Source organism: Dipodomys merriami, unplaced genomic scaffold (assembly GCF_024711535.1).
Source record: "Dipodomys merriami isolate MVZ:Mamm:240054 unplaced genomic scaffold, mDipMer1.0.p SCAF_20, whole genome shotgun sequence".
In the NCBI taxonomy this organism is placed as follows: domain Eukaryota; kingdom Metazoa; phylum Chordata; class Mammalia; order Rodentia; family Heteromyidae; genus Dipodomys; species Dipodomys merriami.
In genome coordinates this window covers 15199859-15344037 of record NW_027203382.1, presented here as the reverse complement: position 1 = coordinate 15344037, position 144179 = coordinate 15199859, and the positions used below count along the sequence as shown (strand labels likewise).

Genomic DNA, 144179 nt, shown 5'->3' with positions numbered 1-144179 from the left:
AAACAACTCAATTGGCCTAGAACTGGTGATTAAGGGAAGCTGTGGTACCCCCTGAGCAATGAAATACTACATAGCAATGAAAAGGAGCAAATTACTCATAGACCCAGTAACCCAAATATAAAGATCAAACATTATTTTATGTTAAGTGAAAGTAGCCAGAGGGCAAAAAAAACAATATAGTGTATGATTCCAATTATATGAAAATCTGTAAAGGAAAAGATGAGAAGCTAGAGAACAGGCCTGTAGCCTCCAGGATTTCTTCTTAGATATGTATTCTTAAATATGGGAAGGGGCTGAATAAAAGGGACAAAGGACTTCAGAGGAGAAAGGGAACTGTTTGCTCCTTGTGGTTGGTGGTCACATGGCTCTGTACTTTTAAGGTTCAAATAATTGTATACCCTTAAGAAAGCCAATTTTACTCTATATAAGTTTAAAAATCACATTTAAAGGTGTGAAAACTTAACATTTAGCTGTTTATATGTTTATTATTATACACTCAGGAAAATTCTTTTGAATATTTTTACTAGACTTCTGCTTAGTAGTTTCAAAACCTTAGACTTGGCTTCAGTGTCAGCTCTTCTACAATGCCTATCAAAGTTCTCTCTGTTCCCTGATCTTCCTAAAGTGTTATTTATAAAGCTAAACACCAGATTAAAAGATCCCTCTTTCCCAGGGGTAACCACCTTTCCTGCAGCTGTGATATACCTTTCTCAGGCATGTTTTTATACACAGCTATGTGATTTTTGAATTTTGATTCATTTAAAAATTATTGCATCAATACCACGTGTATTATTTTATAATTTGCTTTTTATCCAATATTGCTTTCAAGATGTTCTTTTTGTTCATTGGTTTTCATTACTGGGGATGGAATACTGGGTCTTTTGCATGGCAGGTAAGTGTTCTATCCTAAGTTATAACCCCATTCTTGACTTGTTGGAGTCAGGCCCAGCTATGTAGTCCAGGCTGACCTTGATCTCCTCCTGCTTCAGCCTTCCCACTTCTGGGATTAACTGACAGTGCCACCATGTCCAACTAGAGACATTCATTTTTTAATTACTGCAGAGAATTTCCCTGTAGGAGAGACCAACATTTTCGTGGCAGTTCTGACAGATATTTAAGATGTTTTCCTGCTCCTTGTTCCATGGTGTCACATTCATCCACCTCTCTTCCTTCTGCAGCTTGGACGAGAAACTCCAGGGCAGAAACCTTTTAGAATGTGTGCTTTCATTTCCACTATACCTGAGAATTACTGCGCACACAATGTGCTTTGCATACGATGCCGTGTGCCTGGCAGGTCATAAAAACGTGTCCAATGAATACGTGTTGAACAAGTAAGTATTACTTGAAGGCTTGAGTTCTCTGTTCACTTCTTTGCGGAGTAAGATCTGATGGGAAACTGCCTCAATTTTGACGAGAAAGTCCTACAAGATATCCAAGACGACAGCTAAGAAACAAGGTCGGTTCACAGAGCCTCCTGGGAGGATCTCAAAGCACCTTAGTGAACGGTGATTTTTCTCCAGTGACACATCATCCGTGCTTCAAGGTCAGCTCAGCACAGTTCCCGTAGGCTCGAATGACCTCGACTGGGGTGTGTGTAGGGGGAGAGAGAAAAAGGGAGAGAGAGAGAATGCCCACAGCCGGAACAATTTGTTTTTAGTCTCCAGGAACGGGCCCTGCTCTCCGCGGGTCCCCGTCCCTGCTGGGGACACTTGGCTGGCACCCTGGGCAGGTCTTGGCACCCCCCCCCCCTCCGGCTGCTGCTCTTTAGTGACTGTGTTAGCCTTGATGTCCAAGATGCACACGCTGCGCGGCTCTGGGCACTGACACCCACCGATCGTCACCCCGCCTCGACCTGACCCCGACACAGCGTGCGTGTCCGAGAAACGAATCTGGCGAGTAGGGGAGGGGAAGTCCTGACAGCGATCGGCCTGCTCTCCGAGCCTTCCCGCAGCCCCGGGTTTCCCGGCGCCTTTCTCCCCTGCTCAGCAAGCCTCCAACTTGACCTTCGAGAGGGTTTCAAGGGCAGAGGCTCCCTGACGGCGCTCTGCAGGCCTCCTGCTGACCGACCGCCGCCCGGGACCTCAACGTCGAGGCTCCGGGACGCGGCGGGCCACCTCGGGCGGGAGGGAGGCCGCGGGCTGGAGGGGGAGGGGAGAGGTGGAGGGAGCGGCGGGGGGCGGGGTGGAGGGTCCGTCTGCATATGCATGAGGCACCCAGCTCTGCCCTCTTCCCTGCAGCTGCTCGGGCGGCGCGCGGGCGGGGACCGAGCGGGAGGGGGAGGGGAGCAAATGAGGAGAGGGCGGGGCGGCTGGAACCACCGCTAAAGCGACGCCGCGTCTGGAGAACCGAAGAGGTGATTTGCATGGCGACCGGTGATTGGCTGGCGGCCGGGGGCTGGGTCTGAGAGGCGGCTCCTGAATGGTGAAACCCGAGGATATTATCGGATTTGTACGGTTTCAGAAATGCAGGACGCGCCTGGTCGGCGCAATTGTTCAGTCTGGCCGCAAAGGGGCGCAATGCCCCATCTTTGTTCCGAGGGTTGCTTTTCTCGGTACCCCCGTCCCCGCCCCCACCTCCCCCCCCCCCCCACACACACACAGAGACTCACGCGCAGAAAGTGCAGAGAAACCCTGTGATCCAGTCAACTGGCACTGCCCCGTCTATTAAGAAAGATGAACACTCCTTTCTCTTCTATCTCCTTCATGGGAGACCACTTTTTCATTTCAGATTATCACATCAATAAATATTCTTCCAGGAATAAAAAAAAGGGGGGCACTTTGCCAAAAGATAAGAGAATATATATGAAATGTGTGGGTTTCACAGAAAGACAATACATGGAGGTAGGAGAATAGGCACATATGTAAATACGGACATAATCGCACCCAGAACACAAACACAAGAGGGGCAGACAGACAGACAGACACCCGGAGAGAACACACATCACTCCCAAGGTCCTCAAAGAACGCAGAGAAGCTCTCCTACACACCGAGGTACACAGGCTTGACCAGCACACATTCGCCAACCACACACACACACACACACACACACACACACACACACACACACACGGATTTCAGGAAATGCATCCAAATATATTCATTGCAAAGATTCAAAACGCAGTGAAAACATTGCTGATAAAAATACTAGAGCAGAATTAACAGGGTTCATCCCTTCCCCCTCCAAAAAATGCTCAAGCGGAATGATTCTATTTGCATAATGGTAATAGACGCAGGACGCCAATAGGAGAAAAATGGCTCCATTTGATGCACACACCAGAGAAAGCATGTATACAACACACTCGCCCGCGCGCGCCTGTGGGCGGACACACCCACAGCCTGTGTCCTCCGCCCACGGGCACAGGCAGAGGACAAATGCCTTCAACTGCGCACAGAATAGTTGTCCAGAAAATAATACTGTGAAGAAAGAGACCCTATCCAGCTAAAAGCACATTTGAGAACTCAGGTTTTCACAGGCACACACACACACACACACACACACACACACACACACACACAGCCTTGTTAGACAAGAGAGTTGGGTTCAAAGACATAATAAATGCACGACAGAAAACAGTGCTACTCTATGCCACCACCTTAAACACTTCAACATTTACTTCAGCTACTAGAGCTTGGCCAGATCCTCCTAAGACATTTATACCACACACCACACACACACACACACACACACACACACACACACACACACACACACACACACACACACAAAGAAAATGTTTTCACTTATTTCGCTCTTCTCTTATTTTCTCTTCCCTTTCTTTGACTCCTTATTTTTAAAAATAGAAAAAGGGAAATTCCTCTTCCTCTAAAGGAAGATAGCTCTGTTTTTGTTTCCCAAATAAGCTTTCCAGTTGATTTCCCAAGGAGGAAGGTGCCAGAAAGGAGCGATGTTCACCACTGATCCTAGCCAGACAGCACCACAAAAGCCATTATTACACGTCCCAAATAACAAGGGCTGTCTATATATTTACGAATCTGTTCAAATATTTAACCTCTTAACTTACTAAATACCCCCTCTTTCCTCTTTCTCTCTTGCGCTCTCCCCTCTTTTCCCTTTTCTGCCCCCTCTCCATTCCTTTATCTCTCTCTTTCGAAACAGGGTAGCACCAGGGAAGTTCCTTTCCAAAATCCAAAATGTAGTCCAGGATCGTGGGCTTACTTAATTCTATTTGAAAGCCAATTTCGTTTTCAAATAATTGCTTTTTTTTTTTCCTAGCGAAAGGATGGAGTTCCAGTGACCAGAGTTACTTTTTGAGAGTAGAAGCTTTGATGTTTCCCTACAGTTTTCAGACTGTCTCAGAAAAGAATCTCCTGCCTAAATCTCAGGGATTTTTACTGTCCCTTTAAATTGTCAGCCCCCATTCACTTGTGTGACACCTTCCGACAACCCGTTCAACTTCGAAAAGTAGAGGAGGAGTTTGGGCAGCTGTTGTGACCCAGTCAAAGCCAGACGCCAGGCTTATGTGTGTCATAAGGACCAATTTGAAATGCCCTCCTTGAAAATTTAACTGGACAGATCCCACTTTATGGGGCAAATAAAGGCAAGTTGAGGGCCAGTGTAAATCAGGAAGGTATTCAGCAATGGGCCTTGGTTGCAGCACGTGAGTTAGATTTCTCAAAACTCCAGATGACTATTTCCCTGTGTAGAGGCAAAGAAAAGTGAGCTTAATGAAAGAAAGGTGGCCTTCTACCTTCAAGGGCATTCCTCACACCCCTTAGAAGCGCCCACAGCACCCTTACTTCAGGGTGTACGGCTTTGTCCCGACACCCCTAAGACCCAACTTAAATTGACTTGAAGGGATTTCCACTGATATTGGGGGTGGAGGGAGTCTTTCCTGAAGGAAAACAATTGCTCAAGAAAATCTGGTGCTTGAAAGTTGACCTGGGGAAGGAGATTTGCTCTGGTTTCATTGATTCTGGCCTAAATTAATAACTTGATCTATCGATTTGTTTGCTACCTTATGTATTCCAACTAATTTTTTAAAAAGTGGGACAACTGCAGTTGAGCAAGACAGGGAGTTACATCTCTCCACCTCCCATTTGTTCTCTCTTGCTCAGCCTTCACTTATTTCAAATGTTAGCCTTTAAGATACCTCATCCGGAGCGCAGAGAAAGCATTAAAAAAAAAAAAAAAAAAAAAAAAAAAAAGATGCTGCTGTCACTTCAGATGCTTGCCCTAAGCAAACTCGAGTTGGGGTTATATCCATCAGTGGTCCCAGAACTGTTCTATCCGGCAGAGGGGCGCGAGCGTCTGGCTCTTCCGAATTGCCGAAAGCCTCACGGTCTGCGTGGAAATGACCTCTGCTCGCGGCTGTAGGGGCTGGCACTCGGTGCCCGCAGGGCGCTCAGGGTGCTGTTGCAGCTTCAGGTAGGGGCAGGGTGTAAGGACAACACACACATTGTAAAGAGTCTGGTGGACACAAACTTTAAAATGTGAAGAGAAGGGCTAAAAGTGAGTTTCAAAACAAAAACAAGCAAAAAAAAAAAAAAAAAACAGTGTCTTTCCTTTCTGGGCCAAGCTAGATCAGGGAGAAAACTGTTAGCGCTGGGGGGTGTCATGGGAGTGCACTGGAGGAAAGAACGCAGTCGGGGTGCCTCGTGGTAGGAGTGTGCGGACATTGCATCCTATGGTACAATCCCCCCCACCCCCACCCCTTCAGCAAACTAGGGAGAGTCTATAAGTTTTCTCGGTTTTGCTCATTTGCAAAGATGCTCTCATCTGGAGATGTCTCCATCTGAGGAAGAATGAAGGCTGCTTGTCATGCGCCCTTCGTTTCCAGTAATGGGAGCCACCCAATTAGAAGCAATTTGGGCAATCAAGACCGTGTGAGAGCAAGGGGGTGTTAAAAATAGGTTTTTCCATAGCTTTAGAACTCTAATTCGGAAGAAAATCTAAAATTACACATGCATCTTTTATATAAAATAAATATACAATCTGAGCATCTCTCATTGCTATTCTCCTTCTCCCATTTCCCCCCCCCACCCCCACCCCCAGCGCCATGATTCCTCGCCTATTGCTTTTCTGGCTTTGAGGAAATCATTATTGAAGGGAAATGAACGGCTAAGATGAAGAAGCATTCGCTCTTTCAAAAGTGTTTCTGAGGCCAATGGAGAGGATTTGGGTGGGGCTGGGGCTAGCCTTCCCAGGTTTCTCTCGGTGGTCCCTGCCCATATAGTGGTCAGCCTGCCCAGCGTAGAGGAGTCTTCAGAGCAATGCCCAGAGATGGAGAGGCCTCCTATTTCTGGAACTGATTTCCTAAGAACTCGGGCCCCCAAGGGGTCAGCAGTGGCAGATTGAGGAGGTGGGCTGTAGCCATCGGAGGCAAGTCAGGAATCGCTACCGCCGGTTTGCGTTGGGGTTAGGCATGCAGAAAAAAAGAAGAAAATGGATTGGGCGATGAGGTAACTAAATCCAGGTGGATGTTCCCAAACAGAAAAGGGAAAATAAAAAATCTGAAAGTAAGGGGGGGGGGGACACGTATAAAACAACAAATAGACCCCAAGCCAATGTCCTCTGCCAGACAGGAGAATGGAACTGTCACTCATTTATAAAAATAACCCCGGGTGGGCGCGTGGAGCTGGGGGCTGGGGCTGGGCAGCCTCTTCTCCTTCGCACCACGCTCGTCTTTCTCAGCCCTGAGATTTTTGAGAGGCTATTTTTATCCTGCTGAGCTCTTGGGAGAGGTTGTAGGGGAAAGTGACTGGGGTAAAGTGGTCAGAACTTCTAGAAGCGCAGTTGCCAGAGCCTGGTACTGAGCCTTTTGTGTCCTTCATCATAGGAATCCGAACTTTGTTCAAAGTCAAACTCTCAGGACCTTACCCAGAAACCCCTGGTAAAGGAGGGGGGATGGAGAGTAGTCCTACACCCACCCAGCTGAGTGGCAGAGTTCGGGGCCCCAGAGTGACCGACACCAGGTAGCAGGAAGTCCCGCCTCTGCTCACTGAGTGACACCAGCTCTCTGGAAAGTGCTGACAACCTCCCAAGGAGAAGCATCACCCCTTGGAAGTTTACCTTTTCCAGAATGCAGTCTCTGGATGTAGTTCAAGATCAAACTACCACCCCTCAGCGTCTAAGGGTGGAGGAGTGCGGAAGGGGGATGGTCTTTGCCTAGGAGAAGCCATACTGTTTTCAAAACAGTGGAAGTTCTAGCAACGCCAGCTCTCCCCCAAGTTTCTGACATACAAAACACTAAAAACTGTAACAACACCTATCTTATTGCCTATTTGTCCTACTTACTTGTATCTGACTCAGATTATAAGAAACGATGGAACAGAACCTATAGTATTTACAAATAATCTTTCCCCAAAGTAATTTTGCAAATTCTTCCGGAGTTAAACTTTCACGACAACCAAATGGCTTACAAAAGATCTGAAAAAGTAAGTAGATCGCATTTTCACACAAGTGAGCTGTGAAAAAATTACATGGCAAGATATAGATATTAATAAAATGTATGGTAATAAATCTCTCTAATCTAATAGAGATGAACGATTCTGAATTCATCTTCAGAACATCTTAGTGTGTCAGATAAAAATCCAAATGGATATTATTGACAAACAATGCTCTCCTTTGAAAGTTAAACTGAACCTTTAAATCAGAATTTAGTGCGCAGGAGTTCCAAAATTTGGTGTGTGTGTGGGGGGGGGGGTATGTGTGTGTATCCTATTCTTTGCTATTAAATGGTCCATGGTATTTAAGTCTTTTATCTTTGATAGACGTCAGCTTTGTAAATTTCATAGCTTGAGTTCTATAGTTCAAAATTACAGATATTTGAAATATCTTAATGTATGTTATAATTACATGAGATGATAAAATATATATTTATATAATATAAAAGCTTTCATGAGATATTTGATATAATCAGCACCCATAATATTCTGTTTGCTTTGTGTGCAAAGAGTTCTTAACCAAATCAATTACCACTAACAGTCTATAAGGATTAAAAAGAATTATGTATCTTTGCATATATGTTCTTTTACATAAAAAAGACTATATAGTTACTGGATTTCCAATTCATTGTTCTATGCTTTAAGAACTCATAAATAAGAGCACTGTAAATAATCACAGCAATCATTTCATTTACATTTTTTTACAAAACTAATTATTTTTCTAGAAATCCTGGAGTGTACAATGTTAGAAAGTGAATTATTCTGACCTGATTCTTCCTCTAAATGTCTATGGATCTAAGAGAGACACCTTATTTTCCTGAGCCCATATTGTCCAAGAAGAGCTCTGTTGTGAGATGAGCTCATTGTCAGATGAGCTCTGGAAGTTCACCTACTCCTGAGAGTCAATGAAGCTTTCATGCTGTGAAGTCCACTAGTTCTCTGGTTATTTAGTGGTTTCAAAGCAAATATCATAGGTCATAATTTAGGCAAGGAATCTGAGTTGTGAGCTTTACCTCTTTGTGATCTTTTGTACCTTATGCCGCTTTTCCTTTGCATGGATGAAAAGATTGATTCTTAGAGTAAACTAAGGGCACCAAATGCTATGTGAACTTGTCCACTTGCTTCTATTGTAGGTAATGAAGTTCTTGGGAATAGTTTTATCTGTAAGAAGTTATGGTTCTAGAAAGAGCTTAAACTTTTCCTCCAGCTATTGAAGTTGGTAAATTAATACCTTTGAAAATATTATAACCTTTTCTGGAAGACCTCTGGTTCAACTCAGCAATTGTAAGAAACAAGGACTACATTGGACATATGCTCCTTGAGAGTGTCATTAAAGTTGTCTTTTTCTTTTGTAACAAAGCATCTTTCTCACTCTTTCACCTGCCAACCATCTCTGTTCCCATTACCCAGGCCCCATTCAGGCCCATGTTTTCAAACTGGAGCAACATTTTCAGGAATCAGCAGCAGCAGATTACAGTGAATATTCCCCCCCCCCATTCAGTCCCAAGTCAATGAAATTAATTTCCATTTTGATAATCATGAGACTTCCCTTGGAAATATCCATGATTGCACACACCGCAGACAGATCAAGTGTAGGTATTCCATCATCTGAATGGGGTGAGGTTATGGTTTCAGTTGGAACAAGGTATTAAGTGATTAAATTGTGCCAGCAGACATAGCATTTCCATCAAGCACTTTTCTATCCAAGCAGGCATAAAGAGAATCAATCCCTGGCCCTGAAATATCTCCAAGGAGCACTTGGAATGCTGAAGGAAATCATGTTTGCAATTAAAGAACTGGTATTTTTCTTCCCCTCACAGAATAAAAGCAGAATAACAGTTTTGAAACTTTATTTCCCCTCCCCCACCTCCAACCTTTACACCAGTAGGCTGATTAAGATACCTTGGCATTCATTGACAGGATTTTTGATCCATTCTGCTATCCTACCTCACAAACATTTACTTATTAAATGTTAACAGATTACAAGTGAATTCACAGCGGCACATACAAAATAATGAGACATATTATTATTATTTTAATTTTACCTTCACTAGCATTCAAAACAGAAGAACAAATACAAATTTGGGCACTATAGTATGCCTACATTTTTGAAGAACTAGTAGAACATTGATTTTTCATCTTCTTCCCCTATTGGCATACCTGACACAGGTCTAGGAAAATGAGAATTAACAAATGGAAAAATAAGTATGCAAATATGCATGCTGTCCAATATCTATTTGACTTTTTGAATCCAAGGGGGAGTTGGAAGCTTTTTAAGTGATTACTAGCATGTGTCCAATATTATAAGTGCCTCTTAAATAAAAAAAAATAAAAATTGAACACAATCAAATGTTAAATACACATCAGGTCAGAAATAAAATTGCTAAGCAGTCCATTATCATAAAATTATTTTATAAGTCTTCAAACTGAGGAAAATGGAGAAAGTGAAAATCTTATTCCATCCCTCAGGAAGACTCTCTGAGCCATGGAATAATGACCATTTTACAGGTGAAGATAGCAAATGCCCGGAGGCTAACTTCCTGGTCAGCATGTGATGGAGACAAGATTCAAAAGGAGGCAGCCTGGTTTCTGAGACAGAGCTCTTAGCTAGTAAGTAGTTTGTCACACAGAACAGTGTTAAATAGATGCTCATATAATTCATTGAAAATTTCAGAAAATTCACAAGTGCTTGTATTATTCCAAAGAATATATTTATATTGCTACTAGCTACAGAAAGAAAAAGAAAGAGAATGAGAGAGAGAAAGAAAGGAGAGAGGGAGGGCGAGAAGGGGGAGGGAGAGAGCAAGAAAGCAAGGAGGGAGGAAAGGAAGAAGGAGGGAGGGATGGAGAAAGGAAGGAAGGAAGGAAAGAAGGAAGGAGCTAGGAAGGAAGGAGCAAAGAAGGAAGGGGCAAGTAACATGGCATGGGCCATAAAGGCAGGTGAGCTGGCTTCACACTCTTAACACCCTCCCCCATTAGTTGACCATGAGGCCTCACACAAATTACCGCAACTGTTCAATTACGCATTCGTAGTAAAAATACTGCCAATATGTGATTAATGATATTTAAGTACATAATTAAACATATAATAATAATGATAATAATCTTACTCATTATTATACAGGATACAGGTTATATAATACTTAGTTGTGTCTTAAATGCTAACTGATGTAAATTTGACTTGATTTAGAAAATTGAAAGGTTAGTATTTAGACTAAGCTTCCTCTAGCTGCTTCTACAACATCCTTGCTTACACTTTTCCCATTGTTATTTTTAAGAGTTTTCAGTTACACTAAATATGATACCCAGTTATGATCTTTTGTGTTTCAGAAATAAGATTTCAAACAATCTTCCTTCCCCCAAAGAAAGTACTGTCTTTTTTTTTCAAATTTTTAATTTTAAATATACCTTAATATTATATTCGCTTAGTTCATACAATACCTGATTGGAATTTTTTACACAGAAAGTGAGGTTTAATGGCTAATGTCAGTCTTGCAATGTCCAATGTCTAGTAGAGACAGCCAGAGAGGTTATACCAAACAATTTATTCCCAATCTGAAAATCTTTCCCATCTATTTTATTATGCAATTTTTAACACATCCAGCTTTTAGGGTTGGTTGAACTTGAAAAGTAGTCCTTCATTTTAGCAAGAAAGGTTCTTTAGTATGTGATTTCTGGCACTAATTGAACAGAACTTTTGATGTCCTATTTGAGTACTCTTTTTAAAAAAAAATATTATCATTATACAAAGGAGTTGCCATTCAACAGTCCTAATTAATTAAGACAATGAATCTTAATCATTTTTTGGACTCAGCCATGAGTTTAATTTACAATACCATTGGAAAGAATAGACTTTCATTGTAAGAACAGACTTTATTTTATTGCCCTAACATAACTCTTATTGAAATTTATGTTTCATAATATGAAATAAATATCAAACATTTATTTCTAAGAGAGCCTATGTCTAGTATGAAAAACCTAGAAAAGGCAACTTTTCTCAATCAATGTCATCCCTTTCAATATTCTCACCCATCCTCTCAGACACAAAGTCTTATCTTTTACCTTTTACATCTACTTTTACCTTTTTACATCTACGGGACTTTGGGCATGCCTTTGTTTTACACCACTACAGTACCAAATTGATATAACTCTTACATTTTGGCCAATTCATAAACATGTGTCAAGGAGATGTTGAGTGAATACATGTCCAAACAAAGTTCTGAAACCTATCAGATTTGGGAAACCAGATTTATTTATGATATATTAGGGTCTTGCATCAATGACTTACACTTTGTCATCTTAAGCTACTTGGGAGGCTGAGATCTGAGGGCTGTGATTCAAATCTAGCCTGGGCAGAAAGATCTGCAAGACTATCTCCAATTAGCCAGCTAAAAGCTGAACTGGAGGCATAGCTCAAGTGGTAAAGTTATAGTTGTGAGTGAAAAACTAGAGTGGAGAGAGCATAAGGCCCTGAGTACTGGTGCGCGTGCACGCACACACACACACACACACACACACACACACACATACACAAAGAAGAGATAAAATGAAAATGAAATAAAATAAATGTATTAGCATTATGAGTCTGTAGCATGCAGCAAGTACCATATGGATTAACTATGCAAGTGCAATAATAGAAATGTAACGAAGGCTTGTTTCTTTATGTGCATCAGTTCACCCAAGGAGACAAAAACAATGAAGGTTGGCAAGAGATAGGGAGAGTAAATATGATCTTTAAATGACCTACAATCTTCCCTTCGTTGTCTTTGGACAGTATGGTGAACTAGTTGCTCTGCTTTTAACTCATGACTGTACAAGTCATGGGTCTCATGAGAAATCAGCTCCACCTCAATTAAAGGATAACTTAGCGACAAGACAGGCCTATACTGAGGTATGTACTGGAAAAGTTACCAAGACATTGAGATGAGGAGAGCTGCTTAGGACCTTTGAAGTTTGAGTGGTGGACCTACAAAGTAATTACATTAATAAATCTCAATTTAAATATTTGATTTCTAATACAGAAAAATAAGCATCCTGCTTTAAAGTTATTTATGTGCTATATCATAACATGTTAAGACCTCTTCTGCTTGGTGCCTTCTAACATTTAAAATGAGATGAATGATTAAAAGCACTGAGGTAGGTAGGTAAAACGGAGTTTTTAGCTGTCCTAGCCACTTGGTAAACCAGCCCATAGAAATGCTTCTGTCTAAAGACCACCGCAGAGCCCCTTGTAATTCCCTATCTCATGATCATCAAAAAGTATTGATAAATGTACTGTGGACCAGACAAGTTTTCTTCATCTCCTGGTAACAAGGATGCTTGTTCAGAAAAATAAAATTCCCATTAATAGTGCAATCACAAATCTGTACTTAACTTCCTTTATGGGAACTTTTGGGAGAAAACCCATAACTAATGTTTATGTGCTGTGTATCATTAATATCACAACAGAACACATTGTAGGAATGGACACCCATAGTTAGAAAAACTCTTATGAAACCACCACTTGTCACTCAAAGCTGTGTACCATGTAGGATCCCTCCTGTGGGACGGACCCTCCTATTGATCCCTCAACTCTAATCAACAAACCACAAATTGTCCCAAACACAATTCCTTAGATCCCTTGGGTTCAGGCCACTTCCACACTTTGAAACATCTCTCCACTTTCGTCTTAGTTTTCACTTTAAAATAAACCTGCGCACATTTTGCTCAATTCTCTTTTCAAGATATCAAGAACCTGGGAAGACACTGGATAGAGACCACTTCCTTGATAACGGCAAGATAATTAAAAGCACACTGGTGAGCATTGCCAATCTGAACTCTGAGTTCAGTTCAGCCAGGAGTCATTTGAGTGAGGTGACCTACAAATCTAGTTATAAAAAAATAAGATGGGTACAATTTACAATCCCATGCAGGCGCCATGGACCATTCAGGATAGGTTTCAGCTGTGCCAATAATTATTTAAAAAGCAAAATTATACATGCGTTCCAGCGGAAGCCCAGCCAGTGGCTGAAGTCTATAATTGTAGCTACTCAGGAGACAGATATGAGGATTGTGGTTCAAAGCCAGCATGGGCAGGAAAGTCTGTGAGACTCTTATCTCAAATTAACCACCAGAAAACCAGAAGTAGAGCTGTGGTTCAAGTGGTAGAGCGCTAGCCTTGAACTAGAGTGCACAATGACAGTGCCCAGGCCCAGAGTTCAAGCCCCACAATTGACAAAAACAAAAAGCAAACAAACAAAAAAACTGGAAACCCAAATTACAAGCTAACATCTAAAGCACCTGGTCTCTTTAAATTTAAAAGATCATGTCCTGTTTTTTCTATCTATAGAAGCAGATCCTATTATTGAGCTAAAACATGTAAATCAGAGATATTTTAGTTCTTTTTCTCATTTTGAGAGCTTGCATGACATAACTTCAAGGGATTGTTTATTTTATCTCCTGGTTTTAGAGGCTACAATTCATTATGCAGGGACAGAACAGAGCACAGCACTTCTCAACAGCCTGTGAGAAAAAGGGGAATACTCCACTGGATAAGGGCAAAGATATGTCCCCAAGTGACCTACTTCCTCCAAATGGATTCCACTTTGTCCCTTTTGCCACCTTCCAGTAATGCCATCACATTATGAATACATCAAGGAATTAATCCATACTCTAGGTCTGGAAATACCATGACAGACACACTCAGAAACATGATTTAATAATCATGTTTAGTAATCATGGGCTGGCTTCGTACAATCCTCAGATCTCAGTCTCCTGATTAGCTAGGATTACGGCCATTGGTGCTTAGTGTTTCTTAATCTGATCAAGTTGGCAATCAAACTTTACCATCACCAAGGGCCAGTAAAATAATACAAATGAATGGCAAAGCAGAAAAAAATCATTTTTTTAAAAACAAAGTTTGTCTCTCCCCAAAGCATCAACTTTTTTTTTAATTTTTTTTTTTTTTTAAATAAAGTTTGTCTCTCCCCAAAGCATCAACTTTTTTTTTTTTTCTTTTTTAGGTCAGCTTTGGGGCCTGAACTCTAGGCCTGCACACTGACCCTCAGCTCTTCAGCTTAAGGCTGACCTACTTGGGTCATAGCACCACTTCTGGCTTTTTCTGTTGATCTGGTGCTGAGGAATCAAACCCAGGGCCTCATGCATGCTAGGCAAGCATTCTTCCACTGAGCTGCCTTCCCAGCCCCCAAAGCATCAACTTGTAAAACAGTCTCTTGCACTTCTTAATGGGATTGAAAACCCTCCCGGCTCTTACCTCACCCAGTTCTACACTTCACGCGCCCAGGCTCATCCAGACACAAAATTGTGTGTCCAACAGCCCAACAGTGACTTCTTCTTTTTTGAGCAGTAATTTCATCTTCTGGCAAAGTCAAATAGCAATTGGAGGCTGCTTTGGGGTCCACAGCATTATGACAGTTATACCCAAATGTGAGTGCTGCTTTCGTGTATCTGGGCCTCCATAACAGAAGCTCTGCTGCCTTTAGGGATGGCGAGTCTCTGAGCAGGAGCACTCTGAGTCCCCACTGTAAAGCAGACACACCTGGGAAGATTATGAGGACATTTGCAGGCCGTGCATAGTACTAAAAGCTCTGACGAATCATTCCACTGCTGCTCTAGTCGGTAACAAATTGAAGCACTTTATAAAATTTGTAGCTCTTCAATAATTTTGAATCACTTTAAAGTGCTCATGCTCCAAACCATAAAGTCTTTCTTAACCACTGCAAACATATAAAAAGCACATCATCAAAATGACAGTAATCAACTCCTTCAATTTTAGGTATGAAATTGTTCTAGGTATTTTTTTCTCCTTATTTTTGTTGTTCAAGTTAAAAAAAATGGTCATAAGGACAGATGCACAAAATCTCCACTTTTTAACAGCTACAAGTAATCAAATTCTATAAAGTTTTTAGATGAAAAATATTTTCTTTTATGTATTCAAGGTAGATGTGGTGTGTGTATGTGTGTGTACGTGTGTGTGTGTTGTATTGTGTTGTGTATGCATTACAATCCATTGAGGATCCTAAGTGAACTTAAAGAAGAAGGCATTGAAGGGTGGAAAGGGGACTCTGGATGCAAATTTTTTAGGAATCTCCTTGAAATAATATGTACAACATTGTCAGGGGAAGCCTCAGATGGAATGGAGAAGGAGATGGATTATACAGCAAAAGATGTTCAAGGTTCTTTTTTAGTTGAAATAACTTTCCTATGGCTTATACTGCTAACCAAGAAGCACTGAGACATTGCTATATTTGCACATTTTCCCAGTTGTTTTTTTCTTTAACTGATTAAATGGATCTCATTCAGAATAAGTCTAAACATCAGTTTTTCAGTGAGAGTATCACACCAGACTAGTATAATAATCTCTTCCTTTTCCTGGAGCAACTGTAATAACCTTAATGGATTTGTTCTCTGACCAGTTTTAGTGTGACTTAAATTTACTTTACTTCAAAAGTATACATAAAAATGAACATATCTGGAAGTGGAGCTGTGATGCCAGATTTGAATTTAAAAAAGATAATGAACATATCCCCACAAATTTGAAACTGTGGTGACATACATAAATTCACATCCTAGTTCATACTAGTTGGCACAATCCATCACACAGCCCCTTTCTAACTGAGAGATAGCTGGGAAGTGTAGTCTTGGATATTGGGAAAGGGTAAATACTTCTGCTATAGATCTAGTTAAATCACAATTTGTACCACAATACTTTTTTTTTTTTTTAAAGAAAATCCTTCTATATATTAATACAGAACTTACTTTCAAATCTAAAGTGATTTTTTTTCATGATACAACATGGGTTCAGCGTGAATTCCTCTTTCTATATTTAGTTAGTAGAATAAGGAACAGATACCTTTTCTCCTCTAAATGAAAACCTGAAGCTATAAAACAAGGACAAAATGTGAACACATTTTCTTTTTCCTTTAAGTCTTAATGTGCTAGAAAGAGATTTGCAAGGTTATGGCTTCTTCATCCTGCCAGTAGACTGTCCTATCCGCATGGTGAAGACGAGAACAGAATTGCTGGTGTACCCTGTGAGTCAGAGAAGGAATTGCCCTTTCTCTTCCAGGTGGGAAGAAAGGCACTACCTTCAGCACATCAAGTACAATAGACTCAGAAGCTCAGGGTAGAACACACTGAGCATAGCCCCAAATCTTAACTACAGTTTAGTAGGTCTAAACAAAACAATCCAACCTTCCTTTGAAAACACACAGCTGAGAAGTTAAGGATTCATTACATCTCCTATTTGGCATTGGGACTTTGAGCATTTCTAATGAATTTGCTTCAGACAACTTTATAGTTAGGTTTAGATGTTTGAATTAATTCAGGGGATATTTCAGTAATAGAGGAAAATCCTTTACAAAGCAGCATTTGTTTGGAGGCCTCTGGATCCAAAACAAGGCCAGCATGGAACCCAGGGACATTTCCTAATCAAGAAAGAGAACACTGATTTTTGCAAGGTTAACACACTTGTTGAAGAGGAAAACAGTGGCAGTGAGCTGTACCTTATGAAGCTCCCTTTCAATTACTGTGCACTGAAGATGCTTTAGGAAATCACTACTATTCAAATCACAAAGAGCTCCAGGTGTTGGCTGCTAGATTGGGAATTGAAAACTTAGCCAGGAGCTAGCTTCTTTCCTAGGACATAGATGAAAATGTGGATAGGTGTGTTACTGCTATTTTTGTTTATTATTTTTGCCAGGATATATTTTTCTTAATCTTTGGAGGAGTACTTCATTGGCAATAGTGAGTGGATAATCAGGGCAATAAAATGCCTGGCAATATAGGGACAATCCTGCAATCAAGAATAACTTCCAAAAAAGGTGCTTCACCTGAGACATACTGAGCTAAAGACAACCAGCCAACAACAACAGAAGTCACATACAAACACAACTAAAACAGGAAAATGCTGATCGTTTTTAATATTCCTTTGATAAAGAACTCTCTTCATTCCCTGTCTGAGCAAAGTATTATTATTATTATTATTATTTAGAGGTTGGAGAACTTGATATTTGAACAGCAATCTTGATCCCTTTCCTTTTGCTGAACAATGTAGTCCTAAAGATATCAGATCGGTGCTATGGGGAAGAGCTCCTGCTATGGTTTGAAGGAATGTACCTCCCCACCAAATTAATGTTCTATAACCTAACCAATTTGATAATATGGGACCTTTAGAGGATGATACAGTCATGAGAAGTCCACTCTTAGAAATGTCATTAATACATTTATTAGAGGACTTGAAGAATCAAGGTAGGCTCTTTTGCCCCCTGCCCTTCCGTCAAGCAGGGATACAGCATCTGGTTCTGCAGAGGATGTAGGAACCAGGCATATACCTTTCAGGACACACTGTCTTCTGACACCAAAGCTTCAATCCTTTCATCTTGGATTTTCAGCCTCCAGAACTGTGATTAATAAATATAGATTCTTTTTTGATTTCCCAAGTCTATTAAAGTTTTGCATTATTGGTGTAAATGGATTAAGAAACCCCTGATAGTACATAGCAGGAGGATGGGTATGTCAAAGGTCACAAGACTCACTTGATGACAGTTCCCAGTATTAAATCTAGAACAACATGAACTTGAAAATAAGTAGTTTTACAAACAGATAATCACTCCAGGGACAGGTGTAATCCTAGCTACTTACGGTATAGAGATTTGGAAGATCTCTGTTTAAAGGCAGCCCTGGGCAAAAAGGTTAGTGGAACTGTCTCTTAACCAACAAGCCAGACATGGTGGTTATCCTACTAATTGTAGCTAAGCAGAAAGCTTAGATAGGAAGATTACAGTCCAAGATTATGGCAAGACAAACTGTAGGACTTTTATCTATAAAATTACCAAAGCATAAAGGGTTTGGGAGATATATCAAGTGGTGGAACATCTTCTCAGCAAGAACATGGCCCAGAATTTAAGCCATAGTATTACCAAATTAATAATTTAACAACAACAACAATAATAATAATAACAACAACCTATAGACTAAGCAGGAGTGGACACAATAGAAGAAAGAATGAAGGTGTTTTTTTATTGTTTAAATTTACACCTCCAGAGAATACCCATTAATTTCAAATGAATGAAACATATCTTTAAGAGTCAAATACTACTTTAATCAAGACATTTATACAGTTCAAATAATAGTATACTAGTTACTAGGATGCAGTAATATTAGCACAGTGTCAGTTGTACAGTAATCCTCCCAGGTAATTTAAATCTGCACATCAGAAAATAATCAAGTAAACCCACTCTGGGCACCATCCTAGAAAATCTGGGTTATAGTCTCAAAATGATTAAGTCTGTGAAAGACAAGAACAGATGAAGGAATTATTCCAGACAGAAGAGACTGACAGGAAAGCAGGGAGAGCATATACCCTGAAAGACCTGACTAACTATCCCAGCAAGGTCCTACCTCTTACCTTTTCCATATCCCCACCCCCATAGTGTCACCAGCTGGAGATAACGCCCCCAATACATGAGCCTTTGGAGGAGACATTTCCTTTCCAAACCATTCATTTTATTGATTGTAGTGTGATTTTAGAGGGAAAATTCCCTTGTTTGTCAAGAAAAAACACTAAAGTATGTGTATGAAAGTAAAGTGTGTGAAAGGGCAGCATGTGGATAATGTACTATCAGACGGTTCACCAAACCAAACCAAACCAAACATGTGCTTTGTACTGTGCTCGTAACTTTGCTGTAAGTTGGAGATAGTTTAAAAATAACTGATAGTAATCATCTTTTCCCTGCTATAAATCATACAGTTATGAAATCCCAGGGATAGAGTAATAGAAAAGAAAAAATCTGTGTTTCTCCAACCTGGTTCCAGTGTTATGCCAGAAAAACAAAAATTGAAGAAATAATTACATTTTTGAGAGCTAGTTAACTGCAGAGGTTGAAGGACAGCCTCTCTGAGAAAGTCATCTTTATTTTAACCATGCAAAGATGCTTTCAATTGAGTGGGGAAAAATAAATGTGTGTTTTGGGGGGGGGTTGGAGTGTGTAGATGGCAGGACAGGAAGAGATCACGGGTAATGGTGTAATGGTGTAAAAACCAGTGGAGGGACATACAAAGCAACAAAGAAATAATCTTATAATTGCGTTAGAAACAAATGCATGAAAGAAAAAAAAACATTTAAAATGAGTATCTTAGGGTTCATTTTCCTAACATCACCTTATCTGACCTTTTCTGCTTGACTCATACTAGATATTGCAAATAAGGGAAATCATGGGACCTATGTTTCTTTGGGCTTGGCTTACTTCATTTAATATAATTTTTTCCAAGTCTTTCCATTTCCTAACAAATGGGGCAATGCCATTCTTTCTGATGGAGGCATAGAATTCCATTGTGTATATATACCACATTTTCTTGATCCATTCATCTACTGAGGGGCATCTGGGTTGGGTCCAGATCTTAGCTATGGTAAATAATGCTGCAATAAACACAGTTGTGCTGGTAGCTTTAGTGTGATCTTGTTTGTAAACATTTGGGTAAATGCCCAAAAGTGGGACTGCTGGGTCATAGGGGAGCTCTATGTGGAGTCTTTTGAGGAACCTCCATACTACTTTCCAAAGTGGTTGAACAAGTTTACACTCCCACCAACAATGAAATAAGGTTCCCTTCTGTCCACATCCCCTCCAGCATCTGTTGTTTATTAGAGTTCTTGATTTTTGCCATTCTAACTGGGGTGAGGTGGGCTTTCACTGTATTTGATGTCGGTATAATTTGTGGAGGGGAAGGGGAAAAACAAATCGTTTAAATAAGGATACAGGTGGACCTGTTGCAACAATGAGAAGTACAAGTTGTCATGTCGAAAACGAACTTTACAACTTGTGTGGGGGGGGAATTCGGTAGGAGGGGAGGGAGGATGGGAAGGGATGGGAAGGGTAAACAAAGGAGGAGGCTACAATGCTTGATAAGAAATGTACTCACTATCTTGCCCATGTAATTGTAACCCCTCTGTACAGTATTTTCACAATAAAAAAAATTAAAATAAAAAAAAAAAACCAGTGGATAAGCAAAGAAACTAGGTTGCTCATGATGACCACCATCAATCCCAAAGAATGTTAAAGTGCAGATATCAATAGGAAGGGTAAGCTTCTCTGCCAATAACTGAAGTTTAGGCTTCTCAGAGTCACTAAAATGAATTTATTGATAAATCATCATTACTATTAAATACAGGAAAAGTAATTTAAACTCTGAAGGAAAAGTATGCTATAACTCCTTGACTTTAAGTAGCTCCTTCACTCAAAGGAATTCAACATCTTTTGATTTATGAGGCTACTTTTGAAATATAGTTAAGCAGTTCAAATTGAGGTTCAAGGCAGAACTCAGAGGTAGAACATTCACAGGGACCTGGGTTCTAGCACCAGCACGAGAGGGAAAATAGTAATGGCTCACCACTACTATCCTGTTATTTTACACCGGGGGAAAGTATGGCAATCAATGACTTACACCAATTTGCATAATTCTATGTGTGTGAAGTACAATCACTCACCTGTTTTACTCAGTACAAACGTAGTATTACTCCATTTGATTAACTTCAGCTTGTATTCCCTCACTGTAACTTCACTGTTTCTATTCTTTTCCAACCCTTTATTTTCTGATGACTATTATATTCCTAGAATTTTGCAGAGTTGTCCATTTATACTTCATTCCCAAACTTCTCACTTGAAGTCACACATCACTGTGGTATGATAAAAGGTATGAATCTTCTACTCAAAATTTTCACATACAAAAACATTAGCTTGAAATTCCCAGATGTTTGGTAAGCACTTTCCTTTCCCAAGGTACCCTAGATTATGATCCCTCATCTTCTATTGCCAGCCATGCAGAACTGAAATAATCCAGCAATGATCAACTTTCAATGATCAACTCTGAATCACACTGATTATTCCAATTTTACCTTCATAATGACATTGTATAAAACGTACCAATGTCCTTATTACATACCAGAAATATTAATGCCAAAACTCAAATCTCAGAATAAAAAATGATCCTTTAAAGTATATCAATTTAGCTTCATGAAAAACATATAAAAGTGTCCTTATATTTCTAAAGAAGAGCAAACAGTCTTATTACATTCAGAAATTTGACTATGAACTCTGTTCTTAAGAGTCTGCGTTCCTAGAGCCTAATATTTACATAAAATTTAAATAAACTTTAAAACAAACTTCATCTATATTTTAAAATAAATTGTTCAACAGTTTTAGATTTACAGAAGAAATTGTAAAAATAGTAGAAAATTCCATACACCTGAAACCCATTTTCCCTTACTATTAACATTTTATATCATTATGGTATATTTATCAGCTAATGAAACTGCACTGATACATTTTTATTACTTTAAGTTCCTACTTCCTTTTCGTTTTCCATTTGATCCATTATCCTCTGGTTCTACTCCAGGATGGCTACATTTAGTTTTCCTCTCTCCTTAGTCTCCTATTAACTCTACATGCTTGTGAATTTCCTGTTTTCAATTATCTTGAAGTTTTGGGAATAAACTGGTCAAGTGTTAACTAATATATCTCTCCATTGGGAATTTTCTTCTATTTTTCTCATGTTTGAACTGTGTCATAAGGTTTTAAGATGTGGATCACAGAGGAAAAGTTCAAGGATAAATATAAGAACAAATCGTCACTGATGTTGTCCCTGATAACTTGACTATAGGGATGTTTTCCAGGAACCTTCATTGTAAAATTGATTTTAGTTTTCTTCCTCTGTATATTGTACTTTATGTAAGGAAGTTACTATGCCTGTCCCAATTTTGCAGAATGAAGAGTTAAGCGCTCCTCCTTGAGGATGGAGTATCTATATAAACAATTTGAAACTTGCTATAACCTTGATCTTAATCATGCCCCAATGTGCATGTTTAACCATTCCGTCCCCAAGGTGGTATCACTAAGAGGCAGTAGAACTTGAAGAAGTCAAGTTTAATGGAAGGTCGTTAGGTCACTGGGGTTTGCCTTAGATGGGGATTCTGTGATCAGAATTTCTTCTATTCTGCTACATGGCTGTGAGTTTTGCTCTACCATGTGCTTCCTCATATGAGGAGTGGCTTTGCCACAGCTCAGAAACAGTGAGGCCAATCAATCACAGACTAAAGGCTTCAAAGTAGCGAGCAAAACTTGATATGAGATGAATAGATGAAGTTAAATAGATGAAGTAAGCATGAAGTATGTATAGATGAGTCTGAAGCAGAAGGCTGGGATGCATGGTGAGACCCTAGGAAATGTTCCGAAAAACCTAAAACTCATACCCAAGGGAATGTACTTCAAGCAAACAGCAGATGTTCCTATATGTTCATGTTTATTACGGCACAATTCACAAAAGCCGTATTATTGAACGAATGGATAAAAAAACGTGAGATCTTGTTCAGTGAGATAAGCCATGCTCAGACAAATACTACATGTTCCCTTTCATATGTGGAACCTAGATTCATGAATAAATACAAAGACTTGAGTCTTAACAGAGAACTATTTAAAAATATAATTTTATTGTTATTCTTAAGGTGTTGTACAGAGTTGTTACCATTTCATAAGTTAGATAATGAGTACATTTCTTTTTTGGACGTGTCACCCCTTCTTTGACTTTCTCTCAGTTTCCCCCTCCCAACCCTGACCACAAGTTACATAGGTCATTTTTTACATAGTGTCTACTGAATGGCATGATTGCACTTGTTCACCCAGAATGAATTATTTTGGTGATGGTGGAAGGGCTAAGGAAGATGGGAAAAAAACAAGAGATGAAAAGGATTAAAGTATATTGTGTACATGTGTGGAAATATCACAATGAACCATTATCTTGTACAATTAAAATATATAAGTACACTATAGATTTTATGTACAAATAGACGATTTAGAGTTATTACATATTATAAGGTAATGGTACATAGGCTGAGGCAATCACTCCATCCCACCTCCTGAGTCCTATGAGAAAATTTAAATCAGTTATATGATACAGAATATCAATTCTGTACTGTATAGATACAGATAAGAATTCTAAATTTGCCAAGAGCAATATAACTGCTCTGAATATTTAACATGTAAATACTATTTATATTCAGATATGTACATTTAAAACGATTAAAAGTCTGAACCAAAATTATATTACAAACAATATCAAATCTTGTAATTATATATTTGTGTAGATGATAGCATGGCTCCAATATATTTTGACCTATTCACCTACAATCATCCACCTTTGTCCTTCCACAACTTTCAATCATTCCACAAACATTCAAGTGTAGATTTGTGTCTGTGTTCACTTATTTCCTTATCAACCATATACGAGAGAGTACATGTGGTACATATCTTTCTGAGCACGGATTATCTCACCAAACATGATGATCTCTAATTCTGTTTTCCTGCAGGTGATATAATTTAACCTTATTTTTGTAGCTGAAAAATACCTCATTGTATATGTGTGTGTGCATGTATGTGTATTTGTATATGTGTGTGTGCATGTATGTGTATTTGTATATGTGTGTGTGCATGTATGTGTATAATTTTCCATTCAATCCATAATTTTGTTTTTGTGAATTATGTTGCAATAAACATAGGTGTGCAGGAACCTCTATTAATGTTGATTTACATTTTGTTTATATGTCCAGGGGTGGTACAGCAGAACTACAAGACAGTTCTAATTTTAGGTATTTGAGGAAAGTTAGTAATTTTTGTATTTCCTAGATTTATGCTATCAATCCAGGAATGAGTGTCATGCTTTGAAAGATTGTACGGTGATGCTTTAGGTTTCATGACACATAAAGAGCTAAGAATCTTAGAATAATGTAAGAACACCTCCCCTCCAACTAATTAATTAAAAATAATTGTTAACATTTGTTTTCATAGTTGCTCTATAATGTAGTGGAATCTCTTAAGACCAGACTTATTGATCATTAAATTTAAGAGCAAGCAGCATATCTCTTGAAGTTTAAACTGGTTGATTTATGCTGCTGAAAATTAAGAATTTTTTTTTCAAAAATTTTTATTGTGATTAAGTGGTTACATAAGTTCCCAAATTTCACAGCATTGTGGGATAGTGATGCTCAGTTAAAGTCACAAACACATTCTAACTTTCCTGGAGCAAATTGTCTATCACATTCTATAACATTTATGAGTTCTGTGAGCTTTGCGACACAGTTTTCTTCCACATTGGGTGGTATGTACATTTCTTTGGTTTTGCATAGCATCAGCTGTTTCCTCATAAAGAATTCTTAAAAGACGAATTAAAACATCATTTTGCATGTTAAGTCCACTCCACCAGTGTGTGTTTGATAGCCCCAATCAGAATGATTCAGATTTCAAATATAAAATCAAATTCACTTTGCTTTTTCTTTTAGGAATGGGTTATCAGAAAATTAAATGTTTAAAAACATTTGCAGTAAAACACTTTCATATACAGTTTCATTATGTTTATATGGGAAATAAAACTACTTTGTCATATACTTATTAATAGTAACAATTCTTATTCTCCACACATAATGGTTATATAGAAAATAGCACATGATATGATTCCATATCGCAAATGTTTACAAATAGAACATGAAATGTATGCATTATCCTGCCCATGTAATTGTAGCCCCTCTGTACAGTATGTTCTCAAATAAAATAAAATACAATTAAAAAAAGAAACAAATAGAACATGATTCTGCATGTTGCATGTAGGCAAAGATGCAGTAAAATCTCAAATCCTGAGAAGTTCTTTCACGCTACCTACAGCCACTACTACACCACTCAGATTCCCAACAGCATGCTTGCTTGGTCTGCTTCAGTATTTTGAATAAAAGTGTTTTGTACCATGTGTTTCTTAGTTTCAATGCTTGTGCGATTCATCTAGTTTGTTGCACATGATGGTAGACTATTTCTTCCCATTGTCATATAGTCCATATGTCAAACAATCTTCTGCTGTGACTCACTGTGGGAAGTGGTGCATTATTTTGTCTATCCCCGAGTTTCATTTCTTATTTATTTTCAACTTAGAATCTCTACAGGCCTGAGGGCGATTGGTTTTCAACATTCCTTTCTTCTAATATATTTATCAGGCAGTAGAATCAAGATTGTCCGGCCTTATGAAGAATAAGGAGAATCAGTTGGTTCTCTGGATGGCACCATGTGATGGGTATTATTATCTCTTCTGCTGCTAGGCAAAATTCACTGCTGAAGCTATCTGGGTCATATGTTTTCTTTCTGAAATAGTTTTCAAGTAATGGATATATTTTCTTTAACAGGTAGAAGACTACTAAGACCTTTTATTTACTCTTTTATTTTATGCTGCCTTTTTTCAACAAGTATGTTCTTTTAGTCTAAATCACCGAAGTTTATAAATAAAAATTTTAGTATGCACTATTATGTAAGTTTTTAAAGTTGACTGTATTATTTTAACGATTCACTCAGGTTTTGTATGATTCGGTAATTTGTATCTTTTGGATGAGTATTATTGTATCATATGTATCATGATATATATGACATGACATATTTTTCTATTACATATCATGTGATACATGATATATATGATAAACACATGAAATATATGATACATTATATGACACAATCCTAAGTGAATTATTAAAATAATATACTCATCTATACACACACACACACACACACATATCAGTGTGGTCGTAGATTTTATTGATGGATTTCCATTCTGAAGCTATTGTAAATACAAGTGCTATGAACATTCTTTGTCAACAATTGTAGGGTAGGTATATATTTAGTTCCAAAAAAGTGACTAGACCTTTTTGTAAAGTGGGTGAGTAATTTCCAAAGTAGCACTACTACAAACTACGAGAGTTCCAGTTGTTCCATACTATTGTATGTAACATTTGATATCACCCTTTCTACTTTTAATCAATTCAGGGGCTATATATAGGGGTATTCATTGTAGTTTTAATGAGCATTTCTCTAATGACTAATGATATTGAGTGGCATATCATTTTTTTTTTTTTTTTTTTTTGTGGTTGTGGGGCTTGAACTCTGGGCCTGGGTACTGTTCCTCAGCTTTTCAGCTCAAGGCTAGTGCTCTACCACCTGAGCCGCAGCACCACTTTCAGTTTTCTGGTGGTTCATTGGAGATAAGAGTCTCATGGACTTTCCTGCCCAGGCTGGCTTTGAACCTTGATCCTCAGATTTCCTGAGTAGCTAGGATTACAGGCGTGAGCCACCGGCACCTGGCTGAGTGGTATATCTTTTAAAATATGAAAATTAGAAGCCTATCTCTCAGTAGACTCTTAGAGAAAACAAAATTTTTCTAACCAGAATTTAAAATAAGCAGCTCACTTTAAATCAAAATAATTGGGGCAAGCACAATTTTCTGTTTTGTAAAAATAAAATCTGCAGAAAACGTCTGAAACAAAAGCTAACAGACATTAAGCAGGTAGCGTAAGACAGGAAAACAAATGAGGTGAAACCTTTGATTGTTCTATCTTCCTGTGCTATCCAAGTCAGGGAAGAACATAAACAGAGTCCCTTGGTCTCTCTGAGAAGCTGATGATGTAAAGGGAAGTAGATTTCAAGAATTAGACCAGACAGACAACAAAGCTGTGCAGCAAGAATTCTAGAGAGACAGTGTTCCCTCACATTCTTAGCTCAGTTCTGATCAATACATGCACTTGAGGAATTATCCTGGGATAATCATCAGAGAGGAACATGCAGAAAAATCCTTCAAACAGATGGAATAGTTGAGTTCGTGTTCCCATCAGAGTTAGAAAGCATGGTGTGTGTGCATGTGTGTGTGGGTATGCACGTGCGTGCATGTATGTGTATGCATGTGTGTGCACACGTGTGCACACCAGTCCTGGGGCTTGAACTCAGGGCCTGGGTACTGTTTCTGACCTATTGTGCTCAAGGCAAGTGCTCTATCCCTTGAGCCACAGTTCTACTTTGGCTCTTTTGGTAGTTAACTGGAGGTCAGAGTCTCATCGACTTTGCTGTCTGGACTGGCTTTGAACCTCAATCCTCAGATCTAAGTCTCCTGAATAGCTAAGATTACAGGTGTGATCCACTGGTGCCTCAAAAGCCTTTCAATACATGTAGTATTAGGTGGAGTACTCAGGTGCATTATCTCAGTAATGAGTAAACATTAACATCAAATTCTGGGTGGAATTTGAAACTATTTCCTAAATTTCATAGTAACTATGCTGTATCACTGTACAAACTCAAGAATATTTAAAGCAACAGAAAGAATCTAGGACTCAAGATGTTTCCCACTTATAGATTTAACAAATGCAAAAAAAGGAGGAAAATATGGCTTGATCAAGAGGAAAATCCATTAATATAAGTTCTAATATGACATAGAAGATAAAACCAGTAGACAAGGACAATGAATCTTCTATGATAAATATTCTCTAGTTCAAGAAGTACAAACACAAACATAATAAGGAGAGTAAGGGAAACAAAAAAATTCAAATTGAATTTGAACAGATTTTTTAAAAAGTTCAAGGTGAAAAATTCACTGGATGAATTAAGTGCCAATGAAAGAGAGAGAGAGACAGAGACAAAGACAGAGACAGACAGAGGTAGAGAGACAGAGACAGAGAAAATATGAAAGCAGTGATTAAAAAAACTGTCCAAACACCAAGCAGAAAAAAATAACAAAAAAATTTGCACAGAGCAAAAATGACTGGTGAGACAACAAAAAACCAAACCAAACAACCCCCCCCCCAGATTCTTTTATTTCCTTAGAAGCCAGCAACAAATATAACTAAATACTTATAAACATCATGTTTCTAATTCTCAAATGGAATGACAAGACCAGAGAAGTGCTGTTCCACTTAGTGACCTTGGTAAAACAAATTCACATCTGCTAAGAACTTACATTTTCTCAAGGAGACTGAATACTTAAAGAGGCAAATAAAACTATTACCAAGTTTACTCCATATGTGGGATCATGTAATTGAAAGCCTTTTATGTTGTATCTTAAGAGGTGCCTTTCTGAACATTAAAAAAAATCCTAGGCACTTACATGAATCTAACACCCTTTCATTTCAACATTCTTTTGCAAAAAGTTGCCAATAAGACTGTTGCAAAACCCAGTACATTGTAACCATATATCTATGTCTTTCCTTGGGAGAAAGAAATGAATTATTCTTTAACTTGGCCTGAGATAAAAAAGCCAATGTTACCAGATCTCCAGCAAGTCCAAACAAAACACTAGCAAGGACCATAATAAATAGCTAAAGGTTGAGCTTTCTTTCCCCCATTTTGTTCGTCAGCTGTAAGAAGCAAATCTGAATTTCTTGTCCATTCTTCATTTTTTGTACTCCCTGTATCCTAAATATAAGTCCCTATGTCTCAATTTTGCGAGTATTTTACATGAAGATGTTATGTACATTTTCTTAACAGACTTGTATTTTTTTGGGGGGGGGGTTGGTAAAACTCTAAGTTCCTATGAAAATTATCTTTAAATTTGTTTTTTTGTAGTTAATACTTTGTGTTCTTAGAAATCAATACCCATCATCAAAATTACTAAATTATTCTTATGCTCTCCTCGTAAAATGTTATGGTTTTTAGTCAGGTGCTGGAGGCTCATGCCTGTAATTCTAGCTATACAGGAGGCTGAGATCTGATGGTCATGGAGCTAGCCTAGGTAGAAAAATCTGTGAGATTCTTTTTTTTTTTTTTTTGTCGGTCGTGGGGCTTGAACTCTGGGCCTGGGCGTTGTCCCTCAGCTCTTCAGCTCAAGGTGAGCGCTCTACCACTTGAGCTACAGCGCCACTTCCGGTTTTCTAGTGGTTTATTGGAGATAGGAGTCTCACGGTCTTTCTTGCCCGGGCTGGCTTTGAACCGTGATCCTCAGATCTCAGCCTCCTGAGTAGCTAGGATTACAGGCGTGAGCCACCAGCGCCCGGCTGTGAGATTCTTTATCTGCAATAAACTACTCAGAAAGCTGGAAACTGAGCTGGTACTCAAGTGGTAGAACACTAGCTTTGAGCAAAACAAGCTCAGGGACAGTGCCCAGGCTCTAAGGTCAAGCCCTAGGTCCACCTCCAACCCTTGCCCCAAAGTTTTAGCTATTACACACTTAGCTATTGAATAAATTTTGTGTGTAGTATGAGGTAGAGATTGAGGTTAGCATCTTTTCCTTCTGTGTTCTTTTGACACCTTTTCAAATAGCAGATGGGGCATGTATGTTTTCTTTTTCCTTTTTGTGAAGGTAGTGGGGCTTGAACTCAGGACCTTGTGTGTTTATCTGGGTTTTTCTGCTCAAGAGTGGCACTCTATCACTTGACCCTCAGCTCTACTTCCTGGGCTTATTTATTCTCCTCCATTAATTCATCTATCATTTAGACCACATCTTCAAGTACTTTTTTACTTTTTCATTTTGAAAATACTTTGGGTACTCTTCATATTTTACATTTCCAAGTAAAATTAGATTATCTGACAGATAAAAATAAAAAATAAAATTTAAAATATTTGTATGCCAATTGACTCATTATGCTATTCTAGAGTTTTGCAAATTGAGCATTTGCAATCTAATCTTTACTGAAATAAAGTGTAAATAAAACCAAATTAAATTAAAAGCCTTTTAAAGAAATTATAAAAAGTGGCCTTAGGAGATTATATTTGTTATATGTATTAGCAAACACTGAATATTTGTTTCAATGACTATACTCCTTTCAGTACAATCCAAATGAACACAGGAATATATTACACTGCCCATTAAGTAAATTCCTTTAGGGCTGGGAATGTGGCTTAGTGGTAGAGTGCTTGCCTTGAGCAAAAGTTGCTCAGGGACAGTGCCCAGGCCCCGAGTTCAAGCTTCAGGACTGGCAAAAAGAAAAAGAAAAGAAAATTCCTTTAGTGATCTTACTGCTAGGGAGTCCCAGGAATCAAGTTTGTTGTTGTTTTCTACCAGTAAATTTTCTCTGGTAGCAAGTACCTGTAACCCTAGCATTTATCCCAGCATTTGGGAGGAAGAGGCAAGAGGATCATGTGTTCGTGGCCAGACCGGGTTTCAATAGTGAGATTACCTTAAAACAATACAAGCAACTCAAACCAAACCATTTAATAATTACTTTACACTACAGCAGAAGTTCAATAGTAACAGAAGACAAACATGAAAAAAGTTACACCTTGTTTTTCCTACTTTATTAGGAAAAAAATAGTGAAAATATTCACCACACTAATAAAGGTAAATGTTGCCCTTCTTTAGTGTCTCTGTGAAAGTTTTCATAGCATATAACCAGGTTGACTTATAAAACCAATGCATATGCATAATGAGTAGACATCAAAAGGTAAGGATCTATGACTACCTGAGACACTGAGTTCAACTCTGAGGTTTTAATTTGATTCTTTAAGCCTGCCCAGGCTCTTTAAAGACAGAACAGACCACATTAAAAAAATCCCTTAAGTTTTATTTTGCTGGATAAAGCTACATGTCTTCATAGAATATTTTCAATTATGTGATGGCTCAGAAAGTGTGTATGAATTCAGAGAATGTTGAGACCTTCTGCTTCCCAATACTGAGAATTTAAATCTTTCATGTGAAAGAATAGTATCTATCCAGTGAAGTTTCAATGACAGATTCATAGCGAATTCTACTTATTGCTTCCTGGACCTACCAATTCCATTAACAGATGAATATCTTTTCTGAATCATAACTCCAGAAGAAACAACACTATTTTACCAATGGCATTCATACCAGAAAAATAAGACAAAGAGCCCATAATGCTCATGTGCTTTGCTAGTCTTATGCCCCATGACTGAAATTATGGGGGAAATACCAAAGACACAAATACTAAAACAAAATTATATGCTTCCCATTTCAGACAAATCAAGGGGAGTAAAAGAGAGAACACAGCTCTGATTTTTATAGTTCTAAAAGTGGAGAAAGGAAGCAAATCAACAGACTGTCAAATACAATATTCAAATCACACAAACCAAGATTTTCCTACTTAACATGGTAATACAAATAATTGGCTTTTAAGTCTATTACACTGATAAGAGTCCAATAAAAAAGCAAAAGAATTCTATAGGTTTAATTGAGGAACATTAAAACATTATATAAACTCTTCTTCAATGGAAGAACATAATTTATGGCACGCAAACAACATAATTAAGCCAAATGGCTTAAGGTGGCTGAGATCTGAGGAGGATTGCAGTTTGAAACCAGTCCTGTAAGGAAAGGTCATTTATCTCTAATTAAACACCAAAAACCAGAAGTGGAGCTGTGGCTCTAAGTGGTAGAGCACTAGCCTTGAGCAAAAAGAGCTCAGGGATAGCATTCAGGCCCTGAGTTCAAGGCCCAAGACAACTGGAAAAAAAAAAAAGACAAGACACTTAAACCAGTTTAATCTGCTTGAAATTAAGTTTAGGCAAATCTCCCGTTTTGTTTGTCCAATTTCACAGTGTACTTTTGATATGGAAGTACATGTTATTTCATATATGTAGTAGAAAGTATATGTTACTTCATAATAATGAGTTATGTGCTTTTCCTGATAGTACTCCACTATACAAACTTCCAAACTCAAAACACCTTTTAAATTGATTTTTAATAAGAATGATCATAAATATCAGGTATGATTCTTTACAAATCTAACATATCTGAATGTTCACGTACAAAATAGATGTCAAGCTCTGGTATTATCTTCCTATCCACCATTGTAGTGATGCTGATATACTGAAGATACATGTGAAATACTTCTTTTAAAAAGGCATGAATTATCATTACGTATATTCACACTTTATTTCAATTTAGAGTTTTATCTAATTAAAACACTACTTATTTAAAAATATCAAATATTTCCAGAATATTTAAATCTACATTAGGAGACATGAATTTGCTGCATTAAAATTATTCAAATGAATATAAACTTTAATCTGTGAGTGAAATTCCCAAAAAAGGGCTTCAAACTTGCTTTCAACAGTGGAAATAACACTGAAACACAATATACAATCTATATGGAGCCATATGGAAGGACATTTATTTATTCATTTAAAAAAGGAAAGGAAAAAACCCTACTTATCTCTTATATTTATTCCTTTTATAAGCTTAATATTTCAGTTTGGATTTTATATATGAAAAGCTCCAAAAGGAATTTAACATTTTTTTCCAGCTCACTTGATTTTTTTCATCCAAATTACCTCAATGCTAAAAAAATTTTAGTATTTCAATTCTACAAATTTAAATCAAGTCCTAGTTATCAGTAGTGAAAGTGGTTTCATTTGGCTCTTGTCCGGAAGGTCTGCAGGGCATGTACTCTCTAAACAGCTCTCTGTAATTGAGCTATACCTTCAGCCCTTTAAGACTGTGATTTTTGAATATGATAGAAAAATAATTTTAATTTGAGAGATATCTTCAAAGCATTTACAGTATTTTAAGTACTTTTACACGTGTGCAACAAATAAATTACATGCTCTGTTGAACTTTCAAAATGTATTTTAATCTCATTCCAAACAGAAATAAAACTTCTTGGTACAAATACATCTCATTCAAAATCATTTTTTCACATACATTCAGCAACATAAAATATTATAAGAATCCAATAGTTTCACCATTTATCCCTCAATATATTATATATTTAATATATAATACAATACATACAGGTAGTCAGCAGGATTACAAAGAAATTTCTTAAAAAGTCTGATCAGTATTGATAAATATTTTTAGACTATTGGAAGAATTTAGGATCATAGAAAGAATAAAATATAGCAGGCCCAAAACTAACAGTAAGATTGCAAATGTTCATATGGCCAGTTATTTTTAAAACAACTTTCAAGTTGGGTAGAATACATATTCTTGCTACTCTCAAGCAACAGTACTTGTGGTATCAAGCATGTAAATCTCCATTAAAAATAACTATGCAGCTTTCTTTACTGTAATATACAGTAACTATCTCTTCCTTTCTGTTGGATTTTGTGGTTATATGATAGTAACTAGAACATTACCAACAGTTGATTTTAGTTCCTTTCCCTCCCCTAAAACATGGCTCAGTTTGGAGATTGTTCTATAGATAGCCACTATGACTATTAACAGTACCTTAATACCATTAAGAGCAATCAATAACTGGAGACAATATGAGAAGTTGTGAAGACTGCTGGAGGTTTCTACTGTAAACCAAGGTAATCAGAAGTATTACCCCTGCAGATAGCCCTCTCACATTTGTTAATACAATGAGTTAAAATTCCAATGCCACAGTGTAACAGTTAACAATCTATCCTGTGATTTTAAATATTATAACATTAATTCACCCTGAGAATACAGAGGAAGCATTTAAAATAAGATTTTCTGATATGTTTCTTTTCTTTTTTTCTTTGTATTTACTTTCTTCTGGTTTTGTGTCAGGCCTTCAAAGCTGACACAAGTATAATATTTATACTTAAAAAATGTGACTTGGATATCCTTTCTTTGTTGACTGAGATTCATGCCACAGTCAGATACTGGTGATAGAAAAGCCCAAAAAGGCTTGTAGAAAAGAGGCAAGCAGCAATCCACCATGTCAGAAATGACAAAAGTCCTCGAAAGAGAAGAGGAGTGAAAATGTTTTTTAAGCTGCTCAGCGCCACTGTTATTTGCGTAACAGTTACCTTCATCTTCCCATCAGTAGATGGCAATTCAGAGTAAACAGAATTGGAGGCAAGACTATTATCCACTGGCAAGGCAGAGATTGGTTCTGGATAAATCCCCCAGGAATGATTACCTAGAAAATTCAAGACACAAAACTTGGTAAGTTATTCAGTGTTGAAAATAAAGTTAAATAATAGTATTTTTCTATCTACTTAAACACTTGACTATAGTCTCTTCTCATCAGTGAAGGTATACACAAAAGCAAAAAGTCTGACATACTTTAATTAACTGTAGTAAAACCTACTAAGATATTAAAAACAAGTTTTTCCTTTTATAAGACATGAATCAACTACAGACTCAACAGTTTCTTAGAAACCTTTTCTACCTCTACAGTATCAGAGTAAATTTCTTTCTTAGAAACTATGATTTCAATATAAAAAAACTATTAATAACTCTTAGAATTTTTTTCATCATATACTTTCCTACGTTGCATAGGATATGAGTCATGTAATTTACAACTGAGCTACCTACCCTTTTACGTTCTATATATTCCTAAAGGACATCTGCATCTATCATCAGCTCCATAGTATCAACAAAACCTACCAAATAATGGTTTTAGTTTCTTTCAGTGTCTTAAATCGCATGATGGTAGCTCCTGATCTAAGCAAAGGGAAATGATCAATGCAATAATGATCACTCTTGGGTACTACTACTCAGGGACTTAACAACTTAGTGAAGAGACTTGTAATAGAATTTTGTCCTTTCACTGAAAAATCTCTATCCTTTCAACACAAGTTTTCTAAAATCAAACCCATCTGAGGGCTTGGTATTTGTCTAAGTTTACAACTAGCTTGTAGTAATCTGAATGTTAAGACACAAGCCCTTAAGTTATTCTGTCTAAATAAAACTAAGATTGGCAGTACTCATTTATGTTACCTGGTAAATTAGGGAATTACTTATAATTCTTAAAAGCATGAAGTTATATCATATGAACCTGAGTTTTCAAAATCAAGATGAATCAACTTTTATAGCTAAAACTTCCCATCCTTCTTCTTAAGACTTTTAAAGAGAAATATTGTTACAATGCATATTTTTTCAAATAACCAAAAAATTAATTACCTTAATATCATTAAAAGCAATCCATAACTGGGGATAATATAAGAAAATTTAAACACAGCTAAAGGTTCCTACTGTAAGCCAACGTAATCAAAAGTATTATCCTTGCAGATAGACTTCTTGAAATAACCAAGGTAACAGTAACTTAAAATTCTAGTGCCAGTGTCAACAGTAATCTATTCTGTGATTTTTAAATACTGTAACATTAATCCACCCTGATAATACAGAGGAAGCATTTATTTGCTTTTTTCTGACTTTTGTAGAAAACACTTCCTAGTTGCCAGTGCATACATACCTAGTGTTTTCAAGAGTAGAGTTGTGTGAAGCAGCATTACCAGAGGTGCCACATACTGCAGGGCTATGACACAAAGGTAATAAAAGACTCGAGCCACCTGCAACCAACAATATGTGTGACTATCCCATATAGCTGACATATTAGGAATAAAGTTTCATGTAATTATCAAATTGAAACATTTAAGAGTTAAGCAGTCCTTTCAAGGGAAGAAAGCTAAATATTATTAAGTGTGTGCTTCATTATAAATATGTCCAAATCTTAGAAAGGTTCAACTGGTAGGTCAAGATTTGGAATGTGAAAATATGAGAATTTAAAAATATTTCAAAAATAAAATGTTCAAATCTCTATGTAGCAAAGTTATACACGAGCAGAAACTCCTCATAAACACATTAAATCCTTACTATATATGGACATAATTAATTAAGATCAACTTACAGAAAATATGAAAATACTGAAAGGTAAAAAAAAAAAGGTTTCTAGGTGTGTAGAAGAATAAGAAACAGAGAACTCTAATACCAATTCAGCAAAAATGATATGATCAGATTATAAATCCACTATAATAGATATATTCCCACATTTTATTTTATTTTATTTTGGTCGTTCATGGGGCTTTAACTCTGGGCCTGGGTGCTGTCCCTCAGCTCTTCAGCTCAAGGCTAGCACTCTACCACTTGAGCCACAGCACCACTTCTTGTTTTCTGCTGGTTAACTGGAAATAAGAGTCTCATGGATGCTCTTGCATGGGCTGGCTTTGAACAGTGATCCTCAGGTCTCAGCCTCCTGAGTAACTAGGATTACAGGTGTGAGCCACTGGCACGGGGTTATTTTCTGTAATCTCCATAAACAGTTACATCTCAAGATACAGAGACTAATGTTAAAAGGAATAAATTTAGCCATTAAAACTAGTATTTCCTGCTCCTTTAAGTACTAAGTTCTAACTAGTAATGTAATGTCTTAAATTCAGACTAGTCCCACTTAGCAACAGTGGCACACTACAACCTTGTATCACCCAGCTATTTAACACATAAAATAAGAGGAGGAACCAAGATCTTTTTTTTTAACACCGATATTAGATAACGGTCTCTGATGCAAGTCAGTCTAACACTGTTGCACTTATTTACAACAAGAGTATTATGGGATGCCACACTGTCCATTAAAAGGAACCAAATTCCATTGTATTTTTACAACACAGTTTTTGCCATGTTTTATTTTTATAGACATAAGACTCACCATTTTCTGTAGCTCAATTGTACTTATTCGACCTGCTTCTTTTTTCATCTGATCCACACACTTCTGGGCTAAGTTTAAATATGCTTGCAGGTGACTACGCATCATGGCCAACCGCAAAGCACACAGGAGGATTATTAACCAGAGTCGCAGAGTATCGAAGGTAGCTTCTGTCATTCTACAGATCAAAAAGTTGACATGGTGCCCACAAAGACCACAATATGTTACCAGGATAGTAATATGCTGTTGTTCATCATACAAAATACAGGAAATCTGTACTTAATGTAGAGTTGAGACATGAAACCAAAGCATCTAGCTGGACATCAATGGCTCACGCCTGTAATCCTAGCTACTCAGAAAGCTTGAGATCTGAGGATTGAAGTTTGGTTGGAAGCCAACCTGGGCAGAAAAGTAGCTGTACCAGTTAACCATTATTCAAAAACTGTAAGTGGCACTGTGGCTCAAGTGGTAGAGCGCAATGAGCACAAAGAGGCTCAATAATAGGCCCAAGTCCAGAGTTCAAGCCCCACTCTGCCATAGACTTTTCTATAGTTATTTTTCATGTATACTAGAACTAGACAGATCACTATAGCATGAGAGTTTCAGTAACAAATATCTAGAAGAAAAAAATTAGAGCAATACTGGAGGCCCTTTTTCTATCTACTCACATCCATGGTAGAACTATCACTAGTGACATGAGAGGTGGGAACTCTCAGAGAAAATAAAAGTCATAGGATCACCAATGACAATAATCAAGTCAATGATCCATCTATAATTGACTATAGTTTTATATGAATGTATACATATTTAGCTGGGGACCTTTCACTCTGCCATGTCTCTAGTCAAGATCATTGAAACACTAAAGCTCTGGTATATTATAAAGACAATAGATGTCTCACATTCTTCTATAGGTGGTTTTAACCTACCCTATGCTGAATCTGGCCCAGTTCTAAGCAATTCCTCAAAGGTAAGTTGAGGATCCAGATAGCAAACTGCATTCTTATAATCAGAAACTAAACAAGGTTCCTTATGATATTCTAGAATGATGACAGACATTTTTTATGTCCTTTTAGGGTTAAATTTGTTGCTATTTTTAAAGACCATGGTTTCTGCTTTGATAAAGGATCACATTGTAATTTGAAAGCCATAAGCAGACCATGTTTGATATCTACTCTAGTATCTAACACTATCAAGTATTTAATGTGACTGTTTAAAGACACTGACTGATTTGCCACTTAGGAACTGGAACTTAGAAAGGTCCTCCTGAAATTCGTAAGAACATGGATATAAACCAGCACAAATGGGAAAAGATTTTTAAAGCCCCCATCCCCCAAGAAAAAAAAAATCAACAACCTTACACTAGTTCTTTCCCCAAATGGTTCCATTACCACCCAGTTCTTCTGTCCTAGAGCAAGTACCTAGGAAAAGAACTAAAGGCACAACACAGGAAAGTTTCTTGGGGGAAGTTATATTGTTGAATAGGTTAGGAAACAGAAGTCATAAAAGTTTATGATTCTGTGTGAACTAGGGACAGAACCAAGGCTTTACAATATATGTTCATTTGCTCTGAAGGGATAACATATCAGTATATGTCTATGATAATAACAATGAGATGAAGGGACCATTTATGTAATTGTAAAAGAATGCAAAATGAATACAAAGCCTGGAAGCTATCCAGGGGACCTGCATATATAACTGTGCTTCTGGAGTGTGTGAAAGGGGAATGATTGGTGGCCTCCTGCAGACAGCTATGCCACAGCCTCTAAGGACAACAGACAGGCAAAGAAAGAGACTAAAGTAGGAAATTAGAAATGTACTTGTTCATTTTATAACCTTGGGATTATAGTCAAGTGATTAGCAATTCAGAATAAAGTAGTATGACATGGTCAAACATGTAGGTGAATAATAGGCACAGAAATTTTTCGAACATTGGTCTTTACAAGGATTGTTTAAACCCATATTATTTTTTTTGATGTTGTATCAGAATATATGGATGAATTTAAACACACTTCCAATTTGAAACAGGATTACAATCATTTTTACTACTGACTTTTTGATAAACCAAATTGCCTATGTAAGAGAAAAAGAATCTGTTACTTTACTTTTTCCTTTGTTTTAAGCTCTGATAAATGGGCACTCACTCACTCATAATCCATTATAGACTATGGATTCTAAAGTAAATGAAAAACCACCATTGTTAATTAATAGAGAAAAATGGAATGAAAGTGACTTAATTATAATTTTGTCTGAAGCGTTTATAGAAGAGGACCCCAGCATTTTGTATATAAACAAAATGAGAAATAAATTTTAATACAGCTATCTTTTTCTCTTTGAGATAAAATCTCACTATGTAGTCTAGGCTGGCTGTGAACTCACAATCTTCCTGCTTTAGCTGGGATTATAGGTGTGCTGTACCATCATACCCAGCTTCTCAAATGTCTCCTTTCTCTCAGTTGTGGTACTGGAGTTTGAATTCAGGGGCTTTGAGTTAACACTGTTTGCTTGTTCACAGCTGGTGCACTAACACCTGAGCCATGCCTCCAGCTTAATCTTTAGCTGGTTGATTTAGAATCAGAATCTGGTAAACTGTCCAGTATTGTCCTCAAAATCCTTCAGATTTCAGTTTCAAGTAGTTAGGATTAATGGGGTGAATAATGGAGTCTTTCTCCAAAAATTTTATATACACCAAACCTGATTGATAAATCTTAATGACATTGTTTAACTTCTGAATCTATCATTTCATCTAAATGAGAACAGCAACTATAGATCAATAATTCCTGGGTAAATTATAAAAACCACAAAACATTAACAGGTAGCATAACTGCTTGAATCAAGTGTTAGTTTCCTTGTTTTTCCAACTTTACTAAGATAAAATCAGAGATCATAACTATAAGGGTATGAACTCATATTTTTGTGACCAAACATAGGGTAAGACTAAGATGTTTTCAACATCAATATGAATTAGAAGTATCTGTAGGATTTTTCCTACAAACTAGAATCCTTAGAATTACTTTTAAGCATTAGGAATCTGTCAAGTTAAAATGACTCTTAAGGTTTAATTGTGTGCAGGAAAAAAAACATGCTCTTTGGTGGATACTTCCCTAGTAAACAGGATTTTGAAAAAGGGTCATGTACTTGTACCAAGATATATAAGAAACATTTAATATAAAAAGCATGATGTAGAGTCAATGACTAGTCAAGTTTTTCTATTTTGGTTTTGATGAGATAAAGCAGTGAAAAGAACATTTATTAGGTACTTACTTCCAGTTAGTTGCTTACATGCATTAATATCGTCTAATTCTAATGATAACACTATGAGGTAGAGACTACCTGTCTCAACTGACAATTTCAGAAAAAAGCAAAACTAAAGTTTGAGCCAGCTCTCTATGAACCTTTCTATTATCGAAACATAGTTCCACAAGACATATGTCTCATATCAGATACAATTATTAACACTTCTTAGTAAATTGTTTGTTTCCTTGATGTCTTCCTGAGCTAAAATGTTCTAACTAGAGAAACTAGTATCTAGTATTAGATAATAATGTTAAAGAATTATTTTGAAAGTATAATAATAATTTCATCATAGAAAAATGTCCTTAATTTTTAGAGATGCAACACATTACTTCTGTATAACAATGTTATTCTTCTAATTTATCTGAAAAATACTTTTTCCCAAAGTTGATAAAACAGAAATGTAAAAAATTTTAAAATCTCCATGTAGATGTGATTCCACTTACTCTTTTGCCCTCCATAAATTTTAATTCAAAAAATGTAATAAAAGCATTGCAGAAGAAGTTCAAGTAATAAGCACAATAACAACAGAAAAGTATCAGATGATAACTGGCCACTAAGAAAAAAAATACAGGTGTATAAGATAATATTAGTGTAGCACAGTAATAATCAGTATTCATTTTACATGATCCATAAAAATAATGGCTTGTAGCTGGGCACTGGTGGCTCACACCTGTAATCCTAACTACTCATGAGGGTGAGATCTGAGGATCACGGTTCAAAGCCAGCCGGGGCAGGAAATTCTGTGAGACTCTTATCTCCAATAAACCACTAGAAAACCGGAAGTGCCACTGTGGCTCAAGCGGTAGAGCACTCGCCTTGAGTTGAACAGCTCAGGGACAGCTCCCAGGCCCAGAGTTCAAGCCCCATGACCAATAAATAAATAAATAAATAAAGGCTTGCAACTTTAACTTTGTAGCATATCTTTTAGCATTTCTCCTAATTAAAAAAAATATAGTCTCTTAGTTCTGTCATTAAGAACTTAAATACAAGCTGGTAAGTAGCACATGACTATTCTAGCATTCAGGATGTGAAGGCAGGAGGCCTAATAGTGGATGGGCATCCTGTCTTAAGCAAATAAAAAAGCCCTTAAATACTGTAAATAACTGTTAGGAAAACAGCTTTATTTATAACAAAATAATATTTAGCCCTCAAATAAACATACTTACAAAGGGACACTTTCTTTACCCAATGGTGGGTTCATAATGTAGTCTTTGGTGATTGGTTTTACCCAGAGTAGAACCATAAATAAAGGTGCCAAGAAGTTGATATGAAGTAATGTTCTGAAAGTGTGTAAGAAACAAGCATAAAAATCCAGAAACAAATGCACTAATTAACTACAGAAACATGGGCATTAAATTTTTCTTCATTATTTAGCACTGATTTGAGAAACAGTGTTTCTCAAACACTTTTTTCAGATGAGAACACTCAATCTCTGGCAATTTCAATAGGTCTAGGACTAAAATACATATTTGTTCCTTTCAATCCTAGGAACTATTCTTTTACCATCTATTGATAAATCCCAACGAACGGTACTTCAATAATTTTGTCTTAGTTATGAGTTCACTGGTAGATACAGAGAATCAAATGATACTTTCCAGTGCAGCTGAAACAAAGTGTTTGTTTATGATTTACAAGTAAATGATAGTGAATAGCTAGGGCCATAATGTTAGAAGACATTTTGCAGATGGAACTTATCATAAAAACCTATAACTGAGAAACCTTTCAATATGTAATGAGCATGTATAATGTTTAAGTTATCTTGTTAAAATAAAGAATGATTCATACATTTTTGACTATTGTGAATATAGCTGAAACTGATTTCCTTATCCTAAACAAAGCAAGAAAAATTTCTCATGATAAGGTCATATACCTAACACTGCAATTGAGTCTTAGGGTTGAGCTAGCTATAACTCCATAATTACTAAGTTTCTAACCTATAGAATCATTTGGCAGGTAAAATTATTTTCTATTTTGGAAAAAAGGCAAATTCTTCAAGCTATTTTATTACAATGTATTACTTGCACTATAGGACACACTAGGAAGCTAAACTAGGGAATTTAAAATATATAAACAAAACTTAAAATATCATTACACAGGCAATGGGAGTGATCTGTGTAAGAAACAGGACTTGGTTTGAAAGCCAGGAACACCTGACAAGGAAAAGTGGGCCTTTGAATACGACCTCTGGTATGAAAACAAGTCCTAGTGCCTAGCCATGAGCACGAGCACAATGCTGCTCTTTGTGCCAGTCAGGTTACTCACCATGGAACTAGCTTGCCCACACCCTTGGATCAGAGCTGAGTGCTATAATACAATGAGGGGCTGCAATACACTGAAAATAAAATAAAGCCCCAAATCCCCAAAGGGAAAAAAAGCTTAAAAAAGAAGGCACCTTTACTGAAAAGGATACTAAAATGTGACACCCCTCCCCGGAACCACCACTAAACGCTCTATGTTTTTATAAAGTGATTCTTTCATCCCACAGCTTTGGTAAACCATCGGGTGTGGGGGAAGAAAGAAGCAGTATTAGGTATGCAGTGTTGCTAGGGAACACTCTAGTATCAAGGAGAAGCCCACAGCGGTTTCAGTAGCTTGTGAAGGGCTCCCCTCCACCCACCCTTTTCAGCTTATTTAAATCTTAACACTGGGGTTAGTGGACTGAAGTGTGTGTGTAGAGAGAAGGGGGAGAACCAGGTTTTGTTTTAAAAGAAGCCATTAGAGAGAGAGGTGGTGAGAGAAAAGCAGGATGACATAGTCAAGAGCATGCTGAGTAAAAGGAGGGGGGGAAAGGGATAAAGGAGTATGTAAAGGGAAGTGAGAATAAGTAAACACATGCAGAAAGCACAGGTAGAAAAATAGAGACAAGGAGAAAAATGACAGTGAAAATTAAAATAAAGGAATATCATTTAGATAAGAGAGGGGAAATGCTAAAGTCTAGAGTACCAGCATCATTAAATATAGGGTCTTAAAGAGCAGCATCATTACAAAATATGATTACTTGGAGAAATTTAATGACTATAAATACATGTAACAAAATGGATTATTTTCAAGTTAGGCTTCTATTACAAACAAAATGGTAAGAACTTGGATCTGGATATAAGCTGGTCTCTGTCAAGGTGTCGATTACATCAACAACAACAAAATATTTGTAACAATCAGGGAGAGTACAGTAATGGACTTTCTGAAGATATTCAATATGATTTCTCCAATTCAGACTAAAATACAATTTGTTAGTTAAAAATAATCTACGTTATAGAATATTGCACAGTATTAGCAAAATAAAATTCCAAAATAGCATATCATCTTACCAAAAGCCTAATAAGCAGATCAATAATTGAAAGAAAACATGTATTCTTCTATGGTCTTTAGCTTAAAAATATTTTAAATAAAAGCAATGTATTAAAATAAACATTTAAATTTAAATAAGTATTTTTAAGTGCTTTGATGTTTTAAATGGAAATTGTTATAGCTCCTCAGTTCAGATATCAAGCATAAAATATCAAAGCCCTTTGAATTAAAAATTTTAGTATTTTCATTTTTCACAGATAAAACAAAATTTGTAATTAATGACATATTTTTCAATACAGGATTTAAAATTTTGAAGAAACTGCTTATGTTTGAGAGAGGAAGTAATAATGCTCTATCAAACTGATTATTAATTTTCAATATAAAATTTATGATTTTATTATAATAATATACCTTCATTAAGATGGAAAACATATATTTATCTGCATGTGCTTATGTACATTTTCCGCTTACTGTGTAATTTTTTCTGTTGCCAAATTCAGGGCATCCAGATGCATTTGAGCCAGTCGTAATCCAGGAAATGTCAAAAAAGCCCCAATGAGTGAACAGAAAAGAGCCAGGAAAAATTTGAAAGTGAGTTTTGAAACAGGACCTCTAAAAGTAAAGTTGGGAAAAGAAAAAAAAAAAAGAGTTGGTGAATTTTTACAATTAACTTTCTAAGAACTTCTTTTCTTCCAATCACAGTAATATCAATAAAATAAACAAGTAAATGTATATACACAGGACTGATTTTACTCAAGTACTTGTAACAGATCTTAGTGAACAAAAACCAAGTCAGGTACTTCTTTAATTAAACGCATAACACCCAAACCACATAACCAACAGAGAAAACATATATGACTTAAATATACAATTAGTTTCATCTTTCTTTTTTTTTTTTTTGGCCATGGGGCTTGAACTCTGGGCTGGGGCGCTGTCCCTGCACTCGTCAGATCAAGGCGAGAACTCTACTGCTTGAGCCACAGTACCACTTCTGGTTTTCTAGAGATTTATTGGAGATAAGAGTCACACAGACTTTTGCCCAGGCTGGCTTTGAACTGTGATCCTCAGATCTCAGCCTCCTAGTAGCTATGATTACAGGTGTGAGACATGGGCGCCCAGCTAGTTTCATCTTTAAAGACAGTGGAATTAAAGAGAAAAATCTACCTAAGAATTAAAAAAAATTTTTTTAAACAGCTGTAAAAATTACGAAGAATGCTGTTTCTAGAAGGGATGGTCTAGGGCTGGAAATGGACCTCAGTGCCAGAACTAATCTAATATGCCTAAGGCCCTAGGGCTGATCCCTAACATTTGGTACACACGTACACACACACACACACACACACACACACACAGAGGAAATTTTTTCATGGATGAAAAACAAAAACTGCTCTACTAAAAAAGAAAAGTGTTAAAATTTAAATGATGCTTAAAAAAAAAACTTACTGAGATTCTAGACCTTGCTTTTCAAGAAATTGCATTGCACTGTCTGAAAAATTTGTAAACCCTGTTTTGAAAAAAAAGATATTATTATCATAGAAGTGAAATATAGCATCTTTCTCTAGAAATTCAAAATAGAAAGCAGAACATTCTAAATTCAGAATTAAGCTTAGCTCTTTTATGTGTCCATTAGTATGATATAATGTAATAAAATTTGGTTGATATACATTGATAAAATTTGGTAATTATCTGTTCAGTTTTGGAAAAATACCTTGATACTGTACATTTCATAGATTATCATAATTGGTATTAATTCTTAATGTGAGTAAATATTAGCATGTTAAAAACATTATTGAGAACAATGAAGAACATATACCTCAACTCTAACTTTCAACACTTATAACACATAAATACTAAAGTTAAAAAAAATAAATTGAACAAACTTAAATAAAACAACTTAAACGAAATAAAAATTAACAAACTTAAAATGAAACCATTACCTGTTTCAAGTCCAAATTCCAGATAATTCTCTGTTACAATCAAGACGGCCATTGCTTTGACAAAGAAAAAAAATCCAAAGGTGACACAGACTGATCTTTCACCACCATCTTCTACTTTAAAATAGTGTGTAGTTAATGAAAATAGAACTTTGCTGCAGAAGGAAAAGTTCAGGAAAAAGTACAAATAACTGTGGGAGCTATGCACAACTACTTTCACAGGACAGGAACTCCAACAGGATTTGATGACAATATTTATTTTGATTCTACATGCTTGTCTATAGGATGCCTTTTGGAAGAGAAAACAACAGCATCTTAATAGTCTCTCAGGAAACTGGACACAAAAAGCAAATTTAAGTGGAATATAGCATTTAAAAATAGAGCATTTTTAAATTAAGGAAAAGTATATCAAAATTAAGGGGACAAATTTTTGTTGACTCAAGTTTATTAGGGGACATTTAAAGGTATTTCATGTAATAGGTTCTAAGTGACATGAAAGCCAGGATACAGAGTTATTTTAGGGTAGTATATTGAGTATATCTGTCAAAAACATCATTTATAATTAAACACAACAAACAGCAGATGAACTTTTGTTTACCACCTAATTATTTAAAATTTGAAAATTCCTTATAGCTATGCTGATCTGCAGCTGGGATCACCACTTTACACTAAGGTGAAATGAAAACAACAAACTCTATAGAACACTTTGATTCAAAACCTTCTAGTTTTATTGTGCTGTTTTTTTTCTTGTGACAGTCTTGGGGCTTGAACTCAATGCTTGGGTGCTATCTCTTAGATTTGTTACTAGAACTCTGACAAAGTCACTGCTCCCCTTCTGTTTGTTGTTTTTGTTTTCTTTCTTTTTTTCCCCCCATGTTTAATTGAATATAAAGTCTCATAGACTGCCTGAGCTGGCTTTGAACCATGATCCTCAGATCTCAGCCCTCTAAGTAGCCAGGATTACAGGCATGAGTCACCAATACCTAACTTGTGCTCACTTTTTAAGACACAGTTAAAAGAGATCATCTATCTAAAGCCTACCCCAACTTACATTAATTTATTTAATCAGGATCAAATTAAAACACGATTCAAAACTAGAACTGGGATCTATCTCCATTATACAACACTGTTCTCTTTGAAAAGATAAACAAACAAAACAAGACAATCAGCAAAACAATTTTAGAAAAACTACACAGCTAGATTAGGGGTCAATGGGATTTAAATCTAGGCATTCTGAATCCAGTCTGTGCGTTCACAACTGATGCAATGCCTCTACCCACTGCACACCGCACTTATCAGTTATATAGAAGCTTAGCAGCAACACAAGAAACTTTTCAAAATAGAACTGCCCTAAAGAAGTAAATAGTTCAAAATTTGAATTATCAGTTTTTCTAAGGTATTAATAAACAAAACTGAATTATTTTTACAACCAGGGATAAGTCATTAAGTTTATAAATCTGCAAAACCAGCTATCTCTCCATATAGTAAGAATTTAGGAGTAATATTTACACTCTAGTCCTAGTAAAGTATTATGATGATTCCTTCTAAATTATTTCTAAAATCACTAACATTATTATACAAGTTTTCCCTAAACTTATTTGTCAATCTTCCTACTTTGACTAACAGCTACTAAATAATGTATAAACAATGTGTACATTATGTTGGCATGATTTTGTGATATAAAAAAAAACTACGACTGTAAATCTGTATGTCAATTTCAATTAACATAACTAATAAGATGTTTAACACAAACATATTTAGTCTTTATGTCATTTTGAGAAAGAATACGAATTCTTAAACTTTTCTTCAATGTAATTACTGCATACAATCTACCAATATTCTTTGCTACTTTTCTGTGTTCAATTCAGTTTTTAATCGATCTTCTCACTACACCAGACTACACTGCAAATCTACAGTTGAACTAAAGAATTCTCAGGAAAAATTAAGAAATGGAGGTGTGGTTCAAGGGTGGTATCAGTCTTGAGTGAAAAAGCCAAGAGAGAACCCTACATTTCCAGTATAGAAGTGGGGAAAAGAAGACTATATTTATTGAGAAGTAAGACCTTGACAGTAATCAAAGGATTTCAGTTAGGCCAAGGCAAAACCATTCCCTTTCTGTCAGGTAAGAAAAAGAAAAAAGAAAAAGAGGGAAGGAAGAAGAGGAAGTGGTGGAGGAGTAGAAGAAAGAGAAGAGGGAAGGAAGGAAGGAAGGAAGGAAGGAAGGAAGGAAGGAAGGAAGGAAGGAGAAAAAGATAATTAAGTAAATTAAAATTAAAAATTAAAAATTTAAATTAAAATAAATTGAAATTTAAAAGTGCATGTGACAGAAACTAGTACCTAGAAGGAAAGAAGGTCAAGAAATACTCAAAATGGAGGTGTGGCTCCAGTGATAGATGGCCAGCTCAGCAAGTATGAGGCTTTGAGTTAAAACCTCAATACTACCTAGAATAATAAAAACAACAACCTCATTTTAAACTTTAAACCTTTAAGCCTTGGATGAACCAAGGACTTAGAATAGTTTTACAGTGAACCAAAGTAGTAAATACACTGTACTTAAAATTTACATTGTGATTTTACAAATTTCATTAACAAGGAGAAATATAGAATTAAGACTTTCCCGCTTCTAAGACTTTTTAACAGCAGTACGGAGGTTCCTCAAAAGACTAAACATAGAGCTCCCATATGACCCAGCAATCCCACTTTTGGGTATTTACCCAAAATGACCACAAAAAAGGCTACACTAAAACTCCAGTACAACTATGTTTATTGCAGCATTATTTGCCATAGCTAAGGTATGGAACCAACCCAGATGCCCCTTAGTAGATGAATGGATCAAGAAAATGTGATACACACACCCACACCCACACACACCCACACCCACACACCCACACACAAAGGAATTCTATGCTTCCATCAGAAAGAATGACACTGCCCCGTTTGTAAGGAAATGGAAGAACTTGGAAAAAATCATATTAAGTGAAGTAAGCCAGACCCAAAGAAACATAGGTCCCATGGTCTTCCTTATTTTTAAGAATTAGTGTATATCTATAATAATCTTAACAGATGAACAGAATAGCTCAATAGTACATATGAACACATAAGGTGACACTAAGTGAAATTAACTCTAAGATATGGACTCAAGGTTTTCCTTTGTTGTTGTTCTCAATGTACTATGTGATTTTTTTTCTTTTGTGCTTCCCCCCCCCCCCCCCCCCCCCCCCCCCCCCCCCCCCCCCGCCACCACTATGGTTTATCCCCTGTTGTCATTGCATTTGATTTTGGTACCCTGGGTATTGGATATACAATTATCTGAACTAGGGAAGGGAAAAAGAGCAACAAAATGGGGAGACAAAGGAAAAGGGGGAACCTATGCAACAGTGATACTCACATGACAATATGTTGGAAATGATCTGTACAATTTGGGGGAGGGGAAGGTTGGGAAGGGTAAAGAGGGAGAAAAATGAAGGAAGGGGTAACAAGTTAGACAAGAAATGTCTACCTTACTTATGTAACTGTAACCCCTCTGTACATCACCTTAACAATATTTTTTCTTAAAAAGACTTTCTATAGCTTCTATCCACAAGAGAAAACAAAGTATTACACATAGGAAAGTCTACAGTCAAACTAGTTTATAAATTATTCAACTTAAACACATAATGTTATTTTTTTGGGGGGGGGTCCGGTCATGGGGCCTGAACTCTGGGCCTGGGCGCTATCCCTCAGCTCTTCAGCTCAAGGCTAGCACTCTACCACTTGAGCCACAGCGCCACTTCTGGCTTTTTTTCTTTTTGCTTATGTGGTGCTGGGGAACTGAACCCAGGGCCTCATGCATGCAAGGCAAGCGCTTTACCACTGAGCCACCTTCCCAGCACCACACATAATGTTATTATACTACTAAAGATTTGAAAGCCAAGTGTATACCTGAAAATGATGGAAACAAGCAATAAAGAATAAAAGATCTGATTTTTAAATCCTTACAAGTGTTAAGGTTTTGTATGATTATCATATAATCTGTCTTTTAAAAAGTAAAGTATCCAAGACCTAAGTTTATTGTTAGTAAAAGCATGGGAGGGACAATTTTATGTCTCAGGGCCTACCTTGAGCAAAAACCTACGGGACAAGTTCTGGGTTCAAGCCTCAGTAATGGTGTAGAATATAAATACACTGTAGAATACAAATGCTTAAATATTTCTCTCTGTACTAATCTGAATTCTGGGTTCCTTACTCCCTTCTTTTCCAACAGAAACAAACCTAGTGGTTTATTTTTCTAGTATCAAATACCACAGGTCCATATCTATCTTTCTTTCTCTCTTTCTCTCTCTCTCTTTTTTTTTTGTCAGTGGTAGGGCTTGAACTCTGGGCCAGGGCACTGTCCCTCAGCTCTTCAATTGAAGACAAGTGCTCTACTACTTGAGCCACAGTGCCACTTCAGGTTTTCTGGTGGTTTATTGGAGATATGATTCTCATGGACTTTCCTGCCCAGGCTGGGTGTGAACTGTGATCCTCAGATCTCAAGCCTCCTGAATAGCTAGGATTACAGGTGTGAGCCACCAGTGCCTGGTCACAGGTCCATTATCTTTCTTAGTAACACAAGAAAGGTGGATACAGTCTAAATATCAGAATACACAAACACCAAAACTATACATGAAACATTTTGAGGATATAGATATATCCCATTGCCTGCAAGTCCCAAGGCTAGTTTAGGAAAACAAAGCTTCATTTTATTGAAAATGGAGGCTAGATTCTCTAAAGAGACTCCTTTACTTACAATGAAAACCAAAATAACAGCTTTGGCCCAAACTGATTATTAAATAACCAGAATGAAATTTATAAAAATTAGATCTATTAAAATCTAAGAGTTTAAAATTACATGTAACTTGACACAGATATGAAACATTCTTGCTCTTATCACAAATCTTTTAATATAATTTCTCACCATAAATGCATAAAATGTTATACCATCCGCTCAATTCATATTGCATACTACACAACTTATAAAAATAAGCATTTATTTGAGCCTCATGTTAGAAATGTTGCTTAGTATACACCTACAAAATTCTGAAATACAATGTTATGGGTTATCCAAACATGTTCAAACTTTCATTCTACAGTCCCTACATCTCTACTTGAATCAGGAGTATATTTACTGTCTCCTAAGAGTTACACTGTCTCAGATCAGTCTTTGTATCATCTAAACTATCCTCTTCCCTCCCATTTACCTAGTCAAAGACTCAACTGAAGCTCTACATCCTTCATGAAGTTTACTATTACCTCTCCAGCCAAGAACATTCTTATCCTCTTGTGAATTTATTATAGCACTTACTACCATAATTTACTTGCCATATAACCACATGGTAACTTGACCTGTAGTATGACAAAGCTATAAAAAAGAAGCATTTTCTAGATTTAGTGTCTGGCTGAATCTTGTATCTACTTTTACTTCATGATATTTGGCACAAAAACACATAAACCTTTGCCACTGTTTCATTTGTAAAATGAAGCCAGTTATATCTCACCTCAGAAGTCTATGAAAATTAAGATTTTTTTAGAAGAAAGGATTTAAAATATTTTATGTTTTAAATATATTTTAAATATATTTACACAATATATCTATCCCAAATTCACCTTCACAGATATGTTTGTTTGAAAATTAAAATGTGCTCAAACAGAAACTCACATGGTATCCTGTAAATAAATGTAATTAGCATGTGTCAACTAAAAATAAGAAACAAGTGAAAAAAAGCATAAAAACCTTTCACACTAACTGAAGGTACACGTAATCTTCTATGTCCTCTTCTGCCTTGAGAGCTTGACAGTGAAGGAAACCTGATGGGAATGACATCCAAGCCAAGGAGTACTTGACAGTTTAGCATTGTCAGTGCCTCTGCCTGCAGTGTTCCCAGCAACAAACTTATGCTTTCTAGATAACAGAATTTTACATTCAACTTCTCATATGAGAAAAGTAATACGCAAGAACAGAGGGACTACATGATGACACAATGCTTAGTTGTACTAAGAGTTACAACTTACAGAGGTGTAGACTGGTTTCTAGCTGGGGAACAATTCAGACTCACTTCCTTTCCTTGCCATTGCCTTCTCATACACACAGGTAACCCATTGATTCCAACAGAAAACTAAAATTTTGTCTCTTAAGAGAAAGAACCTGATCCTGGATGAGTATAGATTAAGTCAACTGCACAAAAAATAAGACTGAGGATTAATAGGATTGAGGATATTGCACATACTCTAAGGTAAGAAATGCTAAACTTTGATGACACAACCTGATAATCCTACCTTAATTTCAAATATTCTGTTAAAAATGCATTTGTAAACTGGGTACCAGTGGCCAATGCCTGTAATCCTAGCTATTCAAGAGGTTGAGATCTGAGGATTATGGTTCCAAGCCAGCCCAGGCAGAAAAGTCCCAGTGAGACTCTTATCTTTAATTAGCCACTCAAAGACTAGAAGTAGAGCTCTGGCTTAATGTGGTAGAGCAGTAGCCTATGCAAACGAGTTCAGAGATAGTGCCTAATGCACTGATTTCACGCCCCATGACCAACCAAAAATAAATAAATAAATAAATAAATAAATAAGCATTTGTATCCAGGCACTAGTGGTTCATGCCTATAAAACTAATTATTCAAGAGTTTGAAAACTAAGATTTAGAGCAAAACTAGGCAGACAAATTTTCTGACTCTTATCTCCAGTTAACGAGCAAAAAGTCAGAAGTAGAGGTATGGCTCAAATGGCTGAATGCCAACTTTGAGCAGGAAAAGCCAAGGGAGAGTACAATGCTTCTGATTTCAAACTTCAGTACTAGCAAAAACAACCATGAACAACAAATTGCATTTGCTACACCACACTTCACCTACAGGATGCATAATAGCTTAGCAACAAGTGAGATGTCAAATATTAGTTATTTACCTCTGTGAACATGAAAGCAATGGATTTCAGCAGCATGCTGCTACAGCCCAGCATTGAGCAATGTATCACACAGATCACTAGTCCAAGAAAAGAACAATGCTCAAAACTGAAACATGTTTTCTTTAGAATGCACATGGATTTCACACCATCTGTATTCACCTTAAAAACTAGCACATTAGGTTTCTACACTGCAGGTAGAAGACTTAAAAGTTTACGTAAGCCAAAAGGTCCCAAAGGAAATCACAATTGGCAAGGGCATTATTAGCCATGTAAATAAAATGAGCTTTAGCACTATCAAACCCTTCAGTGATTGACCAAGACCTACTTACAGAGCTTCCAATTAGCTTTTGAGCTCTGACTCTTAAATAAGAAACAAAACCTTGGACACCAAAGCTTGGATCCGAAACCTTTCCATAAAGCCACAGGATAATTATTTTAGACTTTGTGGGCAATATATACAGTCTCTAGCAAATTCTTCTGTCTGTTTTTCCCTCGATCCTTCAAAATTAAAAGCCATTCATAGCTCTATCTAGAGCTATATAAAACTAGGCTGTGACCTAGATAACATAGACTGAAGCTTGTCCATACAGCAGCACAGTATCATATATAAAAGATGGGAGACAAAATTATGAACAAGAAAAATTAAAGACATGCAGACAGAAGAATAAAGCTTAAAAATACATAATTACATATCAATAACTATGCACATATGTTTTATAGTTTCTGTATGAGGTATTTATATTCCATAGAGTTAAGTAAAGATAAATACATCTTTGAAACAAGAACAGGATGCTACAGAAAAAGAATCGTTAGCTGAAAAAGTTAGCTCAGCAAGATTAAAAATAGTACAAAATTAGAAATGGTCCAGTGAGAAACAACATCTCAAAAGGTTTTAGGGGTGATATTTATTACCTTCCATAAGAGAGAACAAAAAGAAGATCAATCCAAGAGGTACCTCTGGTTATCAAAATGTGTGTAATAGAGAAAGCAAACAGCAGCTAGACAACAAACCAACGAATGCAAGAATATAAAGAAAAAAACTCTGAATTCTGTATTTGACCAATATAAGTATTAGGATAATAAGGCAGTTGGCAACCAACCACATGAAAGCCAGAGCATGGAGGGCTCCAGTGACTGGAAAACTCTACTGAAAAGTCAATGGAGTTAAATAAAAAGCACAAGAATTAAAATCAATGTTTTAAAAATTTTAAAGCACTAATTTATTAAAAGAAACTATAATGCTGTATAGTGCTCACAAATGATTAATATTCATTTTGGCACCAAAATGAGGACTGATATCACCAAAATCTGTACAATGTAACCTGCCAAAGCTGAAAAACAAGTATATTTAGAAATACAAAGATTTTTAAAACAAAAAAGGAACAGCCAAATTAGGGAAGTAAAATAGGAAGGAGTAGCAGTATACTAGAAAGAATCCTGGAGTTCTTTTAATATTTAAATTTTTATTACCATTATATTTTATTTTTATGCTTTCTAAATTTAAATTTTAAAATTATCTCTAAGTAGTTGTAAAAGGAGCTTCAAGTCAAGATGTCAATTTGTGAGTACAATGTACTTTATCACGTCTTCAATCATTCTCCCATACAAACTGGAAGTTTTTAATATAACACTTAGTTCTCTATGACTACATATAACGTAGATATGCATATTATTTAACAAAAAAAATGACATTTTTAGAAAATTAAATCTAAATTTTAATAGTCATCTAAATCTGTGAAAAAAAGGCTACTACATTCCGGAATGAAACAGAACCTAAGATGCATACAAATTCACATTTGTTTATGTATGTAAACTATATATATAGTTATATATAATTGTATATAATATCCATATACATTATACAATTATATAACAGGATAATTAATGTTAAGAATTAATGTAAGAATGTTAAGAATTAATGTTAAGAATCTCATACACTGAGGTATTTCCAGAGTAAAGTCCTCATAATAATCAATTAATATTTATCTACAACTAAAAGTATTTTAGTATATCTTGATCTAAGACATATAAATATGCTCAGAACAAAAGAGAGGGGTATTTAACCTATCCTGGAGAAATAAATAGGCTGATAGAAGGGCTATAATTTCCCTCCAAAAGAAAAAAACTTGATCATTTTCCAAAAATAATTCCTGGCCAAAAATTGTCATTTTCTTTCCTTTTAATAAACTTTTTCCCCATTCTAGGGAAAGAAGAAATAAAACTCTCCCTCTTTGCAGATGACATGATCTTGTATTTAAAGAATCCCATAGACTCCACTCCCAAATTACTCAAGCTGATTCAAAACTTTGGCAAAGTAGCAGGTTATAAAATTAACCCCCAAAAATCAATGGCTTTTCTATATGCCAACAATGAGAAAAGTGTGGCTGAAATTAGGAAAGCAACTCCATTTGTAATAGCCCCACAAAAAATAAAATACCTAGGAATTAACTTAACCAAAGAAGTGAAGGACCTCTATGATGAAAACTTTAAAATCTTGAAAAAGGAAATCAACACAGAACTTAAAAAATGGCAAAACCTCCCATGCTCCTGGATTGGCAAGATTAACATTGTGAAAATGGCAATACTTCCCAAGGCTATCTACAAATTCAATGCGATACCTATCAAAATTCCACCCTCATTCTTCAAGGAAATAGAGGAGGCAATCCAAAAATTCATATGGAACAACAAAAGACCCCGAATAGCAAAAACGCTCCTCAACGGAAAGAACACTGCTGGAGGAATATCAATACCAAATTTCAAACTCTACTATAAAGCCATAGTAATCAAAACAGCTTGGTATTGGCATAAGAACAGACCTCAGGACCAATGGCATAGAATTGAAAACCCAGAAATGAACCTACAGACCTATAGCCATCTAATCTTCGATAAGGAAGCTAAAACAATAGAAGGGAAGAAAGACAGCCTCTTCAGTAAATGGTGCTGGCAAAATTGGTTAACTACATGTAGAAAACTAAAGCTAGATCCTTATATATCACCCTGCACCAGAATCAACTCCAAATGGATCAAAGACCTTGAACTCAAAGCAGACACTCTGAAAACATTACAGGATGGAATAGGAGAAACCCTACGTCTCCTTGGCTCAGGGCGAAATTTTCTGAATAGAGACCCGGAAGCACAACAAATCAAAGAAAGGTTGGACAAATGGGATTGCATAAGATTGCAGAGCTTCTGCAGGGCAAATGACATAGCTGGCAAGATCAATAGAAAGCCCACGGATTGGGAGAAGATCTTTACTAGCCATACAACGGACAAGGGTCTCATATCTAAAATATACTTGGAACTCAAAAAATTAAACCACCCAACAACAAATCCTCAAAGAAACAACTGCCCAATAAATAAGTGGGCGAAAGACTTAAAGAGAAGCTTCTCTGAAGAAGAAAGAAGGATGGCCAATAGACACATGAAGAAATGTTCAACATCCCTAGCCATAAAAGAAATGCAAATCAAAACAACATTGAGATATCACCTCACTCCAGTTAGAACAGCAAAAATCAAGAACTCTAACAACAACAGATGCTGGAGGGGATGTGGACAGAAAGGAACCTTACTTCATTGTTGGTGGGAATGTAAACTTGTTCAACCACTTTGGAAAGCAGTATGGAGGTTCCTCAAAAGACTTCACATAGATCTCCCCTATGATCCAGCAATCCCACTTTTGGGCATTTACCCAAATGTTTACAAACAAGACCACACTAAAGCTACCAGCACAACTATGTTTATTGCAGCATTATTTACCATAGCTAAGATATGGAACCAACCCAGATGCCCCTCAGTAGATGAATGGATCAGGAAAATGTGGTATATATACACAATGGAATTCTATGCCTCCATCAGAAAGAATGACATTTCCCCATTTGTTAGGAAATGGAAGGAAAGGTTTGGAAAAAATTATATTAAGTGAAGTAAGCCAGGCCCAAAGAAGCATAGGTCCCATGGTTTCCCTTATTTGCAATATCTAGTATAGGTATGAGTCAAGGAAAATGAACCCTTAAATATGTATTTTAATGTTTTCGTTTCTTTCATGCATGTGTTTCTAACGCATTTATAAGATTATTTCTTTGTTGCTTTGTATGTCCCTCCCCCACAGTGTAACCCCCGCTTTCACTATATTTGATGTCAGTATAACATGTGGAGGAGATGGGGACAAACAAGTCGTTTAAGGATTCAGGTGGACCTGTTGCAACAATGAGAAGTACAAAATGTCATGTCAAAACCAGCTTTACAATGTCGGTGTAGGGGGGGAGGGGGGTATAATTGGGTGGGGGGAGGGGGGTAAAATTGGGTGGGGGGAGGGGGGAGGCGGGGAAGGGAAGTGAAGGGTAAACAAAGGAGGAGGCTGCAATGCTTGGTAAGAAATGTATGCATTATCCTGCCCATGTAATTGTAGCCCCTCTGTACAGTATGTTCTCAAATAAAATAAAATACAATTAAAAAAAAAAAAAACTTTTTCCCCATTCTATTCTCATTGCTAGTTGAACACCGAACCTACTTTATGTGCTGCTATTACTGCTGTTGTTATTATTATTTGCTGGTCATGGGGCTTAACTGTCTTTGAGCTTTATTTGTGCTTAAGACTAACATTCTACCACTTGAGTAACAGTTATACTTCTGGCTTGTTTGGTTGTTGGTTGGAGATAAGAGTCACAAGGACTTTCATGCTACAGCTGGCTTCAAAACATGATTCTCAGATCTCAGCCTCCTTAGTAGCTAGGATTACAGCATAAGCCACCAGCTCCAGGCTAAGTTATTTTTACTTTATGTTATAAAATTTCAAATGTTGAACAAAGACAAAGGTAGAGGAGGTGGCAACATTTTTTTTCCTGCCACAAGGCTGATAGTCTTAATGTTCTAATTCAATATTATCATATTTACAAGTGACCACATTCCATAGAGATGCAAATATAAAAATTCTTAAAGAAAAATAAATTAAGAATGGAGAAAATTTTATTCAGGAAAAGTATGTTAAATATGTTTACCTACAAGTTAAATATAAATTTTTGCAATGGTAAATCAACTTAATTTTTAGGTCTAAAATGGCAAATTTCTCTCAGTTCTAGGAAAACAATATACTTATCAACTTAATCATGTTGTTTTAAAAGGCTATTAGTACATTAAGAAAATATGCCTTCTATATCATAACTTCCTAAAATTATCCAAAAATATTTTATCAATGCTTTCCAATTCTATAAATAAAATTTTCTCTAATATTTTTCATGAATTTGTGATTCTTTAAAAATAGATCATATTTGGACTCAAGCAATTTTCATATAAACTGATAAAATCTAAAACTTCATATAAATGAATAAAGAAACATCAATTCTCTAGACCTATGAAATAGAATACTTTTATATATACATATATTATTGTAGAGATACTGCGCAGAGGGGTTACAGTTACATGAGCAAGGTAATGAGTCCATTTCCTATTGATCATACAATGCTTTTTTTAAAAAAACAATCTTTTATTCCAGCATTAAAAAATTACACTGGGACATGATAAAATTATATCATGTCATATTATTATATCATCAGGTCTCTAGTCATTCACACAGTGAGACCAAAGGAGGCTATTCTTAGCACACAAAGACATAATACCTATGTGTATCTGATCATATAAAGTAGTATTTATTGAAATGAACTCCAGCAAGTGGAAAGAAGTTTTTGTTGTTGTTCCTGTTTTTCTTTTCATTTTGTCATTTTTTTGTTTATCTGTCTTTGGGAGGATAAAAGGGGGCACACAAATGGTGGGACAAAGGGTAAACAAACGCAGCAGTGGTACTCATTAGACACTATGTTGAGAATGAATTATATTACTTTTGGAAGGGGATTGGAGGAAAAACTGGCAGAGAACAGGGAAGGGATGACTGTTCAAAAAGAAATGTAGTCTTAGCTGAGTGTTGGTAGGTCATATCTGTAATCTTAGCTATTCAGGAGGCTGAGATCAAAGTCAGCCAGGGCAGGAAAGTCAAGACACTCTTAATTCCAATTAATCACCAGAAAACCAGAAGTGGTGCTATGGCTCAAAGTAGTAGAGCACTAGCCTTAAGTGGAAAAAGCACAACCTTGAGTTCAAGCTGACAAAAAAAAAAAAAAAAAGTACTCTTTATCTCACTTATGTAACTGTAACCCCTCTATATCTTTCCGTATATCACCTTTATAACAGTAGAAAAAAAGACATGAAAAGAACAAAGAAACAAAAAAAGAAAAACATTATAAGATTAATTTTAGAAAAGTTTTTTTTTGCCATAATCATTTTTACCTTATTACTTTTCATTCTTTCATAAACGCAGGCAATAACACTTCATGGAATGAGTATGACTTCCTCCGAGACCCTAAATTTCACTGGCCATCATATGGTAAAGACAATTGCAGAACTGCTTCACCCTCACTTTCTTTACCCTTTGTCTTATCCAAATTGTACAATTTGACATAGGTGGAATTAGTCAGAGAGGTGGTTAGAAACTCAGAAAGTGAAATAAGAGTAGAGGTGAGAATCACATTGGGTTCAAGAGTGAGAAGGGAGATGTGACAACTTAGCACAAGTAGAAAACGGAAGTAGAAAACAAAAGATGACTCAGTTCCAGGTTTCAGGATGCTATGTTTAGTGTCACACATTCAAAAATCATTCTTATGCTTAGAAGACCTTCAAATTCTGCAGAAAATATCACTGCTGTTTAAGTGTGTCAAATATAACTAACAAAGGGAAGAAAACAAATGAGAAGGGAAATAAAGCAATTTGCTTCATCACTTTTAAGGGAACTAATTAAATTATATATGTCCAATTTGAAGACCACTTTAACTGTTCCACCAGTAACAACTGCAGATAATTTCTGAATCAATTGATGTATGTGTGACCTTCAAATTCAGAGAGCTATTGTCCTATGTAATCAATGGAGACATACGTTTGACTAATAAATAGGCACATGCAATGGAAAGATGAAGAGAAACCAGACAGAGGTCATTTCTGCTAGACTCACTTCACAGGGTGTGAAAGAAAAACCAGATATATCTAATATAAAAGATAAGTTTTTGATGTGAATCTGATATGTGACATTTAATTTCAAGTTCCTGCAAAGCCTCTCTTGGCAGAGGTTATTTTCTCACATACTAAATGTTTTCATATGTAATGTACTCAAGCATACCAACAATTCTACTTCCTTCTCCTTCCTCAACCTCTTGTAGAGTCAAAGCTGATAGAAATTGGACTGTAAACTCTTCAGCAGTCTCTATCCTCTCTGGGATGGATGAACAACAAGATAAACAATTCCCGTAGAGATGCTATTGTCTGGCACCTTTCATGAAAACATAACTTACAACTAAGACAAAAAAAATACAGTTAAAAAACCCAAACAAACAAACAAACAAACAAAAACAACCCTTAGTCGGGCGCTGGTGGCTCACGCCTGTAATCCTAGCTACTCAGGAGGCTGAAATCTGAGGATCATGGTTCAAAACCAGTCTGGGCAGGAAAGTCTGAGAGACTCTTAATGTCCAATAAACCACTAGAAAAACCAGAAGTGGCACTGTAGCTCAAGTGGTAGAGCAGTTGCAGCCCAAGCCCACAGTTCAGGACCCACGACACACACACACACACGCACGCACGCACGCACGCACGCACGCACGCACGCACGCACGCACTCACGCACGCACGCACGCACACACACGCACGCACACACACCAAGCAGTTTCATAAAGAAGGTAAGGAAATAAAAGAGCATTTGAAACTTTATAGCAAAAATTCAATGAACTCCATCATCAGTGGAGAAGAAAATCTCCCAGAAAATAAAATAAATGCAATAAGATGTAAAAAAAAATAAACAAAGATGACAATAGGAGATCCACTACATGAATAAGAATTCCAAAAAGACTGAAAATGAACAGCAAATCACTAATAGGAGTTCTAATGATTTATAATCTCTTTAAAAATCAAATATAAGGCCTAATAGTATTAACAGCACAAGATAAATAAATTTGAGATAATTATTAATGATGTTTTGAAGGATACATTGCAAAAGATAAAGCCAGCAGGCACCAAACTAGGCTGATATTCATTTCCTGTGTAGGCTTCATAAAACTGTAGTAGACTTCTGTTACTACATACACAACTGTAGCAGCCACCGTGAAATCCACCAGCCATTGGTATTCTGGAAAGTAATGCAATGCTGAAAAATAATGGTTAAAAAAAGTTCACTTAAACTTTCACAGTTTTAGTTTATAAGAATTTAACCATAATTAACTTTTAATGTGCTACATTTTATGTTAGTTTGCAACTTAAAGTTTGCAAATATAAAACTCAGTAAAGAAATTCATAGGTTAAAACCTAAAACTAACTTCAATAGCTCATAAATAACCTGAAATTACAAAAAATTATGCAAAATATTTAAATGATTTGCAAATGTGTTGGTATTTTAACCATTTTTATAAAACAATAAGCAAAAATATTCTCTTTTGAGAATCTAGCTATTATTTTAACTTCAGTAAATATAAATTGGTACAGAAAACAAAAGATTTACTTGTATGGTTCATTTCTGAGAAGTTATTAACTGATGGAGGACTGGTAATTTTGTAAGTAACTGCAAATGAAAATAATAAATAGACAGACAATGCATACCCTTTTCTTTTAAGCAAAGCTGATGAGTGTTTGCTAGTTCTACTTAAGAGCAAACTCCTTCAACACATGGTTACATTCTTCACAATTTATGTTAAAATATAAATTCTCTGGTAGTAAATAAAATTCCATCACTCTTTGTATCACTGTTTCCTCAAACTTTTTACAAAGTATAGATATTCAAGTTTATCTTCTCTATAGAATGTAGTCCAAAATACCAGAATTATTTTTTTAATTCATGGAGATAAATCACATACATAAACATCAATTCATATGTTCTCCTTGGCACTTAACAAAGTGATTTATTTTGCTTTGGAAAATATTTGGTTGTAAAGTATTACAATTGTAGCTGCAAATGCCACACATTTACAGAACAAATCATATTTTAAAAAATCATATACCCAAAGGCTTTCTAAAAATAGCCAAACAAGATAGCCAAACATGTATCATTTCTGAGTTAAAAACAGTAATATTTTTAAACAACATTTTTTGTGTGTGTGACTTTATACATTTCCTGGTTTCTTTACATACATTATGGTAATATTCTGAATGTGCTTCAAGTTATTTTAATTGCTCTACGTTTTCTGTTGTGACTGAGGAAATTTTTGAACATCAGACTGAAGGTTCATCCCAAAATGGTTGTACAAATGATTCCTCTATCAATTCCTTACCCTCACAAAGAAAAAAGTTACCCAGATTCAGCCTTTTGGATAACTTTATGGAAGGACAGTAAAATGGGTAGAAGATAAATATCTACTCAAATAAAGGCTTTTAGTTTTTATTATTAATAATTGAAGTAAGCATTCTAAATGTACACACCTGCCCATACTCTCACCAGGCTTCTTCCATGGACATCATTCATGGTAAACATTGAAAAGTTCTTATGCTCTTGATGAGCTTCTTATAATACACAGTTAATACAAATTGAGATAGACTCACAAAAGTACAAATCATATATACTCTGGACATATAGTTAGCTCATGAGTTATAATTACATTCTTCTTATATTTATAAAATCTGTATGTGCCTACACTAGACAATTAAGACTCAAATAAGGTTCAGATTAAAAAAACTTTTATCTAAACATTCATATACAGAATGCATTCACAAATGGTAACATAAATATAACTAGAATTGCTCTTAATATTCAATATTTTTGTAACTAGCTCTCAAAATTGTACAAGTGAAACCAAACAATCTACTCTATTCTAAAGCTGCATTACCTAATTTCAACTTTTTAAGGTCATTAAAATAGCCTTGTTCTTATTAACTGGCTCTATCTCAAAGTCATTAAATCTTCTTTAAATGAGTTAAAAGAAAAAATAAAAAAACTAACATAGCAGCTACCTCTACCTAATGCATAGGACTGAAGGAGTTAATACAGTTATAATAATGTCTGATACTCAGTATTTTTATATTATTTAACTAAAATAGTGATAATTTTTCTATAAATAGCTATTAGTGAAGTGGTAAAACTATACTAGAAATAAGGGAAAATATGCTTATTGTATTCATATATGTCTCTGGATATTTTCATTTAAGGACACATATAAGGACTTTGAAAAAAAATGTGATGATTAGTCAGTAGAAATGTTATGTTTTAAATGTTGCATAGAAAAAAGTGAAAAAATATTATAACATAACCAATTTCAAAAGTTTCAATGATACTACACAATAAACTTAGACTGTTGCTTATTGATATCTTTGGCCCCTTTTGTTATATATAGTTATAAATTAATACACGTAATGTTCAACTTTCAAATATTTTGATGATACTTCATATCACACTATATGTAAAATGCCAGAAGAATCTATTACAATTTTTCAAGTCTGGTCTGAGTCCAGAAAAGGTCAAATGACATATGGTGTTCTATGCATCATCGAAATAATTTTAATGTGTCACTTTCTATCCTTTGTTATCACATGACCAGGTGGTTCTCAAACGGCAAAAAATCAAAATCACTTGGAGCGCATTTATTTATTTATTTATTTATTTGTCAGTTGTGAGGCCTGAACTCTGGGCCGGGGTGCTGTCCCTCAGCTCTTCAGCTCAAGGCTAGCGCTCTACCACTGAAACCACAGTGCCACTTTTGGCTTTTTTTGCTTATGTGGTGCTGAGGAATCGAACCCAGGGCCTCATGCATGCAAGGCAAGCACTCTACTACTGAGCCACCTTCCCAGCCCTTGGAGTGCTTTTAAAATTACAAAGTCCCAGATCCTATCTCAAGTGTCACTGAATCTCAAAGAGTAGGAGTGACAAATCTTGTAAAGAACTTCTCGTGATCCTAATGTACAGTGATATGTTTGGAAAACTAGTGTTTTAAATAATAATTCCGTACATGAGATTCAAACAATTTCATATACATTTCATTTTAAACTTGAAATCAGTATAGTCATTATTGTAGAAATTGACACATGAGACAGAAGAGAGTAAATGATTTATTCTGAGATATCCAATGGATAAAGTAAATATTGAATAAGTAAAGTTTTTCAGATCCAAAATTCCTTTCTAGTACATTAGGAAAAATTACTGAAAATGTAAGTAATTCAATACAAATATACAAATACAGTTGAAAACTGCACAATGAAAGGAGTGGGACTAGTTCAAGGAGCAAAAAGTGGTTTAGAATTTGAGATTATAAAACTGTGACTTCAAGTTAAACAAAAGTATATAATAGGTTTGTATAAACTAGCCTCTTTTGAGGAATGGGGAAAATGATGCTACAGGTAAGGCAAACAGACAAATTGAATTCAAATAGTCATCTTGAGCTTCTAAGTTCTTAGATATCATATTCTACATAATAGACTTAATGATTAAAAGAAAAAGATCTAGCCACAACAGATAAATTGAAGGTATTTTCACTTCCATAATATAAAACTGAGATTGACAGAACACTTTACCAAGATTTCCCTTACCTAACGTATCCACTTCTGTAACTGACTTTGTTTCTAGATGAAGGTCAATATCCTTTGGAATAGTTAGTGGTTTATTTTCAATGTGACCATTATATTTCCTATAAAAATCAGACAAGTGACACAGAAGACAAGTTATCTACACTGCTACCCAAGTGTTTCTATCAACTAAATACAAAGGAAATTTAAAAGTTCATTTGAAAAAAAGCAGAATTTCTACTATTTCATCCTAAAGAACGTAACTCAAAAATTTAAAAAGGAGACTCCAAAATACTGATGCAAATTATTATGTTAATATATATTATCAAAAACAAGAACAAGAACAAAAGCTTGGCTGCTAGTACACCCAACCATTCTCCTGCTCTCTCTCATAGATTTAATGCAATCTAACATCTATTTCTTTAGGCATAAAATAAAGGGAATGATGACAAAATATACTGTCTCTGGAATAACATACACACACCCCCCCCCTCACACACACAGATATTTAACTACATATAAGTAAGAGTTGAAGAAATATAGTAAAATTAATATACACGAGAAAGTCAGAAACATGAAAGCCTAACATATTTGTTTCTACAAAAAACCACAGATAGAAAAACAGAAGAATTCTTCAAGTGCATCTGTATATTCTTAAATTTAGGTTTTAAAGACAAATGTAGAAAGTAATAAACCAAATTTAATTTTTAAAGATAATCAAATACACAGAGAATGATTTAAACCAAGTTTTAGTAACATTTGTTTCAATTCTGGCAAGTTTTCATTTATTCTTGAATAAATACAAACAGATAAAAATCTCAATTAAAACAACGAGGGACAAGAGAACATCACCAGTACATCTTTCTGCAATTATAAATCATGTTCGACATATAAAAATGTTATTAAATATCTACTGATTACAAGGTGTTAAAAACTCAAGTATTTACAAAATGATTATCATATTGCATTAACTAAATTCTGTAAGTGCTGAACTATGAAGGTAGAGGTAGAATGCAGAAAAAAAAATATGTACACAGAAAACTAACCCAGATTAAAATCCTGGCCCTTAAGTATGTTAATTTGGGCAATGCATTTAGCATCTCTGATCAACAACTTCTCCTTAGTAAAATGTAAGTTAAATTATTCAGGGTTGCTCTGTGTATTACACATAAATGTATGAATTAGTTTTGGAAACTATACTATTAGACAAGAATATTTTATTAAAGAACTTAATGAAAAGGAAGGCTTTTAATTAATATTCTCATGACTTTGAGGTATATTTATGAAGAGAAGAGAAAAAGAAGATGGCAGTAAAGTCAGAAAACAGTCTTTTCAAATTTCCATTGTATGTCAAGCAACCATTAATGTCTAAAGAACTTTTCAGCACCTACAAATTTGTTAGGTCAGGTTAACATAATTTTGCAATATACATGAGAAATTTGGTGACCATTATTGTCTCTAATGTTTAATAATATGTTAAAATAATACTTTCAGAGTCAAAGTGAATCCACAACTGAGGAAATGAAGGCCAATTCAGGGAGGATAATTAGTCTGAACACTTCCCAGTGAATTAAACTTAAATAAAGATAAGCAAATTTAATATGGATGAAGTTTGCTTTCCTTTTAATTTCTATTTTTTGTGGTACTTGTGTTTGAACTGAACTTCCTTGAGCTTGGTGGGCAAGTGGTTTTATAATTAAGCTCCACCTTCAACCCTGCTATTTTTTGCTGATTATTTTGTGATAGGGTTTTGTTTTCTGCCAGGGTGCATACCTGGGTACAATCTGTCCAAGTTAGGCTTTCCCACTGTAGCTAGAATAACAGGCAAGTGCCAGCACCATCCAGATTTCTGTTGAGCAGCAGGTCCGACTGCTCAGGCTGCACTGGAGTCATAATATTCTTAATTTCAGCCACCCAAGTAGATAAGATTATAGGCATGAGCTACTGATACTCAGCTAGAAATTTTCCAAGTGACTATATTAAGTGTTTCCATTTCACAAAAGCTATCATTGATAGGCAGTTCTCTATAAACTTTAATCATAGGTAAAGTATTCAAGAGCTAAGTGGTAGGGATATAACTCAGTGATAGAATTCTTGCTTAGGTCCTGGGTTCAGTCCCCAGCACTGTGAAAGTTTAAGAAATAAACAGAACCTATAAAGTTATACAGTCCACCTTTTCTCTCTCTTTATTTTTGTCGGTCGGTGGGCTTGAACTCTGAGCATGGGTGCTGTCCCTGAGCTCTTCAGCTCAAGGCAAGCACTCTACCACTTGAGCCACAGTGCCACTCCTTGTTTTCTGGTGGTTTATTGGAGGTAATAGTCTCACAGACTTTCCTGCCCGGGCTGGCTTTGAACTGTGATCCTCAGATCTCAGTCTCTTGAGTAGCTAGGATTACAGGCATGAGCCACCAGCACCCAGCTCAGTCCACTTCTTTTACTTTAAAAAATAAGGAAAGTGCAATCCAAAAGAAGTCAGTTTACCAACTAACATAATATGAACTAATTAAAAAATAAGTAGGAAGAAAAAAAAAAAGAACTCACATCAATTGACATCTTTAAATAAAGTACATGGGTTACAGTTCTCTCCTCAATCATTGTGTAATGAAATTTTCTTTAACATGATTAATCTCCTATTGTTTTCATAATTTAAACAAATATAATTAATGATTTTTAGTAAATAACCATTGTTTTGTCTATAATTTCTACTTATTAGACTACATAGGTTATAACCACAAGTATACCAACGGTTTATAGCACATTTGATGTTTCTTTAATCATTTATTTGCATAAAATAAATTATGCATAGGGGTTATGCATAAATTTATGCATAAAACATTTGTATAAATTGTTAGTCAATACTTTATAAGATCACCAATATAACTTACCTGTCTTTTTTGCTTTTCCCTTTTTGCTGCTTCCCTGCAAGAATTCTTAATTCTTCTTCTGTAGGATGTTGGTACCACCTCAAACTGAGGGAAAAATGAAAATAAATCCTTTGAGTAAAGCATAACACTAGATTATTCCTTTATTCTAAAAATATTTAATGAGTTTCCTATTTGTGAAGAAACTGGCAAGGAAATATTAGGTGAAAACTGTAATCTAAAATAGATACTACTAATGTCTTTAAAAAGGGTTTGAATTCAAATTCAGTTAACACCAAGCACTTACTAGATGCCAGGCCCTGCTACAGTAAGAGTACTGTTCATATAACCTATACTGTTATTAGAAATAAGTGAACTGATCTCTCCAGGCAATGGGATAGGAACATATTAATTCTCTACCCACTCTTCATGTGAAGAAATTGATAGTTATCCTTCAAAGAAAGTTGCTTGCTTGAATGCTCAGACATTTACAGGCATTTCCTTCCCTTCCTTGAATTTCACTGAAGAATCTGCATGAGTTTGAGTTTATAACAATTAGAGAATACTGTTTTCTTACAAACCCCTTTACTCTTGGCTATAGTGTAATAGTGTAACACTATTTGGTTAGAGTTCCGACAACTGAGTATATTCACCTCTATCACAAAATAAAAATATCCAAATGAATCAACTATCCCCTCATAATCACTAATCAGCTCAAGCAAGTACATGCTTGTCTAAATTTTGTCCAAGGCTCCTCAGAAGGTAAAACAATCAGTGAACAGCTAAGCAAGGACCTTAACCAAGATCTTATTTTTATAAAAGAAACAAAGACCTAATATTGATGGAATTCCCAATTTTTAACTCACAAGTCACAATTTTCAATGTGAAAAATCCTTGTTAAAAAATATTAGCAAACTTTTTGGCTTTTTTTAGGGGGGTCGGGGACGGGTACTATGGATAGAACCTGGAGCATTATACCTGCTAGCAAGCACTTTGCCACTGAGCTACATCCCAGCCCAGAACTTTTTTTTTTTTTTAATCTGTCCTAGGGCTTGAACTCAGAGTTTAAGGTGCTGTCCATGAGCTTTTTCCCTCAAGGCTAACGCTCTGCCACTTTGAGCCACAGCGCCACTTCCTTGGCTACTATTTTTAAAACAGTAAGAGTCGACAATTTGAGTACTGGTTATATATCTGATGTTATTAAGAAGTCACCATTTTTTTCAATAACAGGGTTTGAACTCAGGCTTCGTTTTCTTAATTCATAGAAGATAACACTACCATGTGAGCCAGGACTTCAGCCACACTATTTTAATTAAAGATAGATTCTTGTAGGTTTTTCTGCCCAAGTGGTTTTGAATCTCGATCTTCAGATCTCAGCCTTCTAAATAGCTAGTATTACAGGCATGTGCCCATCCCTTTATTGTTAAATTTTCTGACCTATGATAATGAATTGTGATAACTTTTTAAAAATTCACCTATTCTACAGATACATACTGGAATATTTATGCCTGAAGAAACAAGATAGAGTCTACTACAGAATCACTATGTTGGAGTGAGAAGAGATTAAGGGCGATACAAATGAACTAAGTCTGACCACTAGCTTGTTGAAAATAGAGAAATTCATTACATTATTCTGTGCTCATAATTTTTCACTAAAACACACAAGATCCAAATGTATATTAGGCTTACAACTTTGTGTTCCCTTAGTCTATTTCCGCAGATTCATCTTCAACTGTTTTCTATGGAAAGTAATAATAAAAAAAACTACTCTGACTAAATGACATTTATTCCTCAGAAATTCTCTCCTGATATTTTCTACATATATTCTTCTGTTTATAAAGAACTATGTTCCTATATGACAAATACTTTAACTTACCCTAAAGTTGTATCCTATGATTTACAAAGTAGACTCTCTGGTATAAGGAAGAATGTATCTGTTCATAATTCTCAGTTCCTGACACAAAATTTCAAAAGCCCCAGATTATATTAAGTGATAAAGGCAACTGTTAGACAAATGAATTTTCTTGACAGGCTACTATGTAGCTTCTGTGTGGGCACCAGAAATACAAATACATAATTTGAGAGGGCCAGGACTTTAAACCACTTAGAGAGACTAGAGATTTAAGTGTAGTCATTTCAATTCATAGATCAATGATATAAAATTAATGAAACAATATCAGATCTATGAATGAAACTCCATAAGAAATCTGGACATCAAGGCATGTGGAACTTCCTGGTTGGTTAACGCACTGATACACTCTGAAGGTGACACCTGACTCTGCAGTGAGTGAATAGGAAGCTCTGTGTTCTTTCAGAGACCTTAACCCATATGCACACTTTATAGAAAACTGAAATCATAAGTTTCTTGAGTTGGTCATTCCAGTTAATTACTGAACTTGAGGAGGTCTTAGGAACCCCTGCATTTGTAGCTAGACAGTCAGAAGTACAGGTGGCCTGGCTACCCCAACAACTTAAAGCTGATGTGTGAGTAAAGGCACACTTGTATAGGACTCTCATTTTTAACCTGTGGGATCTACACTAACTCAAGGCTGTGTCAAAACTAAATTATAGCAAACTGAGTTGACATCAGGTGAGTTAGATTAAAATGCAATTTAATCCTCCTGAAGACTTCCTGGTTTAATTGTTTCTGTATACTTTTACTGGCATATAGTAAGTGCTAAAAAAGGATCACTGAATCAAAAGAATTTGAAAATATTCAATTCTCTGTATATGTATGTCTGTATGTGTATGTATATATATATAGATAGATCTATATCTATATAGATCTAGATCTATCTATCTATCTATCTATCTATCTATCTATCTATCTATCTATCTATCTATCTATCTATCTATCTATCTATCCCAACCAAAATGTCCCTAAATTACAGTTAACGAGTAGACACTTCCTGAAATTTCTATTGAAGTCCAGAACTTTAACTTACAGTCAATTCTCGTTATTCGCGGTAGTTATGTTCTATAAAGTCGCCGCGAACACTGAACCATTGCTCCTAGGGGAAATAGAGGGTTAGGTTCCTGCAAGCCTCTAGGTCACAATATTTTCATCAAACGACCAATCAACTGATCGATGAAAGCACACAGTAATCTTGATTTATGTGTACTCCTATCTACTTTACGTCATGTATATATTGTTGATTCCTTAAATTCGAATTCATGACCAGCTGCTCATACTTTACGCCTGAGCAAAGCTTATCCAATATCTACACTGCTATGTTAATATCTATACCGCATTTTCCTGTTTTATGAATGATTCCAGCAGATTTTCATGTAAGGTAGCTCAGTCTTCTTGTACTTGGGAATACTAGACAGTACTTCCATATTAAGCATAGGGGGAATTTTGAACAGCAAAATCACTAACAAAAGTGAAAAAAGCAGAGATAAAATGGGAGAATTAAAATAAGGCAAAGGTTCCCATGAAAGACCGACTGGGAAACCATGTGTATAGATACACACAACATTTTCATGACTGTGCATTATGTCCCCATGAATGACCAGGAAAGCTCCAAGTACTGACTGAGCATGTGTACATATCATATACAGAATTTACATATAATGAGTACATAAATTCAGAACACTTCAGTAAATAACTTATTTTAAAAAAATTAAAATTAGTTGTCCACTTTTGAGAAACAATCAGTAAATAAAGTCAGCATAGCAAGATTTAAGTTATATTTAGAATGATGAAGTATTTTCAGACCTTTACATTTTCTAAAAAACCACTTACTTTAAAAATTTACTCAACATTGCTCCATTTTATTCTTTTAAGCTCATTTTGCTAAAATAGATTACGTTTATTATAGTTTTATTAGACTGATTAGCAATATGACTTTTCAAAGGTGAACCCCAAAGATGCTGAATGCTTTTAGGACTGGTATGTTTCCATTCATTCACCAGCTATTTACAGAGAGCATTCTATTTAACAGGTACTCTGCGTGACAATGGACAGTCCTGAGCCATACAGCCAAAGTCCCTGCTTTTCTGATGCTTCTACTCCAGTCAGGGTAGAATTTAACCAATTGAAAAAAAAAAAAAAAAAAAGAAACATAAATCACAAGTGTGATGTCACAGCAAGTACCAAATGGGGGCAAAGGATATAAGACATGTGAAGATAATTCCCCTGAGACATTTAACTAGCAGCCCAAAGGGTAAGAAAAGCAGGAACAGTATTCCAAAAACACAAAGAACATGAAAGAAAAAGCATACAGTACTGAAATAACTAAAAATCCAATGAGGCAGAAGCCTCAAGAAGAAATGTAACAAAGAAAATAAATATCCAAGAAGGGAACAATCATGCAATCTCAGAGATCATAGTACTGAATTTAGATTTTTAAGCTAAAATATTAGTCTCAAAGTAGGAGACATAATTTATTTTACATCTTATAATCCCTTTTTGCTGCCCTGTGATTTAAAGAAAAGCAAGAAAAAAATAGAAGATATATTTTTGGACAGCAAATCAACAATCTTTGCTGAAAGACTTAAAGTAGCAGGTAAAAACAGTAAGAAATAAAGGATATCTACATTTCTGATTTGAAGATGATACTACATTATTGACAAGGAATAAAGCAGGAAGAAACCAATTTAAAGATGTTGACCTTCAAATGTCTATTAGAGGAAGTGGGAGTGAGGCTCAATAGATAAAGAGCTAGCTATATACACAAAAGCCAGCAAGAGCATGAGACCTTGAATTCAGGCCCCAGTACTAGCACCAAAATAATAGAAATAGTAATAAATAATAATTATTATTATAATTATAAAAGTGCCTTTTGGACATCAAGTGAAAATGTTAAAAGGACAACTATGCATTAAAATCTAAACTTCAGAGATAGTTTGGGTCACTGGCTAATTGCTGTATGTAATAAAAATAAAAAAGTTGTAATAAAATCCATTTTTAGTAATAATTAAATCAAATAATGTTTTTGTTTTGTTTGTTTTGTTGGTCGTGGGGCCTGAACTCTGGGCTTGGGCGGTGTCCCTCAGCTTTTCAGCTCAAGGCTAGCACTCTACCACTTGAGCCACAGTGCCACTTCTGTTTTTTTCTGCTTATGTGGTGTTGAAGAATTGAACCCAGGGCCTCATGCATACAAGGCACACACTCTACCATGGAGCCACCTTCCCAGTCCCCATATCAAATAATTTTTAATAAAGTGATCTATACAAAGAATAAACATGATATAAAGTTGAACAGTTACTGAAAAATTGTGGATAATTCCACTTACTAATTTGGCTATAAAGAGAAACAGAGAAATAAACACACAGCAGGGAATGAAAACAAGTACTTTGACATTTTAGTGTGGAGGCAAGCAAGGTTGTTATTCTTCTTTGCTGCCATTACTTGTTGTTTTTTTTTTCTTTCTTTCTTTTTGGTCAATAATAGGGCTTGAACTCAGGGGCTAGATTGAACCCTGAGTTCATTTGCTCAAGACTAATGCTCTACCACTTTGAGCCACAGCTCCACTTCCAGTTTTCTGTGGTTAACTGGAAAGAAGTCTGATGGACTTTCCTGTCTTGGCTGACTTTGAACCAAGATCCTAATATCTAAGCTGCCTGAGTAGCTAGAATTACAGGCATGAGCCACCAGGGTCTGGCTTTGCCATTACTTTTAATGGGAGATTAGAAGAAAATAAGTGCTTGCAAACAAACAAACAAAAAAAAAAACGAACAGAAACTGAAGACATTAAGATATAAAATAAAAAAGGAGCTGAGTACCAGTAGCTCACCCGTAATGCTAGATACTGTGGAGGACCAGGGCTCAGGGCCATTCCAGGCAAAAAGTTTTTGAGATCCTATCTCAACCAAGAGCTGGGCATAGTGATGTGCACCCATTATCCTAACTTCTCAGGAGATTGAGATTGGAAGGATAGTGGTTATTGGGTACAAAAGTTAGTAAGACCCAGTTCAACATAAAAGCTGGATGTGAAGGCATATGCCTGTCCTACCAATTAAAATGGGAAATGTGAATAGGAGGATTTTAGTCTACCAGCCTGGGTAAAAAAATAAGACCCTATCTCAAAAACAAGGGCTGGCGGCATGGTTCAAATGGTATTCTGTATGACCCGCAAGTATAAAGCCCTAAGTTCAGAAACTCTACATTTTGGAGAGACGGGGGGGGGGGGGGGGGGGGGGGGGGGGGGGGGGGGGATGAAATGGGCAAATAGCAAAACCTAGGTGGAAGTTAAGAGACACTATAATCCACCCCACCACTTAAGTGTAAGATTTTGGCCCTTCTTTAACACTTCTTTAATAAACAAACATTTAAATGCATACACATTTCTAAGTAAAAATTAATTCTGGGGTTGGTTCATGTAACTACGGGTATAAAGATGACAGCAGTGGGCTCTGTTATCTGGAACTCATAATCAAGCCGAGGCATGCACACAAAAGATTTCAGGTGAGAAGATTCTAAGAAGTAGATTACAAAACCATGGCTGGCAGCATGAAGTGACCACCTATGGTAGGGATCGTGGATTCAAGGTATAAATCAGTTTGTTTGCATGATTTTTTTTTGGGTCCGGTCATGGGGCTTGAACTCTGGGCCTGGGCGCTGTCCCTCAGCTCTTCAGCTCAAGCCACAGTGCCACTTCCAGCTTTTTCTGCTTGCTTACGTGGTGCTGAGGAATCGAACCCAGGGCCTCATGCATACAAGGCAAGCACTCTACCACTGAGCCACCTTCCCAGCCCCTGCATGATTTTCTTTAACAACAGTCAGTGCCTCATATACAGTTTATACCAGGTGGTTTATATTTATTACTATTCTTTGTATTCTGGTGTCATTTTGTTTTTTATTTTGCTGCTAAATTGGTATTATACCTTAGCAAAGTGACTGCCTTCTTGCAAGTGTTGCACTATTCCTTTCTAATGTTGACTTGGAGAACAGATATTTAAGTTCACTAGATTTAGAGTCCATGCAGCAGTTAATAATGGCCATGATAAATAATACAATTAGTGGAAAAAATGTTTTACGTTGGTATGTTGAAGAGTATGAAGTATAATTGAGCATATCACCTATTAGAAGAAAATAAATAAACAAAAATTACTAGAAGGAAATACAACAAAATTTATAGTGATTTTTCTTTGTGATGAGAATATAGTCCACTAAAATGTGTTTTGTTTTTGTTGGTTTTGATGCCAGTCCTTAAAGCTTGAACTCAGAGCCTGGGTGTTGTCCTTGAGCTTTTGTGCTCAAGGCTAGCACTCTACCACTTAAGCCACAGCTTCATTTCTGGCTTTTTGGTGATTAATTTGAGATAAGAATTTCATGGGCTTTCTGGCCCAGGCTAGGTCTGCACCAAGATCCTCCTATCTCAACCCCCTGAATAGCTAAGATTACAAGAGTAAGTCACCAGCACCTGGTGCCATTTTTTTTTTTGAATCAGTTTGTCTCTTTTCCAATATTAAAGACGTGTGTGGCTTTTGAAGTTAAAAAGAAACTCACTAAAAAAAAAAAATCAATTTTATAACATTTACATTGGTTGGCAATTTATTGGCTTTTTCTCACACTTATGTTCAGTTGAAATTGTTAGTAGTACTTCAGAATAAAGTTAACTTGGTATTGTATTTCATTGAAGTTGTGAAATAGTTCTACAATGACCATTCTCATATCCACTCTTTAATACAAAAGTATGTTGGAGAGAATATGGAATGAACTTAGATTTTATTTTACAAATTTATGAAGCAACATCATGTACAGCAAAGAATTTCAAAATTTTTAAGAAATAAAACTTTTAGGAGTATGAAATGAGAAAGTGAACAAATACCAAAAAACAAAGTATTGACAGAGAAAGCTAAAAAAGTTTTAAAACACAATCATATAGAACTCTACTTCAGAGTACACAACATAGGCTCATTTATTAAATATGTGTTTCTTAGCCTCAATATTTATATTAAAATCTGATCTCCAATGTGATACTATTTGAAAGATAGGCATTTACAAGTTGTAAAGGTGAGATCCATAAATGGGATTTTAAAATGAAGGAAGCAAGCTGACTACCATATGAAGATACAAGAAGTTGGGAAAAACTGAAAAGGAGTTCTCAACATAACTGGATCCTGTTTTCAGACTTCTAGGCTCCAAAACTATGAAAAACAAACTTTCACTCAGGCTGTGATACTTCATTATATACCACAGAAGTAGCTAAAGGCAATTTTAGTTTCTATTCTAAATTTTCAAGATTTTGAAAAAATGAAAATGAAGACTGCTTAAAACCGAAGCAATCTTTCAGCAGCAGTAAATCTATTTTTTTATAATGTTATTCATTGGAAAATTTCATAGACTATCATGAAGACAGCTAAAGCAAAGAGAGCAAAGAAGGAAACAAGCATTCAATAAAGGTAGCAGAAGGTTTAAATTTTTCCCTTAGGTCATAGGTCCCACCTACTGTGCATTTGAATAGTAGGCTTCTCTCACCAAGGGAACTTGCATGTGATTAGGACACATGCAACAATAACAGGCAAAATGAATTAAAGAATCAAATATAAAGGTACCACAATACCCTCTTTACCCAATGTAAGATGAGACAAAATCAGAATACATTTGACCAAAACAGAGGTTTGATGAGGGACATATGAAGGAATTAGCAGACCAAAGTCAGAGATTTGGGAGATACAAGGGTGGAGAAAAATGCATGAAGTTTGAGCTAAAACAATTAGGAAAATGGAGAGCAAATACAGCATGGAAGCCACTATGGAGAAAAAGCAATATCCTACACTTTATGTAAAACCTACTATTCAAATGCAAGCAAACTTCAAAACAAAAAGTAGGGCTGGGAAGTTGGCTCAGTGGTAGAGCGCTTGCCTTGCATGTAAGAGGTCCTGGGTTCGATTCCTCCGCACCACATAAGCAAAAAAGAAAAAAAGCCGGAAGTGGCGCTATGCCTCAAGTGGTAGAGTGCTAGCCTTGAGCTGAAGAGCTGAGGAACAGTGCCCAGGCCCAGAGTTCAGGCCCCACAACCGGACCAAAAAAAAAAAGTAACTTTAATTACAGTAGAATTAGAGAATATTTTGGCCACAAATCAGTGGACATGACAAAAAACACTGAGGAAAAAGAGCAACTAACAGAATGAAGAAGCATTTCTGTTAGTTAGAAAGCACAGGCACTTCAGAATTGAGAATTGAGTTTCCAAAGTCAACAATACATCTTAAAAGTTGTAAACCAAAGAAGTATTACTAAAAGTTCTTGTTAAACTAGGAGCTCCTTGAATAAAGTCATTTAAAAAAAAGAAAGAGAATGAGCAATATTTTTTATAATACAGGTTGATAATCCCTTAATAAGTATCCCTTATTAAAATATCTAGAAAAATAGTGTTTTAAGAGTTCAGACTTTGGAATATTTGCATTTACAGAAGACATCCTAGAGATGAGAGTAAAGTCTAAACACATTTTATTTATGTTTCATATACACATAGCCTGAAGGTAATTTTACACAGTATTTTCAAAGCACCTATGTTTTCACTAAAACCTAGTCCTCAAGGGTCAAGTATAGAGTTATCTACCTATGGCATCACATGAATGTTCAAAAAGTTTCAGATTTGAGGCTGTGTTAGATTTTGTCAGATTGCAGACTGATTAGTCAACATATTCCTATTACATATTGGAAGGACAGAGTATAACTTAAAATATTGTAACAGTAACAAGGAACAAACAATCTCAAATGGCAAGGTAAGAGATACAGATAAAGTATTGACAAAATGAGACAATACTTCTTAAATTCGACTTCATATTTAGTATGTTTTGGGCCATCCAATCAATGACTGAGAACACAAGCTGGTTAACACAAGCAGAACAGCCATGGAACACAGAATGTAAAGAGGAATTATACGTAATTTATAACCTAAAGGATATATTCTAACAGGTAAAGACTAGCTAGAAAAAAAAGATAATTTTAATTCATTCCATCTCAATGAAAACTGCTCAAATCTGACATTTTAGGGCAAGAGGTAGTGTGGTCACAGTAGTCTATCCCACACCTTCGGGGAACCTGCCCAAGACTCTGGCAAATGCCTGAAACTGCAAACAGTACCAAACCCTGCATATATTGTTTTTGCCTACATATATACATTATTGTTTAAACATATGAGGTTCACAACAATAATAGTAAAATAGAACAATTATAACAATATACTCTAAAAGTGTTCATGTGATCTGTCAACAACACTTCCTGTATAATAAAATGCCTACATGATGAGACTAATAGGTGAATGATGTAAGCATTGTGGCATTGTGATATGTGCTTTTAAGAGTAACATAGCACTTTAGTACCAGGGAGTAGATTTGATAACCTGAGATGGATACTAATTGACTAAGAGGCAGATCTAGTAGACAGATGTTGGACAGAGATGATTCACATCCCTGGAGGCACAGAATAAAATTTTTTCATGCTACTCACAATGATGTACAATTTAAAACTTACAAATAGTTAACTTTGGAAAACCCCATCTCCAGTACTAGGAATTGAGCATTAGGACCTGTGAACACTAGGAAAGTACTCTACTAGTTGATCTACAATCCCACATATGTTCTTGAGAGGGTCTTACCACTACCTTTGCACAGGCTGGCCTCAAACCCCAAATTCTCCTGCCTTCATCTCAAGTATCTGGGATTACTGGCATGGTTCCATAATTAGCTACAGGCAAATAAAATAGTGGAAAGTGAACACACAAGTAAGAGAAGAATGCTGTCTTGACTGCAAGTTGGATTTCCAAATCTGTTTCTTTTCTTAGAATGTGAACTTGAATAAATCACTTAAAACTCATTTTCTCATTTGCAAAAAAAAAAAAAGATATAGTACCATCTATTGAACAAAAACACCAGGAACTCACCAACCTTGTTTTTATTTTCAAGGTACAATAAAAACTACTATTTTCCAGACCTTCCTGACCTACAGCTAGGATTACTCCAAAGGCCCTAGGCTATATAATCTGAGAAGAAATGATGAAGCTATTTCTAAGTATGATATCCCACCATCTCTTATGGTATCCCCCCCCCTACTCTTTTCACACGCCAACTAGCATGGTATGTGACAAGAACTCCAAGGTCTTAAGATCTCAGTCTACAAAGATTTCAGAGCACATCCCAACATCTCCCCTCTGACCTAGCTCATGGTGTAAAGGTCCAAATGAGTTACCATATTAAAAAAATTATCAATATGTCTTATGCAAGTATGTGATAATAATACAATTAAACCAGGCTAAAGACAGAGGCCATTATGTGATAGGGATATAAATTAACAAGATACCAAAAGAAAATAGTAATTTTTAAGAATATTTCAAACAATATATTTGTAACCTAAAAGTTGTAATACTGTAAATATTAAACTCTAAAGCCAAAATTCTTCCACATACTCATGGCTATCTATATCCACTGTGTTATCTATACATATTTTCACCTAAATAGTTCCTTTAAATAGTTCTGTTCAATAGAGTTACTTCCAAGAGACGCTAAATTATTTAGTTTTTATAAAATAAATCCAAGAAGCTAAAACATGTTTTATCAGGCAGGGAAGTTTAGAGGAGTGGGGACAGACAAATTGAGAGAAAGAGTGAACAAATACAGTCATAATATCTAATGTACAATGGAACCAAGTAACTTGAGGTGATGCGTTGGGTTGGGACAAATGCAGAAGAGGGATGGAAAAGGTGACACTGATCAAGATGCATTGTACTCATAAACTGACATGTTGAATTAAAACCTCTTTATACAACTACTTACAGGTAATTTAAAATTTTTAATTAAAAAAAATTTAAAGTGGGAATTGTTGGCTCATGGCTATAATCTTAGCTACTCAGGAAGCTAAGATCTGAGGATTGCAATTAGAAGCCAGCTTGTACAGGATAGTTCATGATAATCTAAATCTCCAATTAACTGCCCCCCCCCCAAAAAAAGCCAGAAATGATGCTGTGGCTCAAGTAGGAGTGCTAGTCTCAAGCAAAAAAGCTCAGAGACAGAGCCCAGACCCTGAGTTCAAGCCCCAGGATCAGCACCAAAAGTGAATACATAAACAATAAAAAAACGTGAAAAAATAAAAGTCCTGTTGTATCTTTCCCTTTAAACTACTTAATATTTTTTGGAGGGGGTGGGAGGGTTGATAGTGGTGCTTGAACTCTGGGCCAGGGTGCCATCTTTTAGCTCTTCAGCTCAAGACTAGCACTCTACTACTTAAGCCACAGTGCCACTTCTGGTTTTCTGGTGGTTTATTGGAGATAAGAGTTTCATGAACTTTCCTGCCCAGCCTGGCTTTGAACTGTGAACCTCAGATCTCAGCCTCCTGAGTAGCTAGGATTACAGCTGTGAGCCACCAGTGCCCAACTTATCAATAGTATTTTTATATAGGAAATGGAGAAGATTTTAGATGATTTTCAGTATTAGAATGGTACCATTTCATATTACAAAAAGTTGATAAAGCATTAATTGTAAAAAAAAGTTGAAACAATCATGTTTTCATGACTTTCATGAAGTCTCATTTGTATTATAAACATAAGAGTTCAGATACATGCAATTTAGAGGAGAAAATAAATTACTATATTTTATATACTTTTACAAACTAAGGTTTTATTTCATCTAGAACTAATGATAATTTGCATGGTAGATGCATTTCCTTTAATCTGTAGACACTGGTTCTGCTAAGTAAAGCATTAAACCAGATTACTTATATTAAAACTACATGAAAAAACTTATAGATGACTTTAAAGGTCTGACACAGGCTTCAACTCTACCAAAACTTTAGTTTTTATTATGTTAGTATACATCTTTAAGTAGCTATTCTTTCACACATTCACTATATACAGATGCAGACATACCAGTGTTTCAAAGCAATTTTAAAGATGTCTAAATATTTTTCTGTATTTGAACATCAATATGAAAAAGGTATAATGTATAAAGAAGAACACAACAATTTAACAATTTCTACAAAAAAAATGCTGAAGTTTTTGGGGTTTAACTTGTCTTGCAATTTACGAAAGTACTCATAAGAGAGCTAGTCATTGTTTTCTCATTTCAAAATGTTTGAAGAAAAGAAAATGAATATACTAAATAATACCAGAATTTGGTTATTTATTAAAGATAAATAATTAGACATAGTAGCAAATTTATTACTTACCTTCCAGAATTAGAGAATTTTAGCATATATATTGTGTAGAGACTTTTTTTTTTGCTTCTAACTATATGACATATCTAACTTGCTATTTTCGAGTTTTCATTTATTGTTCATTTATCACCGGAGTAACATAGTTCTTTTTCAGAAAGAGCTGAAGATACTATTGAGTTTATAGTACGATAGGTAAAATCCCACATCACTTCATTCTTTTCCTTGTTGAACAGTAAACTTCTTGTAATAAAACAAAGAATCTCTAACTTACAAATCCTGAAATGAGCCATTGACAATCATGTTGTAGAAACTTCTCCCAATAAATGGTGGAAACATGTCAGCACTTTCATTATAAATTCTCACCTTCCTGATCAACAATTGTTTTTCTGCTTGTTTGTTTTGTTTTTTTTTGTCCATCCTGGGGGCTGAACTCTGGGCCGGACCCTGTTCCTCAGCTCTTCAGCTCAAGGCTAGCATCCTACCGCTTGAGCCACAGCACCACTTCCAGCTTTTTTCTGCCTATGTGGTGCTGAGAAATCGAACCCAGGGCCTCATGCATGCATGCAAGGCAAAGCACTCTACCACTGAGCCAACTTCCCACCCCCCAATCAACAATTCATTTAAACTTAACTAGAAAAGATATGTGGTAGTCACAGTGGCCAGACACGCAGAGAAAAAAAAAAAAAAGCCAAGAGAGGTAGAATGGGAGAAACCGTCCCCTGTTATACCTTCAAAAACAGAAATTAGCATCTCTAGAAAGTTAACCAGGCTTAAAGACTGAAAATGCCAATCACAATCAACCTGTCCTTGCCTTACCTGCCATTACAGAGTAGCCATCGAGCAAGAGAATAGTGAGGTATAATCTTCTGCATGACACTGGCCATCACCATGGTAACAACCAGCTGTATCCCTATCACACCCTGTGTAAAACAAACAAACAAACAAATAAATTTAACAGTAAATGAATTCTGATTTGGGTTTACTGCTGAAAAACTTGCCATACAGTTTGAAAATTGCATGTTTAAGAAAAATGAGTTTACTATTAAAATACATCATTATCATGGCATTTAGGTATTCAAGATGACATACTCAGTTTAAACTTAAAATTCAGTATGTAGTCTCACCTCACAAACCTTTGCTACAAGTTAATGAAGTGTTACATCCATGTGAACAAAAGTAAAATGAATTAGATACACTTCTGAAATCTTTTCTCTATAAATGTTTTCTATAAATTAAGGATATCAAAATAAAGTGAAAAGTATTGATTGTCCAAACTTCTCTAGTTTACTCCATATACCTAAAACACCATCTTGCTAATAAGCTTTTGAAGTAGTATGCAAAGATAGCTTTATTAGTTAATTCAATAATTCCAGTACTCAGGAGTCTGAGGCTAGAAGATGAATAATCAGACCCCAACTCCAAGTGTATGTCAGTGTCTCATACCTTTAATCCTAGCTACTCAGGAGGCTGGGGAACAGTTTGAAGTCATCCCAGGAAGAAAAGTCCTTAAAACTCTTACCTCCAAATTAACATAGTAGGGTGCTAACTTCAAGCAAAAGTTCAGAGACAGCACCCAGGCCCTGAGTTCAAGCCACAGTATCAACACAAAACAAAAAGAACCTGACTCACATGAGAAAAACATCTTTCTATCAAAGTTGTTTGTTTCCTTTTTGTTAATCTTGAGAGAATGTTTTTCTGAAAAGTTCCTGCTTTGACCAGGTGGCTTGACCCTTGTTAAATACTTTTTAGATATATACATCCTTTTCCTAAGCACTTTCATTAAGACATGCTGTTAGAAGCTCCTTCAATTTTAGTTATTTTGGATGAATTAAGCCACAACCTTTTGCAGATTGTGAACCTGAGATAAACCAATGCAAGCAGAGGGGCAGGGTCTGCCTGCTAGGTTAGGGATAAAAAGGGAGCAGCCTGCCTGCTCTGTGTCCTTGCTTGCCAGATTTTGGGCTGATGGTGCACCCTTCTAGAAGTGAACTTTGCCTTGCTGAGTTCCTTTCCAGCTGGTGTCCTAAGTCCTATGTTACACCTCAACATCTTGAGATATTTCTAACATTCAAAAAAGAGAAGTATGAATATGATATGTTGATGGCAGAACCTGAAAACTGAAATTGCAGATTTGAAAACTGAACTTATATTGCTACCATCTATTTCCAGTGAGTAGGTCCTCAACAACATACAACAATCCTTCTAATTTTCTGTCATCAAATCCTATACCACCCACTAGATGTGTAATTCTGGAGGTATTACTTACTTAAACACCCTGCACCTTTATTTCCTCTTCCATAAAACAGAGATAATAATTCAATCTATGTCTTCAGACTGGTTGGGAATTATGCCTCATACATAGTTAAGCAGTTAATACATGATAGTATTGTTTGGTTTTGTCATCATGATTATTATCACAAGTACTAGGAGACAGAATTTTTCTTATCAAGAATGGAGAAAAAAGTGCTATTAGTCTCAGAAACTCAAATTTTTGGCATGAAGAAGTAATATAAAAATGTCAGAGACCAACAGTGTTAGCAATATCCCCACCTTTGCTCCTCAGCTCCACCTAGATCTGAGCTACTCCCTGCCCTGGAGCTTCCAGTCCTACAGCTGGCCACTTCCTCTCTCTGCCTAGACCCACCTGCTCATACATGGCTTACCTTTTACCTCACTTCCCCAGAGACAGACCCTCGACTTGGATGGAGGCAGATGCCATGTGCTCCCTCTCCAGGGAGCTATAGCCCCTCTAATAAACCTTACGTTTCTCCTGTGCTGCCTGCTGTGGTCCTCTGGGAGGGTCCTGAAGGATCCTTTCAAACTGGAGTGAAGGGAGGGTCCTGAAGGATCCTTTCAAACTGGAGTGAAGTATTTGTAACTCATGTCACAAAGGGACAATTTAATAGTATGTAGAGTTCTTATAACTCAGTAAGCAGTCAATCATCTAAATCTAATTTTTAAAAAGATAATTCCTCAAAAAATAATTAAAAAGGTTCTTAAATGGGACTTCTAAAAAAAAAGTATAACAAACCTACCTTAACTACTTCTATTTGGGGATATTTTAATGCCTTAATCTCTACCAACTAGGTAAAAGTTTAACCTAGTTAACTTTTACCTAACATCAAATGTTCTTTTCTTTTCCATTTCCTATCATTATTTTTCTGTAATTCATAATAGAAATCCTGCAATCTCCATACAGTGCACGACACTTCAAAGAACTTGTTCAAGTAGAACAAGGCCAAGAAATATATTAACACATATGTCAGAAAGATAGTATATTTGAGATTATAGGTGTCAAAAAGTAAAAGATCTCTATTTAGTCAGTTTTGTGGACACAGTAAGTAACCTCAAACTGGCCTACAAGGAAGTGATAGTATCACAGAATTTTCAAGGTCATGTAGTACAATCTCTCAAACATTTTGTAAAATGTTATTTGTATAGATATTTCTGTTCCTTAAAAGCAGAAACCTATCTTGATCACATCTAATAAATGTCATAATTATTAAAGGGGACTTCAGAAAGATTATTCTAGAAAATATATATGATGAAATGTGATAAACTGGAGTAAGATTTTTTTTTGCCAACATTTGTTTCCTTCAAATAATAAAACACAGATATTGCCACAGACATGAGAAATACTGCCACTCTTAAATGATGTAAATCATGTTAAGGCAAAAATTAGAGAAATGGACTAAAACTAGGAATATATAATAATCCAAACTCCAAAATAATGAAGTACTTCTGGGAACCAGAAGAGAAACACATTCCAAGGGTATTGTGTTTAAGAACTTAAGAGACTGATTATGTATGGAAGGAAAGAATGAAAGACTCACCTTGAGAAAGACAAACATGGGAAGGTGGGTACATTCTTGGTGTTCTAATTAATTACTTAAATGAATTCATGCAAAAGTGTAACTTTAACAATTTTACTATGTCATTTTACTCTTTTAATTAAAGCTGATAAGACCTCTAAAACCTCACCTATGTTCCCTATGTTCTATACTATATACTATTGTATAATAGAAATTTTATTCTTCTTTGCTTTTTTCCTTTGTAGTAATGGGGGCTGAATTTAGGGCAAGGGCTCTACTACTAGAACCACATATCCACCCCTTTTGTAAGTTTCTAAAAATTTTTGTAGACATAAAGTGCTCAAATGTATTTCATATACACACTTATGTAGTTTGATCAAATTCACCCGGTGTATATTACTGATTCTTAACATCCCCTCCTCTACTGTTTCATTCGATTACTTTCATAATTATATATAATGTACTCAAATCATATTCATCCTCCATCATATTTTCTATTTCTCAGACATTCTTCCTTACTTTTGTCTTATATGACCCTGAACTAGCCAATCCTCCTCCTATCTCCACCCCCTAAGTAGATGTGCATGCATATAGGAATGCAACACCATATGCTGATAAAAACCTTTCAACTTCTTGTGAGAAATCATTGAATCTTCTCTAGATATGTGCTATTAAAAAGGTCAATTTTACCCTCAGATAATATTTAACATAGATAATTTAAGATTATATGGAAAATATATCTTACGAGTTTTTCCTTTTCATACAAATGAAGGGAAGAAACCTTAGACTTTTTTTTTTTTTTTTTTTTTTTTTTTTTTTTGCCAGTTCTGGGACTTGAACTCTGGGTCTGGGTATTGTTCCTAAGCTTATTTTGCTCAAGGTGACACTCTACCTACCACCTGAGCAACAATACCACTTCTGACTTCTTTGAGTAGTTTATTGGAGATAATAGTCTCACTGAATTTCCTGCCCAGGCTTGCTTTGAACCATGATGCTCAGATCTTGCCCTCCTGAATAGCTAGGGTTACAGGCATGAGCCACTTGGGCCAGGCTCAAAATAGCAATCTTTTAAGAAAATTAACTTTTAGATCCTCAGTATATAATTAACAATTACAGTGCACCTATCAAGATTACAACATACACAAAAGAATTAAGGTATCTTAAGTGACAGACATGATGTTTTAACATTAAAAAAAAAAACATTTTAATGACCCATCTTCATGCCCAAATTCATATATAGGGTTTTTTACATAAATGACTCTCAGAAATGTTTAAAAATCAACTGTCTTGAATATTATTTTGTAATTAAAGAATGCTTAAGCATATTTACTTTAAACGTGAACATAAATTTGACAAAAACAAAACAACTGTTAAGCTGAGCAGAGATGCAGTAAAGCTACAAAGTCCATCAAGATTGAAGTCTCAAAGACAAAACCATATGGGTCACTGATTCAAGTAGCCTTAATGGTTTTATCAACGCTTCAAAACAATAACTTGACCAAAAAGATGGTTTCTGTCTGGATTCATTGCCCTTAGGTTCTGACTCTCTTGATAACTGGAACTGGGGAAAGTCATTTATGAAATAGCTCATAAGCACCCAAGAAGGGCAAAACACTGGGATAACTTAGGTTTCAACCTTTCCACATCTATTAACCTGAGGCCATGAAAGCAACAAAGTTATTTGCCTTTAATGTCTGGAAGAATGATCATTTCAATTTTTGTCAGTAATAGTTTCCAAGTAGGCTAAAAAAAATTCTTGACAATGAAAATTAAACAACTCTCTGAGAAATAAAATACACCAAATAGCAATATTCTTCTTTCTTGTAGATAGACACTAAAAATAAAACTTCAAAACTTAAATATAAACATGCTACAATTTTTAAATTCAAACTCTGAATACTGTATCAACCTCCGAGGAGTTAGAATTTTGTTATGTTTCATTAAACTAGCTCTCCTGCTGACAATCAGATTGAAACAAAGCACACATTGTTTACCATTAGAAAACATATTTACATATAAACTTGGGACTCACACCACCCCAAATGGTTTCAATTTTCATCTCCCTGAATAAGTTAGGAAGGAGAAAAAGAAGAGATGTTACTCAATATATTTCCTACTTTCTGTTTCTCAACTGTTTACATGTTTTAGTAATTGATTGCTAGACATGTTCAAACAGATTTCTTAGACATGCTCAAATAACTTTTTACTCCAATTTCAACTCGCTACATATAAAATTTAGAATTTACACGTTAAGCATTTAAACAAACCATCTCTGAACAATTTACAAATGAAGAGTACAAGATGCAAACAATAAAGATCTTAGAGCTATTCAGTTATAACAAACACTTAATTACTCACTGCTTTTTTGCACTAAAGTCTACTCAGTGCTTTACATAAACATTTATTGTGCAACAAATTAAATGGTGGGGTCTTAGATCACCAGCAACTGCCATCAATGAGCAGTTAGTTCACTAAGACAGCAAAGAGAAAAAAGTAATGATGCTGTGCAGCAGTGGCTCACACCTGTAACCTATCTACTCAAGAGGCTTAAATCTGGAGGATTACAGTTTAAATAAAATAAAAAGTTTAAGAGCACAGAAAAAGGATAGAGAAACTGAGTAAATCTTAACAGGCAGTTGAGAGAGCAGTATGAAATAATGTAACACGTAAGGATATCTGATACTGAAGTGCATAATGAGAAAGATTAAGAATAAAAAGCAGCTGAAACTAAGAAGAATGACCAAAGATAGACTAATTTAGAAGGAAATCAATCCACCTTCAGTGAGACTGAACACCAAAGATGACAATGTCTCAAAGTTTATTTCAAAATGTTTTTATTTGGATGACTGGCAGAATATTAGACATGGATAGGCAAGCTAAAGTCTGAAAGAAGGTTGACAAGCCTCAGCCAGGCTTCCTACACAGAGTACTTTTCTTGCATCTTTGGTTTTCTAGAACACAAAAATTAGAGCTGGTGGCTCATGCCTGTAATCCTAACTACTCAAGAGGCTGAGATCTGAGAATCCCGATTCAAGCCAGCCTGGGAAAGAAAGTTCAAGAGACTTTTATCTCCAATTCACCAAAAAGCTGGTATGGAGCTGTGGCTCAAGAAGGAGAGTACCAGCTTTGGGCAAATAAGTTCAGGAACAGGGCCCAAGCCCTGAGTTCAAGTCCCAGGACTGGCAGACACACAAAGATTACATAAAAAAAAAAAAAAAAAAAAAAAACATGCTTTCACTTGTATAGCAAGAATGACTGATCTGCTTTAAATAGCTGACAAATGTTTGAAAGACTTTTATTTTAACTAATTTGTAGTAAAAATATAAACTAGCAAATATATTAGACATTCAACTTCCTTAAGTATTCCATTCAACTCTATCTTAATGATACCCAGGAAGCCAAATTAAAAGTAGGCTGTTCGATGACTGATGATATGCCACAAAAAGCAGATAATATTTCAAACACTGCTTAAAAAAATATACTTGGGCCAAAAATGCATCTCAAGAGTGTAAAAATACTCTCAGCCCCAAATACTTCCGGATAAATATATTCAATTTGGCTACTTTTTTTCTTTTTTTTCAGTCGTGGGGCCTGAACTTTGGGTCTGGGCGCTGTCCCTCAGCTCTTTAGCTCTAGGCTAGCAGCTCTAACACTTGAGCCTCAGAGCCACTTCCAGTTTTCTGGTGGTTAACTGGAGATAAGATCTTCTTATGGATTTGGGTAGCTAGGATTACAGGCGTGAGCCACTGGCACCCAGTTTTTGTTTTTTGTTTTTTTTAAAGACTTGTAACTATTAAAACTACTTTCAAGCTCATAGATTCTTTTTAGATAAAACCTAAGTAAAAAATGCCAGGTGCCAGTGGCTCCTGCCAATAATCAGCTACTCAGGAGGCTAAGATCTAAAGATCCCAGTTCAAACCCAACCTAAGCAAAAAAGACCATGAGATTCTTCCCTTCAATTAACCACCATAAAAGCCAAGTGGAGCTGTGGCTCAAGTGGTAGTATTAATCTTGACTACAAAAGCTCAGTTCAAGCCCAGAGTTCAAGCCCTAGGACTGTCACCAAAAACAAAAGAAAAGAAAACAAACAACAAAAAAACAATCCTATGTAAAAATTACTCTTTTGTGATATGCACATATAATTGTTTTGGCTAAAAACTAGTATACAGCAGATCTTGGAACTGACCGACATTTAAATTCAAGGTGAAAGGATATAATTCATTTCTTTATCCAGTGTTGGTTTTATCTAACCCTTAGTGCTAACCACCTCTCACCTTGACCTAAAATAGAATGTGATAAGTGGTATGGCAGAGGTTAATTCCCAATGTTACAGGAACAATCCAAGTTAAAAGAGTGATTATATCTTAAAAAAGGAGGTCTGGGGAAATCTGGTTCACAAAGGTGACAGCTGAACTAGCTGGACAAGGATAAAGATATATACCACTATCAAAGGGAGAAGGAAAGAGACTATTGATGGCTACATTTTACTATGAATTACACACCACAGGCTTTTTAAGTTTTTGGAAATAATTACAGGATCTTAAGCCCAAGAAACCAAGTCAAACAAATTTTGGGAAAACAACTGTTATTAATCTAGCAGGCACAAGGCCCTGGTTCAGTCCTCAACACTACTCCTCTTCCCCAAAAAGGTAGTAAAAGCAACACATTCATTGTGTATGTACACACACACACACACACACACACACACACACACACACACACACACACACACACACACACACACACACACACACACACACACACACACACACACACAGCATTGAAGGTACCAATGTTCTCATTTAAAGGATCAAGAATAGACTAAACTAAACATGGTAAAAGTATAACTTTATGATGTTCTGTTCCACTAAATAGAATCAAAGTAAGTACAACGATGTACTAAATTTGAAAAATGAAGTCTTCACAAGTCACATGCAGTTGGTCAAGCTAATGAAAAGCAAATCAAGAGTCTTTTTATATAGCCTGCTTTTGAGTATTTGTTTTATTGAGACAAGATTTCACTATGTAGCCCTGGATGGCCTCAAACTCATCTCCTGACTCAGCCTCCTGAATGATAGAATTACAAGAAAGCACAAAAATGACCAGCTATAGCAATTGTTTGAGCAAACTCAGAATACGTACAAGAGATAAGCTCTCAAAGAAAGGTAAGAGCAGTTAATACTTAAATAAATGATTGCAAGCAACTACAAGTCTGCATGATTTAGCAGGTAGGTACTGCATCAGAGATATGAGTGATCTGGAGTTAACTTTGAAAAGGTTACATGAATAGAAAAGTACAAGATAAGCTTGGGAGATATCTTTGAGGACTAACCACATCAAGGTGAGGAGAAAAATGCCATAAAATAAAAATTAGGATTACCAACATAATCAACATAACTGAAAAGAGATCTTGAAATTGGAGAATTGATGCTGGAGAGATTTGTTTAAAAAAAAAAAAAAGAAAGGTTACTTTAATAGTTTCTTCACCAAAACTGAGGACAGTTTAAAATCCAAAGGAGAAAATTTTTATAATTACCACCAATAGTGGTTAAAAAAAAAATCACAAAGAGGCAAGAAATCTCTCCCAGACAATCACTATTATCCTAGGGTAGATTATATGGGCTATTCTTGACTTTATCAGTTTTATGCCATAACACTAGCCCTTAGAGACTTAGTAAATTAGACTGAAAGTTAAAAAATGAAATAGAACTAAAAAGGAGACTTGTGCTAACATGCAACTGAGGTTACAGAAGGATGCGGATTGGGCACAAAAGCAGATAAATAATAAATAGCCTACTGATATGCAATACTGACTTATCATTTTACTGATGTATTGATTCATATGAAATGCTGATACTGTATTATCTTGATCTATAAAATAGCAATTTCTTAATAGATCAAAATAATACTACAAATAGATAAATAGAACTGTATTAACAGGCAGATGGATTTTCAAACACAATTGTTTAGAGTATTAGTATGTCATGAGTTCTACTGAGAAGGTAAGTACCAGTGGGAGGCAATAGGATTAATGGAGAGAATGAATGAGGATAAATGTGGTCAAAGTAGTTTATTTGTATGTAACAGCAATGAAACCAGTTGGGATTATTTTAGGAAGGGAGGAAGAAGATAAAGGAAAATGGCAGAGTTGAGTTTGATCAATATACAGTATATAAACATATAGAAATTTCATCATGAAATTCTCCCTGTATAATTAATGCACATTAACTTAAAAGAGAATTAGTTTGTCAGCACCAATGATTCAAAGAACAAAATGTTTTTAATTTTTCAGAGGAAAATGTACAAGCATGACATTTTTGCTATTTTCTAATTTAGAAAAATAATAAAAACAAAAGTGAAAAATGAACAATCTTCAATAAAATACCTAAACATACCAAAAATGTCGTAAGTAGAACTACAATCATAGTAGAATGCACAAGCAAAAAAAAAAAAAGAGCAGCTCAGAAAAAGAGCTGCTCAAAATGAGCTGCTTCAGACTTTCTGGTGAAGATGACAATATATAGTCATTTATCAGAATTTGATTAAACATAAAAAGAAGAGAAGACACTTTTCTAAGAGGTGATAGGCAAGTGGAAGACTAAACAGAGCAAAGATAAATACACTTTCTCACAAGAACAGAGGACATTCAAACTAAATACAATTCATAAACCATTTTAACACATTGGTGTTGAAATTAATAGTTGTTTTAAAAGATAATTTCTCAGTTACAGTGGGTTAAACAAATTATGCAGCATCTCATATAGAACAATGCCATAGTCATTAAAATGTGTATGGAAGTGAATCATTTTAAAAGATGTTAGTTAACAAGTTGCTTCATGCCTAGCCAAGACATGAACAAATGTTTCAGTACACCACTAAAAGATTCAATGGAAGAATGTAGCCTAAATTCTTTTACTTTTCCTTGACACTATAGAAAACCTTGCAGGTCTATGTTCAGAGAAACTATTAGCCATTAACCAAAAACAATAAATCAAGTCATCTGACACTTACAAATCAATTTAAGTTAATTTCAGCTAGGTCTTAAACCCTTTCTTGACTTTTCAGTTTTTACTTTAAAAAACAACAAAAACAAAAAAGCCCAGTATAACTGCAAACTAGCCACCATCATTCCTAACTATAATCACTAGTTTCAGGATCTCTCCTGCAATTAAATTATATTCATCTCATCTTTAAATTTTCCAGAAAAGTGACATGGCAGGTTTCCAATATGTTGAACTATTTGCCTTATAAATAGATAAAAACATAAATCATAAATTTCCCTGTTTTTTAAAATTATATTCAGAAGTGTACAAGGAATTTCAGCATAAATAAAAATAGTCTAAAAGCAAAAGACAAAGTATCTGTTTTTTATAGATCTGAGAACAGGTTTGTTTTTATGAGATAATTTCAATTTAATGCAACAGATGTTACAAATACTTTCAACACACTAAAAATTAAAATTTTGTTGAGAGCCGGATGCCGATGGCTCATGCCATTAGTCCCAAGCTACTCAGGAGACTGAGATCTGAGGATCACAGTTTAAAGCCAGCAGGAAAGTATGTGAGATTCCAATTAGCCACCAGAAAACTGTAAGTGGCACTGTGGCTGAAGTGGTAGAGTGCTAACCTGGAGCTGAATAGCTAAGGGACAGTGCCCAGGCCCAGAGTTCAAGCCCCACCACCGAAAAAAATATTGTTGAGTACACTAAAAAATATTAACAAAGTTAAAATATAAAATTAAGCTTAACTCAAAATTTAAAGTCAGATATAAAAAAAAAAGAAAATTTAATGTGTACCTTTGATGTCACCATTTAGGCAACGCACTCATTGTAATGTTCTAATGTATTAAATAATTAAACATGCTGGGAATATAAATTCTGTCACTAGCTACAAAAAAATTAGAAAATCTCTAATTCTCATATTCCTTATCAACAAAATGATACATGATCTCTAAAATCTCAAGCAGATTTGTCTATGACTACATCATTTTAACTAAATACAAAGTAAATCATTGGCACTCATGCACTTAACATTTCTACATCACCATTAGAGCCTGTGATATGCTAGTGGCAATGAATAATCTGTTCCTTACAAAGATTACATCACTTAACACCTGTAAGAAAATGTAACATTTATATATAATATTTGCTCTGAGAAGAAATTAAGAGTTCCAAATTAGTATAAGGTAGCAGACTTGGCCTTCAACCCAGCATTCTCATCCTATTTAGTGGTTTGTGGATTTCTTTTAGGAAAGACTTATGAATGCCACAAATCCTATAATTTTACTTTGTTTTGCATTAAAATCTGACTGAACACCTGTGTCAATTCTCCCTTTTTAAATGATTCATTCTGTTTATAACCAAAACTTTTTATTTTTTTAAACTGGGGCTATCAATAGAAAGAACGGCTGGGAATATAGCTCAGTGGAAGAGATCTGCCTAACATATATGAAGTCCTGGAATTGATAAGGGTTCGGGGAGGGAGGAACCTGTGTGGTAGTGTAAACCTATAATCCCAGGCAGGTGTAGCCCCTGCTACATAGTGAGACCTTGTCCCCATGAACCTAAGAATCTGACATATTTTGAAATCAGTCATTTATAACCATCATAAAAAAAAGTGGCCAAAGTCCTCTGGAATGATAAAATCATTAAACCTTCAAGAAATGGAACTTTGATTCCGCTGGAAAGAAATCTGCTAGTACTTTTTCTTTTGAGAAGAAAAAACTTTAACTTCTTTTTCTGTGTATTATATTAGGACAAACAGTAGCAAAGGAACCAAATAAAAGATAATAAAATTAGCTAAGCTCTCTGTAAAGGATAAATATAGGCAACTACATACACAAGGAAGTAACTAAATATAATAGTTTAAAATGTTTCTCTTCATCACAAAGATAAAGTATAAAATTCATTTAAAAAGTGAAATAGGGCTGGGAGTGTAACTCACTGCTACAGTACTTATCTAACATGGACAAAATATTAGATTCAATTCCCAGGACTATAAAACAAAGTTAAATAAATAAAAACCACCATACCCTTACAGAGTCAAGGATTTACAACATTAACATGTTTACAAACATGTATGTATAAAAATAGAGCTGAACAGTTTATTGAAGTTCTTTCTTCATAGGCCATTTCCACTGGTGGAAAAAGTTTCCTCTTTCTTTCCAGTGTCCATTTATATTAATCTCCTCTCTTCATAATCCAAACTCTCTACTTCCAAGAACTTACTCTATTATTATGATCTTGGGCTTCTATTTTTCCCTGTGATACCTGAGAAAGAAAATAAGTAAGTAAATAAATAGTTGGTGAGTATTAAGATGTTAACATAGGAAGGAGCCTTTGAAAATTATGCTAATAATAAAACCTTTCAAGGGAACGTGTCTGGTGATCACATGGGAGGGAAGGCCAGGTGCTCTATGAGAGTACATGCTTATGACTCAGGAAAAAGCTAAGTTACAGGTGCACGAGTAGGAATCCAAGTAGAAAGAAAAGAAGTAAGCTTATTCTTACAGCCCTCAGGAAAGGAAATACATAGATATAATTCAGGCTTGGAACAATGACACACAAAATACCTACACTAATTAAGAAATTCTAGTGTATCACAGCTCCTCAGCCCCAATTTTTCTACTTGTTTCTCACTCATCAATATTACTAAGAGTTCACCCCCAGCTTCAAGGGAGACTCTTACTCAAGTGTAAAGGAATGCCTTAACTGGATGCAACTAAGATAGCAAAGATATGAAAGAATCTGTATTCTCATTTCTTTTAGCAGTAGCAGATGTGTTTGGCATCTGAGTAAGCAATGTCACTATGTATAGCCTGACAGTAATTATTAATTTCTCTAGTATTATATAAGACACTCTATATTAACTAGGCTTGAGAAGATTTTCTAGAAATTGAATTATACAGCTACAAAATGCAACTATTTCTAATTATAATATTTTTATAGGAAAATGATTGAATTTTGAATACTGAATTAAGCTCTAAAAATTCAATCCCCTTCCAAATGGAAACTTATCAAACATAAATGATAACAAGACTGGAAAACAAAGAAAGGAGCCAAGGTGACTGGGTTAGAAAGTCAAATTTTATCACCAGCAACTGTGTAATTTGACAGGTTAAATTTGTGGTGCCTCCATTTCTATATCGGTGAAATGAATATTTAAAAAAAAATCTACACAAGATTTAATTAATTCAAAAGGATTTAAATGAGTTTTAAGTTTAGAATAAAATATATGTAACTATTACTTATTGAAGAAAAGTAAAGTTCAATTTTACTCCTCTGTAGTAATTCTACTTGGCCCTTAAAAATCTGGACTAATAACCCTTTGTGAATTCCTTCTTGAATTCTACAAATATTGAATATCCTTTCCTTTGTCCCTTCAATGTACATTCAACTAACTATACATCAACAACATCTACAAATTAATATGTTCATAATCACAGAAATGCTAACTCAAACTAGAAGTCACCCAGTTCTAATTCAAGCTGACATTCTGTGCCATGTACTTATTTTATCATCAATCATTTTTAGCAATAGTCACATACAAAAAGACTTACATATCTTGATTAAAGATTATATACTATAATCAGACATTAGTATTTTTTTAAGCTTTAATATCAAAGTAGCAAAATTTGAAATTGTTTTAAGTTTTTCTAAATTTCATGATTAGCTTCTAATGCAAAAGATAATTAGCCTAACAAGTGAATACAGCAAGATTTCAGAATAGAAGTCTATATACAAAAATTAGTAACTTTTCCATCTCCCAACAATGAAGAAGAATTTGCAGTTAAAAATGTGATTTTGGAGGCTATGAAGGTGGCTCAGTGGTAGAGTGGTTGCCTTGCATGTATGAGGCCCTGATTCGATTCCTCAACATCACATAAGTAGAAAAAGCCGGAAGTGGCATTGTGGCTCAAGTGGTAGAGTGCTAGCTTTGAGCTGAAGAGCTGAGGGACAGTGCCCAGGCCTGTGTGTGTGTGTGTAGCATCACAGAACTGCTACTAAAATACTAGTTACATCAACATTTTTTTAAAAATTAAATAACTCGATATAAATCTAAGAAAATATGTATAAGATCTGTTGAAAGAAAACTACAAGACTCTTAAGACCAAACCCAAACAACAAAATATATGTAGTTATTCTGTGCTCATGGATAAGAAGGGTCAATATTGTCAAGATGTCAGTCTTTCTCCATTTGATCTATGTATGCAATCAAAATCCTGAGAAATAGTAATTTCAATACCAAAAAACTTGTTTCCAAAGCTTATAAGGGATAGGGCCTAGGGATGTAGTTCTGTGGTAGATTACTTGCCTAAAATATCAAGGCCTTGGGTTTGACCCAAAGAACTACAAAACAAACAAAACAAACCAATAATGACAAAAAAAACCCACAAAATTCAAAGTAAAACTCTGAGCCAGGGGCTGGTGGTGCACATTTGTAATCCCAGCCATATGGGGAGGTTTGAGGATCATAGTAGGAAGTCAGCCCTAGGCAAAACTATGAGACTCTATCTGAAAAATAACAAAAGGACTGGGAACAAGACCCAAGCAAGAGATAGAGCATTTGCCTAGCAAGTGCAAGGCTTTAGGTTCAAACCCCAGTACAACCAAAAAACAAAAGAATAAAAGAAACCAAAAAAGCAAAAAAAAAAAATAGTGGTGGGTAGAAAAAAAAGCTGACAAATTTTATAAGAAGGAAAAGACCCAAAATAGCCAATAATAAAGAAAAACAAAGTTGGAGGCCTGATATTAATGAACTTTCAACGTTTAAATGGACACTACAAGGACCTTAAAAAATAGATACAAATTTAACATCAATAAAATTGCTTCTTTAAAAATCTGCAGAAAAAAAATCCCCCAAAACTATAAGATAACAATATACAAGTATCAGAATGGCCAAAATCTTGAACAGATAATACCAAATGCTGACAAGGCTGAGCAACACAACTTCTCGGTTACTGCAAGTGAAAGTAAAAATAGTATAGCCAATTTGTAAGATAATTTGGCAGCTCTTATAATCATGTTCTTATCATGTATTTCAGCAATTGTATTCTTTTTGATAGTCTCTCTTCTTATACAAAATTAGAAAATTAGGCTTTGGGTCTTTCTAGTTATATTGTTCCCTTTGCCTAGTTTCACAGTTAAGTTAAAGAATATAAGCCGTACTATTCATACATTTGAAATGCATATATAAATATAGTGTTGAGAGACATAGTAACTGTTGGAGGTCTTTGTTTTTACACTCAGGTAAGTTTCTAAATCGTACAAAAGAGGAGGCTGCCAATACTGAAGGCTAAAACACAAGCTCCTTCTTATGAGTTTGAAATCTTTCCTGTAGTTAAGTACCTGACAAGGCTCTGAAATTTACTAAAACCCATCAATCTCGGAGGCAGGTAAGGTTAAAAAAAAATAATTCCAGAAAATTATTTAATGAATGGAATCCACCTTCCCCCCTCCCCTTCCTCCAGGGCACTTAGATGAGAGTACCAGCATAACCTTGAAATTCCTATCCTTTCTTTCCTAAATGGCTTGTGGACCTGCTGGCCCACAAAGCTACAGGGAACTAAATCCTTAGTAACCCAATTTTGATTAAGATCCTCTTTCTTCGGGTCCTGGAGTACCTTCAGCCTGAAAACAATACAGAAACGGGATCCTTCTTTAACAACTCCCTAACTGGCTCCGGTTACGGTCCTCCACGATCACTCCTTTCCACCTGTTCCCCCACATCGAGTTCTCTCCTAGACTCATTTGCCCTGCACTTGGAGGAACTGACACCGCAGTGGTTCCTACTCCCATACCAAACCCGGCCCCGTAGCCCAGGTCGGACACCTTTTCCGACTCTGGGGGCGTTGCAATGACGAGGGTGGCTGGCTCTGGTCTAGGAGGGGGCCGCACTCTGTTTCCAAGAGGTAATTTCTTAAGGTCTCCAATGGCTGCCCACGGTCCTGCGGCGGAGGAGGGGCTGGCGGGACCGAGGTGCGGGGTCGGGTAAGGTCAACGCTCTTCCCCTGGCGCCGCGGGCCGGACGGGGAAAGGACCGCCTCGGGGAGCCCCAGCCCCCGCCCCGCGGGTGCGGGCCCCGCCGCAGCCCAGCCCTCAGGACAGGTGAGGTCCGGCCCGACGGCTCCCCGCAGCCGGCTCCATTCACAGCCCCGCACCGGACCCGCTCCTCTCCGAGGACCGCCTCCCCACGGCCCCCGCCCGGGCCTTTTCCTCCCTACAGGGGTCCCACCGGTCCTCGCGGAAGGACTCACCATGGCGCCAAGGGCAGGTCGTGAACTAGACACTCCGGAGTCGCCAGTACCGCCCCGGATCTCCACTCCCCAGGCTGCGTGAGGGGAAGCTCGGGAAACCGCCAGGGATCCGGGCTTCCGGCTCTACCGGAAGTTCTCCCCGCGCGGGACAGGAAGTTCCTCCTCCTCCAGCATGCCGGCGACCCTGCGCCACGCAGAGATGGGGCGAAGCAGGACGTCCTCTAAAGCCACTTCCGCGGGTGCTCGGGTAGAGGCTGGGGGGCGGCGCTGACCTTGAGACCGGGAGGCGCCGGCGCAGGCGCGGCGCAGGCAGGTGGGTGGGTGGAGTGGGCGGGGCGTGGTTGGGAGCCGGAGAGGCCTCGGAGGTAGGTGGGCGCCTGGCTCCGGGAGGTGATGGAGCCTGGGCTGGGGTGGGGTGGGAGCTGACCCCAGGCCCAGTGGTTTGCTGAGCGTGGAGACCGAGATGCTAGGCCCTGTGTATGCTGGGTGGTCGCGGTCACGTCCACTCCACGTCTGCCTCCACGTTTTCCTGACTCTGCCGTGGACTCGGGTCTCGCCATCTCCGTGGACTGATGCTCGGGGCTTGCGTGTGACTCCTCCGGATCGGAGTGAGAGGTTCCTTCGCTGATCACAGACACGACCCGACGCCAAAAGGAACCAGGGAGTCACCAGGAAGAAAATGCTTCCCGTTTAACACATTCGATGTGGGCGAGTTTGTTTTGGCTAAAAGACAGTAACAGCTACCCGGGGGCTAGAAGTCAAACTTCCCCTAGAACCCATAGTTCTGTGACATGCTTCCTCTCCCCCACCCCCTCCTGCCCCCGACACATTCACTACCATCCACTCTTTTCGCCCTTTCATTTAGGTATAACGAGACAGCTCTGGAGGCAGGCTTGAACCCAGAGATGCATCTCAGAATGTAGGCATGATTATGCTGTGGCTACCTTAGTTATGTTCAGAATAACATTTGTCGTGTTTTGTTATGCACTTGCAAGAGAGAGAAGCTAAAAAACCTTCTGATTGATCAAGCAAGATGGCCATGGATGGTAATTTTAATCTTCCTTGTCAAAGTACCAAGAAGGAATTGATACTAAGTTATATATGGCCCTAAAATTCTAGAAATCAAAATTCTGAGATATCCAGAAGAAGCAGGCATGAAACAGTTGTTTCTGTTAGAAAAGGACACAAAGACAAGGTGATGACATAGTGGTTTTTGCTTTAAATTGGGGGAGGAGAGATACAGTATGACAATTTGAGAAGATAGAGGAATCATAAATAGTGACAGAAACAGTTGGAAGTGGAGTGAGGCTCTGGAATAGTTTTGTAAGAACAGATCCTGTTGAGTACAATACAGAACTTCCCTGCGGGTTCTGTTTCTACTATTTTGGGGCAAGGTTGTAAATAGGCATAGGCAAGCCTCAGAGCAACTGCAGATGGTTTTAAGTGAGATAGGAAGAATTGGTATTATGGAGATCTTTGACCTAGGAAAATGTGTACCAGGAGACATGAGCAAGAACAATTATATTAGTATTATTTATAACATGAAAACTTGGAAACAACTCAATGCCCTTCAGAAAACAAATGATAAGTCTTGTTAACAACATGTTGAATAAAATAAAAGCATACCACAATAGAATTCCATTTATGTAAAGAACTATTAAAAGTAAGCCATACCTTAGAGGCAAAAACATAAGTAAGTCTATAAAGTAGGTTCATAATTTAGCAACAGAACAGTAACCACAAAATTTAAGATGATTTCTCTTTAGCTAAAGAGGAAAAAAGATAGAATAAGGAAGACAATACAAAAACATTAAGCATATGATTATACAGGTTGGTTTAACAGGAGGGTTTTCCTGTCATGGTCCTACTTCCTGGTATAACTAATTTCATTCTTGCTCTCAAAATTATCTGTATAACAAATACATGCTTATTCTTTTTAAAGAAATGTTTTCCCTCATGCTGAGTGGATAGCTCTTCATCCATCTATATGCCATAGATATATCTCACAAATACTCACTTGAAACTAATTAATATTTAGTAATACAATATTAGATATTTAGCCAATGAAAATAGTTAAAATCTGAATGTGGAATAGATGCAAATAAGATCATAATGACTGCCCTGTCCACTTAAATAGATACAGACATAAATTGTATAATGTGTGCCCAGCACACAGTGTTTCACTGTTCACAGATATATCACCTTTGTAGGAAAACTTTTAGGTAAGTATTGCCTAAGCTTCTAAGAATCTAAGCTTCAGAGAGTATATGGCAAAGCAGAATTTGAATCCAAACGATGTGACAAACCTACATGCTTGTGGCCTCAATGCCAGAAGAGACCCCGAGTCTATAAGACAAAGGTCTTTTGTGCTATGTTTCTCATTGGTAATTTGATGAAGCTTAAAGAACCCTTTTCATAATAGTGCTCTTAAGTATATAAAATGTGATGCATACAATTAAAATGAAATCTGTTTTATCATAAAGTAGGCAAAATATTAAATGTAGCATACATGTCATTTTTAGGGTACTTAATGATGACTCCACTATCTAATATCTCTTATTTTCACATACAGTAATTTTATCTTGAAATACTTATAATAATGTGATAGGAAAATATTTTCCAACAAAAACATCAACATTTCTTCTACGTAAAATTGGTTGCATGTGTTCACAATGAAATGACATGTTAAATGTTACGTTAAAGTTAGCAAATATAGGGTTTGAAGTGTAGTTCATTGGTAGAGGGTATATGGTCTTGTGTGAGGGACGAGAAATGGGAATGGCTTAGAATAAAACACACACACACACACACACACACATACACACACCAAGAAACTTGGAAGTGCTTTAGAGTGTTTCTCACACACACACACACACACACACACACACACACACACACACACAGACACACACACACACCAAGAAACTTGGAAGTGCTTTAGAGTGTTTTTTGGAAGAGGTCTAAAACTGGTTCCAAACAAGTACATCCACATCTTAGTCTTTAAAAAAAAAAAAAGATTATAATTATTACAGTACCGAACATTCTATATAATTTTCAATACCTGTTGCAATGCTAAAATTAAAGAAGAAAGTTCAAATTGCTGAACATCTTTAGAAGTTTTGTTGGGCTAGAAATGTGAGACGGTTTTGCTTGCCTTCTCAAGATTTAAAATATCAACAGATCACTGGCACACCTGATTCTCACCAACAAGGAGGGATTGCATAGCTAATTGAAAGTGACAAAAAACCTTGAGAAAACACACTAAAGTACCAAGGATAATTAAAATAGAAACTGAAAGATAGTGTTAAGCAACTTGAAGCCCACAAATAAGGTGAGACTTGCAAAAAATGCTAAGATTTGACAAACAGTGGACCTTTAACAATTATGTTCAGAGCCGGGAGATGATCAAGAAAACCACTTTCAGCTTCTATTATAATCTTAGAGGTAACAGAAAAAGCAAAGGTCCTAAACTGTTGGTTTGCATCATGCTTTTTTTTTTTTTTTAAAAAGAGGAATAATTTGACACAGTAAAAGAACATGCTTGTAGTATCAGAATTAAGCCTAGATTAACTTCTTCTATACTGTTAAAATGTATGGAAGACCATTGTTTTCAATTGAGCTTCAGTACTAGGGCCCAAACACCAGACCCAAATAGAGCCAGCGATAGAAAGGCTCTACATCAACAAAGTTGTTTATCTGACCTTTAAGAAATTGTACATATGATCATATAAGATGAAGCTAAGTGAAATGAACCCCAAGATAGGGACACAAGAGGTTTTATCTTTGTTGCTGTTGTTTTTCATGTACTTACAATGTACTATGTGATTTTTTTTCTTTCTTTTGTATGTTCTTCCCCCATGGTATAACCCCTGTTTTCACTGTATTTGATTCCAGTGCCCTGCATCTTGTAAATACATTTTTCTAATTTGGGGAGGGGAAGGGAAATAACAAAATGCTGAAATAAGGATTCAGGATGACCCATTACAACAATGAGATGTACAAGACACTATGTTGAAAAGGAACTTTACAACTTTGGGGAAGGGTGGGAGGAGTTGGGGAGGTGGGGAGGATGGTAGGGGGAAAACAAAGAAGGAGGTAACAATGCTCAATAGGAAATGTACTCATTACCTTACTCATGTAACTGTAACCCCCCTCTGTGCAGTATCTGTACAATAATATATATATTAAAAAAAGAAATTGGAAAAGGAAACAGCCAAAATCCAAAAATGGACTAGTTTTAATCCATATGATAAGGAAGCCATCTGTACTTTAAACCTATTGGGGAATTACTTTGTACTGACTAGACTTTCTTGTTCCTAGTTACTACTTTTTTCAGCCTTTTCCTGCCTATAAAGCCTATTCCTGGATGTTATCATGAGTTCAAGTCCAGCCTGGGCTACATAGAGAGCTCCAGGCTAGCTTAGACTACATACCAAGATCCCTCAACAAAACAAACAATAAATAAATCAATGAAGAAATTATTTCTGGGTAAGGAGGAACAGACTCAGGGTCCAAGATTTTTCTTTTGATTCCTTTGGTATCTGTTTAGAGTCAGCTGCTGACACATGTCTGTCTTGCACTGCTATTCTCTGTCCCCATGTACCTATGACCACAGAATGACTTTCTGAATAATGGAAGTAAAATATTTAAAACACTGGATCAGATTTAGAAATAAAGAGCACTTACTAATATTATCCATCCAGTATTGAAAATATTGACAGAAAGCAACACTGATCCCAAATAGGGGAAGAAATTCTTTAAACAAATTTTATTGTTACTATAAAGGTGATGTACAGAGGGATTTACCTAAGTCAGCTAAAGAGTACATTTCTCTTTGGACAATATCAGCCTTTCCCTCACTCTTTCCCAGTTTGGGGGAAGAAATTCTTTTGGACACCTAATAGCTCAAGTACACATTATCATGTATGTTCTTCCTTCTATGGTATATCCCCTGTTGTCATTGTATTTGATTTTGGTACACTGATATTGTATATATGTTTATATGAGTTAGGGGAGGGAAGGGGAACAACAGAATATTGAGACAAAGGAAAAGAGGGAATCAATGCAACAGCGATATACACAAGACAATATGTTGGACATGATTTGTACAAGTTGGGAATTGGGGGGAGGGAAAATAGGAGAAAAATGAAGGAAGGGTAACAAGTTTGACAAGAAATGTACTTATTACCTTACTTATGTAATTGTAATTCCTCTGTACATCACCGTGACAATAAAAATAAAGAAATAAAACTGTGTGTTCAGTACAGCCTATAGTGTTTTCAGAACAGAATTGCCTGACAAATCACTTCTCAGATTTATCTCCTGCTAACAAATGCATGATTGTATCTACTTTTTATACTACGGGACTTCATCTCCATTGGCTGCCCTGGAATTGTAATCGTGGTCTCAGCCCCCTGTGAAGCTAGGATGATAGGCATACAACTAGCTACTGGTCATGCCAGCTACATAAGACTGAAGTCTGGAAGATCATGGATGCAGGCCTGGCTGGGCCAAAAGTCTTTTGAGACCCATCTTAAAGCTGTTGTATCAACTGTCATAACAGTGAATTGCAGTCCTGTCTGCCCTAGGCAAAAATAAGACCATATCTCAAAAATATTCAAAGTAAAAAGGACTGGAGACATGGTCCAAGGAAAAGAGCACCTAGCAGGCGAGTGTAAGGTTCCAAAGTCAAGCCCCAGTGCTGCCTCCCCCCACCAAAAATAAAACTTAAGAAAGCTAATTTTCCTTTCTGCCTTTTTTGATCTATTTGGGCCTTATGATTTGGATAGTGCCTATCTACACTGGTGAAGAAACATCTTTATTCAGTCTGCTGGTTCAAATGCTAACCTCTTCCAGAAATACACACATACAAATAGTATTTTACTAGGTATCTAAGTTTCTCAGTACAACCAAGTTGTCACATAAAATTAACTATCACGATTTGGATTTCACAGGATATAGGAGTTAACATATACTAAAATGAGTGGTCGAAGGTAAGAAAAGTCCATAAAACTTTATGGAAACTCTTTCTTTTTTCCTATTTCTGGCCGGATTCAGGTTTCAAGTTAAGGCTTCATGCTTGCTAGGCTGCTCAGCTGGTACTCTACCAATTGAGCCAAGCATTCAACCTGCTTGTGTGTGTGTGTGTGTGTGTGTGTGTGTGTGTGTGTGTGTGTGTGTGTGTGTGCGTGCGTGCGTGTGTGTGTGTGTGTGTGTGTGTGTGTGTGTGTACCAGTGCTGAGGCTTAACTCAGAGCCTCATACTCTTCTTTTTCATTCATGACTGGTGCTCTCCCACTTCAGTTATGCCTCCACTTTTGGCTTTTTGCTGGTTAATTGGAGAGGAAAGTTCTATAGATTTGTCTGCCTACGCTTCAAACCATAATCTTCAAAACTCAGTCTCACAAGTAGCAAGGATTATAGATGTGAGCCTCAGAAACTGGCAGAAGTTGTTAAACCAGAGTGGAGTTAGGGAAATACAGATCCTATGTTTTTACTTTGGCTAAGAATGTCAAGGTCTGAAAGAGACTTCACAGGTTTGTTGTGTATTAGCCATGAAGCCAAGTCATAGCCAGAGATCCTCCAGAGCATATTTCAGGTGATCAGAGAGAGCCTCTGATTGACAAATACTTCCAATGCCTTACTGCCTTGATCTGCCAGCATAACTTCTGTATATATACAAATACCTAAATAACTATGTGCATACTCAGGATGAAATATTCCCAAGTAGGCACAAAACCAGAAAGAGTCACCTGGAAACCCTCCCCTCAATATTTACTTGAATGGAACTTAATTTATTTAGCTGAGATTCCCTGACACCTCTAATCCCCTGCCAGGACCATGTTAATCCTAGGCAAAAATCTGAAATTCAATATAAGAAATACTCTGAAAGCATCCATAAGAGACATCTGTTCAACTAATGTTTGTTTTGCCTGCAGTAATTTATTGCAGTGTAATTAAATTTTCTTTCTGACAAAGCTACTAGACTATTAAAAAAGTAAAATAGAATAGACAGTGTTTATCATGGACCAAGATGTATTTTGACTTTTTAAAATCATGTAAGTAGAGGTGGGGAACAAGAAAAAAGTCTAATCTGTACTTTCAGGTAACAGCTTAACATGAAAGGATAGTAGCCACTTGGTTAGCAATCAGCATCTTTGGAGATGAATAGTATAGATTCGCAGTCTCTTTCAAGGTCTACTTGATAAAGACATAAAACCCTTATTTACCCAATTTTTATCTTACTCAACTAGGGAAGAATAGAGTACATTCTAAACATTGGATATCTTGACTCCAAGTTAAATTCTAAATGGTGGTGATAAAATTTTGAGTATTAATTTAAGGAGTCTTACATGAACAGAATTCATCAAACTAGTGGGAATTTTCAAAAGTTTTCATTCATTTAAAAGTCTAAAATTTATGGAATTAATACTCCATGTTAATGCTCATCTAGTTAGGTTTTAGAAATATGATTAAGATATTGTCCTTGAATTGCACTTTAAAATCTGATAAGGGAAACAGGCTTATAAAGAGGTAAAATATGTTATAATATGTTAATTCAAAGGTATTATGTTTAGTATAAAACAGTTATAAGGGGTAACAATATATAGGGTGATGAGCGCCAGCTGGTATGAAATACCTTTAGGAATTAAAAAGTACCACAAAGGGATATGTATATACTGCTGATGCAAATATAAAAGTTACCATATTATGAAGAAATTTTATGTATAAGTCATACCATTTGATGCATCAATTTTCTTTTAGTTATGAACTTTAAAAATATCCAGAGTCTGTAGTTTAACCCTATAATGCTAGCTACTTATGGAGCAAAGATTGGTGGATTGAAATTCAAGGCCAATAAAGAAAAAAAAAACAGAATTTTGTATTATCAATCTCAACTAATGGCTGTGTGCAGTGGCATATCCCTATTTTGTCAGCTACACAAGTAGGAGGATTGCAGCCTAGTCCAGCCCAAAATAAAGTAAAGCCTTACCTTGAAACTAACCAATGTCAAAAGGGCTGGAGGAATAGCTCAATATTAGAATATCTGCCTATAAGCTCTCAGTTCAATACATAATGTTACATATGGAAGTTTTATAATTATTACAGCAAAATAAGATGAGAGATTGAGAAAACTAGAAAGATTTTAGACAAAGATACAGCTGTTATAAAATATAACCGTAAACAGTTACATACTTTAAAAAAAAATGCCTGTGAAATATAGCACAGACTATATTTAACTAGAAAGCTAAGGACCATGCCATTTTACCGCCCTCTTCAGTGTTTTGAACTTTGTATGTTATATGTGTAAAAATTAAATGCAATTTTAAAACATTCTGCTTCAGATTTTATATAAATATAAATATAAACATTAGTGATACAAAGAACCATTTATGCTAAGTGAAAAATCAAGGGTATTTCATCTCTTGCAGTATCTGTATATGGTTAGAAAGTATATAGACTATCTGTATTACAAGAAATACTTTATTCAGTGTTTTATACCATAATAAATCTAGATCTGGTTTATATCAAAACAAGTAATATCATGAATAAACTCACTTTAGAAATGATTGAAGGAAAATGTCAATGTTTAGCTTGGAATATATGTTTGTGAGATTCAGATAGCTGGTTTCAAGTATCTGAATTTTTGCAATGAAGAAAAGTGATCACGATTCCAAGGGAAGATCTAAGAAAATCTAAACCCATTGGCAGGGTCTATATAGGAAGCCATTTCAGCTCAATGTCAAAACACTTAGACTGTCAATTGTTTATAGGCAATTTCACCTCAATGTCAGGAAACACTTTCTAAAAGAACAAAGCAAAAAAATGAGTGAATTTCCAGCCATTTGAAAGATTCAGGCATAAATTCTAGTAGGGGGGATGTTATAAAAGAGAGGTAAGCATGGAAGTATATTTCTGTTATGGTTCCAGGATTGTGGGAAGTCATTTAACCATTGTGGGACTTGATTTTCTGTACAATGGGGCAAAAATTTACTAAATTCCTCTTGTGTTCTTTTTATTTTTACATTGCTTTAAGCCAGCATTGGTGAAATTACATATGACTATTTTTTATTTTTTTATTATCTTTGCTTTCTTTTTTCTTCTTTATATATATATATATATATATATGTATATACATATACATATATATATGCTATTGTAAGGATACTGTACAGAGGATTGTATTGTAAAGATACTGTACAGATACTGTATCGAACATTGTTACACCCTCCTTTGTTGTAAAGTTTGTTTTCAACATACTGTCTTGTACAACTCATTATTATGATGGGCCATCCTGAATCCTTATTTCAGCATTTTGTTATTTCCCTTCCCCTCCCCAAATTAGAAAATTGTATATACAAGTTTCAGGACACCCGAATCAAACAGTGACAACATGGGGGAAGAACATACAAAGAAACAAAAAAAAATCACATAGTACATTATAAGTACATTAAAAAGAACAGCAACAAAGATAAAACCTCTTGTGTCCCTATCTTGGGGTTCATTTCATTTGGCATCAGGTTATTTACCTTTTTTGCTTGTCCTAAACATATACTAATTATTGCAGATAAGGGAAACCATGGGACCTATGTTTCTTTGAGTCTGGCTTGCTTCACTTAATATGATTTTTTCCAAGTCTTTCCATTTCCTAATGGTGCAGTGTCATTCTTTCTGATGGAGGCATAGAATTCCATTATATATATATATATATATATATATATATATATCATATCATATTTTCTTGATCTATTCATCTACTGAGGGACATCTGGGTTGGTTCCATATCTTAGCAATGGTGAATAATGCTGTGATAAACATAGTTGTGCTGGTAGCTTTAGTATGGCCTTGTTTGTGATCATTTGGGTAAATGCCTAAAAGTGGGTCATAGGGGAGCTCTATGTGGAATCTTTTGGGGGAACCTCCATACTGCTTTCTAAAGTGGTTGTACAAGTTTACACTCCCACCAACAAGCAGTAGTGTTCTCTTTTGGCCACATACCCTCTAGCATCTGTTATTAGATTTCTTGATTATAGCCATTCTAAATGGGGTGAGGTGGAATCTCAATATTGTTTTGATTTGCATTTCTTTTATGGCTAGAGAAGTTGAGCATTTCTTCATGTGTCTATTGGCCATTCTTATTTCCTCTTCAGAGAAGTCTCTGTTTGAGTCTTTAGCCCACTTATTTTTTTTAGCTGTTTTTTTTTTTTTTTTTTTTTTTTTTTTTTTTGTGAAAATACCGTACAGAGGGGCTACAATTACATGGGCAAGATAATGAGTACATTTCTTATCAAGCATTGCAGCCTCCTCCTTTCTTTACCCTTCACATCCCTTCCCAGCCTCCCCCTTGCCCCCACCCAATCTTCCTCCCCTCCCCTCCACCCCCAAAGTTGTAAAGTTTGTTTTTGACATGACAACTTGTACTTCTCATTGTTGCAACGGGTCCACCTGTATCCTTATTTAAACGACTTGTTTTTCCCCTTCCCCTCCACAAATTACAACAACATCAAATACAGTGAAAGCAAGGGTTATACCGTGGGGGAGGGACATACAAAGCAACAAAAAAATCATCTTATAAATATGTTAGAGACAATCTCAAGAAAGAAAAACTATTTGAATCCTTATCTTGGGGTTTGTTTCACCTAACATCAACTTATCTGACCTTTTCTGCTTGTCTCAGACATTATTAATTGGGCAATTATTTCTTTGAAGATTTGTTGTTGGGGGATTTAATTTCAGATATGAGACCCTTGTCCATTGTATGGCTAGTGAATTTCTTCTCCCAATCCATGGGCTTTCTATTGATCTTGCTAGCTATGTCCTTTGCCATGCAGAAGCTCTGCAGTTTCATGCAATCCCATTTGTCCAACCTTTCTTTGATTTGTGGTGTTTCTGGAGCTTTATTAAGAAAATTTTGGCCTGTGCCAAGGATACCTAGAGTTTCTCCTATTCCTTCTTGTATTGTTTCAGGGTGACTGCTTTGACTTCAAGGTCTTTGATCCATTTGGAGTTGATTTTGGTGCAGGGGATCTATGGGGATCTAGCTTTAGTTTTCTACAGTTGTTTAATCAGTTTTGCCAGCACCATTTACTGAAGAGGATGTCTTTTTTCCATTTTATTTTATTAGCTCCCTTATCAAAATTAGGTGGCTGTAGGTCTGTGGGCTCATTTCTGGGTTTTCAGTTCTACTCCATTGGTCCTCAGGTCTCTTCAGGTGCCATGACTATCTTTTATATGACATATACGAATAAGCTCTGTGTGTGTGTGTGTGTGTGTGTGTGTGTGTGTGTGTGTGTGTGTGTGTGTGTGTGTGTGTGTGTGTGTGTGTGTGTGTGTCGGTCATGGGGGCCTAAACTCTGGACCTGGACATTGTCCCTCAGCTCTTCAGCTCAAGGCTAGCGCTCTACCACTTGAGCCATAGCACCACTTCTGGCTTTTTGTGCTTTTGTGGTGCTGAGGAATCAAACCCAGGGCCTCATGTGTGCAAGGCAAGCACTCTACCACTGAGCCACCTTCCCAGCCCACAAATAAGCTTTTTATCACTTCAACTATACCACATAAGTGAAAATGAATATGTTGAAAATAGAACTGTAAAACATTCTGTAAGTGAAAATATTACTGTAGCTTAATATCATTGGTCAATGGGAAATGCAAATTAACACCTGGATGGGATATCAATGCATACCTGTTTTTGTAATATTTTTTATTGTAAAGATACTGTACAGAGGGGTTACAGTTACATGAGTAAGGTAATGATTACATTTTTTATGGAGCAGTTACCCCCTCCTTTGCTTAAAAACGAAAGCTAGAATTAAAAGTACTTATGATATAGATGCTAACAAATTGGATGGCAACTGGATCTCCCATTCATTGCTGAGGGGAATGAAAAATAGAACAATCACTGTGGATAAATAGTTTGGTACTTTATTATACTGATAAATATAAATTTACCATCTTAGCCAGAAATCCAACCAGTGAATATTTACTGTGAAGAAATGAAAGTTTATGTTCACACAAACCCTATATAAGAATATTCATCTCAGCTTTATTTTAGAGATAAGCCAAACCTGGAAATAATCCAAATGTCTTCCAGTAGCTGTATGAGAAAATTGTGGTGCATCCATGTCATGGAATGATACTTAATAGTAAAAAGGAATCACCTATTAATTCATATACAGACTTTAAACTATTATGCTATCTGGAGTACCATAAATTAGGTTTAAGTGAAAGTGTCTAGATCCTCAGTATCTATTTTAAGGACTTTATTCAAGTGACCTTGCTCTTCCTTCCATCACTCAATAGTACCAATTGGAAGACCACAAATTGGGGAGGCCATTCTGGATCCAAACTATAGCACACTGTAATTTTTGCGCATTAAATGCTATAAAGTGTGATAGAATTTCTTTCATATAAGACCATTTTCTTGTTGAAGAGTGTGGTAGAGCCAGGCTTGTTGTGCATTCCTGTGATTCTACAACTTAGGTGGGTGAAACAAAAAGCTTTTAAGGTCAGCCTGGGCGATAGAGCATCTTCCAGGCAGCCTTAGCCACATAACAGCACATTGTCTCCAAATAAGTAATGGTGAAATTGAAGATGTTAGACATATTTTATTTGGCTGGAAAATTTTGTTCCTTTTTGTTAAAGGAGCAATCAAAAATAGGGATAAACTCAGACACATCTCACTTTTTTAATTTTATTTTTGTTTTAAATCTTGCAGACTTTCTAAGGAACATTCTTGAAAGAAATTTACCTCAATTTTCACAGCTCTCTCATATGTTTTTTCCTTCTCCCACTTTATCTTATAATTGAAGAAACTTTACATAGCTTGCCAAATTCTACTTTAGATGTTGGTTCAGTTTAAACTTAACTAAATTAACTTTTTATTTATATTACATAATAAACACTTGCTTAAAATTAATGTCTTTCCTGAGGATAAAATCTGCTCAGAGAATTTGTCTCAAGAATAGAATGCTCTTGTCAAGAAATCCTTATTAATACTAAACTACTAGCTTTTGTCAAGGGTTATTTTCCTTATTTCTTCAGGCTAAGCTGGGACACGTGATTAGTTCTACTCATCCACTGACCAAGTGTGTCATGTATCACCTCTAGGCCAAAGCATTTAAAATTCAGTATATGAGTCACTTCAATATTGTCTTTCTGGCACAAAAGATAATAAGACATCATATTGGGATGACGTTTCCAAAGGAAGCAAACAAGAGAAAGTCACAGTAAGAATGAATGAATAAGTAAATAGACCTTCTAGATTCCGAAAATTTTCCTGAGTCAAAGGCTGTTTTGTGAAAGTTCTCTCAGATTTCTATAAGCAGCATTATCTAGCCTGTTCTGGTGAACATAATTTGCACACAAACTCTACAATGTTAAAAACTTCCACAGCCTTTTGCATTCCTGTATATCCAGTAAACAGTTTTCTATAGATTATCAACTATCAATTTAAGACTTAAAGTTTCTAATCTAAATGAACAATGATTTCATTTAGTGTGTGTTTGTTAGTGCTAGATAGCTGAGCACTGTCCTGAATTTCTTTGCTTAAGGCTAGTGCTCTACCACTTGAGCCATAGCTCCACTTCTGACTTTTTGCTGAGATAAGAGTCCCATGGCCTTTCCTGCCCTGGCAGCCTTTGAACTGAGATCCTCGTAGCTCAGCCTCCTGAGTTAGCCAGAGTTACAGCTGTGAGCCATCAGCATCTGCTTGGTTTATGTAGTTTTCTAATTAAATAGCATTCATGTTTCTTTTGCTTGTGTTCCCTGAGAAGGTGAACCTCAGAGTAAAGTTTGCATGTCAGAAAATTAATTAGGGCATGTTCTTGAAATGAGCTCTGATGTGCAGTACAGGATGGGTAGGATGAGATGGAGAGAGAAGTTGGGCTGTAGTTACAGGAAACCCTACTCTGACCCTACTTATGGCTCTCAAACTAGAGTAACCCTTCAGATGTGGGTCAAGATGAAGCTGAGGATTGGAATATTGTGTAACTGTCAATTTCCAGTCATTTGATAAAGACTGACCACGAGCAGTGAAAGTAGCCAGTGTGGAGTTGACATTTTGAATAGAATTCCCATCAGTTGATCCAAAAGGAGAATGAGGGTAGTACAAATTATGAGGAAGGATGTATGTGTCTGAAGATCCGATGATCACTACCACCACCATCATTATTACAAACATTGATTGATTAATATGTACAAAATTACAAGTGTAAAACACTTGTCCTAAGTGCTTTGAAATGATTAATTCTGAACTCTCAAAGAATTACTAAAATAGCTTTACAACACAAAATGCTTTGTCCAAAATGATAATCAGTTATGGATATTTTTTACTGCAACACATCCCAATAGCAGAAATACAATTACAATTAATACAATTTGATAATTTCCATTCTATATCATTCTATCCATCTGAGGTAGTCATTGGCCAGACTAGTTACTTTTTTCATTTTTCATCCTTCTAAATCATGAGTGGTATTATATTACTCATAGTTTACTTTCAAGCAATCAAGGATACACAATGGGAAGTCACACGTGTTAATTTAGGCTACATCATAATTGCTGTCAGTCACCATATTATGAATTCAAATTCCCATGTATGGCCAGCTACAAAAGGCCATATTCAAGAGGGACCTATGGCAAGTACACAGTGTTTAAGGCATCTTGTATCAGGTTTTGCTAATGAGCATAATGAATATTAGCAAGGGGTTTTCAAAAACTGATTTTGTTTAAAATATTGAACTTTGAATTAACTAATATACTGTAGACAGCCCCAACTTTGCAGAATAGTAGATGAAAGTTTAGCAAGCATCAAGACCTGTATTCTTAAGAATGGCATCAAAAGTTTCATCTTTTTTTTTCCCTTTTTTCTTTTTTCAGTCGTGGGGCTTGAACTCTAGGCTTGGGCACTGTCCCTGTGCTCTTTGGCTCAAGGCAAGTGCTCTACCACTTGAGCCACAGTGCCACTTCCATTTTTCTAGTGGTTTTATTGGAGAGAAGAGTCTCACGGACTTTCCTGCCCGTGCTGGCTTTGAACGGTGATCCTCAGATCTCAGCCTCTTGAGTAGCTAGGATTACAGGCATGAGCCACTGCCACCCAGCCAAAAGTTTGATCTTCAAAGTATCCTCCATACAGTAATTGATTGTGTACCAGTTGCCTATCTCAACATATTGCTGTATGTATATTGTAGTATCAGTCAGCCTTCAAGTTGACTCTCAAGGGCTTACATGAGTTTGCACTTGTTGTTATACAACAAATGAGTGGAATGAGTGATACATAAAAATAGAGGTTTATTTATCTCATGGTTGTGAAGGCAAGGGGGTCCTTAAACATGTCACCAGCTTCTGATGAGGTCCTTCTGAATCATGACATGGCAGAAGGCATCACATGGCAGAACAGAACATGACTTCCAGAGCTCAATTTGTTGGCAAAATTAATTCCATAATAGCTATTAATTGATCACTCTGTTACTCCATTTTTCTTTCATTATACTAATTCATTCACGAGAACATTAAATCATTCATTAAAGATATTGCATATTTTACTGTATTCTCCCTTTGATTGTTCTGAAGAAAAAAATAGCCACAGATGAAGCTTTTGAAGGTAATCTGCATGGGGAGTAAGCTGATACCGAGTGATCTACTGGGGAGGAAATAAAGTCTATGCCAGTAATTGAGACTAACTTGTTTGTTAAGTGCAGATTTTCTTAGATTTTCGAACTTTCAACTTGGGAGGGGGGTTGGGAGTAGAGGAAAACTAGAAGAAAAATGAGGGAAGGGGTAATAAGTTTGACAATAAATGTACTTACTACCTTACTTATATAACTGTAACCCCTCTATACATCACCTTGACAATAAAAAAAGACCCAGAAACACAACAAATAAAAGAAAGTTTGGATAAATGGGATTGCATTAAACTGGAGAGTTTCTGCAGTGGTAATAAGTTTCTAAGGCTTAGCATGATGGCACATATCTGAAATCCCAACATTTGGGAGGCTACGGCAGGAGGATCATGAATTTGAGTCAGGCCTGGCCTTCCTAAAAATTGTTCCTAATATAACATGGATAGGAGCTGTCAGAACTTCAATCTCAGCAGTCTATCTTTAAAGCACTCTTTATAGCCATACGATCTCATTAAATTAATAAGGTTATTCTTTTTTCACCATGTATTTCTCAAATGTGAAGAATGTTCTCACTAGCCATACATAAGAAATGGCCTCATATCTAAAATATACTTACAGCTCAAGAAATTAAATGCTCCAAAAACAAAACTTCAAAGAAGCAACTACCCCATTAACAAGTGGGCTAAAGACTTAAAGAGAGACTTCTCTCAAGAGGAAATAAGAATGGTAAATAGACACATGAAGAAATGCTCAACATCTCTAGCCATAAAAGAGATGCAAATCAAAACAATATTTATATTCTATCTTACGCTAGTTGGAATGGCCATTAGCGAGAAATTTAATAACAACAGATGTGGGTTTGTGGCCAAAGAGGATCACTACTATACTGTTGGTGGGAGTGAAAACTTGTATGGAGGTTCCTCAAAAGACTAAACATAGAGCTCTCCTATGATTCATCAATCCCACTTCTGGGCATTTACCCAATGACCACAAACAAGGCCATACTAAAGTGACCAGCACAACCACATGTTCATTGCAGCATTATTTGCCATATTAAGATGTAGAACCAACCTAGATCAAGAAAATGTGATATATATATACAATGGAATTCTACAACGCTTCCATCAGTCACATTGCAATTTTAAATATATTTGACTATTAATATTCATATTTATTTCTAAATAAACCTTATATCCTATGAGAGAAGGTTCATTCATATGTGTCCTATTGCCAACTATCGTACTAAGAACTTACTTCATATTTGACATATACTTGGTGAAAAGAAAAGAATAACCTGATTAATGAAGGTATATGGCTATAAAGGTTGCTTTAAAGATAGACTGCTGAGGTTAAAGTTCTGACAGTTCCTATGTATGTCATGTTAGAGACAATTTTAGGACGTCCCACTCTATAGGCCAGGCTAGACTCAAATTCACAATTTTCTTGCCTTAGCTTCCCAATGTTGAGATTTCAGATATGTGCCATCATACTAAGCTTTAGAAACCTTTTTACCACATTGTCCCTTAGATCTGTTCTCTGTAAGTTGAAAATGAAAATTACCTTACAGGATTTTTATTGTATTAAATGAGGTAATACAAGCTGAAGTCTAAATTTTTAACATGGTAAGTTATATGGCAGATGTAATTATTATTGTTAATATAATTAGTCATTTTGTCGTATTAGTTCCTCAAGCTATGACCACCATTTACTTGAATAAGTTGACTGAATTTCAAGTGTCTGTGTAAAGCAAGAAGTTTTGTCAGTGACACAAATTTAGGCAGGTGATGATGATTTTTAAGGTTATTCAGTTTTGATTTAGGTGTAGGGATACAAACATTAACCTTCATATCACTGGGGTTTATTTTCTCATTTACTACTTATGAAAAATATGCAAGAGAACAAAACTTGCATTTAATGAGAAACATACACAGTTCTATACCTGCTTTTTCATAGTGCACCAAAAATGGTTGAGTATACCATCTCCCTCTGAATTTTTTGCATTGGTTACATATTTATAAGCTCCTTCAATAATATGCATCTCAAATAATGACAAGATACTACTTCCAATAAAATTCCATTGGTGTCTTTGGGCTCTAGATTTTCCACACTAAAATACGACTTACAAAAGTTAAAACTGGGGTTTCTAATTATTGGACAGGGGAAAGAAATGTTCTTCATCTTTAGTGCAAGGACAGTGATGATTGAATCTCATTTGTCAAGTCATGTTTCTTAGAGAAATTGTGAATGCTAACATTTTTGGATTTCCAAATATAGAGAGATCCATTGTAAGCTACTGTTGACTTAGGCAATAGGTCATAGACTGAAGAATTGTTTTTGGTTTTGCCCATGATACAACCAAGAAAAACAGTACTTTGTACTTTCCAGAGAATCTGAGATCACCTAGTCCTTGCAACTTAGGTCATTTCAGTCTGGGTAAAAGAACAAGAAATTCTTTTCAACTCTTGCAGTTCTTCTTAGCTTTTTGAGGAAATACCTCTGAATGAAAATAGATAAAAGTTATGTGGGATTAAGGGCAGATCAGAAAGCTATGCTTTGTAGTGTGTCAAAAACAGAGCTGGCTTTACTGGAAAAGAGATCATGTGTTGCAGTTCTAAGGGGTGTTGGGAAAGGTACTAAACTAAAACTCCAACCATCATTCCTGTACCAGTTTGTCAAAATTTAAAAAATCTACCATCATAAGAATTTGGAAAAATTTCAACAAGGTAGTTTCTTAAAGTAATTACTCATGGAAAAACATGTAAATTCTCTACCAAATTCTTTTCTTCAGAATGAATTTTAGAAGGACTCAGACAGGTAACTGTAGCTCTCAAAATATCTGATTTTGACTATAGGGGTGCTTGGAGAGGAAAGTTTGGAAGAATACAGACTGCATTTGAAGAGCATTTGAAGACTAGAGGAAAATTCTAGCCATAGAAAATGGTGATTTCCATGCCCTAAAAACAAACAACTATCAACCAAGAATACTGTACCCAGCTAAACTCTCCTTCATAACTGAAGGCCAAATAAAAACCTTCCATAGCAAAGAAAAATTGAAACAATACATCTCCACCAAACCAGCCCAACAAAAGATTTTTAAAGATGTCATACACATAGAAAACAAACCAGACTGCCATAAAGGCCAAGAAACTACACCCAAACTGAGAATCCAAGAACCATAGGAAGAACCCAGTTTTTGCAGCCCCCAAGAAGGTGGATAACATGGCAGGAACTCCCAAATATCTCTCAGTCTTATCTCTTAACGTTAACAGACTGAACTCTCCAATTAAGCGACATAGACTGTCTAGTCGGATTGAAAAACAAGACCCTTCTATCTGCTGCCTGCAGGAGTCACATCTTGCCCGTAAAAACAAACACATTTTCAATGTTAAAGGCTGGAACAAAATCTACCAAGCAAAAGGCCCCCATAAACAGGCGGGAGTTGCAATCCTAATAGCAGATAAAATAGACTTCAAATTAAAATTCATGAGAAGAGATAAAGAAAGTCGCTACATACTAATTAAAGGATCTCTCCTTCAGGAGGATATTACAATTCTAAATATCTATTCGCCAAACAATGGAGCACCCAAATTTATCAAAGAAAAACTACTTTCCCTCAAATCCCATATAGATCCAAAGACATTAATTCTTGGGAATTTTAACACACCACTCTCCCCACTAGATAGATCAACTCAGCAAAAACTCAACAGAGAAACCGCAGATCTAAACAGCTGCATAGATCAACTAGACTTAACAGACATCTACCGAACATTTCACCCAGCAGCATCAAAATACACGTTTTTCTCAGCAGCACATGGAACGTTTTCTAAAATAGACCACATTTTAGGCCACAAAGCAAACTTGTCTAAATTCAGAAACATTGAAGTTATACCTTGCATCCTCTCTAACCACAAGGGAATAAAATTAGAACTCAACACCAAAAGCCCCAAAGAAAGTTCAGCATCACATGGAGGCTGAACAACACACTGCTGAATCATGAGTGGGTCATGGAAGAGATTAGAAAGGAAATTAAAATGTTCATGCTATTCAACAAAAATGAACACACAAATTATCAGCTCCTCTGGGACACAGCAAAGGCAGTACTCAGAGGCAAGTTTATAGCTCTGAGCTCCTACATCAACAAATTGGAGAGATCTGAAACTAACAATTTAAGGACACATCTAAACCTCCTTGAAAAAGAGCAGCAAGATAAACCCCAATCCAGTAGATGGAAAGAAATAATCAAAATTAAATCAGAATTAAATGAATTAGAATCCAAAAAAACTATAGAAAGAATCAACAAAACAAAGAGTTGGTTCTTCGAAAAACTTAACAAAATTGACAGACCCTTAGCAAATCTTATCAGAAAAAGAAGAGAACACATCCAAATTAATAAACTCAGAGATGAGAATGGAAACATCACCACGGAAACAACCAAGATTCAGAACATTATAAGGGAATACTTCTCAAAACTTTATGCTAATAAGTTTGAGAACTTGACAGAAATGGACCTTTTCCTAGCAAATATTGACATGCCAAAACTAAACCAAGATGAGTTAAACTATCTTAACAGGCCCATATCAAGCACTGAAATAGAAACAGCAATAAGAGACCTCCCAGCTAAAAAAAGTCCAGGACCAGATGGTTTTACAGTGGAATTTTACAAGGCCTTCAAAGCAGAGCTCACACCAATACTCCTCCAACTCTTCAATGAAATTGAAAGAGAAAGCTCACTACCAAACACATTCTATGAAGCCATCATAACCCTCATCCCCAAACCAGGCAGGGACTCATCAAAGAAAGAGAACTATAGACCCGTTTCTTTGATGAATATTGATGCAAAACTTCTCAACAAAATTTTGGCCAATCAACTTCAACAATTCATCCAAAAAATCATACACCATGATCAAACAGGATTCATTTCAGGGATGCAAAGCTGGTTCAATATATGCAAATCAATTAATATTATTCATCACATCAACAGGAGCAAGAATAAGAACCACATGGTTATCTCAATAGATGCAGAAAAAGAATTCGACAAGATCCAACACCCCTTCATGATGAAGGTTTTGGAAAAATTAGGAATCCATGGAACATTCCTCAATACAATAAAGGCTGTATATGACAAACCTACAGCCAGCATTATACTTAATGGTGAAAAACTAAAGCCATTTCCTCTTAACTCAGGAACAAGACAAGGATGCCCACTCTCTCCACTTCTCTTCAATCTAGTATTAGAATGCCTAGCTACAGCAATAAGACAAGATGCAGACATAAAGGGGATCCAAATAGGGAAAGAAGAAATAAAACTCTCCCTCTTTGCAGATGACATGATCTTGTATTTAAAGAATCCCAAAGACTCCACTCCCAAATTACTCAAGCTGATTCAAAACTTTGGCAAAGTAGCAGGTTATAAAATTAACCCCCCAAAATCAATGGCTTTTCTGTATGCCAACAATGAGAAAAGTGTGGCTGAAATTAGGAAAGCAACTCCATTTGTAATAGCCCCACAAAAAATAAAATACCTAGGAATTAACTTAACTAAAGAAGTGAAGGACCTCTATGATGAAAACTTTAAAATCTTGAAAAAGGAAATCAACACAGAACTAAAAAAATGGCAAAGCCTCCCATGCTCCTGGATTGGAAAGATTAACATTGTGAAAATGGCAATACTTCCCAAGGCTATCTACAAATTCAATGCAATACCTATCAAAATTCCAACCTCATTCTTCAAGGAAAGAGAAGAGGCAATCCAAAAATTCATATGGAACAACAAAAGACCCCGAATAGCAAAAACGCTCCTCAATGGAAAGAACACTGCTGGAGGAATATCAATACCAAATTTCAAACTCTACTACAAAGCCATAGTAATCAAAACAGCTTGGTATTGGCATAAGAACAGACCTCAGGACCAATGGCATAGAATTGAAAACCCAGAAATGAACCTACAGACCTATAGCCATCTAATCTTCGATAAGGGAGCTAAAACAATAGAATAGAAGAAAGACAGCCTCTTCAGTAAATGGTGCTGGCAAAATTGGTTAACTACATGTAGAAAACTAAAGCTAGATCCTTATATATCACCCTGCACCAGAATCAATGCCAAATGGATCAAAGACCTTGAAGTCAAAGCAGACACTCTGAAAACATTACAGGATGGAATAGGAGAAACCCTAGGTCTCCTTGGCTCAGGCCGAAATATTTTGAATAGAGACCCGGAAACACAACAAATCAAAGAAAGGTTGGACAAATGGGATTGCATAAGGTTGCAGGGCAAATGACATAGCTAGCAAGATCAATAGAAAGCCCACGGATTGGGAGAAGATCTTTACTAGCCATACAACGGACAAGGGTCTCATGTCTAAAATATACTTGGAACTCAAAAAATTAAACCCCCCAACAACAAATCCTCAAAGAAACAACTGCCCAATAAATAAGTGGGTGAAAGACTTAAAGAGAAACTTCTCTGAAGAAGAAAGAAGGATGGCCAATAGACACATGAAGAAATGCTCAACATCCCTAGCCATAAAAGAAATGCAAATCAAAACAACATTGAGATATCACCTCACCCCAGTTAGAACGGCAAAAATCAAGAACTCTAACAACAGATGCTGGAGCAGATGTGGACAGAAAGGAACCTTACTTCATTGTTGGTGGGAATGTAAACTTGTTCAACCACTTTGGAAAGCAGTATGGAGGTTCCTCAAAAGACTTCACATAGAACTCCCCTATGACCCAGCAATCCCACTTTTGGGCATTTACCCAAATGTTTACAAACAAGACCACACTAAAGCTACTAGCACAACTATGTTTATTGCAGCATTATTTACCATAGCTAAGATATGGACCAACCCAGATGCCCCTCAGTAGATGAATGGATCAAGAAAATGTGGTATACATACACAATGGAATTCTATGCCTCCATCAGAAAGAATGACATTGCCCCATTTGTTAGGAAATGGAAAAACTTGGAAAAAATTATATTAAGTGAAGTAAGCCAGGCCCAAAGAAACATAGGTCCCATGGTTTCCCTTATTTGTAATATCTAGTATATGTACAAGTCAAGCGGAAAAAGTCAGATAATGTGATGTCAGGAAAATGAACCCTTAGATGTGTATTTTAATGTTTTTTTCTTTCATGCACGTGTTTCTAACGCATTTATATGATTATTTCTTTGTTGCTTTGTATGTCCCTCCCCCACAGTATAACCCCTGCTTTCACTATATTTGATGTCAGTATAACTTGTGGAGGAGATGGGGAAAAACCAGTTGTTTAAGGATACAGGTGGACCTGTTGCAACAATGAGAAGTACAAGTTGTCATGTCCAAAAGGAGCTTTACAACGTTGGTGCGGGGTGGGGGGGGAGGGGTAGGGGGAGAAGGGGGGGGAAGGAGAAGGATTGGGATTGGGGGGAGGGGGGAGGCTCGGAAGGGATGTGACCGGTAAACACAGGAGGAGGCTGCAATGCTTGGTAAGAAATGTACGCATTATCCTGCCCATGTAATTGTAACTCCTCTGTACAGTATGTTCACAAATAAAATTAAATTAAATTAAAAAAAAAAAGAACTCCCCTATGATCCAGCAATCACACTTTTGGGCATTTACCCAAATGTTTACAAACAAGACCACACTAAAGCTACCAGCACAACAATGTTTATTGCAGCAATCCCAGCAATCCCACTTTTGGGCATTTACCCAAATGTTTACAAACAAGACCACACTAAAGCTACCAGAACAACAATGTTTATTGCAGCATTATTTACCATAGCTAAGATATGGAACCAACCCAGATGCTCCTCAGTTGATGAATGGATCAAGAAAATTGGTATATATACACAATGGAATTCTATGCCTCCATCAGAAAGAATGACTTTGCCCCATTTGTTAGGAAATGGAAAAACTTGGAAAAAATTATATTAAGTGAAGTAAGCCAGGCCCAAAGAAACATAGGTCCCATGGTTTTCCTTATTTGCAATATCTAGTATATGTATGAGTCAAGCGGAAAAAGTCAGATAATGTGATGTCAGGAAAATGAACCCTTAGATATTTATTTTAATGTTTTTTTCTTTCATGCACGTGTTTCTAACGCATTTATAAGATTATCTCTTTGTTGCTTTGTATGTCCCTCCCCCACAGTATAACCCCTGCTTTCACTATATTTGATGTCAGTATAACTTGTGGAGGAGATGGGGAAAAACCAGTTGTTTAAGGATACAGGTGGACCTGTTGCAACAATGAGAAGTACAAGTTGTCATGTCCAAAACGAGCTTTACAACGTCCGTGTTTGGGGGGGGGAAGGGGGGAAAGGAGAAGGATTGGGATTGGGGGGATGAGGGAGGCTGGGAAGGGATATGAAAGGTAAACCGAAGGAGGAGGCTGCAATGCTTGGTAAGAAATGTACGCATTATCCTGCCCATGTAATTGTAACTCCTCTGTACAGTATGTTCACAAATAAAATAAAATTAAATTTAAAAAAATAAGATTGAAATGATATTTATATTCTAATTTTAAAACATAAGTTTTGGAAATATATCATGCTTACAGAAAAAAAAAGAAAATGGTGATTTCAATATGTATAGACTATGATAAGAAAGAGGAAAAAAAGAAGTGAAATTTTAAAATATCCTGATCTGGGGATCTATAAATATCCTGCTTGGGAGATCTAGGCTTTTGAGTGCAAAGGCTTGACAAACCTGGAGATGTATGTAGCCCCAAGTTCTGAAATCTAGTGGCTTGTGAATCTAAGTGCTTAGTTAGAGGCTTATTGCTCTGAATTTCATTTGCCGGTCGCCAGATCAGCAGTTAATATCAACTAGTGTCACAGTTTTCAAGTGTTTTGTATGAGGACCCTGAGCTCCATACAGCGAGTAGTTTTACAGCTTTAAAGCCTTAGGTATTGGACCAGCGCTGTGTCTAGTTTTATAGCTCTGAGTCTTGGATATCAGGACCATTGGACAGCTCCTTGGAACTTTTCCAGCAGCTAAGAATTGTGATTCCTTGGCCAATAGACACATGAAGAAATGCTCAACCTCCCTAGCCATAAAAGAAATGCAAATCAAAACAACATTGAGATACCACCTCACCCCAGTTAGAATGGCAAAAATCAAGAACTCTAATACCAACAGATGCTGGAGGGGATGTGGACAGAAGGGAACCTTACTGCATTGTTGGTGGGAGTGTAAACTTGTTCAACCACTTTGGAAAGCAGTATGGAGGTTCCTCAAAACACTCCACATAGAGCTCCCCTATGACCCAGCAGTCCCACTTTTGGGCATTTACCCAAATGTTTACAAACAAGACCACACTAAAGCTACCAGCACAACTATGTTTATTGCAGCATTATTTACCATAGCTAAGAAATGGAACCAACCCAGATGCCCCACAGTAGATGAATGGATCAAGAAAATGTGGTATATATACACAATGGATATGCCTCCATCAGAAAGTAATGTGAGATTTCTGATTAGGTCTTATTTAAAGCCCGTGGCTGGCAGGAAAAAAAACTGCTGGAATTTGTGGAATTTACAATAGTTGCATGCATGCCAATCTTAAATCATATCACTTTTTTGGATGTTTGCCACACGTCTCTAGTAAGCTAAGATGTACCTTCTCGTGCTACCCTTCAGTGTTAGAACATTACAGGCAATAAAATACTTCATTTAAATGATCTGTATTGTATGTAGAGTGGGATATGCTGGTACACAAACAGGAGATGGTAGAAGTGTCAGTGAATCACAGAGAGTAGAGGTGGTGGTAGTCACTGCCTTGTTGAAAGCAGCAGCAACAGAATGCAAATAGCAATAAAGTGGTTGAAGAGTTCTAAAGAGTAATCAAGATTATGCAGAGAAATAGTGGCTCATACCTGTAATCCTAGCTACTCAGGAAACTGAGATCTGAGGATCACATTTGAAGCAAGCCCAGGGTGCAGAGAAATAGTGGCTCATACCTGTAATCCTAGCTACTCAGGAAACTGAGATCTGAGGATCACATTTGAAGCAAGCCCAGGGAAGGAAAGTCTGTAAGACACTTATTTCCAATCAACTGCCAACAAATGAAATAAAAGCCAGAAGTTCTAGATTTGAGGGAACAAAGAGAGAAAGATTTAAGGGAGTGATGGTGATAGAGATGACCAACAATGAAAGTGTAGAAAAAATGAAAAAGTGGGAGATGGTGCAGAGCTAATTGTAGAAGGCAGTAGCTTGTGAAGAGCTCATGCTAAGTAGTCACAATTCTTTTTTTTTTCTTTTTTTATTGTGAAAATACTGTACAGAGGGGTTACAATTACATGGGCAAGATAGTGAGTACATTTCTTATCAAGCATTGTAGCCTCCTCCTTTGTTTACCCTTCCCATCCCTTCCCATCCTCCTTCTCCCCCCACCTAATCCCCCCCCACCCCAGGTTGTAAAGTTCGTTTTTGACTGTACTTCTCATTGTTGCAACAGGTCCACCTGTATCCTTATTTAAACGACTTGTTTTTCCCCTTCCCCTCCACAAATTATACCCACATCAAATACAGTGAAAGCAGGAGTTATACTGTGGGGGAGGGACATACAAACCAACAAAGAAATAATTTTATAATTGCATTAGAAACAAATGCATGAAAGAAAAAAACATTTAAAATACATATCTTAGGGCTCATTTTCCTAACATCACCTTATCTGACCTTTTCTGCTTGACTCATACATATACTAGATATTGCAAATAAGGGAAACCATGGGACCTATGTTTCTTTGGGCCTGGCTTACTTCACTTAATATAATTTTTCCAAGTCTTTCCATTTCCTAACAAATGAGGCAATGTCATTCTTTCTGATGGAGGCATAGAATTCCATTGTGTATATATACCACATTTTCTTGATCCATTCTACTGAGGGGAATCTGGGTTGGTTCCATATCTTAGCTATGGTAAATAAGACTGCAATAAACATAGTTGTGCTGGTAGCTTCAGTGTGGTCTTGTTTGTAAACATTTGGGTAAATGCCCAAATGTGGGACTGCTGGGTCATAGGGGAGCTCTATGTGGAGTGTTTTGAGGAACCTCCATACTGCTTTCCAAAGTGGTTGAACAAGTTTACACTCCCACCAACAATGAAGTAAGGTCCTTCTGTCCACATCCCCTACATCATCTGTTGTTATTAGAGTTCTTGATTTTTGCCATTCTAACTGGAGTGAGGTGGTATCTCAATCCCATTTGTTAGGAAATGGAAAGTCTTGGAAAAAATTATATTAAGTGAAGTAAGCCAAGCCCAAAGAAACATAGGTCCCATGGTTTCCCTTAATTGCAATATCTAGTATATGTATGAGTCAAGCAGAAAAGGTCAGTTAAGGTGAAGTTAGGAAAATGAACCCTAAGATAGGTATTTAAATGTTTTTTCTTTTATGCATTTGTTTCTAACGCATTTATAAGATTATTTCTTTGTTGGTTTGTGTGTCCCTCCCCCACAGTATAACCCCTGCTTTCACTGTATTTGATGTCTGTATAATTTGTGGAGGGGAAGGGGAAAAACAAATCATTTAAATAAGGATACAAGTGGACCCGTTGCAACAATGAGAAGTACAAGTTGTCATGTCAAAAACGAACTTTACAACTTTGGTGTGTGGCGGGGGAGGATGGGGGGGCAGGGTGAGAGGCTGGGAAGGGATGGGAAGGGGAAACAAAGGAGGAGGCTACAATGCTTGATAAGAAATGTACTCACTATCTTGCCCATGTAATTGTAACCCCTCTGTACAGTATTTTCACAATAAAAAAAAGAAATCTCACATTACACCAAACATAAGCTTTAGCAAAAAAAAGTGGGGAACAAGTGCTTCCCCAGCCTTCATGAAAAGCTGCAGAGTAAGCGAGGTCATCTAGAGTTCACCAAGTCTTATCTTGGGGTGATAGGTGAAGGCAGGTTGTCTAGAGTGGTCATGACTACCTGAAGCAGGACTACCATCAACAGCAGTGGCCTTTGCAGCTGGAAAGAAGTGTTACTTGGAGTGGAAGTGGAAGATTTAAAACAGCTGGCTGTATTGAAGTCACTGATTATTTTCTTTTAGGCACTTTATGCATTTTTATCATTTCTCTCTTGATTAGCATGAAAATTATGCATCTTATTTTATTTTTATTTAATCATCAAGTATGTATCATATCCCTTATTTTCCCTACTCTACTCCTCCAAATCCTTCAGCTTAACACTGTCTTTCTGGCATGTGTTCAATGAGTATTATGCCTATATTTGCTCCCATTCCATTTTCCATTCTTCCACTCCTGTCTCATTAGCCTCCTCCCAGTCAAACTGTGTTTTAGTCTCCTAATCATTTTGTTGAACTGTTAATTGTTCATGGACAAACACGGGTTTTTTACACATAGTTTCATTCCTGCATGTACTATACTTTAGTCAACTTAATATCTTATATATGCATATGCTCCTGTGTGTATTTAAAAGAGAAGTTATATTTTCCATCCCGAGATCCACATATGAGAGAAAACAAGTGCTGTTTGTCCTTTGAGTATGATTTTGTTATCTTGATCCATTCATTTTCCTGTGAATGATATAATCTCATTCTTTCTGATGAATGAATAAAATTCCACTGTTTATCTCTACCACATTTTAAAAATCCATTTGTCTGTTCTGTAGGATACCTGGGATGTTTCCATAATGTAGCTGTTGTGAACAGTGCTGCAATGAACAAGGGTGTGCATGTTCCTTTGTTTTATCATGTCATGCAATGTACATCTTATTTTAGTCTTATCATAGCTAAGTTTTACTCTCATTTTGCATGAATTTTAATGTCTAGAAGTGTAGTATTTCTGGCCTTTGATCAATTTGACTTCCTTCTGTCCTCTTTCTCTTGGTACTGTTGTGTATCATTTCATGATAAAATTTATTTCCAGGTTGTTCATTTTAGTTTTAGTCTGAGTAATTTTTAGATTTACCCCCAAGTGTTACCAGGTTTGGGAGGTAAGGCAAAAGAGTCTTGTTCTTTTGTTGTGTTTTGATTTTGCTTTTGTTTGTTTTGTTTTTCTGTTGACTTTAGCTACTAAGTTTACCTCAGTGTTTTTACTTCACACAGCACATTACTGTTTCAGGGTCTTTGTACTTAGTATTTTCTGTGCTTGAAACATTCTTTCCCAAGACAGCATGGTCATGTACTTCTTTCAGGTGTCTCCTGAGAGCTCTGAAATGTCACCTCCTCAGAGAAGCTTTCTCTGACCATCCTGTGGAGAGCAGTACCTGCCAAACCTACTTTATATTATGATACTTGTCATTATCAGTCATATGTCACTTGTTATTTTTTAATCTATTTTCCTTACCAAATTGGTAGTTCCATGAAAGTAGGACTCTGCTCTATTCACTGTTTTATCAGGGGTTAAAACCATTCCTTGCATCTATGAATAGTTTCCTTGGGCTATCTGAAACAGCAGGTATTTGCATAAGTGAATGGATGAATGCAACATTCCAAAGCTACTCATAATTTTGACAGTTCTCTGATTCTGTCTGCTTCGTCATTGGTGCCTTCATGGATTCCTTAATTTTTTTTTTGGCCTGAGAATAGGATCTATTCTTGTTTTTTAAGTAAAGTCATGAGATTAAAAAAAACCCTCTATTTTTTCTGAGATTTATTTTCTGCTGAGAATCAGTTTGATGAACTCACTGAATAATCGTGATCTAAGTCTGTCAATATTTTGAAATTATTGACCAGAATAATTTTTAGTATGTTTGACTTTGGAACTCAGAAATTATCTACTTTAACTTTTTCATGTTATGATTTTTTAACTAAGATTGGAGAAGTTATTTAATTTCCCTAATCCTCTTAAAATGCATGGCAAAATTAACACAATTCTTTGCAATTGCCTGAGTACTATTAAGATTTGTTTATGACACATGCAGGAAACCCAACAGTTGTCAGGGAAAAAGCTTGAAAATAGCAAACTGGATCTGGAAAATAATATTAGATAGGAGCATTGACCATAAAGAGAGTGGCAGCTAATCATGAGACTTAGCAAATTCAGGTGGATTCCATGATCCAAGAGGCTTTAATCAAATAGATAAACTGTAGCAGTAGAAATCTCCAGTCATTTTTTCAGTTGGGCAAGAGAGAATTTGGATTCTGGAGAATCTATCACAGAACATGGAATTGGTAATCCAAGGGACAAAATTTATGCCCTCAGCGATAGACTGTCAGGAGTTACTCAATCTATAGAAATCAATCATTTTCACAAACTTCTGTTAATATACAAGGATATGAGACTCAGGTGTCACTAAGGAGCTGACCAATAGTGTTAAGGCAAGTTGCTGTCTACTTTGAATAATACCTTAGACATCTTTGAAATCCAGGGAGTGTTGCTTTCTAGATCCTAATATATTTGTTTGTTAAATATATTTATTTGTTAAATTCCTTGCTGTTGAATGTTCTAAATTTAAAAACTGGGTAAAGGAGCGGTGTTAGAGCTCAGCATGAGAGAGAGATTATTTAGAATAAGAAGAAATCTTTATAAAAAACATTTTCACAAACTCAACAAAATCTCAATAAAAATTAAGATTATGTTTTTATTAATTGACTGGCACATTTCTATAGTATTTCTTCCCCCTGTAATCCCTCTCTTTGTAAGTTTACATTCCTGATGATTAGAAGAGTAATCTGCATGGTTTTCTAATTGAGACAACTCCAGCTTTGAACCTTCCATACTCTGACTCCTACACTGTCTACATAACTTCCAGTTGAAATGGGCTACATTTACATTCTAAGCTTTCCAGGTTGTGCTAGCACAAGTGAGAAGGAGAACTCCTAAAGACCTTGCATACTTAAAAGAATAGTAAGAAAATGAACTATTTTCAAATTAGACCACTTAAATACATTCCCCAAAGTCCAAATTAATTATTCTACTTACCTTCATCCTGGCCAAATATCAGAAATAACCATGGCTAGGAAAGTCATCTGTCTTAAGAAGTATAACAGAGGAGACACAAAGTGGCCAGATCATTAATAAATAATATTATTTTAGTTAGTTTCAACTATTTACATTTTAAGGAAAATTTGAAAAAGACAAACATGTATTAATATATTTACATAAATAATTGCATATATAGATGATTTCTCTCTAATGATGAACAAGAATTGAAAACTGTATGCTTCTGGCACCTAGAAGATGGCAGGTGAAAGGAAGAGAAAGGCATTCCTTTAACTATCTACAATCTTCACACTTTTGGAGCTTTTACTATCATTTTTTTACTTGTTTTTTTAATGCAGGTATTACTTATTCACATTATGAAGTAAAGAGAAAAATCATTTCCTCTAACACCCAAAAGAAAGCATAAAATATTCAGACAACTTTTCTTTTTATACACTCCCTTCTATTTACCTATGAACAAAACAGGTATTTTCCTGCTGTGTATTAGGCCCACATGTTGTTGTTGTTGTTCCCCTTTTTAAGTTTCTTGTTTTGAAAGTAGCCATCATTAATCTTATTTACTGGGAAATGTGTTTTTATTCTACACTTCTAGAATTTATTTAATAGTTCTTAAACTCTTAAATAAATAATAGGTTTTGTTTCTTCCTTAAGTGTTACAGTTCATCAATGAAACAAGCTGGACCTAGACCTTTCTTTACAGGTATTTTGTTTTGTTTTTAATTAAAAACTTAGAAAATTGAAAGCTTTTTAAGATTTTTGTTTTATTTCTGTCAGTTTAGGGTTTTATATTTTTCAAATTATTTGTACATGTTATTATATATTTGCATAATTATACTAGCAATATGCCCATATTATCCATTTAATGTCTTTAGAATCTGTGAGGATAATACACTTTTTTTATTTTTGACATTGGTAACTTGCCTCCCTCCATGACCAGTTTATATTTAAGGCAGCTACTCATTCTAACACTACTGCTTCACTACTTTGTTTCCCTGATAACTTTTTAGTTACTCTATCATTATCTCTTAACAAATTTTTGACCAATTAAATATCTGGTTTGGCTTCCTTCCTTCCTTCCTTCCTTCCTTCCTTCCTTCCTTCCTTCCTTCCTTCCTTCTCTCCTTCCTTCCTTCCTTCTCTCCTTCCTTACTTCCTTCCTTCTCTCCTTCCTTCTTTCTTGGTCTCTGTGTCTGTCTGTCGTTCTCTCTCTGTCTCATCTCTCTCTGTCTGTCTATCTGTCTCTGTCTCTGTCTGTCTGTCTTTCTCTGTCTCTGTCTCTGTCTCTGTCTCTGTCTCTGTCTCTCTCTCTCTCGTTTATTCTAGTCCTAGGAATTGAACTCAGTGCTTGGGTGCTGTTGCTGAGATTCTTTGTGCTTAGCTGGTGCTCTACCATTTGAGCCACAACACCGCTTCCAGCTTTTTGTGAGTAGTTTATTGAACTGGAATCCAATCCTTAAGCCTCAACCTTCCCACTGCTGAGATTATAGATGTGTGTCACAATGCTCAGTGTCTATATACTTTTTAAATTTAGTACTACTGGTTTCAAAACCTATTGTTGGTGGAATCACAAGGAGAATTTAACCAGAGAGTTTTCTGTGTGGATGTAAAGTATTTGAAATGTTGGAAAGTAAATGAATAAGCAATGCCTTATACCTTTAGATAGTAGAGGTTTAAATTGCTTTTCCCTTTCTGAAGTTTAGAATTTTCTAAACTTCTATAATACATCAACTTTACAATGATCATAATTCTAATTTTTAAATAAAAGGAATGAAAAGATGCTAATATCTACTAAGCACTTTCTATGGGCTGGCAGTGAACAAGATACTTCTATCATATTTTAAACTGCTATGCTTTCTTAAATCAGAGAAAATCATTTTGAATATTTTAAGGTACAGTATTTAATTGTAAAGAAATAATAAGAAAAAAATTATTTTCATCCCAATGTTCTATATTCCAACAAGATCTATTTTGTCAGCAATGGTTGAGATATAGGCTTAGAAAACTAGGATAAAGTAATAAATGGGAAAAGCCAATGTACCTGAACCTTATAAGTGAGCTCTTGTGCTCTGAACAATGATTTTTTTTTTCTCTTACCTTCCTGACAATCGTAAACTGTATGATGCGTCCTTTGTTTTAAGGAGCAATATAAGATTTTATTCAGGAGCAGTAGTATTATTCATCCAGCCTCATTCAATTAATTTTTCCTTGTATTTGCCGAGCATGCTTAAATAAGAAGAGGAAATTGTAAAATTAACTGTGTTCAGAGGGAAGCAAGATGAGACAAAAATCTAGCCACCTAGTTGAACAGAGAGGCCAAGTTAATTCCTCAGTTCATTTCCTGGGACCCAAAACATCTATGTTTTTTGTTGTTGTTGTTATTGTTGTTTTGCCTGTGGGCTAACCCTCAGTGCCTTTTAGGTAAAACTGACTTTACTTGCTCTCCTAATCAGGCAAAAGCTGTTCAGATTGAGTCATGTTTTACCTGAAGTATTTTGGCCCCTTATCTGAACCAGTCATTACATCTCAAGGCAGTAGTAACTGGGACTGCTATAATGATCTGACAAAAGGCCTATTCCTCCAACATTACCAGTCATTAACTCTCCAAGACTAGATGTGACATGCCACAGCCCTCAGACAGTTCATCCAGGAGGAGTCTTTTCTTGACAAATATAATCCTTCTTCACCTTTGTTCCTGACAATTTTATTTCTTCCACAGTGTCAAACTACCAATTTTTCCAAGTCAGCACTCCTTAGTTGGACCAAGGGGACTTTTTTATTCACTTCAAAAGGAAGTACTACTATCTTTTCACTTTTCATTGTGTCTTACTTTAATCTTTTTTCACAGAGTAGTAGTTTTATATAGTGATATATTGAAAATAGCAAATCCTGATACTGTTATCTATAAATGCTTTCTTTCCCATTATTTTTGCTACAAGCATTATAACTGAAAATTATCATCATATTATTAGCATATTTCATTATAACACAAGTTTAATGTCAAGTTTATTGTTTGTGTGTCTTAAAGATTCAAAAAATGTATTTTAATTGTGGTGGACATTGGACACTTCTTTAAAGACAGAAGATACTCAACACAAGAAAGTACTCATTCACTACTCATGAAATTTAAGTAGCTTATTTAAGCTTATTTAAGTAGCTTATTTCTCTTAATTGCAGTTTTTCATAATGTTAATTACTTGGGACTGGGAAGGATAATAAAAGAATGATAGAATTTAGTTGTTTGATGTTATTCAAATGGGACTTAAATCAACACAGCATGTGTGAGAGATTACCTGGCCCAAGACACATGGAAGAATGCAGCAGAAGATAGGTAGATAGGTGACCAAAGACTCCAAATGTAGGATACAGAGATTGCCCATAATTTGGTAAACAGTAAATAACCATTGGAGACTAAAGGGAAGAGAAAAGATGCACAGAGGAAATTCAATCCCAGCCAAATGAACTCAGTAATTTATTCACTATGAAGATCTGGTATCTATAAGAATTCTTTGAAAAAATATATTTTTATTTATTTATTCTTTGGTTGGTCATGGGTCTTGGACTCAGGACCTAGGCACTTCCTTGAGCTTTTTTTTCAAGGTTACTGCTCTGCCACTTTGAGCCACAGCTCCACTGAAAGACTGTCTAACTTAGGTTCATACTAACAATTGTTTTTAATTGTATTTTACGAATAGAATTCCAATTAATATGTATGAAATTCTTCAGGTGCAAGTGAAACTGTAAAGATGATTTGGGGTAATGGCAAATCCAGGTGGTGTTTTACAAATAGTTTTCTTTTAATGGTGAACAGTGGGGAAAAAATCGTAAAGAAGAAGAAAATGGACAGAATCTCAATAAAAGCACAGCTTCCCAAAAGGAAACAGCCTAGGTCTCAATGTGGTTCCAAAGCATATAGCTCTGCGTAATTTGAGAGCAGTGTCTAACCTAACCACTGAGGGCAAAACCAGATGACTTCTCTATTCTCTTGCCTTATCAGAGACTAGCTTTTACAAAGATTTGCCTTTAGAGCTTTGCCAATCTCCAAATTAGTATCAATAAAGTATATAATGCTTTTCCTTTAGCTCTATATAGCATATGGCCTTGTGATGAGCAAGTGACTGCCTATACTATGTGTCTACATAGTCATCTCACTTGTTGCCACAACCTTGCATAATAATGCAACTGTTCAGATAGATTTGTATGAATGGCTTATTTTTGTTGTCGTTGACTAAATGTGTGTGTGTGTGTGTGTGTGTGTGTGTGTGTGTGTGTGTGTGTGTGTGTGTGTGTGTGTGTGTGTGTGTGTGTGTGTGTGTGTGTGTGTGTGTGTGCTGATCTTGGTGTCTGAATTCAGGGCCTGTGCACTCTCCCTGAGCTTCTTTTGCTCAAAGAGAGTGCTCTACCACTGGAGCCATGGCTCCATTTCCAGATTTTTTTGAGTCTCATAGACTTTCCTTTCCAGGCTGGCTTTGAACCTCAATCCTCAGATCTGTCTCCTGAGTAGATAGGTTATAGATGTGAGCCATTGGTACCAATGGATTTTTAAGGCTTATTGAGGTATATATGACAAATAAAAATTATACATATTGGTAGATACACGTGATGTTTTGCTCTCTATATATTCATTCATTATAAAATAATTACCAACAAACAAATCTCAGGTATACAATAAGTTATTATAAAGCACAGTCATTATTCTATATATTGTTTCTTTAGACTATATGTAATTTGTAGCTGAAAATTTGCACCCTTTAACCTACATCTTCCCATTAGTTTCTTACTACTTGCAACTTCTCTTCTATTATGTTTCAATGAGTGAGACATTTTTTTAAAGATTTTCCATGTAAGTGATATCATGTGTTGTATGTGTGTATCTGAATGGATTCACTTAGCATAATGTTTTCTGGTTTTCCCTGTTCATCCATCTTGTCATATATGACAGAATTTCCTTCTTTTGTAAAGTTAAATAACATTTAATTGGATATATATAAAGTATGTGTTTTATTTATCTACTTCTCAGTCAGAAAACACTTAAATTGATTTCGTATCTTGAATAGTATTAATGCTGCCATATCTCTTCCAGATAATGATTTCATGCTTGTATGAGCCAATTTTTCACCACCGTTACAACATATTTGATATAAACTACTTATCAGAAGAAAGCTTTGCTTTGGCTGACAATTTTAGAGATGTCAAGCCATGGTCAGTTGGCTTCAATACTTTTGGACCTGTAATGAGCCAATATATTAGGGTGGACAGTGGGAGGTAGAGAAAACTCCCACACCTTATGGTAGCTGGAAGGCAAAAAGAGAAACAAAAAAGGCCAGGGTTACCGGGCCCTTTTCAAGATCATGCCGTCAACGACTTAACTTGGTTCTACTAGACTCCACCTAGGAAGTGGAGCCTCCTATTCCATCACCTCCCTGCATTAGTGCTACAGATTTGATACTGAGCCAGCCTTCAGCATTATGGGCCTTGTGGGTAGAGGGTGTTCAACATCCAAATTGCAGAACTTTTCTTTTTATTAAAAAAGATGAACACAAATACACCCTGGAGATCATATATACTATATACTATTTTCTTTATTGGCTGTACTCATTTACATTTCTGTCTTCAGTGTACAGTGGTTCCATTTGCTCCAAGTTTGTGCCAGCACTACTGGTTGTTGCTTTGTTTTTAGCCCCACATCACCCCAAGTTTTCCTCCCTCTCTCTCTCTCTCTCTCTCTCTCCCTCCCTCTCTCTCTCTCCCTCTCTCTCTCTCTCTCTCTCTCTCTCTCTCTCTCTCTCTCTCTCTCTCTCTCTCTCTCTCTCTCTCTCTTTCTCTCTCCTCTCTCTCTCCTGTCCTGGGGCTTGAACTCAGGGCTTGGTCACTGTCCTTGAGCTTTTAGTGCTCAAGGCTAGCACTCTACCATAGCACCATTTCTGGTTCTTTTTTTTTTTTTTTTTTTTTTTGCATAGTTTATTAGAGATAATAGCCTTACATTCTTTCCTGTCCTGGCTAGCTTTGAATTACAATCCTCAGATCTCAGCATCCTAAGTAGCTAGATATACAGGCAAACAACCAGTGTTTGGCTTCTTTTGTCTTTTTTGATAATAGCCACTCTAACTAGTTTGGAGTGGTATTTCATTTTGACTTGCATTTCTCTGATAAATCGTAATGTGGAACTTTTTAAATATATGTTTTCTTTTGAGAGCTATCTAGTAAGTCTTTTTTTATTGTGAAAATACTGTACAAAGGGGTTACAATTACATGGGCAAGATAATGAGTACATTTCTTATCAAGCATTGTAGCCTCCTCCTTTGTTTCCCCTTCCCATTCCTTCCCATCCTCCCCCCCCCTAAATCCTCCCCCCCCACCAAAGTTGTGAAGTTCATTTTCAACATAACAACTTGTACATCTCATTGTTGCAATGGGTCCATCTGTATCCCTGTTTAAACGATTTGATTTTCCCCTTCCCCTCCACAAATTACACCGACATCAAATACAGTGAAAGCAGGGGTTATACTGTGGGGGAGGGACAAACAAAGAAACAAAGAAACAACCTTATAAATGTGTTAGAAACAATTGCAAGAAAGAAAAAAAAACATTTGAATACATATCTTAGGGTTCATTTCCCTAACATCACCTTATCTGACCTTTTCTGCTTGACTCAGACATATACTAGATATTGCAAATAAGGGAAACCATGGGACCTATGTTTCTTTGGGCCTGGCTTACTTCACTTAATATAATTTTTTCTAGTAAGTCTTTTATCCATCTTTATTAGTATGCTAATTTCAGTTGGGCTTCATCATGGCAGTTTCATACATGTATGTGAGGTTTTAAGTCTAGACTCTGGATGAGATAAAATGTTTATTTCTGGGTTAACTTAGCTTCAATTGATGATTTTTAATTCCATCCATTTTCCTGAAAAGGTCAAAATTTAACTCTTTATGGCAAACAATACTTCATTGTGTGTATCATTTTTTAAGTCTAATCTCTGGTTAATGGGCACCTACGCTAATCCCATTACTTGGCTACCGTGAATAGTGCCTTTATAATAAGTACAATGTGCAGACATCTCTGTTGGTATGATGACTTTGATTCTTTTAGGTATCTAAACTAGTTAGATTGATTTGTTTTTGTTTTTAGTATTTTGAGGAACATCCATACTGACTTCCACAATGATTGTCCTCATTTGCATTCCTACCATTAGTATATAAGAATTAATTTTTTCTACATCCTCACCAGCATTTTTCATGTTTAGTTCTCCTGATGACAATCATTCTGATGCAGGTGGCATAGAATCTCAGAGTTTGCATGTCTCTGATGGTTATATATGGTAGACATTTTTCATGTACTTATGGATATTTATATTTCTTTGATTGAGAAGTGTTCAAGAACCAGAGTATGACTCAAGAAGGAGAAGACTTGTCCAATAAGTGTGAGGGACAGAGTTCAATCCCCAGCAAGGAATAAATGCAAGCAAGGAAACAAGCCAGCAAGGGTGTTCAGTTTATTGATTGGGTTCTTTTTCTTTGAGTGTTTATTTTGGTTTCTTTGAATATTCTGGATTTTAGTCCTCTGTGAAATGAGTGAATGGCTGGCAAAGAATTTCACATTAAAGAAAACAAAAAACAGAATTAAAAAAAAAAAAAAAAGCAAGCTGTGGTACTTGGAATCACAGCTATTTGGAGGCTGAGGCAGGAAAACCGAAAGTTCCAGCTCAACCGAGGCAGGAAAACCGAAAGTTCTAGCTCAACCTTGGCAATGTAATAAGACAGTCCCACGACAAAGTATCAGCTTAGGGATAGAGCATTTGTCTACTATAAGTAAAACAATATAAAAATGTTAGTAATTACAGAGAAATGAAAATGTCTGTAAACTGTCCCTCTGACAAATAGTCGATAGATACATAAATATCTACATAAAGAACTGAAGCAAGCCAATATCAAAAAAAAAAAAAATCAAGCAGAAAATGGGCAAAAATCTTCAGCCAGAAACCATCTAGTTTGATGTATTACTAAAACTGTTTTATTTTTATTTTTATTGCCTATGATTTTAGTGTTGTTTCCAAGAAATTACTGCCAAGACCAGTGCCTCAAAGCTTTTCTCCTTCTTCTTTTAGAACTTTTACAGTTTCAGGCCTTATATTTATTTCCATCTTTAATACACCTCCAACTAACTTTTGTATATAGTGTAAGATAAAAATCTTATGTTTTGTTTGTGGACATTCAATTTCCTAAATGCCAATAATAAAGAAAGCATCCTTTCCCCATTGTATATTTTTTTTGAGTCTGTCAAAGATTAGTTGGCCTGGCATTATATAGATTCTTTTTGCATGGTTTCTCCTATAATCTCATTTCTGCTTTAATGTTGGATTTAGTATTTCACTCTAAAGTATGCATAAACGTAATGGAAACTAGATATAACCTACCATTTCATTCTTGTGTTAGAAAAGGTGTTGGAAACAGTGAAAGGTTTTCTAAATTTCCTATTTCAATTCTATATCTCATCTTAAAGTCTGATTAAATTCTTGAATCAATGAAACATTAATTTTGAACAAATTATAATTATCCATGATAAAAAATACCCTCAGGTACAGAAACACTACCAATCAAAGACTATATGGAATACAAAACCCTTCACAAATATGCTTTATCATTAATGTCAATGAAGAATAGATTATTTTCCTGTTAGTTAATGGTCTTAAGTTTTTGTCCTGCCCAAAATTTTACTGATCCTCCTGGCTGAATAATCTAATCTTCATGTCTTCTTTCCCTTTGTATGATTCATTAGTGAATAAAAAAGATGAGTTAGTGAATTTTTTAAAAAGAGACAAAATTAGACAACATCTCCAGAAAGAGCAAGAAAGAAAATCTGAATGGTCATAACCTGCATCAATAAGTGACTACCCTACTTAATCTCACAATTCTTTTGTGGTCTAAAATGGGAATATGCAATTTGCTAATAAGAAAACAGGCAAAGAGAACATATTCACTATGCTAATTCCACAAGATATATCCAATGTCACCCTGAGGTAAGACTCAGCATAGAATTTAGTGATTACTGAGATAATCCAAACAGGATGTTGGATTACTAAAGAAGCGCTTGTATCTTCTCAGAAAATTTAAAAATAGAAATGATGCTCATGTTGGTTTTGTACAATGACAATTTTATCAAAAGATATACTGGAGAAAACGTCTGAAGAAAATAATGGCATTTAAAGTAATATTAGGTGTTTCAATATAAATTTAAAAAATTATTTTGTGTTTGTCTATTCATCTCAGGACACTGCTATGAATAGCAAGTAAAGGGCAGTAACACAAAGGCCACACCTTCAAGGGACTTTGAATCCAGGAGAGAGTATAAATATACATAAATTGTTATAAAATAGTCATAGCAATGTTGTGCTGAAAGAGAAATGCAAAAAAGAAGGGAGTGTCTGTATTTAACTTAGAATCCGATGAAAGGGAAAGTAGTGGTCATGGAACAGATACACAGTAAATACTGACCTATATAGTGAGTGTACAGGGATATGGTGTGCTATGTTTTCTGATTTTGCACATAAATAATTTTTCAAAGTAGAAAGTGCTTCTTAAGAGGACTTTCTGGGAAAAAAGTAGTAGTGGAGATAAAATATAACAAAATGTCACTATTTTGAAAAACCATGAAGTGAGGATAAAACTAGAAGGATCCTGAAATGTAGCTGGCTATTCATATTTAAAACTGTACTGTTTAGTTGGGTTTATGAGACTGTCTTAGGACATATGAGACTGAGATAAAGGTAATTTAAAAAAAACAGCACATTGCTGTGTGAACTTGGGGTTGTTAAATTATAGAAGTTAATAGGCTTGAGTGACTTCAGCATGATTTGATTATCATTTGATTGCGTTTAGCAAAAATATTACAATATTCTGTGTTTAACACAGCATATTATTTTATTTCTAACAATATCATTCTTCATGGAAGAATCTGAAGACTAGAAGACGGGAAGACTCTCATGATCATAATCAACCAAATTAATATTTTGATAATGACTATACTATTGAAAGTCATCTATGTGTCCAATGCAATCCCCAACAAAATTCCTACCATAGTGATTGATGCCCATATGGTTTCTATACACACCAATCTAACAGATGAGAAATTTTTTTCTATGTGAAGTTTCACTTAATTTTCATTTGCTTTCTCATATATTGTGACTCTGTTTGCTGCCTTCTACTTCGAGGCTCTTCTATAACTTTATATTCCTACTTACCTTAGTGATTCTTCCTGCTCAACACACATTTTCTTTTTTTAAAAATAAGTTTTTTATTGTGAAAATACTGTACAGAGGGGTTACAATCACATGAACAAGGTATGACTACATTTCTTATCAAGCATTGTTGCCTTGTCCTTTGTTTTCCCATACCATCTTTCCCTCCCATCTCCACAACTACACTCCCCCACCCACCTAAATTGTAAAGTTTGTTTTTCAACATAGCGTCTTGTACATCTCATTGTTGCAAGGGTCAACCTGTATCCCTATTTAAACAATTTGTTTTTTCCCTTTCACTCCCCAAATTATACCAACATCAAATACAGTGAAAACAGGGGTTATACCATGAGGGAGGGACATACAAAGCAACAAAAATTACGTGGTACCTTATAAATACCTTAGAAACAAAAGCAAGAAAGAAAAAAACCACTTGTGTCCTTATCTTAGGGTTCATTTCCCTTAACCTCATCTTATCCGACATTTTCTGCTTATCTCAGATATATACTAGTTATTGCAAATAAGGGAAACCATGGGACCTATGCTTCTTTGTACCTGGCTCACATCATTTAATATAATTTTTTCCAAGTCTTTCCATTTCCTAATAAATGGGGCCATGTCATTCTTTCTCATGGTGGCATAGAATTCCATTGTGTATATATTCCATTGCGTATACATTTGTTCAAGTAATAAGTTTTTTATTGTGAAAATATCATACAGAGGGGTTACAATTACATGAGCAAGGTAATGAGTACATTTCTTATCAAGCATTGTTGCCTCCTCCTTTGTTTCATCTTACCATTCCTGCCCTCCCATTCCCCCACCAGTTGTAAAGTTCTTTTTTTCTACCTAATGTCTTGTACATCTCATTGTTGCAATGGGTCCACCTGTATCCCTATTTAAACTATTTGTTTTCTCATGCTACTGGCTGAAATATTTGGTAGTTAAATCTAGTTGATCTATGCAGTTGTTTACATCTGCAGTTTCTCTGTTGAGCTTTTGCTGAGTTGATCTATCTCATGGGGGTAGTGGTGTGTTAAAGTCCCTAACAATTAATGTCTTTGAGGGAAAGTAATGTTTCTTGGATAAATTTGGGTGCTTAGTTGTTTGATGAATAGATATTTAGAATAGTAATATCTTCCTGAAGGAGAGATCCCTTAATTAGTATGTAGTGTCCTTTTTCATTTCTTCTCATTAATTTTAATTTGATGTCTATTTAAATTTGATGTTTATGGGGGCCGTTTGCTTGGCAGATTTTATTCCAGCCTTTCGCTTTCAACATATGTTTTTTTTTATGGGCAAGGTGTGACTCTTGAAGGCAGCAGATAGAAGGATCTTGTTTTTCATCCAACTAGACATTCTGTCACTTAATTGGAGAATTTAGTCCATTAATGTTGAGAATTAGGACTGAGAGGTGTTTGGTTCCAGTCATGTTATCCACTTTCTTTCTTTTTTCTTTTTTTTTTTTTTTTTGGTCGTGGGGCTTGAACTCTGGGCCTGGGCGCTGTTCCTCAGCTCTTCAGCTCAAGGTTAGCACTCTACCACTTGAGCTACAGTGCCACTTCTGGTTTCCTGGTGGTTTATTGGAGATAAGAGTTTCACGGACTTTCCTGCCCAGGCTGGCTTTGAACTGGGATCCTCAGACCTCAGCCTCCTGAGTAGCTAGGATTACAGGTGTGAGCCACTGGCGCCTGGCGATTATCCACCTTTTTGGTGGCTGCAACAGCTGGGTTTTTCCTATGGTTCTTGGATTCTCAGTTTGGGTGCAGTTTCTTGGCTTTTATTGTGTGGTTTTGTTGGTTTTCTATGTGTAGGATCTTTAAGTATCTTTTGTAGGTCTGGTTGGTGGTGATATATTGTTTCAGTTTTTCTTTGCTATGGAAGGTTTTTATTTGACCCTCGGTTATGAAGGAGAGTTTAGCTGGGTACAGTATTCTTGGTTGACAGTTGTTTGTCTTTAGAGCATGGCATATATCATTCCAGGCTCTTCTTGCTTTAATTGTCTCTGCTGAGAAATCTGAGGTTATTCTAATTGGTTTCCCTTTATGGATGATTGATCTTTTCTCCTTGATAGCTTTAAGGATCCTTTCCTTGGTCTGAATTGATTCTGTGTGGATTATAATGTGATGGTAGAATGTCCTGTTCTGGTCTGGTCTATTTGGGGTCCTAAAAGCTTCTGAATAGGCCTATTTTCTTGCATGTTTGGGAAGTTCTCTGCTAGGATCCTGTTAAATAAATTTCCTAGACCGTTAACTTCTGTCTCTTGGTGCTCCTCTACACCCATTAGCCTCAGATTAGGCCTTCTGATGGTGTCTACCAAATGTTGAATAGATCTATCATATTTCTTGCATTTGTCTTGGATAGTTGAATGTTCTTTCTCTATAATATCTAGGCTGTCTTTAGTCCCTGATATTCAATCTTCTGCATGGTCTAACTCACTGTCATGACTTTCTACTTCATTTTTTATTTCCTTTCCTTCTAATTGGTTGGCTTTGATGAGTTCAAATTCTTTTTTGAAGCTTGGTTTTAGATCTTGTATGAACTTCTTTACTTCCTTAATTTGGTGTTCAGTCTTTATTCTCAACATCATTTCTTATTGCTTGAGTCTGAACACTACAGCTTGGATCTGCAAAAGGCCCTCATGGTAAAGGCTTGGTCCCCAACTTGGCACATTGGAATGGGGTGGGTCAGGGACCTCACACCCTGACTCTTCCTTTTTCTCTTTTGTGTAGCTTGGCCATGAGAGGAGCAGCATAGCTTTGCCTCAGGTCCCAAAATAGCAGGACCACCTAGCCATCAAGTTAACCTTTAACACTAAGTATGTAACATCTTTTCTGTTTACCAGGTGATTATCAGGTTGATATACTACTATTTTTTCTGTCCAACTTAAATTCAGTTTCTGCCAATGGAAACCTAGAGTCCAGAGCAATGTACCTAAGAAACAAAAATGCTCTACATTTTATGGATAATTAATACAGGCTCCAGATATTAAGAGGATCCTGATTCATGAGACAAATCAATAAGTCCTCATCTTAACAATTAAACCGGATGAGTTGATGCATACTTGTAATCCCAGACACTTAGGAGGCAGAGATCAGGAGATTAGCAGGAGGTAGTGCATGTAAAAATAGGACTATAAAAATGACAGCAACTATTAGTATGTATACATCTATTTGATAAAAATGTAGTAATTTGAATGGTATCTAAACACTGTAATTTTTAACTTGAAGTATACATAGACAAACCTACAGAATGAAATTTGAACCCCATGATCAGAGTATATTATTTTTAAAATCAATGGATAAATTGATTATGAACTAAAGCATAAAGAAAATAATGATAATCTATTCACAGAAAAATTAAGAAAGACTTTATTCTTTTACTACTTAGGAATAAGATTTTAAATTAATAACAGAGGATTAAACAAGGAAGACTGAAAAATTGGATCTATGAAATCTTATACTCACTGGATTAGAGGATATAAAAAGTACAGCTGCAAAAATTTCTTAAAAACAAATATAAATACACTGCTCTTTAAATTTTTCTGTACAGTTGAAGTCTTTCATAATAAAAGGTTCTGAAAAACTCCAAGTGAGAACTTCATAGATTAGAGTACTTTCATTCTGTGTGCTCTTGGAAGGAAATGCGTTTCATGGACGACTTTGGCATTTCTCATGATGAGAACAACTTCCATGGTGAATATTAACGGGAAGAATTGTGTACTTTGAAATAGTTTGGAACATCACTCCTGGCAGCACCTTGGAGATTTATTTTTTAACTAATTTATGTTCACAAAGTCCTGGCTTCAAAAGCATGTGGCCATTCAAACCACTTACACACTTTAATACAATCCCCATAATAGGAGTTATTCATGTGGTTATTTGAAGCCTGGTGGCATAATCCTCTCATATGATAGTGTACTTTTCTGAGTCAGAAGTCAACATTAAAAAGGCTCACAGAGTTAATTTAGGTTCTGTCTGATTCATCACTCAGCCAGTCGTTGCAAACTACAGTTTGTACTCTGTGAACAGGGTAAGTGGGAAGAAAAGTGTCAGAGCTCTACTTGCATAAAGAATTAAAATCTTTAATTTTAATTCTTGGAATATTAGGGCTATCTTGCTCAAAAGAACATGTACCCTGTAATAGAAATTCAGAATTTTCATGCAATATTGAAAAGATCAGAGCAACTTTGTTTTCTTGGTTTTAGATGTAAGAATAAATGATAAACCGGAGTACCCTCTCAGTTCACAATGGCGTAACTTCCAAGTAAATATTTATTTTCAATTGGACTTCCAGTCTTTTTATCTTTTCCTTAACATGGCCATATAATGATGCAGTTCTCAGACCTGAGCACAGTAGCATATTCCTGTAATCCTAACAGCCTTAGGCTGAAGCAGGCCTATTAGGAGTTCAAGGATATTCTGGGCTTTCTAGAGGGTTTATAGAGTTAGGCAGTGTCTTTAAAAAAAAGAAAAGTACTTCTCAAATCTTTGATAGAAATTTCTGTAATAGATACCATATCATTTACTCTTCTTTTAGCCTTGCTTTATTTTTCCTATTTTAGCCAACTAACTTACATAGTTAAAAATTAAGTTTATTTTTTTTATTTTATTGTAAAGATGCTGTACAGAGGGGTTACAGTTACATGAATAAGGTAATGAGTACATTTCTTGTTGAACATTGTTATCACCTCCTTTGTTTTACTATCCCTTCCCCTCATTTCCTACATAGTGTCTTGTGGATATCACTGTTGCAATGGGTCATCCTTTGTCTTTGTTTCAGCATTTTTGTTATTCCCCTTACCTTCCTCAAATCAGATAAGTATATATACAAGAAGCAGGGTAGCAGAATGAAAAACACTTTGCCAGGGATAAACCAATGGAAAAAGAAAAGTGAAATAAAATGAAAAGAACTAGATAAAATACATTGGCAACAAAAACAACAAGGTCAACAACTGAAGAAAAAAAAAGACCAATGTTTCCATGTCTTGAAGTTCATTTCAATTAGCCTTAAAGAATTAATAGTTTTAAGTGGTTGAATAGAGAATCTAGGAATATGATTAACTTAGATCTTGCAACAAAAATATATTCACAGTATGTGATTTTTAAAAAAAATTGGAAGATTTATTCAGCATTCATTAGTCATCGCTTTCACTGATAACACCAAGATGAAAAAGTCCATCATGACATCCAATTTCCCACTTGTAGGGCTCTCTCCCCCCCACACTTGTTAATTTCTAGTTGTCCTTAGAAGTGTTTTCCATTCAGTGATGTCCTATATGCTAAAATATTTCTGGCTCTTGGAATGAAAAATTTTAACCCAATAATAATATGATTTGGTAACTGAAAAATTATCAGAAGGCCACCAGGTTAACTCACCAAAATGAGAATAAAATTTCTTTATTAAGTACTGTTTGGAAAAACACAAAAGAGTATTTTATAAAAGATGACTTATTTTAATGGCCACATATGTATTTACCTTTACATTGTGGGATTTTAAAAAAGAGACAACATGCTGCCAATAAAATCACATCCAATCAAAATACTTGTTACATTTTTTAGTAGATTCTAGCCTTTCCCATCCTCAATAATACCCGTTTTGCTTTTATAGTATAATCTATAAAAATCAATTTTTATGCATCCATGGTAATATATCTTAGGATGAATGTTATGATTTTATCTTCAGTGAAAGAAACAAAGAATTCAGTAATAAGATTTTGAAAATAGAGTATATTTCTTTAAATTTTGTTCCAATTTAATTTTAATTAAATTTTATAAAAGATATGCTTATGGAGTGAATGTTTTAAGCAAAATGTCTTCTGCTTATGAGTGAATGTTTTAAGCAAAATGGTATCTGCTTCTAAAGGAATATTTTGCATTTAAACATTTGAGATAAGATTGAACTGTTAATTTTAAAGATAGGAAAATGAAAACCTTACACACAAAAACTTCACTATGCCAATTTTGGGGTTTGCCCTAGGCACTAAATCTGAGATTGAATGAATGTTAAAGCAAACTATTTATTTGTTTGCTTTAAGTATCTCTTTATTTGTTTTTGATGTAGCCAAGAGTCACTTAGGTTATGGTGTTTTAGTGATTAGAGATCTGTAACAGTCTGTTAATTGCATTTTATTCCTGCATTCCTTGTCTAGATTGTATATACTAGCTAAATATTTAAATATCTATAGAAATGTAAGACAAAGCCCACAGAATACCTCAGAAAATAGGTCAAATAGATTCATACCAAGACATATCATTGTAAAATTTTACTACGCTGGAGACAATGTTCTGGAGAGAAAAAAAAAAAAGATCACATAAAGAAGAATTACAAATCAAAAGTGTTAACATACTCACTGGATTAGAGGAAGATCAAGGTCACTGGGGACATATCAATACAATTCTGAAGAAAAATGACTTTAAATGTAACATTTTATACCAAGCTAAATTTTAATCATTTCAAGATAAAATAAAATACTTTGGACAGGCATTTTCTTCCTTTCCTCCTTTTTCCTTTCTTCCTTCTTTCCTTCCCTCTTACTTTCCTTCCTTCCTTCCTTCCTTTCATCCATCTTTCATTCTTTCCTTCCTCTCCCTCCCTTCCTTCCTCCTTTCTTTCGTCTTTCCTCCCTTCCTCTGTCCTGTCCTCTCTCTCTTCTTCTTTTGTTTCTTTTTTAAAGACTTCTTTTTGAGACAAGTCTTGCTATATATCCAAGTTGCCCTGGGACTAATAATCACCTAAGCACTGTCTATAGGCATGTGCCATCACAACTGGCTTGAATTTCCAAAGATTTTTCTCTCATTTGTTTCCATCTCTCAGAAAACTCCTGGAGTTTGAGTTTTTCCAAAATGAAAGAATAAACCAAGAAAATGGAAGATTTGGGAAATTATTTCCTACTCAATGGAAAAATGAAG

General features: G+C 36.0%; 1 protein-coding gene across 4 annotated transcripts; it reads right to left on the bottom strand.

Annotated features, from left to right (window-relative positions):
- Positions 1-32657: 32657 nt before the first annotated feature.
- Positions 32658-96653, bottom strand: Tmem161b (transmembrane protein 161B). 4 transcript variants are annotated; one of them, XM_070031134.1, is made up of 13 exons: positions 96521-96653; positions 92493-92534; positions 80271-80374; positions 66380-66463; positions 63519-63616; positions 60000-60156; positions 45054-45205; positions 44560-44620; positions 43588-43728; positions 40995-41108; positions 36538-36712; positions 35308-35404; positions 32658-34029 (listed from the first exon to the last, which is right to left on the bottom strand). In XM_070031134.1, the coding sequence occupies exons 1-13, from the start codon at positions 96521-96523 to the stop codon at positions 33752-33754; spliced, it is 1506 nt and encodes a 501-aa protein (XP_069887235.1). In that variant the 5' UTR covers positions 96524-96653; the 3' UTR covers positions 32658-33751. The 4 variants fall into 4 exon arrangements, with proteins under 4 accessions (XP_069887235.1, XP_069887236.1, XP_069887238.1 ...); XM_070031135.1 differs by lacking the exon at positions 92493-92534; XM_070031137.1 differs by lacking the exons at positions 80271-80374; positions 92493-92534.
- Positions 96654-144179: the final 47526 nt, after the last annotated feature.

Excerpts from the sequence above, each read along its gene's own strand:
- Tmem161b (XM_070031134.1), bottom strand. Across the intron at positions 63,617-66,379 it reads GGGAAAAGCAAAAAAGACAG|GAAATATAATGGTCACATTG; the intron begins GTAAGTTATATT and ends TGATTTTTATAG. Across the intron at positions 45,206-59,999 it reads CTGGCTTTATCTTTTGCAAT|CAAAGTTCTATTTTCATTAA; the intron begins GTATCCTTCAAA and ends TTCCTTCTGCAG.